The 144,179-nt window shown below is 41.6% G+C and overlaps 8 protein-coding genes and 2 long non-coding RNA genes across 10 annotated transcripts; 6 read left to right on the top strand and 4 right to left on the bottom strand.

The window, feature by feature from the left end:
- Positions 1–6,603: 6,603 nt before the first annotated feature.
- Positions 6,604–10,507, bottom strand: hinfp (histone H4 transcription factor). Its single transcript, XM_061086010.1, has 9 exons — positions 10,092–10,507; positions 9,322–9,548; positions 8,975–9,086; positions 8,654–8,806; positions 8,468–8,545; positions 7,965–8,085; positions 7,734–7,872; positions 7,512–7,636; positions 6,604–7,427 (listed from the first exon to the last, which is right to left on the bottom strand). Exons 1-9 carry the CDS (start codon positions 10,249–10,251, stop codon positions 7,097–7,099), a joined length of 1,446 nt encoding a protein of 481 aa, XP_060941993.1. The 5' UTR covers positions 10,252–10,507; the 3' UTR covers positions 6,604–7,096.
- Positions 10,508–11,191: 684 nt separating this feature from the next.
- Positions 11,192–15,707, bottom strand: dpagt1 (dolichyl-phosphate (UDP-N-acetylglucosamine) N-acetylglucosaminephosphotransferase 1 (GlcNAc-1-P transferase)). Its single transcript, XM_061085385.1, has 9 exons — positions 15,266–15,707; positions 15,009–15,129; positions 14,701–14,914; positions 13,900–14,046; positions 13,569–13,653; positions 13,260–13,448; positions 13,060–13,147; positions 12,330–12,485; positions 11,192–12,244 (listed from the first exon to the last, which is right to left on the bottom strand). The coding sequence occupies exons 1-9, from the start codon at positions 15,430–15,432 to the stop codon at positions 12,179–12,181; spliced, it is 1,233 nt and encodes a 410-aa protein (XP_060941368.1). The 5' UTR covers positions 15,433–15,707; the 3' UTR covers positions 11,192–12,178.
- A 1,421-nt stretch (positions 15,708–17,128) lies between these two features.
- On the top strand, positions 17,129–44,585 carry c2cd2l (c2cd2 like). Its single transcript, XM_061085692.1, has 15 exons — positions 17,129–17,397; positions 17,694–18,129; positions 36,910–37,005; positions 37,233–37,352; positions 37,906–38,016; positions 38,573–38,686; positions 38,793–38,886; positions 38,977–39,109; positions 39,216–39,280; positions 39,523–39,644; positions 40,307–40,478; positions 40,576–40,668; positions 41,061–41,194; positions 41,814–42,027; positions 42,707–44,585. The coding sequence occupies exons 2-15, from the start codon at positions 17,773–17,775 to the stop codon at positions 42,955–42,957; spliced, it is 2,076 nt and encodes a 691-aa protein (XP_060941675.1). The 5' UTR covers positions 17,129–17,397; positions 17,694–17,772; the 3' UTR covers positions 42,958–44,585.
- Positions 29,836–32,390, top strand: LOC133019602 (uncharacterized). Its single transcript, XR_009682890.1, has 4 exons — positions 29,836–30,162; positions 30,584–30,766; positions 31,827–31,985; positions 32,184–32,390. It is a non-coding gene; the product is annotated as an uncharacterized LOC133019602 (long non-coding RNA).
- LOC133019605 (uncharacterized) lies at positions 33,694–36,538 on the bottom strand. Its single transcript, XR_009682892.1, has 4 exons — positions 35,922–36,538; positions 35,318–35,500; positions 34,099–34,257; positions 33,694–33,900 (listed from the first exon to the last, which is right to left on the bottom strand). It is a non-coding gene; the product is annotated as an uncharacterized LOC133019605 (long non-coding RNA).
- A 415-nt stretch (positions 44,586–45,000) lies between the features above and the next one.
- Positions 45,001–45,613, top strand: LOC133019947 (histone H2AX). The gene has a single exon (XM_061086545.1). The coding sequence runs from the start codon at positions 45,058–45,060 to the stop codon at positions 45,484–45,486; it is 429 nt and encodes a 142-aa protein (XP_060942528.1). The 5' UTR covers positions 45,001–45,057; the 3' UTR covers positions 45,487–45,613.
- Positions 45,614–54,342: 8,729 nt separating this feature from the next.
- On the top strand, positions 54,343–79,092 carry phldb1a (pleckstrin homology-like domain, family B, member 1a). Its single transcript, XM_061086384.1, has 24 exons — positions 54,343–54,438; positions 55,155–55,278; positions 56,196–56,366; positions 58,039–58,176; positions 59,548–60,608; positions 63,527–63,763; positions 63,846–63,977; positions 64,403–64,540; positions 65,026–65,154; positions 66,403–66,558; positions 66,640–66,750; positions 67,747–67,836; positions 67,934–68,074; positions 68,901–69,023; positions 69,196–69,354; positions 69,515–69,655; positions 70,602–70,715; positions 70,817–70,886; positions 71,141–71,285; positions 71,601–71,691; positions 72,881–73,027; positions 74,418–74,637; positions 78,324–78,409; positions 78,952–79,092. Exons 1-24 carry the CDS (start codon positions 54,379–54,381, stop codon positions 79,090–79,092), a joined length of 4,125 nt encoding a protein of 1,374 aa, XP_060942367.1. The 5' UTR covers positions 54,343–54,378.
- A 7,618-nt stretch (positions 79,093–86,710) lies between these two features.
- atf5a (activating transcription factor 5a) lies at positions 86,711–88,627 on the top strand. Its single transcript, XM_061085280.1, has 3 exons — positions 86,711–86,852; positions 87,168–88,353; positions 88,441–88,627. Exons 1-3 carry the CDS (start codon positions 86,711–86,713, stop codon positions 88,625–88,627), a joined length of 1,515 nt encoding a protein of 504 aa, XP_060941263.1.
- A 2,964-nt stretch (positions 88,628–91,591) lies between these two features.
- Positions 91,592–98,044, bottom strand: stk36 (serine/threonine kinase 36 (fused homolog, Drosophila)). Its single transcript, XM_061085320.1, is given in 20 exon segments — positions 91,592–91,805; positions 91,807–92,453; positions 92,661–92,844; positions 92,936–93,062; positions 93,166–93,286; positions 93,391–93,465; positions 94,184–94,294; positions 94,410–94,473; positions 94,585–94,678; positions 94,784–94,943; positions 95,035–95,166; positions 95,312–95,417; positions 95,506–95,678; positions 95,774–95,961; positions 96,075–96,168; positions 96,785–97,034; positions 97,129–97,259; positions 97,578–97,655; positions 97,744–97,884; positions 97,961–98,044. Coding segments are annotated over 20 exon segments (3,174 nt in total).
- A 3,063-nt stretch (positions 98,045–101,107) lies between these two features.
- adamts15a (ADAM metallopeptidase with thrombospondin type 1 motif, 15a) lies at positions 101,108–112,701 on the top strand. The gene is made up of 8 exons (XM_061086195.1): positions 101,108–102,037; positions 106,573–106,705; positions 106,827–106,994; positions 109,272–109,555; positions 109,653–109,830; positions 109,934–110,106; positions 111,596–111,771; positions 111,909–112,701. Exons 1-8 carry the CDS (start codon positions 101,108–101,110, stop codon positions 112,699–112,701), a joined length of 2,835 nt encoding a protein of 944 aa, XP_060942178.1.
- The last annotated feature ends 31,478 nt before the right edge of the window (positions 112,702–144,179 follow it).

The following is a 144,179-nucleotide window of genomic DNA, read 5'->3' on the forward strand; positions in this document are numbered from 1 at the left end:
AAGGCCCGCGCAGTGTTCCTCCAATTGTCTAGAATCTCTCCCGGGGTGCGGCGCACATCATCCCGCATCCAGCACAGCTACAGCAACTCATGAGATTAAAACCATGTCCGGCCTCAAACTATGACCGCATCCCGGAGAGGAGAATCGTCAGGGCAGCATGGTTGGAATTGGAATTATGAATATTGTTATTATTATTCCCTCTCGTTAATTCCGTCCGTCCTTGAAATGCTCGCACTCATCTTCATTCAGCGGGGACAGTCTTCACATCTGGAGCCAAAACAGTGATGCAGATCCTCCAGCAGCAGCAGCAGCAGCAGCAGCATCAGCACCAGCTCGATACAGCAGCAACCGCCGTTATCCTCTGGACCGGTTTGTGCGTGTGTGTGTGTGTGTGTGTGTGTGTGTGTGTGTGTGTGTGCGTGCGTGTGTAGTGCGCACGCCAGTCTAGGATAGGCTACAGACATGGATGCACAGGCTGCAGGGCGTTGCTGGCAGGATGCTACAGGAGGAGGACAAATAAATCACATTTACTGCTTTGGTTTCGATTGAATGCTCCTCAGAATTCTTACATTTTGCATAAATACAGTCTTAAAGGGGTAAAAAAACAAAACATTAAGAAAATCAAAAAGACACATGTGAAGGATTTCATGAACTAAAAGTTGGAATGGCTTCACTGTAAAATCAGATTATCTGCAGAGGCTGTGTCACTGATGCCAATTTAAACATGTAACAATTTGATTTTCTATTCCGGGACTACTCTGGGTTGCTGCGCATCCACGAGGAAACGAGATGAACGGGGACTAATGCAATAGAAACACTGTTGTTTATATATATTCGGGTCATATGATCAGCATGGCTTCATTCTGCCGGTCAGTGTAAACGTGAGGAGGATCCTTTTTTGGTGACATCCAGGTCTGTCTCTTTAAAGGCCGCACCTGCGCAGCTGCCCGCCTGGTGCTGATGCTGCAGTGCCCGGGTTATTTTCGGTAAAGCAGCCGGGGTTACTCGCGTTCAAGCCGGGGCCTACATGTCTTACATCACCCCTGAGAGGGAATCAGGACCACTTTTAGCCAATCGCACCGCGCCTCCTCATCAGAGACGTTTAATAACGACAGTCGCCACATGCAGCCGCAGCTCGAGCACAGCGAGCCATGCACCCCCCCTCACGGTGCCTCCTCATAGCTGCTATGATGTGCCACACACCAGGAACAAGCGAATCCATCACACATACACGATGAGAACTGTTAACTAACATATGTCTTCTTCGTATGTTCTGTCCGATTCAGGCTTCATCTGATGGCGGTGAATCAGTGTCAGTGTCCAAATAATAAAGGCACATGTTTGTTTGTTTTTCTTTCTTTATATATATATATATATATATATATATATATATATATATATATATATATATATATATATATATATATATATATATAATGATAATTATGAATAATACAATTAATACATGTGAATAATTATAATAATTGATTTAATGTGAGAAATGTGAAAGAACACGCCCTACATATACTTACAGAAGATACAATTGCAGTAACACCATTGCTGAGCTGACATGTCCCTCTTGTCCAACACTTTTAAATGTACCACTGACCCTCACTGTGAACTTACTTAAGCTTGAAATTTTACCTAAGTTGAAACTTGACTTGGTAATTAACCCAAATTAGTCTAGAAGAGAGATAGAATGAAAGAGAAGGATAACAAATAATAAGATTGACTGTGCAAATGTATTGCATTCAGGGACACATGAAGTGGTGCTGCTTCAATCTGTTATTCTTCTGCAAAGGCCAAATCCAGATTGCATGATATAAAATGAGCTGGGGAGAGAGAGGGATGACCTTTCATCCATCGTCTGTAGAATAATTTCACATTTGAAACAAACTGTAAATCATCCTAAAGCAGCCAACAATTCTCATTCGTGCCCGAATGTCTGAGAAACCACCAGGAGGCAGATCGTTCAATCGAACAAATGATCATTAATCCATGTCAGAGATAACGATGTTCTCTTTTCATGAACTGCACATTAACAGGGCTCGCACCTGTCGCGCCTTTTGAGATAAGTGCAAACACTCGTGGGAGTTTTACTTTCGGTCTACGTCTGCTGAACATTGACAAGGTGACAGCATCAATGGAGGTATTCTGAGAAGCGGAGTGTGCTCCCAGAAGTGGGGTTAGGCGTCCTATAAGTACAGAGCAGTCGTGTCACTACAGACACACATCAGAGGGGGAAAGATCACTCAGGATGGAACTCAGCTCAACGGCTCTCTTCTCCGTGGGCTTTCTTCTGCTGCTCCCACAAGCAACTCTCATGAGCAATGGTGAATTTAGAGCAGAATCCAGGAATAGAACATTGAAAGATTCATTTGTGTGTGTGTGTGTGTGTGTGTGTGTGTGTGTGTGTGTGTGTGTGTGTGTGTGTGTGTGTGTGTGTGTGTGTGTGTGTGTGTGTGTGCGTGCGTGTGTGTGTGCATCATGAAAAGCTTTGCTATAACAACAACTCTGATATTACAGGTCCAGAGTCTATTTTAATTATTCTGACTGTGGAGAATGACCTGTCTAACATGACCCCTGAGACCTACTCCAGCTCTGTGGTGGAGGGAGGAGTGCTGCTGGGCGCTCTGAGGAGAGTTCAAGACACACAGCAGGATTTCAAGTAAGACCCCCGTGAAGTCCCCGGCTCGGGCTGGTTCTCCTGCATATTTAAGATCACTTCTGATCTCGAAGAAACTCCACATGTCCACACGACTCTCCGTTTGTGTCCGTCAGGTTCACCGTGAAGGAGGACCCAGACTTTGGACTGATGCTGGAGAGCGTGAACGGAGTGGCTGGCAGCGAGCGGGAGCAGACGTACTGGGAGATCCTGTCAGGGAGCTCAGGAGAGTACAGCAGACTGGATGTGGGTGAGTACATCCTCCCCAGAGGTCTCAGCACAACGTATCTGTGGAGGACTTAATGAGCTGTAATGAAGCAGGAGAATTGGTTGTCCTTTCACTTAGTGCCTCAGGATGTTCTTCAGAGCGATTATTCCAAAAACTGCATTGATGTGACAATGAATGTTTTCTATTTCTGCCCGTCCATAATTACAGTCTGTTGTTTTGTAATATAATGAGCGCCTCTTTGATTATTATGGAGAAAATTGCTGAATGAATAGTCCCTCATTATCTTGTTTTTACTCCAAGAGCGCTGCAGCGACTGAGCAGCATTAAATCTTAAATCATAAATATACCTGATCCACACTTTTGTCTTTTTATTAATCGCAGGAATTGGCTGCTACAAACCCAAAGCAAATGAACACATCATCCTCAGGCTCAGCGTGTGGCCTCAACATGTTTAGCAGAAGGGCTGCGGAGTCAGACGTGGAAGAGGATCAAGCTTTGTTTTATTTTTCATTTTTACATATATGATGTCTCTGCATCATGTGTTATTGTTGATGCTGCTGACTGCTGTTTGTGAGAATAAACAAAATAGCAACACCTGCTGGCTTTCAGGAGTAATGTCAGCTAACAAATACACGGATACTGTGCTGGAAATCTTGCAGACGCCATCAAATTGGTTCCCAAAGAATCAAACATCTAAGCAAATACCGGGGGATAAACTGGTATCAGCTATTTAAGCACAAGTCAATGGAAAAGCTGGATGCAAAAAGAAATAAGAACTTACAAAAGTTTCTGAGCATGCAAATCAAATGAACCTGTTGCGAAGTATGTGGATGCTTTTAAATCTTCATACAAAATATGTCATTGTGGGTTGAGTTCAAATAGTCATGCACCAGTTTTAGTTCATTTTATTCCTTTAAAATTCACCAGACATCATTTCACATTTACACCATCAATCTATATGAAAATAAAAATTTGACTTTACAACAAAGTTTTGTGTGCCATTTTTCCACTTAAAAATAATTTGAATATCAAAACATATAGCATTCTTCCTATCAGTAGAAATAGTTAGCACATAGCTTATGAGTTCTACAGCACTTGTGTTATCTCTGACCACAGCTCCTCCCTTTGTAACAAGATTAAGGTTTCAGCTCCGTCCAGGACAGATGGACTGAGAGGAGGTAGACGAGGCAGAGACACTAATCTCTGTGATTTCACTCCCCTCTCTCCTTTAGTTCTACCTTTCAAGCATGTTTACAGACACACGTTAAATAAAGTATATTCAATGCACCCGAGAGGTTAAATTTGTGACATAAAGGATGAATATAAAATTATAATTCTGTCTGAGTGCTGTCTAAACCCCCAAATCCTGATAATTTGCCCTCTCGAAATGACATTAACATAATAACAGACCTCACAACCTGGCACTTAAGGTACTTATTAAAAAAATATTTTAAGAATATCAAATAATTCTTTGACCCAAGTCTGACACGACTGTTTAAAGTTTGAACATTAATTCCCCTCACTTTTCTTTTCTCGACACCCTACATCACACAGACTGCCATCTTCTTGTCATATTGTAATCTCTCAAGGTAAAATTGGGTGTGCCAGAGAGATTAAAGATTGTAAATCATAGTGTGTGTGTGTGTGGATTTCTTCTTCATCTGATGTCTCACTGTACAGTCAACCCTGGGCTTTCTCCATGCTCTAGCCTGCAGATGCTGAAATGAAGAGAAGTTTGCATGACATTTCTCAATGACAGACACCAAATTAATGTTTGCCGTTCAATCATTAAACCACATTCAAGTGTTTTTGGCACCGAGGTAACATTGCAACATGTTCACATAGCTCGAGTTCAACCAGTCCGTACGCTTATGGGTATAGGGAGGAAACAACTCACCACATGATAGGGCGCAGTCACAAATGCAAGGGACGCACTGTGCAAAGAAACGCTTCCAGCCGCTCTCCTTCTTCTTGCAGTTGTCTAGGCGGCTGCAGCCTTGCTTGGGGTGGCCGAAGTAGCTCTTGTAGGCGCAGGTGGAGTTGCAGGTCCCGTTCAGTTCCCTCTCACTGACTTCAACACTGCCTCGCTGACACATTCCTACAAGACAATCAGAGTGAATCACATGTCGAGCTGAGAGGGGTCACACGACCGTCGTGTCGGTGTTTACTCACGGAGGCATGAGGGTTTCGGCGTCCACAGACCATTAGGCTGGCAGATTCTGGTAGGGTTTCCCACCAGCATGAAGCCATAGCGACAGGTGTACCTCACTGCAGAGCCCACCCACCAGTCGTTACCGTACACTGCACCGTTATAATCCACGGCTGGCTTCCCGCAGTTCACTGTCACACACAGGAAAGAGGAGCAAGTAAACAAAACAAGGTTGACAAGACTCAAACAATGTGGTAGTTTAAGTTTTTACCTTTGCACAGGGACTTGTAGCCGAGCCAGCAGCAGCTTGAGTCTCCACAGCGATCCCTCCTCAGCTCCTGGTGCAGCGCCTTACAGCCTCCTAAACAAAGGGGCGCTGACCCTGACCAGTATATGTCATCTATGAAGTCTGGTTGGGGATTCCATTCTGTCTCTCCTGCAGTAAAAAAACAACAGTTTAATCAACTTCTTCATACATTAGAATGGGACAAACATTGACATAATACAAGTTTTGGTTCCTGAGGTTTTGCTTTTGTTATTGATGTGATTATTGTTATATAGAGATCCATAAAAGCTGAACAGTGAACATTATATAACCATTAAAGGTCTTACCACTACCTTCCACCTCTTCAGTCCATTCAGGAAGCTGAGAAATTCCTCCCTTGAAGAATCCAAACAGGGAAAACAGCAGCAGAGGGTGAAACCTCACGGGGCCCATGTCTGATGGATTCAAGTCCTCTGATAAATCTGCAGAGGGATCCGAGACCTGTCATGAACCTTAACACTGTACATCATCAGCTTTGCGAGGTCAACAGACATGGAGTTAGTGGAAGTGAGTATCCAAGCTGCAGAATGAGGGAGCAGAGAGCAGTAACTAACACTTGAACTAAGCTGTGTGTGCTGCCTAATCTTCTCCACTACACTAATCTGCCACCATGTCCTCTAAATCAGGCTGTGACTGGACACACACGGCTTTGGCAAAGATTTGTTATGATTCAAATCACCTAATCAGCCGAGCCTTGATAGATAAAAGTAAACAAAGCCCATGAGATGATTAGGTGGTGTGAAATATTAATTTCGCGGTTTAAATATTTGCCAATAAATCCAAGTAATTATAACATGGACTTAGTGGAAAGAATAAAAATATATATGGATTAAAAAACACATTCAGTAGATTAGTTTGAACAGAGTGATCCTTTTCACTGTCTATCCAGATTTACTTTGTTATTTCGGCAAAAACATTTCAAATCACATGCATGAAAACTAAAACTATAAGAATTTGACAATATTAGAAAGTCTAAACTTCACCTTTGACTCAATTTATATCTGTTTACATACTGTGAGCGCAGTTTGTAAACAGATATTTAATGCAATAAAATAGAGCTGAAGTTGAGCAATTGTATCAGCAGAGGGCACCGTAATGCAACTAAAGCAGTGGCACTGCATATTCCTCAAGATGACTTGATAGAAGCCAGAGAAATATTGTGTACCATACTAAAAACACTTTAATCCTAATACAAAAAAGGGATTTTTTTAAAAACAAGTTTATTTAAGTTATAAAGCAATTTTGAAAAAAAATACACTTTCCAAGATCATGATGTTGGTCTTCTTTGCTGGATTCCACATATTATTGTAAATATTAATGTGTGGTGGATGCATTTCTGAATTCTGGACAGCGTTCCCATCTACAGGAGACTGACCATCCACTAGACCTTGTAGCATTAGTATTTAACCATCTGAACATGTTGCAGGACAATGATTTAATTTGAAATACAAAAAGAGCTAGGTTCAAGATTATCAAACACAAAAACATAAAAAGGCTTATTACCTAATATAGGCTTATGGTCAGGACCCTGGAGGATGTTTCCCTTCATTAAGATATTTTAATTGATCATAGCTACATCTCTGCACCAGCCCTCATTAAAGGGTCAGAGAGTCCACAAGATGTTTCATACATTCACCATCCATTAAACAGCAGAGCTGATGATAGAATGTCCTGCATTCAGGACTGTGGTGGTCAAAACATCTGCATTCTTTGCTACTGAGCAGTATCCTAGAGAGTCAGCATGGCCGAGTCTTCCTCTTCTTGTGACAAAGCTCCAGTGAGAACGTACAAAACGCCCTCTTCCTGACTGCTCTCCTCAGCGCCATCGGTCGGCTCAGTCCTCTGCTCCTCCAGCAGCATCCCCCTCAGTTCCACCTGCAACTCTGCAGGAGCTGCACTGGCAGATTCTTCCTCCAGCCCCTGCCCTTCACTGTGTGCACCATCCTCATCCTCCTCCCCTTGCCTGGTTTGTCTTTCCCTCATTAACTGCTCGGTGAGTTCGACGCTCTCGTAGCGAATCAACTGCAGCCGCATGAAGCCGTCTTCGTGCTCCTTGTACCTGAGAGAAAAACAGGTTTTCAGTGCTTCAATACTCCACACATCTCAAAGTCAGTGCTGCTAGACAAATCATTGCAAGACATACCTGAACCTGGGGTGTCCAGACGGCCATTTGAATTGGTGCTTTTTGTGCAGATGGACTGTGAGGTTGTTGCCTCTGGTGAAGCACTGACCACACACATGGCACTTGTAGCGAGGTATAAAATTCCCCTGATAAAGGAGGAGAAAGATCACAGAAAAATCAATTATATGAAAATTCCTTGAACGAAAGAGTGCAATTGAAAAATTGAAGGATTCCCCCTTTTACCTCGTGCTCTTTTTTGTGATGAATCTTCATGGTGGTGGAGGTGCGACAAGTGAAGCCACAGGCGGGAACATCGCAGCGAAATGCCGGCTCGCTGCTGTGGCTATCCAGGTGTTTACGCAAATCGATCAGATTCTTACAGCTAAAAATCAAAAAAGAAGAAAACTTCAATGCAAGTGTGTGTCCACAAGCTCACGTCAATTCAAACTGCTGCTATTTCAGTGGATGTGAAACCTGTATTCGCAGTATTCACAGCTGTATGGCTTCTCGTTACTGTGGCGGAACTTGATATGGCTGCGTAGTGAAGAGGGTGATGGACAAGTCATGTCACAGAGCGGGCATTTGTAGTGGCTCACTGTACAGACAATGGAAAAGACAAAGTAGAGATCAATATACAAATGTAAGACACGGTTTGGGAAATGATTAATAGAATAAACTGAGCACGCTTTTGAAATTATGTTGCTAAAGTTTGTAAAAACTGCAGTCTGGTGTTTAAGGGTGTGACTTCATTTCTACAAATTTCGAAGTCAGTGGGAATCATGTCCTTAGTCCACCTCTATACTGATATAGAGTTGATCATCTCACGCTTTGAATCAAGTAAACTACTACTTAATACTAAAAAATTATTTGTTAATACTATTTGAGAACATCCTCACTCAAAGCAAAACATTTTTGGAAATACTTTCATTTTCATTCCTCGAGTGAGATGAGAAAAATGGATTGTGACAATGACTGACCGTGGGTCCTCATGTGGTCTCTCAGCAGCCTTTCTGTTGCAAAACGTTTGGAACAGTGAGAGCACTGGAACCTCTGACCTACAGCCCAAACAAGCCCAAAAAAGCAAATACGTTAAATTATGAAACAAAATAAGTTGCAAAACGTATCATCCGTCATCCTGTCATGATTGTGACATTTCTTTTTACCTTCCATGGCGCTCTGTCGTATGATGTGGTCAAACAACTTGGTGTTGTTGGCGTACATCCCCCCACAGCCTGGACACGCCACCACCTTCTCCTGGGTGTGGCTGCGCAGGTGCTCCCGCATCTTAGGACGACCCTTCGCAGTGGCTTCGCAATCTGACGAGAGACAAGTGCAGAACTTGTACTCAACAATCTCATATGCTTAGTATTAGATAGAGTAGTTACTCATCCCTTTAAACATTTTCACCATTTATTTACTATATAGGTTAGGATTTAGAGATACATCAACATGTTTTGAATCAAATCTTAAGATGAACCATGTACCTTTCCATCCACAGCGTATTAGGAATTCACAGTCTCCTGTTGGTATATCTATGCACAGACTATGCATCTCCACATGGCGGTAGAACCACTCAGGGTTTTCATATGGTGGTTGCTTGGATAGATATGGAAACAAAAAATCAATGCATAGGCCGAGATATTTAAGTCTAAAGTCTACCTCACAGATTTTGAAAGGGAAGAAGTCCTTCAATTTATCTTGTGTCACTGGATCCTAATAACATCACATTTAAAATAATTTATTAAGATAACTGAGGCTATGAGGAACAACTGCTGAGATGTTGTCATTTATGCTGGTGTGGCACGTTCTACACGTGAAGCCTCAACTGTACCTCGCACTCGTCCCAGAGACAGACAAAATTGTCTGGGATTTCAGGGATGATGTTGCGGTTGTGGAAGCCGATGGAGCAGCTGCCGAGTTCTGGCTGAGCATTGAGCACCTGCTGACCCAACTGCTTCAGCTTGGTGTGGTAACAGTGAAAGAAAAGATGCCGCCGCAGCTCCTCAGGACCTTCCAGTGAGCAGAAACCACAGTCTCTCCAGAGACAGTTTCTCTCCCCTTGGCACAAAAAGCAGAGACCATGCATAAGGAATAGTAATCAGCTTTCCTGGGGCATCATTTAACAGCATAGATAGTTTACTGGATGGACATTACGTTTTATTTTTATAGCCCCAAATAACAACATACAAGGCACTTAGTCGGGTCGGGAGCTCATAGTATTATTGAGAAACACAACAGTTACCAGTTAACAGTTAGCAACAATTTGGCAACTGTGGGGTGAGAGGAGCAAACACGTCAAATAAAGACTGTAGGAATTGTAGTCCTGGCTTTACTGATTCCACCACTTTTAGGAGACAAAACAAAATAGATGTATAACTTAGTAATCATATTTAATAAACACCAGCAAAGACTTGTTTAGTTGGTCTTTCTGCCTCCAGTGAGGTCTTCAGCTATTCAATAAGATACTTGACACAATAACACTTGAACTTCAGTCAGTTCAATCTGTAGCAGAGTCGTGTCAGTGCCCCACTACCCCCAGACTACCCTCCTCAATGAAATGTCCCTTTTACATTTAAACGGCAACACTCGTCCTGTCCTCACCTTCTGCTTCTTCCTCGTCCTCCTCCGCCATGTTCCCAGCACTAAGGTGACCCTCCGCATGTTTGCAGAAGTTTTCCATCCGACTGAAGGACTCCTGACACGGGCCCCACTCACACTCAAACTTCAGGGCTTTCTTCTGGATCCGTGTGTTGGGAGGCATCTCTCTGCCGAGTCAGGCCGAAGCTACAGAGGTTGTTCCCGAGGTGAGAGCATCACCTGCGGAGACCTGGCTGTGTTTAGCTAACAGCAGGTTTAAAAACACCGAGCAGCAGTGACACGAGCTAACACAAGCTAACAGAAGCTAACAGGCTCTGTCCTGGACAAACGGAAACACACAGGAAGTTAAATTCTACCTTGGCAATCAGCCTCAACACAATAACCTGCTAAAAGCACTGACATGATGTAAACAGCAGTTTGTTTTCACTACGCGGGCTGTGTGCAGTGCAGATAGATGTCCCCGCGGAAACAACGCTCAAGTGTTTAACAGTTCCCGGTGCACCTATGGTTCGTTCTATGGTTCTGCCTCAAAATTCCCTTAGGTTTTTCCATAATCATTCGAAACAATTTGCACAGAATAGTACTTTAATTACATCTTTTGTAATTCACTTATGTACTTTTTAGTTTAAGTTACTGTGTACTTTGACTCAACTACTCCACATGTATTTTTCTACTTACAGATAAGTATCAATTTTCTTTTAACAAAGTAATGGAAATCGGTTTTCCATAAATGTGGTACATTGTACTGCCACTCCACGTTTATTTTTTTACTTTGGCTTTAACTCACAAAATATGATTATTTATTGCAGTATTAGAGTAAAAAAACACCTAAATGATTGACTGATATCAATTATTTTTATCAATTCAAACATTTAGTTAATGTCATATTACATGACAAAATACTGTGTGTATCTTATTTGGCTGTTATATTCACATATATAAATGTGTAGGATATTTCAAATGATCAATTTCATCCATTAATTCAGCTATATTTTAAACTATAAGTCAATATAAATATAAAAAATAAAATATAAGTTGAATAGTATTTTTTTTATTCAGTATTACAAGTTACATGAACACTCAATCCAATAACGAGGGTAGACTACTTTTTTCAGTTTTTATTTCTGAAGACAGTAAACCGATTCTCACAGGAAGTTACATTCCTAAACAAAATAGTCCAGTGTCAGTTGACTTCACATTGGTGACGCTGAACCTTTTTTGTGGAGGGTAAATGCATAATAGTCATAAAAAAATACAGTTATGTACCAAATAAAACAAAAAAAGCTAGAAATCAATAAATTCTAAATATTGTAGTAAGAACATCCTTCACCTTCCACATAATTTACAACCCAGCGAATATAATCTCATTTATCCTTTCTATTGTTCCACTTTGTTTACCTGCCTCCACCTAATTCCCTGTGACAGTCATCAGACTCCTACAGTCTTATCTTTTCTTCACAATCACCATTCTGTGTGCGTTTGTTCGGAGATAAAAACCCAACAATCAAAAAGATGTCCAACTTTCCCACTACACTGACTTTGCTGCATGGATTGATAGTCAAGTAAAACGAGGCGCGGATGAGTACATTTTCCCGATGCCATTTTTCTTCAACACACATTCAAGCAATGGATTACTATGTTTAATATAAATTAAAATCTTCTCAGAGCAATTATAGCTCCATAAACGTCTTAAACGTCTAAACTCGTTTTTTTCAGTCATCAATTTTCAGGAGTCTGTCCTGAAGATCAAGTCTCTTCCTCAGGGAATGTTCTGTCCTCTAAAAAACCTAGTACACAAAATGTACTTTCAGGGAGGACATTAAAGACAATTCAAGACACATGTTCATGCTTGTAATCAGTGAAACTCAAATGAGGATGATAAACAGTAGAGCTGTTGATGCCGTTTATGCTTTTATGTGAAAATGTTCTGGCAAAGGGAAACACAGCTCTGAACCTTGCACCTTGAGTCCCTCCTGCAGGTCGAGAGTAGAAGCGAGGTCAGTGGAACCTATTAAAAAGGCAGATGCCTGTAGAATAGTTCCAAAACAACTTTCTCAGACATAATTCACTCGTGTTTCCAGCAGAGCCGTCTAGACGTCATAGAAGAGACGCACCAGATGATAACGGATCCCAAAAGCCGCTGCGCTGCCGATCACCTGAAAGAGAAATGAGATAGAGATGAGCACCAAGTGAAGCATTCATGTACTTCCAGTGTATTTGGACACAGCGGCTCTGGTATACCTGGATCGTGAGCATGATGACCGTGAGATTTCTCTCATGCATGGGGCCGAGCAATTTCAGAACCAGATTTATTAAAGTCATGTTGTTGCACTCAATAATGTCATCATCTCCCTCCTCAGCTCTCTGCACCTCGAGCAGCTTCAATAACTCAGCCACCTGTTGAGGATCAAACATATTACAGTTATTATCCAAAAAAATAGTTAGAAGCCTGACACTGAACTGCATCACACCCATGTTTACCCACCTACACCACTCCTCACTACATGCACTTTGTTAATAGTTAACCTGGTGTCAGAGCTCTCATTCGCTTTCACATGTCCCTTTTTACTGAATCAATTGTAAAAAGTATGAAGTGAAACGAAATGGATTTTCTGTCTAACTATCAGGTTAATTCATACGGGAATTCACATTTAATCAGAGACTGGTCTGTGAGACTAATTAGTCAACCAGCAATATTGTTTTGGGTTTTACTGTATTTTATTTTCAGGTATTGAAGGTATAGTCTCACTCTTGCATTTTTCACAAGTCTTTACTGAAAAAATGATCAGCAACAATTTTGACAATTGAAGGATAATTTATGTAAATTATTAGAAAGAATGTCAAACATCTGATGGTACCAACTCCTCCACAATGAGGTATTTCCACTTTTTCAGCTCAGTAAAACAGGTTTTACCTTTTATCAGAACAAACTAAAAAAGTATATAAGATTACACAAAAACGAGAGCTTTACCTTTAATATGAGGAGACCTAAACTAGAAAGATCCTTTCTTTTGAATTTAGAGTAACTCATCCCCAGCTTGCCTGTGTCTCGATTCAGTCTATTATTTGCAGGAACATTGGGAGAAAGACAAAAAAGGGTACAAATTAAAACAATTGGAGAATATAATCAGCATAAAATGAATGACAAAAACACCTCAGGCAGAGTGTTACCTGGGGAGCCGGTGTCTGGGACAGGGGATGATGTGGAAGAGCTGAGGCAAGGAGTAGACAAAGTTTACCACTTGAGGAATGAAGAACAGCAGCATTGTTTTGCTGAAGTGTCCCAATATGCCAACTACAGCAAAAGTCATTCCAGCAAAGTAGCAGAAAGTGTCTCCCACAAAGACAGATGAGGGGTACCTGTGGAAAAAAGGTTGCAAGTTAGACATTTTTTACATTAAAGGACACCTATGTATCCAACCGCACTTTTAAATATAGAGCAGATATCTACAGTACGAGGTGAAGCTGGGGTTAACTTACCAGTTGTGGTAGAAAAGTGCAAGTGTGGTGAAGAAGAATGGTATCATGAAGTAGAGGGAGAAAACGTGGTCATCGCGGTAATCTCCTGATTAATGACAAAACCAGAACACAGACCAAATGTAAGTAACTTAGTATGTTACAACGGTTATCTCTGCATCAGATGAGCTACAGAGCCAAAACAAAATCCGATTAAATTACTTCCCACTCTTGCATTTTCGCTTGTTTTAGGGATTTTCCAGTAAAACGAACGTATCCATAACACATGATTTGCAGCGTACTGAGTGAGATCTGTAATGATGATGAGGAGGAGGGACTAAGCAGCCACACACACCATTGAGCTCCAGCAGGTTGAAAACGATGATGGAGCCGGAAATGAACAGGGCTTGACCTGACTCGATGCCGTTGATGCCGGCCAGGATGTTGATGGCATTTGTGCAGAATACTGCGAGCATCCCCATGTAGACATAGTAGAGAATACCTGCAGGGATCAGAAATAACATTGTTTGTTTAGATAACAGGTATAAAGCATTTCCTCAAAAATGTGTGTTTTAATCAGCGTAATGGACAGTAAAGCTGATGTTTTTATGTTTCTATGTACAAAACAAAAGACAAAGTGAAAAGCAAGATTCTTTTCTTTCAAGATTCATGCGATTCATTTTAAAAGAGATGCCAGACAGAGAAAATGCAGGAGCAATCATAAAATCCGATTCTGGTCTGGGAACTGAAGTCTGATGATGAAGATATTTGAGGGCTGATACCGATGTTAGGGGGTAAAACATTTCTGATCCTGATATATATATATATATATGCATATAACTTGGCAATCATTCCTAAGATGTCGTATATAACAGATAACCGTAAATAAAAAGAAAATACATTGTAACCAAATATATTGAACCTGAATGGAGAAGGTAAACATGTTTATACATTATGGAAACATCGGTGCATAAATGCTGATACTGGTATGTCTGTGAAAGGCTCATATAATATCAGCAAACTGATAAAACAGTCCGAATCAACTGAGAGCATCTTCAGATCCTCCAGGAGGAGTTGGACAATTTGATCATGGGGTAAACGGACATGTGGTTACCTTGGTTACAAGAACAGTTCTGCAAACAACCGCACAACTCACCCAGATCCAAGTTCAGGCCGAGCAGGGCTCTGAAGGGCTTGGGCACCACGATGACCGTGTTGCCAAAGTTGGTGAAGTAGACCATGAGCAGCGGCAGCGAGGCGATGGTGGGCAGCAGGAGCTTGTGTCTCCAGCGCAGGTTCAGCACGTCGTCGGCGAAGCCCAGGAAGATCATGCAGCAGATGGCCAGCAGGGCACCAATCAGCTGCACAAACTGACCCAACACACAACACCAGAGGTCAGAGGTCAGAGCTGTAGGGGCCACAACATTTAACATGTGAGAAAAAACAGAACATCAGCCGACCCACCTCATCGTGAGGGAAGCCCATGCACTGGTCTCCCACAAAGCAGCTGAGGAAAGGCACCGGGATGAAGCAGAAGAGGATGATGAGGAAGACTGTCCCACTGATGACTCCTTGTGACTCTGGGCTGCAAACACACGTGACCAGGAAGAGAAACAAAAGCGAGAGTTATTGCTGGAAAAGAGCAGAATGACTGCCAAAGCTGGTTGAGGACACAAAGTGAAAGAAAAAGCCATCAGGGGACGGAGGTTAAAATGACTCACACTTCCTTTTTGGATGTTTTGTTCAGGTCTACTCCGAACAACCTGGCTTTGATGAAGTGCTCTTTGAAAGCAGGGATGAGGATCAATGTGGCCAAGCAGCCGATGAAGGACATGATGCAGTTGATGACCAGCGGCACCACCGGGACCGGGGCCGTGTTTCCCGGCATATTGGCGAGTCAGTGTCTCGACAGATCAAGTTGAGGTTTCCAGCTAAATCTGACGTTTCCTCCCCCCCCCCACTTCAGACGATCGATGCAGGAGCTTCGGCTGGAGTCGTCACGGAGCTACAACATGTCACTGCGCCATGTTCAGAGCAAAGCACACCTCTGTCAGTGGGAGATCAGTCCACAACTCCCAGTAGAGATCCATAGCAAGTTCCATTACAGGCTGCTCATGGTGGTTTGTGTCCACACGCCTCCAAATGTCTGAACTCCACGTCTCTGTTAAGACCTCCTGTGTGACGACACTTCCTGTTCAACTCTTCAAAACAAAACTTCGGCAGAGCTTCATGGCTCTGGTTGGATGTATACAAGGGTTGTGTTTGGGATAAATCTTTGATGGTGGTTCATTAAAAATAAATATTTGGTGGTGGTATTAATTAATAGAGTTATTTTGTTTTTTTATACATAACAAGGGAATTTATCTCGTACAAAAACACTTGCCCTAGTTTAACTCACCCGTAAATGATCATTTACTTTTTTACTTCCGGTCAGTGTCAAACCTGTGTTGACACGGAAGTGAACTGTCAGAAATTTTTTTTAAATGAAAATCAACACACTCGTTCTTTTTTCTTCCTCTCTGATATCATCAATACTAATACTTACAAATATAACAATTTGTACCAAACAAGTTGATGTTATAAAACAAAACAAAAAATAAAATAATATACCAATATATTTAATTTGTGTCAACATTTGACACAAATTGACTTAATATCATGCATTATATCAGTAAAACATCAACAAACGTATCAGGGTTTTTGGAACTGGGTTTAATGGATCCAGTTGATTTTATACTCGAGCAAAAATTCGGAAACAAATTGACAAAAACATACGAAATATGTGAAATAAAGCATGTTAAATCATCCAGTATCTAAAATCCCAAAATATAAAAGTAACTTTTAAGTAAGGCTGTCAAATATATGTAGTAAAGTAGAAAATACAATGGTTTTCTCTGAAATGTGAATAAAAAAAACATAAAATGACACACACACACAAAATAATATGTCCGGGGGGTAGAGTGGACGTTCTTCAACCAGAAGTGCGGTGGTTCAAATCCCACTGTTCCACATCTGTATGCCGTAATGTCCTTGGTAGGATACTGTACCTCTTAATTTGGCAGAACTTCAACCTTCTATTGCTCGGGCCCTTATATAAAAATAAATGAAAAACATGAAGATAAGTTAAAGACGATTTTATATATTCACAACTGACATTTAGTAGATTTATAAGAAATACAGTTTACCGGTTTCAAATATATTTACTATTTTTCTGGTCTTGTAGTTGTGACATTATTTGGTCCTTTTCTCACTAATTTATATATGAAAAACAGAATTCATGTATATCATGATGTGAAATAATTTGGCAGAGATAAGCAAAAAATGTATGATTTTTCAGCAATATTATATCATAGTTACTACAAAAGACAGTTTCAAAAAAAAAGTTTCAGATCGACCTATGCAAAAAGTACCAATCAGACTTAAATCTCAAACTTATGAATGCCTTTTTTATGGATTATTTAGATGTTTTTAGACATCTTTGGTGGTGTGCTTTTAGTTTGAAGGCGGAGTTTTTAACTTCCTTGTTGCTGTAGCCATTCGTCAGCTGCAGCGCCCCCTGCAGGCTACTCCTGTTAGCTGTCAGATGGTCGCTGTGCAGACGGACCAGCGGGCAGGAGGATTCGAACAGCGGACATAGTGGAGCCTCTGCAGCCTCAGAGAGCAGAGGGGTCGTTTCAATATCGAAAGGTGACGCCGGACTAACATCAGTACAAACATCGCGGAGAACACTGCAGATGGGACGCGTGTGTTTGTTCTTGGCACCGCTGCACATCGCAAAGAATCCAGCTTCACGTTGACGATGCCGTGCGTTCGATCCCCAGCAGCCCGCAGCCCGGAGTGTGTAAGTGACACGGTAGGTTTCTTGCTTCATCATCTGAGTTTCATCCATTAACCGGCTGCGCATCGTCCTCTCTACTCACGCATGGTGCAAAACATCCGAGATGTGTGTGCAACGTTTACGCATCTTTCAGTGCGTGGGCTTCTGCTTCAGACGCGCATTATCCGGGTTTAACGTGACCCATAACAAACAAATGAAAGTCAAGCAGCTGACGTGCATCATACATGTGTGTTCAGTGTTATTACACAGTTATAACATGTCTATGCCGTTCGGATGAGGAGGGCTGAGTGTGTGTTTACTGCCTCTCACAGGCTGAAGGGAGCTGAGCTGCTCTGGCCGACACCTCCTGATATTTCCACCCGGACCTGCTGACATGAGAGGGAGGCAGTGATGGAGCTGCAGGAGTTGGCCTGGCTGTGTGTGGTGGCTCTCTTTCTGGCCTCCTTGCTTGTGGTGCTGATCTGGCTGCTCCAGTACTTGCAGAGCGCACTGCGGCTCTGGAGAGCGAGGAAGACCCCCGGGTCGGACAGGGGAGCACCGGCCCTCTGCTTCACGCTGCCCCACCACAGCCTGGGCGGGGGTGTGTGGGGTTTCCTAAGGAAGCTCCGCCCGGGCCGGGATGGAGGAGCCGCAGCTGAGGCCGGGGTCAAAGGCTTGTTGACCTCCCTGTTCTCCTTCAAGTCCTTCAGGGAGCACTGGCAGAAGACCTGGGTCAAAGCTCTGAACGAGCAGGCCTGCAAGCATGGGGTGAGTTGGACCAGTTCAGATCTTTTAGTGGTGAACAGGAGGAGTGGGGAGCTGCTGGTGGCAATGTGTGGAAGAGCATGCCTTGGGTTACTACCACTAAGCAGGAGCATCAATAGTTAAAGCAAAGGCAGTTGGTGAGCCCATGTGTGGAAGTGTGTGTGGGCAGGGAGGTGGAGGTGTGGAGCTTGAGTGTCTCTAATCGGTAAGAGGATGGGGGGCAGAGAGTTGCATAACAGCTCTGAATCAATGCAGATGAGAGCGGAGAGGCAGGACCAGTGAGCGTAGCTACAATATGAACACCCACACCTCCTAAAAATAGTCTGATACCCAGGCCTGTGGGGGAAATGGCTGCGTTTGATCACAGTGGGAAGAGGCGACAAAAGAATAGTTGACTCACCTTTGTTACAGCTCATAACCTTCACCCGTAGTATTAAAGGAAAGCTAAAACACGGATTCAGTGTGGTCAGTGTCAGACACGTCTTTAAGACTTAGCGTACATTTTAAAGGTCTTTCTCCTTTTTTAAATTGTCACTGTGATGTGTTTGAATCATTGTCTGCCACCTAGCCAGAGGTTTAAATGAGCACTGCAAGAGGAGATGGATCCTCTGCCCCCACATGTGAAAACGGTCTGTGTGTGTGTGGGCTGAGTTGGACATGAGCTGGCCGGGAGTTTAAAGGCATCAATCCACATCAGTCGTTTCTGATTTCTAAGGGTCAGCTCGCATTGGCAGATAGAAAGCGTCCCCTCAAATGTTCAAGTTAACACTTTGGCCCCATGATGTTAGGGACATACACCTCGGCCTGCCTCAGCAGAGGGTGTCTTGTGATTAGAAGATTGAAAAACCTGTTGACGGCAAGGTACACAACTGAAGATATGCTAACATCTACTGATGGTTGGCAACTTAACTAGTGCGAAAGACCGTCAAACATACAAGGGATATTAACTGCAAACAATCATAGATATCAGTCCTCTAAGCATTTTCATCAAGAATTTTCACTATTTCTTGAGAATTTCACAATAAAACGTCTGATTTTGCAGTGAGAAAAAAAATTAGCTAACGTTTATGAGTTCTTATTTGGCCCACGCCCCACCTCACATCAGTTGAGCAGTTTTTGCGTATCCTGCTAAAAGTCAACAATGAGTATGTAACCAAAGAAACACTGAAAGACAACTTGTTATTAATGGCTCATTGTTTTAGCACTCAAATTAGAAAGAGCACGGTAGTGCCTGTTTTAAACCGGCCTGTTTGTTTGGCCTGTGGTGATGCTGCTTGCAGTTTTTTTCTCAAACTGTAAAAGTGACCTGCAGAAATTGAGCCGCGTTCAAAGTTTTGGTGAAGCTTAGAGAACCCTGAACTGGAGAATCCGTTGTAGTTGCCGTCGTCGTAAACGCAGCCATTGTTGTGCACACGCTGTTGTTGTGATCAGCAACATCACTCCTGTTGACGTTGAGTCCCAGCAGCAACTCCCACAGTGCCGGGCTGCCTGTTGGTTCAAAGTTTATTAATATTGAATGTATCACGTGCACCAAATCCCGCACTGCACTTTGTTGGGCACTTAACAACACACATGATATAAGAGATATAAGACACACAGATAGACAGAGAGTTCTGGAATTAGTTGCAAGATGTGTAACTTGCTCACCAATTTATGATCTCAGTTCACTCAATCAATCAATAGTACAAACGTCTTAAGCTTTGTGTTGCTCTTGGGGGCTTAACTAGGAAAACAGTGGTGTCTATGAGGACACACAAAAGGTCTGCTGTATATTCTCTAACATCATACAAGTACACACAGAGCTTTGAAGACTGCACTCACTTCATGTTCATGTGACTTCATGTGATTCCTTCATGTTCTAAGGTTCTGTTTGCATGTTCTCTGTGTATCAGGTCTCAGTGGTTCTGTGGAACTGCCTCTCTTTATTACATGGAGGTCAATGGTGTGTGTGTCAGTTGGATTTTCTTACAGTGGCCTAATCATAGACTGTATATGAAGATGGATGGCATGTCTGCTCCCCACACGTGAAGCCAAAATGACTCAATCGTCCCCCTGGTGGCCGGCTGCAGTATGGGTCGTAAATCCCGCTTCCTCCATGTTAGGACATGGACCAAATGAAAAAGTCAAAACACACATAAAATACTTAAAGATGGTTTCTCTCATTTTAGGTAATTCTTATATTACAGATGTTTATTTAAGTGTTGTTTTTTCCCCATACGTTTTGTTTTAATTACTTTTTAAATTCAATAAAAATAGGCTGAAGCATCAAAATTGACAGCTGAGCAGCTTCCATGGCTCCATCCTTACTCCTTACTATTTCGCAGACTCTGGTTCCAAATCGGCACATGATGGCAGCAATCATACCTGGGATATTTTGGCTTCATTTCTGGATAGTAGGAGGAGGTGAAGACACGTCATCCATCTCTGTATACAGTCTAGGGGCCTAATTAGTTGATCCATTGGGACCATTGTGGTTCTCAGTTATCAAAACAAAAACTGCACATCATTGGAGTTAACCTTCATAGAGAGAAATTAGACAGGGTTGTGTGTTTTACCAGCATGATTCTCTGAAGGTTTAGGCTCTGGGCTTATATGACAGATCGACCTTGTTTTGTGAAGTGCTTTAAAAAGCCCAAGAGAATAACATAAAAGTAGTTGTAATGCTGGAAAAACCAAGTAGAAAACTGTCTTTTATAGCAAAGCTGTACATGTTGGTCTGTCCGAGTGTTTAGTTTGTGACTGTGAGCCAAAGCTTACCGAGCTCACTCACCACAATGAAATATCTGCTTGTCATTGTCTGTGTGCACAGCAATCTGTTTTGCTGAATGTGTCTGGGGCGCATGCAAATCACTAATGGGTTTGTTAATGAAACTTTTCACATTACTATCTTGTCTTGCATGTCTTGTTGAATAGATACAGCTGTAGAGGACTTAATCTAGGCACTAACTAGGCCTAGTGATTGATGACATTGCCCTTGAAGGTCACATGCTTGGTCCTTTCAACATCACATGCATTCAATGTGAAAGTAATTGGAGGCCCAGTAAGTTGTTGTTCACTTTCTATTCTGGTTTTTCACTTGCTCACTCCAAACATGACTGGAAATACCTGCTGCTTTGTCGGGGTATGGCAAGAAAGACAATGCCCGCAAGCGAGTCACTTTGCATACTTTGCTGCTTACGAAGCACCTGCCACCTGCCAGGCATGTTGCTGTGGCCACTTGGAAAACAGACACGACTGGAGCGATCGCCCAGACTATGCTCACACTCACCTCTAAGTTGCATTTCATGATTATGTTTCTGCATCGGACAAAACATGAGCTTCCCTGGAGGAGCGCGGCGCTATGAAGATACGGCTTCGGTGTCATCATGTGGGGATTAGCACGCAAATCCTTTATAGCATTAACCTAAGTACTTTTCCGGCATTTAAGAGAGATGCTGACAGAGGTCTTTAAATAATTATGTTGAAATTTATCCAAAGGAAATGCAAGTTGAATGAGCCTGCATGTGCATCAAACGGGGTTCAGCAAACCCTTTGCCCTGCAGGCTCCAGTGTTTTTGCACAGGCAACAGAGAAACACTATGAAACCCATCATGATAAAGACAACTATTAAACCTCGCAGTGTAACAGGAAATCAGATTCCAAATTCTGTGCAAAAACTTCAGATATCCATTTCTATCCTTCATTCATTTGATTGGTCAGTCGAAAGAAAGTAATTTGGAAACTATTTATCTCATCAGTTGGTAGTTCGAATGATTTCCCGGCAAAAAATGGCTAAATCTGCTTCATTCCAACTTCTCAAATCTTTATGCTGTTTTTCTTTAATTCAAAATAATGGGGACAAACTAAATATCTTATCAGGTTCGGAACTGTTCTCTGGACCAAACAAGTAATTTCAAATATGATCCACCTCTTTAAAAATGATAGTGGTCGTTTCCAGCTGTTTTATTTTCACACATTTTATTGACAAAACAACGGATGACAAGGAGGTTTTGTTTCATCCCTGTCTAGTTGTTGGTTGGTTGGTATGTTTGTTTTTTAAGCACGATTACACAAAAACAGCTGAACGGATTACCGTGAATTTCTGTGGAAGGATGTGGTGTGGGTCAGGAAAGAACCCATTAAATTTTGGTGCGGATTAGAGGACGGATGCAGAATTTTTTTTCCCCCGCATCTTAACATCGTGCGACATTGCATTTTCCAACATTTTCACATATTTTCTCAGAGAAAAACTCCTGGATTGTAATGACAACAAATAAGACACATTTAAGGAACTGATATCTATGATATCTGGTGCAGCTTGACTCAAATTCCTAGTTTAATAAGAAAAGATTGATTATTGGTGAAGATTGGAAAATATTTGTTGAAGCTGATTGTATAACTTATAATAATAATGATAATAATGAGCTTTATTTGTGCAGCATCTTATTTATAATGTTGCAAAATGCTTCACAAAAGGCTATAACAAATAAACAGTATAAAGGACTAAATAAAAAACTAAATACAATAATATTACAAATTAAATACAGTATCACCAATCCTGTTTGTGATATACATGGACAGGATATCGAGGCGTAGTCGTGGTGGGGAGGGGTTGCAGTTCGGTGGTCTGAGGATCTCGTCACTGCTTTTTGCGGATGATGTGGTCCTCATTGGATCATCGGCTTGTGACCTTCAGCACTCACTGGATCGGCTGGCGGCCGAGTGTGAAGCGGCTGGGATGAGGATCAGCACCACTAAATCTGAGGCCATGACTCTTAGCAGGAAACCGATGGATTGCTTACTCCGGGTAGGAAATGAGTCCTTAGCCCAAGTGAAGGAGTTCAAGTACCTCGGGGTCTTGTTCGCGAGTGAGGGTACTATGGAGCGTGAGATTGGCCGGAGAATCGGAGCAGCGGGGGCGGTATTGCGTTCGCTTTACCGCACCGTTGTAACGAAAAGAGAGCTGAGCCGCAAGGCAAAGCTCTCGATCTACCGGTCGATCTTCGTTCCTATCCTCACCTATGGTCATGAGGGCTGGGTGATGACCGAAAGGACGAGATCGCGGGTACAAGCGGCCGAGATGAGTTTTCTCAGAAGGGTGGCTGGCGTCTCCCTTAGAGATAGGGTGAGAAGCTCAGTCATCCGTGAGGGACTCGGATTAGAGCCGCTGCTCCTTTACTTAGAAAGGAGTCAGCTGAGGTGGTTCGGGCATCTGGTAAGGATGCCCACTGGGCGCCTCCCTTGGGAGGTGTTTCAGGCACGTCCAGTGGGGAGGAGACCTCGGGGAAGACCCAGGACTAGGTGGAGAGATTATATCTCAACACTGGCCTGGGAACGCCTCGGGATCCCCCCGTCAGAGCTGGTCAATGTGGCCCGGGAAAGGGAAGTCTGGGGCCCCCTGCTTGAGCTGCTCCCCCCGCGACCCGACCCCGGATAAGCGGATGAAGATGAGATGAGAGATAAATACAGTATATATCAATACGGGCAAAAGTCTTCTAAGTTCAGGAGTTTGCTATGACATATTACATGTAATATTTTCTCTTTTATCACATATGGTGTTGGAAAGGAGCTAAGGTGTAAACTGGTAGTCTGCCTTATCACATGATGGTCTTTAGTACTTTGTTGCTCAGATCATTGTGAGACGTGATATCCCTTTCATGACCTGGGTTTTCCTTGTGAACAACAAATGTAATTGTTTCTCAGTCACCAGTGCATTTGACTAATTTAACACTCTGCCCTTAAAATAACAGTGAAATAATCCAGAGCAGGTTTTTCTTGGTGAAAATTAAAATTGCTCTCCATTGCCTCAAGACAGTAATGTGCCAACAATGCATCTGACGACACCTCATGTTAAGACCAACACTCCCACAGGCGCCCAGATGGGTTCAAGTGCCTTTTATAACCTACTCACGATGCATAAACACACATATGCTCATGTCTGACAACTGGCATGCTAGATTAAACAATGATTTCCTCGGAGATACCATTCTCACTAGATTTAGAAGTATGCCCTCAAACACTTAAATTAACATTACAATTTTGAGTGTGCATGTGTGATAAAAATTTAGCTGTATGAATATGAATAGATGTACGGACTTAATCTGTGCAGCAGCACAACAGCACATCTGATTTTGTGGACTCCCTGCTGTACCTTTGAACAGTATCCCATGATGCAGCTTGTGCCATGACTCAGTTGTTTATGTCGAGAAAATGTCTGTCTGCTCAAGTATCACTGCAGGAGCCTCTCACAATAATCATGCCTTGGCAGCGTGAACTTGATATGGAGCCTGGCTTGAGGACCCCGGACTCGTTGACCTTGCCCATACCCGCGGATCATAACAGCATCATCAGACTGTGTGTGCATCTGCAGCTGACACATGATGCCGAGCCACCGTCACTGGGCTCAGGTGTAATAGAGAATATGAGAGTGCCTGCAAGGAAGGAAGTTCCCTGTCCATTCAAGATCTGCATTTATAAAGAACCTGGTGATTAGCATGAGGCCACAGCTCATGCCTTCCCTCTCTGACTGACTGTGAGCTGCTGCTGGTAGATGATTAATGCTCCGTCATTATGCTCAAGTAGATTCCTTCCGAAAGGCCGGGGATTTTCAGCACCCAGCACTCATTTGCTATGGTAGCACAGGAAACTTGTCTTTTCATCCCCCAGTCGCTGCTTTCAAATTGCCAAGCTTTTAAAGGGCAGCAGAAAAAATTAACTGCATTATTAAATCTTCGAGGCTGCTCCTTTTACTCAGCACTTATGATTTACACATACATAATGCAGTACGTTGATACACACTCCCTTAGAATACAGTGTGAAGTAAAGGTAGATGATAAGGGCTTACAATGGGTGACTCTGCAGTTTTGTGCCAACTTATTATGATGAACTGCATTTGATAGATTCGCATTTAGCAGTTCCAGGTATCGGCTATAGCTCATGAAGAGTAGTACAGGACACTAAGTGCTATAAAATAAACTGACATTCACACGGCCTCTAAAGTCTGTGTGCACGCGTTTATCGGTTTCAAATTATGCTAGCTAGTGTGAGGAGAATTCTAACAACAACAGCATGCTAAAATGTTCAAAATGGCACTGCTAATATGCTGATGTATAGCATGTAATGATAACTATATTTATTCTTATTATTAATTATTTTCCAACGCAAAATTTAAACACTGCCGTCATCTGAACCTCAGATACACACAGGAGGGGAAGCTGAGGGTCAACTACACCCACAGGGGGTGGGGGTGTATTTCTGGTTGACCCACATGCTTTCAGAGGCGATCAGCCAGTCAGACCCAAAGGCGGCGACGCTGACAAACCTGAAGTGACAACATGGATGTCCTCAGGAACGGTCTCTTTCCACAAATACCCTGCACATACCCACTCAGTTAAAACAGTGATTGTTCACAAGGACAAATCTGTGGTTATGCTGCCGGCATTTTCCTCTAAATGACAAAACGAGCTTGGAGCCATTACCATTAAGATAAACAGCACCACAGTGCACCAGATGGCTACCTGTGAAGCCAATGATGTAAAACTCCTTTTGCACTAATAGAAAACAATAAAAGTATGAATTTTTGGATATTGCTTTACCCAAAATATTCTTGGAAATTTTTACTTCAGGGGATTCTTTTCAGGCCAGACTTCACCTAAACCCCCAACATATCAGCACCCCATGGCAGAAACAACAAAATACTGAGAATATGACAACCCTCTCAGGCATGCTAGACTTTGACCGACATATCTTGGCAAGTATGTGCTGCTGCATATCCCTAAGTTGTCCGTTTCCTTTTTCAATGATTAGCTTTTTTGATATAAAAACACAAATCTATAATTCGTTTTTAAATTGAGGAATTTTTACTAGGAGGCATCTGATGGTCTAGAAGTTAAGACGTACCATACTAGGATGGTACTTAGTATAGTGCAGGGGTCTCAAACTCGCGGCCCGCGGGCCAATTGCGGCCCGTGGGACGATATTTTGTGGCCCCCACCTTAATATGAAAGTTTAATGTTAGTGCGGCCCGCACAAACATTGTAGCAGCTCCGCTGTTAGCTGCTGTGTGGGACAATGTTATGATGTTCTGGTTTCCTACTGTGTGCCTGACCAGTGAACGCAGCATGCAAGTGAGTGACATGGGGGGCGGGGTCGTGTGTGTGTGTGTACGTGTGAGAGTGAGTGACAGAGAGAGCCGGGAGAGAAAAGAGTGGCTTTGGATGTGCGGTGCAGGAGGGTGAAATTCATAGTTTTCCGCCCTCTTTCGCGCAGGTCATGATGTATCCAGTGCTTCATTTGTAAATCACAAGGTGCCGGAACACTAAGTACATATCACAGCGCAGGTACGACGAGCACAGGTCCCGGAACGCACATAAAACGCCGCTTAAAACAGCACACACATGCCACTTACAATGCAGTGGGACTTATTTAGGCTATACTGCAGTGACGGTATCAGTCTTTATGTCAGTGATTAATAAAGTGGCGTCTTGAGCAAAGGCGACTTCTGTGTCCATCGGAACGGAACACACACACATACACACACACACACACACACACAATTTGTTAAATTGAAGGCAAATTCAAGGGACACCACGGCTCCTTTACGCACACGCTGCGCTGTGAGGTTTTGGAGCTTCTTTACGCAGACAGATTATTCTAAACCGCAGCAGTTTATAACACGTCATTGAGCTAATATCTACATTTTACAGTCTGGGCTGTTTTACATTATTATTTACACCTGATATGTGTGGATGAATTTTAATGATTTAAATTCCCTCATCCTCTGGTGGTGACATTTACGCACCGAGCCACGGACTGTACATGACGATGTGCTAGTTATTTTGGTTCATCTTAGAAGTCTGCATTTGTTATTATTTTATGAAATTGTGATGCTGTTGTTAAGAAAGCTTTATATATAATTTATTAGATTATCTTGTTATTGCGTGGCCACAAATTAGTAATTCATCCACCGATGTCAACAGGGGCTCCGTAATTTTCTAGTGATTACATTATATTGTTATATTTTATTTTAATCATTTCTTAAAAAACTTTTTTTAATATTCATATTTTTTTCGATACGAGAGGTACCGGATCTGCTCAAATAAGTCCCAGAACGCAGGTAAGCCAACACGCCGGCACAAAGTAAGCACAAAAATGGATAGAAAAATGTGAGGCTACAGGAGGAATTTGATCATAGATTTGCAGACTTCAAGAAGCACAGAGCGACTTTTACAAAAATTTTGCGGATCCCTTCTCCTTTGATGTGCAAGATGCCCCTCCTGTGCTTCAAATGGAGCTCATTGGCCTGCAGTGCAACTCTGACCTCAAAGCCAAGTTCAGGGAGGTGAGTGGAAAGGAAGACAAGCTTGGGCAATTTTTGTGAGAATTGAACCCCAGCTTCCTTGAGCTTTCCCGAATGTTCAAGCGGACCATGTGCCTTTTTTGGAGCACATATTTGTGTGAAAAGCTCTTCTCCACCTTGAACTTCAACAAGTCCAGGTACAGGTCCAGGCTTACTGATGATCATCTTCAAGCCATACTGAGGGTCTCAACTGCTTCATCCCTCAAGCCAAATGTGGCTCAGCTATGTGAGAGGAAGCGCTGCCAGGTCTCTGGCAGCAAGAAGTAGGCAAGAGAAGCCATGTTTACAAGAACCGTTCGTGTTCTTCAATATTCTATTCATGTTCAGAAGAACCCATTGAAGTTAAATAACTGTTAGTAATGACATTAGAGAAGTTTGGATTTTTTTAGCAAAGTTTTTTTTTTTGTGGAATACCTGATGCGGCCCAGCCTCACCCAGATACTGGCTCCAGCGGCCCCCAGGTAATTTGAGTTTGAGACCCCTGGTATAGTGCATTGCCAAGCAAGGCCCAAAGTGAAAACAAATCAACCCTGGATCCGCCCATTTGCCCAGATCCATGCCAAAATCTAATGGGTGCTCTCTTGTCCCATCCTTCTACCAAATTTCATGGAAATTTATGCTGTAGTTTTTGTGTAATCCTGCTAACAAAAAACACACAACCAAAACAACCAAAACAAATAAACCACATACAGGGTTGAAAACATAATCTCCTCGGGTTGGAGGTCATAATCTAACACTCTATAATCTGTGTCTTCAGTTTGATTCCGGGACCAGGCCCCACTCCATCCTTTCATATTTGCATTTGAGTCATCTAGAAAAATAAAAAACAATTTTCTTCTCATCACACAGATGTGTTGTTGAATGAATGGACCTAAAAACAAATCAACTTGTGCAAAGTGTTGTTTTTACTCCATTAATGCCTATTTACAAATGTGGCAGTTGTGTTTAACAGCAGGTGATGAAAACCCTGTGGTTAATGTGTTATTCTAAAGCCTCGCAATATGAAATACATCCCAGCATATTTGTTTTGCACTACAGTGGGTGTAATGAACGGTTGGGTGACTGAGTACTGGTTTAGAGGCTCCAGCCAACAAGAGCGAAAACACAGCCGGTTGTATGGTGTAGTCATGTGACTGCAGTGTTGGTCCAGGGAATCTACGCAAGCTTGCGGCATTGCAGTTGGCTCAGCTTCCTGCCCTTTTGGCTGGAACACTGACAGACACACACACACAAATATAGACACACACCATAAACTTTGTTACATCATCCTCTCACCTCTGCCCTGCCTTCTCCGTTGTGTTTGATAGAGCTTGGACTTGGACCTAGAGGAACATATGCCCTGACAATAGGGGATTTGTGATCTCTCACTTGTATCTCCTGAGCCAGTTAAAGCCATCAAGTCTAACGGATCCTCTGGCACTCTGGCACAAACACACACACGGTTGTACAGCTGTCTTAGTAAGGACACTCATTGGCATTATGCATTCCGTAGCTCCTTACCCTAACCATCCAAACAAAATTCCTAACCCTCACCCTAACCTGATTCTAAAAATAACCCTAAAACGAAGTCTTAACCCCCAAACAGTCCACCAAAGCGTGGTCCTCACTTTCCCAAAATGCCCACTCCGTAGGCGTGGACACACACGCACACACACGCACGCACACACACAAACACACACAGTGTTTCCACAGATCTGCTGTCTTGTTAGAGGTGCTGTAATGTAACTAAAGCATTGACTGATGCAGGTCCGAGCAGGCTGTAGTTTGATGAAAGGTGAATTACAATTTCTGGATTATCACAAAGACTCAGATTAACTTGAATATTACAACCCTTGGGCAAAACATATGTTGTAATTGTTTTGCCAGTATCTTCAGGCACTTTTCATCTGAGCGCACAAATCCAGAGAGCTGCCTTGGCTTAAAATCACATTTGTACTTTGCTATGCATTGTGAACACAATCATTATTATGGCACCCAAAAAGGCGTCTTTAAGGATTCATGGTATGTGGTTGCAACCCAGTCTCATCAGGAAACGTTCAGTGGGAACGTTGGTCCACTTGGACAAACGTTTCCATCTCACAATCTGGCCTATCAGATTGTGAGATGGAAACGTTTGGTCCGCCCATTGTTTTGCATTGACGTGTTTTCACGTCACGTGACTCCCGAGTTCCCGTCTCCGGAAAGGAAAACATGGCGGACAGTCCTTGTTTTTTCAGATAAAAACATGATTTTGTAACTTAGTCTGGGCATAAAAATACATTCTGACACCATTTCTAGCGAGAAATGTGGTCTTTGCTTCCACAGTCTTCAGCCAGTTTGTGCTTATGATATATATTTTAATAGTTATCACAAATGTTTTTATCGTTGCTATGGTGGTTGCTATGACGCTGCCATGCACACAACGTCGTAGCGTGCTGTTTAAATCACCGTCCCTGCGTGGTGTCGTTCAGTGATTGTGTATGTTATTCATGTTAAATAATATTAATATTTGAGGCTAGATTACACCTCTAATGCGAAGGATCTTGCGAGTCTGTTCAGAGGCGGACATGAGTGTGACACCGGACCGAGATCGCGAACGGACCGGAACTGACGTGTGGCTGGCGTAAAAAAAGGTTTTGTAAACATTCTGTCCATTTAACTTAGCGCTGTCATAAACACGGACCATTTGGAAGACAACGATGTCATCTTCCTTCTGTCAGGTAAGTAGTTTATTGTTTTTAAAGATCTATTACGATCTAGGTTCACAGTCCGAGTGCTGAGACAGCGGATGCGGAGTCCGTCGATAAACACAATGGATGCATTTCTTCAGCTAATATGCCATTGTTAGCCACATGCTTCAGCCCACGGTAGCATGTGATTACCTGGGAGGTGAAAACATGGTTTTTGAAACCAGTTCAAGACGCTTAGCTCATCATTAAGGGACGCTACAATATAAATATAAACATGAATTTGATTTATGAATGCTTTAGATTAATAAGGAGTGTATTTCTCGACCATTACTCCTCAATAACAGATCAATTTGGTTTAATGTATAGTATGCAATATGACAATAATGTTTTCATGTTATGGAGTTGCGATTCATTTTATAAAACAATTGCTATGTTCTGTTTTTTAATCAAGGAGGATCCAAGTGAAGCTACAGGAGTTTCATTAACGTCAATAACTTGGACCGAACAGTTTGTTTTGCTTGATGAAGAGGAGGAAGGGCAGCCTGGAGAGAAAGAGAAGCCGGGTTGAGCCCACTTCCATCATCCACGTACCACAAGGAAGATGAGGGGGAGAAATTATCCTACCATTAAAGAGGTACTTTTAAGTTACATACCAGAAACACCATTTTATATAATGTGCCAAATATAAATTTGTATTAAATCCCCAAAGTACGCTGGCTGAAATACAAGTTAATATCACACTGAAAGAGTTTTGATCAATCATGCTTCCCTGCTGTGGTTGTTCAACTGGGAAAACAACTTTTTCCAAAGGAAGGCAAGTAAATTTAAGGAATGCATCTGCAAAGTTTTCCTCTGTTATGTATAATGATGACCCCCATCAAACATTATGTTATTAATAATATTTACACCTTTTCATTTATACTGTTTATTTCTGTCTACATGTTTGAATTTGCCTTCATTAGTTTCAGAAAAGAGCGATGATGTATCGGTCAGTGGGCGGCCGCACGAGACTCCGCAAACTAGTCTCTAAGCAAAGTAGACGAAGGCATTGAGGTTGCGGCCTGCCATCATTATTATTTTGCTTAAGGGACTGAATACGTTTCATGCAGAAATATTAGCATTTCCCTTATATCTACCAAAACTGCTTGTTTCACAGACTGCAGTTTTGTTTTGATCCGATGTGGTGTGCAAATACTAACCGTATATCTGCAATGGGTTGTTGTGCATTAACATTTGTAACTCTATTTTTGTTTTGACAGACTGTGCAAAGAATGTTGAGAACATCACTAACCAGTGCAGTGTCCGTCTACATATTTCTACATATTTTCTCTCATATAAATGTCACTGTAACCTCTTGACAACTGAAACCATAACATGAGGTCAGTGTGGCCTTGACCTTTTGACTTTAAGACAAATACACAGTTAGACAACCCGAAAACATGCAGTAATGCCTCCGGCGACTCGCTATTGCAGAGGCATTAAAATGTTAGTGTAGTAGACTGGATTTTATTGGTGTTACATTGGACATCTTGTATTGGTATACAAAAAATATATTTGGTTTCACATTTTAGATGGCATAAGCAGAGACATCAACTCAGGAAATGGATTTCTGCAGAAAAGAAAGCCTTGTATGTGTGTATATATACATACAAACGCACTTTTAAAACGTTTTGTTTTTTATCATATATTCTCAGGTAGTACTGACGCATTTATGGAGATGGGACATGAGGGCCTTGTCTGCGTGCTCAAGAGAAGATTCCACAGAGTTCAAGCTGAGCAGGCTGCAGCAGGTTTGGAGGAATCCTCCTCTGAAGAGGAAACATGGCGAAGTACTTCTCCACTGATGAAGAAATGTGAGCGCTGTGATTAAATAAAATCTGCTGCCATGCTACTGTTGCTACTGGTGGGCCCTGCTATTAGCTTGGTGTTTGGTAGCTGTTAGCTTTAGCATATTTATTTTTTAGGGACCTGTCTGACGTTTATGTTTTTAAAAAAAAATCAGAGGGAACCATCTTCATAATTTAACACTATGTTTTGGTTGTGTTCTTCAGTTATTCTCAAGAGAAGCTGCCTCAGCTCCACGGTCCCTCCTGCAGCTTCCACTCCTGATGCTAACCCCCTGTTTACATCACACCATCCGGGCAGACCTGGAGTCACAGAACTTTGTCCAGAGCTGCCGTCTGAGAATTGTTGATCATATAATTTCCAGCAGATGCCTTAATGTAATGTTTGTGCACAATAAATGACATTGATCATAACATATTGGTATTTCCTTGCACTTTTACACCATGATATTGGCAGATAAGATGTTGATTACATTAAAGCAGTGAATGCTCTGCTTTAAGCAACATAAACACACAATGATCCAATGGATTTGAAGTAGAATGGGCACGTTACATTCTGTAGAGAGTAACTCAGTAACGGAAGTCAGAAAATTAATTTTTCTTTATCTGAGGTTCAGTGAGTTATCGTAACAGCAAAGCACACAGGTCTTGTTGTCTAAGTGGCAACCATATCATATTGTTTAAGATGTGTAACATCAAGCTTGTGTATCAGTGCTAAATACATCCAGTCATAAGTAAGTTCACCCTCTTGTTAACACTAAAAGTAGGTGACCCAGATGTTTCACAATGCAATCTGATAAGGTCGTATGAGAAACATTCTTAACATTAAAGAAATGAACACAGAGGATAGCAATAGATGTTTCACTTTAAATCAGTAGCTGGTAATCGGCAGACTGACTTATTCAAACACATTAATACTACAATGAATGAGGCAGGTGTTTCCTATCAGAAATCAACTATATCGTCACATTAGGTTTCTCTTGAGCTCATGGAAATGACCTTCACCTTCCACTTACTGTCACCTGAACCATACTGTTGTTTCTGTATCTACAGTCACTTAGGAAAACATATACTAGAGGGCAATGTATAAACAATAATACATCTTATTTATATAGAGCTTTTCAAGAAGTGCAAGTACTTCACTGAGGGACAGCTAATACAAGCAATATATATATCTTAAATCCCTGAGATGGGACAGCCTCTCACTTGGATGTAAACCAACTTTAGAACACATTTGCTTATACTGGAGATCTTTTAAATTAATGTCCCAGAAATGATTTCTGATAGCAAACCCCTGCCTCATTCATTGTAGTATTAATGTGTTTGAATAAGTCAGTTGTTGCATTGTGAAACATCTGGGTCACCTACTTTTAGTGTTAACAAGAGGGTGAACTTACTTATGACTGGATGTATTTAGCACTGATACACAAGCTTGATGTTACACATCTTAAACAATATGATATGGTTGCCACTTAGACAACAAGACCTGTGTGCTTTGCTGTTACGATAACTCACTGAACCTCAGATAAAGAAAAATTAATTTTCTGACTTCCGTTACTGAGTTACTCTCTACAGAATGTAACGTGCCCATTCTACTTCAAATCCATTGGATCATTGTGTGTTTATGTTGCTTAAAGCAGAGCATTCACTGCTTTAATGTAATCAACATCTTATCTGCCAATATCATGGTGTAAAAGTGCAAGGAAATACCAATATGTTATGATCAATGTAATTTATTGTGCACAAACATTACATTAAGGCATCTGCTGGAAATTATATGATCAACAATTCTCAGACGGCAGCTCTGGACAAAGTTCTGTGACTCCAGGTCTGCCCGGATGGTGTGATGTAAACAGGGGGTTAGCATCAGGAGTGGAAGCTGCAGGAGGGACCGTGGAGCTGAGGCAGCTTCTCTTGAGAATAACTGAAGAACACAACCAAAACATAGTGTTAAATTATGAAGATGGTTCCCTCTGATTTTTTTTTAAAAACATAAACGTCAGACAGGTCCCTAAAAAATAAATATGCTAAAGCTAACAGCTACCAAACACCAAGCTAATAGCAGGGCCCACCAGTAGCAACAGTAGCATGGCAGCAGATTTTATTTAATCACAGCGCTCACATTTCTTCATCAGTGGAGAAGTACTTCGCCATGTTTCCTCTTCAGAGGAGGATTCCTCCAAACCTGCTGCAGCCTGCTCAGCTTGAACTCTGTGGAATCTTCTCTTGAGCACGCAGACAAGGCCCTCATGTCCCATCTCCATAAATGCGTCAGTACTACCTGAGAATATATGATAAAAAACAAAACGTTTTAAAAGTGCGTTTGTATGTATATATACACACATACAAGGCTTTCTTTTCTGCAGAAATCCATTTCCTGAGTTGATGTCTCTGCTTATGCCATCTAAAATGTGAAACCAAATATATTTTTTGTATACCAATACAAGATGTCCAATGTAACACCAATAAAATCCAGTCTACTACACTAACATTTTAATGCCTCTGCAATAGCGAGTCGCCGGAGGCATTACTGCATGTTTTCGGGTTGTCTAACTGTGTATTTGTCTTAAAGTCAAAAGGTCAAGGCCACACTGACCTCATGTTATGGTTTCAGTTGTCAAGAGGTTACAGTGACATTTATATGAGAGAAAATATGTAGAAATATGTAGACGGACACTGCACTGGTTAGTGATGTTCTCAACATTCTTTGCACAGTCTGTCAAAACAAAAATAGAGTTACAAATGTTAATGCACAACAACCCATTGCAGATATACGGTTAGTATTTGCACACCACATCGGATCAAAACAAAACTGCAGTCTGTGAAACAAGCAGTTTTGGTAGATATAAGGGAAATGCTAATATTTCTGCATGAAACGTATTCAGTCCCTTAAGCAAAATAATAATGATGGCAGGCCGCAACCTCAATGCCTTCGTCTACTTTGCTTAGAGACTAGTTTGCGGAGTCTCGTGCGGCCGCCCACTGACCGATACATCATCGCTCTTTTCTGAAACTAATGAAGGCAAATTCAAACATGTAGACAGAAATAAACAGTATAAATGAAAAGGTGTAAATATTATTAATAACATAATGTTTGATGGGGGTCATCATTATACATAACAGAGGAAAACTTTGCAGATGCATTCCTTAAATTTACTTGCCTTCCTTTGGAAAAAGTTGTTTTCCCAGTTGAACAACCACAGCAGGGAAGCATGATTGATCAAAACTCTTTCAGTGTGATATTAACTTGTATTTCAGCCAGCGTACTTTGGGGATTTAATACAAATTTATATTTGGCACATTATATAAAATGGTGTTTCTGGTATGTAACTTAAAAGTACCTCTTTAATGGTAGGATAATTTCTCCCCCTCATCTTCCTTGTGGTACGTGGATGATGGAAGTGGGCTCAACCCGGCTTCTCTTTCTCTCCAGGCTGCCCTTCCTCCTCTTCATCAAGCAAAACAAACTGTTCGGTCCAAGTTATTGACGTTAATGAAACTCCTGTAGCTTCACTTGGATCCTCCTTGATTAAAAAACAGAACATAGCAATTGTTTTATAAAATGAATCGCAACTCCATAACATGAAAACATTATTGTCATATTGCATACTATACATTAAACCAAATTGATCTGTTATTGAGGAGTAATGGTCGAGAAATACACTCCTTATTAATCTAAAGCATTCATAAATCAAATTCATGTTTATATTTATATTGTAGCGTCCCTTAATGATGAGCTAAGCGTCTTGAACTGGTTTCAAAAACCATGTTTTCACCTCCCAGGTAATCACATGCTACCGTGGGCTGAAGCATGTGGCTAACAATGGCATATTAGCTGAAGAAATGCATCCATTGTGTTTATCGACGGACTCCGCATCCGCTGTCTCAGCACTCGGACTGTGAACCTAGATCGTAATAGATCTTTAAAAACAATAAACTACTTACCTGACAGAAGGAAGATGACATCGTTGTCTTCCAAATGGTCCGTGTTTATGACAGCGCTAAGTTAAATGGACAGAATGTTTACAAAACCTTTTTTTACGCCAGCCACACGTCAGTTCCGGTCCGTTCGCGATCTCGGTCCGGTGTCACACTCATGTCCGCCTCTGAACAGACTCGCAAGATCCTTCGCATTAGAGGTGTAATCTAGCCTCAAATATTAATATTATTTAACATGAATAACATACACAATCACTGAACGACACCACGCAGGGACGGTGATTTAAACAGCACGCTACGACGTTGTGTGCATGGCAGCGTCATAGCAACCACCATAGCAACGATAAAAACATTCGTGATAACTATTAAAATATATATCATAAGCACAAACTGGCTGAAGACTGTGGAAGCAAAGACCACATTTCTCGCTAGAAATGGTGTCAGAATGTATTTTTATGCCCAGACTAAGTTACAAAATCATGTTTTTATCTGAAAAAACAAGGACTGTCCGCCATGTTTTCCTTTCCGGAGACGGGAACTCGGGAGTCACGTGACGTGAAAACACGTCAATGCAAAACAATGGGCGGACCAAACGTTTCCATCTCACAATCTGATAGGCCAGATTGTGAGATGGAAACGTTTGTCCAAGTGGACCAACGTTCCCACTGAACGTTTCCTGATGAGACTGGGTTGGTGGTTGTGAATGTACCATAAGTATTTTAATGCAAGTGATTACCAATTACTTGTTCTTTGACGGTTGATGCCAATCCTGATTAAAATTCATGAAAGTTAATTTGCATTTGAATATACATTTTACAGCAGCTGTTTCATTTACTAATTGTATCTGATCTACAAGGACTATGACTAACTGCTAATCAGCATCATTAAAGGCTTCATCACTGCAGAAAAAACCCTTCATGTCATCCTCAAGATCTTCTGCTCCATCCATTATGTAATATTCAGGACATTTGCTCTCTTCCTCTGTTTCTCCCAGAGTTCCATCCAGATCACTTTTGACAGCAGTCCACAGCTAGCGGCTGCCTCTTCAATAGATAGTGTGACCTTCACAGACCAGTCTGCAGACAGAATGGTGAGTTCATGCATGTTCAATAAACATTGGGATTAACATCTTTAGTCAGTCACCCAGTGAATTTTAATTGGAGCAATGGATGAATAAAAATAAATCTGCGACCAAATTAAGTGAGATTAAGATGAACTCGGGTGAATTTAATCGTAGAGACGATATGATGAGGCACTGTTAATAACAACCTTGAATATTCCCCCCCTCCCATTTCAGTAGCGTGCTTTGTTTCACAGGTTTTACACTGTAACTGTTGGGTGGACAGTGTGACATTTCCCGTGACCGTCACCCAGCAGTCACCTGCTGCCGTTTCCATGGACACCTATCAGATCACCATCGCACCTATGATGACAAAGGTACAAAAACACACCCACTGGAATTCCTCTTGAACTTTGCATGTTTGAGGGCAGGTCTCTGACACCACTAAAAAAGTCAGAGCAACATTTGCATTGTTATTCAAATGTTTAAATTTACACAAAAACAAAATCACATTAAATCCTTTCCTGCCATCACAGTCACAAGTGAACTTGAATAAGCTTTGTGTTATTCTAGTTATTGTGTGGCTGCAACAGTGTTCAACTGAGCTAAGAACCTGTTTCCCATAAATCAGGTTGCTTCCTGTCTTGGTGAGGTTTGATTTTCTCCCTTATGTCACTAAAGAAGTGATTCATTTTAGAAATTATTTTCCATGTGCATTTCACTCCCTTATCATACAGCACTGTCAGAAAATAGACCAATTTACCCAATATCCCTCCAGGAATAAATAAAGTATTTCTGATTCTGATAAAGCAGCCACTAAATGTTATGTATCATGTACTGTGTTTCTGCATGTGACCAAAGTGAAATATTGTAGTTATTGTAGAGTTTAATGTGTTTTCCAACCTCGCCCCCCCTGTCTGTCTCCAACAGGTGGTGGTGTGTCTGGAGGAGGTGGAGGACGAGGGTCTGCTGATATCCTGGACTCTCACCAAACAGCCGTCATTTTCTCTGAGCGTGTCCCCGCGCAAGCTGCGGAGACAAGTGAGAACCACTACCCTATTTACATATTGGAAGGTTTCATATGTCCAATGATAAGGAAATACACATTATGCAAAGCTTTCCGAGGCTGTGCTAACGCTTTCAGTCAAAGTCTCTTCATAAATCTCAGTCATCATGCAATGTTTGCCTATGAGTCGCTTACTCCCCAGTTAAACTCATCATGAGTCATGAAGGAAATGCCGTTCCTTAATGGTGTTACATAAATGTTCATGCCATTGTCCTTTTTCTTGAGATGGCAACAAAGTAAATAAAGAAAAAAGTGCATTTGGTTTCATTACTGAAGACAGATTTTTCCTCATCATGCCAAGTGCAATTATTGGGAAATGTTGTGATTGGCCCAAGGGTGCAAGGCCTTTTGAAAAACTAACTTTTTAGATGAAAGCAACATCAAATAATCACATTTGATTTGTCCCTCTTGGATATTATTAGAAGTTAAAGTGACATCAGACATAAAAAATACATTCAAAGCCTCAGGTTGTTTCAGTTGAATGGTTTACACACACTGGTTAATTATCGGTTACTACTTTTTTCTTCTCAGGGGACAGAGGGTGGAGTGGACCTTAGCACGATTAAGGGACTGATAGAGGACACTCTGTTCAGCACTCAGCCAGCCATGGTCCTCAACCTCAAGACCTGTGCTTCCAGTCCTTCGGTGAGAAAAACAAATTGTTGTCTGACAATTGGATACTGTACCACAAATCCTATATTTAAACTTGTTTTGTTATTAAAATCTGCACCCATTTTCTGAACGCCCCCAGGCCCCCATGGGCCTCCTGTCAGTGGGATTGAACTCCCAGAGTGTCTTGGTGCGGCAACTGCAGCTCCGGCAGCTCCGAGCGACCTTAACTAAAGGTCAGATATTTTCCATTGCCGTCAGATCATTTCCCTCCAGCGTCCCACTGATTTTCAATGGCGACTCACTGTGTTGCTGTGCTTCTGCAGGTCAGTGGTCAACATCAGAGGAGCTATGCTGTGTCCTGAGTTTGGATCCACCCTCCACAGAGAGGGCGACCGGCTTCCTGCCTGTGCCCGGCAACCCCAACACGCCACTGGATTGGAGTGAAGAAATTAGTCTGTACGAAGGCATCTGTGACGTCAAACTGCTGCTAATTCGTCATTGTGTACAGTTATGCCAAAATGAAGCAGTTGTTTATTTTTGTGCTCTGTTCTGTTTGTTAAAGGGAGCTGAGGCCAGACACCAAAGAGCTGAGAGTCAGACTTCTGGAGCGGAATGGCAAGAGGGAACGTAAGGCATTACTCAACATCAATTCACTAATGGCTGTTCAGATACCTGATCAGCAGGAATGTTTAGATTGGCTAAGCAAAAATCACTATTCCCTTAAAATGCTCTGCTTGCAGGCTTATGTTCTTTGTCAGCGTTTTAGGATGTTTCAAATTTCAGGAGATTTTCCTATGCCGACTCGAGATCTCCAGTTTATTTCAAAGGCTTTCATGCTGTTCCTACAATTATGTCCTTTTGTTGGATAGAATTCCTGCCGGGTCACGCCTCCATCGCCTTGGATCTCCGCTGCAAAGTTCTCAGTGGACAACACACGTTGTCAATAAGCCCCGGCCTCGGCTTGGCACCACACACTACTATCACCGCAGAAGTGAGTGGCAAGATATAAAAGATCTCTAGAAAATTATAGAAAACTGCTTCAAAGACATTTACACTCCATTCCATATCATTTAGCTGACGCTTTTATCCAAAACGTCTTAAAAGATGTGCATTCCACCATGAGGGTGCAAACCTAGAATAGCAAGAACTATACAATTAGCTACAAGTGCAATATATAAGTGCAGGGATTTAAAGTGTACAGCTACATCTCAGTTTGTAATCGAACATCAACCGACCTTGAACGAGACAAAAGGAGAGGCAGCGCTGAAACAGTCAATTGTCATGCCTGAAACAGGTGTCAAAGATCTCTTCTGGCCTTTTCACAGCCAGTTTGATGCCTTCTTTCCGTCTTGCGCAGATCTGTTTTTGTTTCAATGACTGTAAAATACCGGACGTTCTCTAACTAAAGAGGAAAAAATAACCTACAGGAGACAAGTTAACATCTCCTCTAGCAACCTGTTGTACCCACTGATAGGTATCCAATACTGTCCCTGCAGATCCAAATGTCTGTTTAAATAATGCACCTACCTCGTTTATACAGTGCCCTCTTGTTTAATGAACTGCCCATCCACTCTCCACATTTTATTGGTGAAATGAATTATGTAAAAGCCTCATAAAATGTTGTAGAATCTAACTGTTTCTCAACTCCACCAGCTGCTGTATGTGGAAACAGAGGAGCCGCGCAGCACCCACAATGCTTTGCCACTTCGTTCCTCACTCACCCCGACCAAGAAAGTCGACGTGGACCGAACCATCATGCCAGATGGAACCATCATCACCACGGTCACGACCGTTCAGTCTCGACTAAAAGTGGAACGCAGTCCAGGTTGGTTTACTGAGAGAAGTAATACATTGCTTCAGGGTAGCTGCATATATTGTGATCATATTAACAATGACATGAACAAAATGTATACACCTTTCAGGTGAATCCCCTCTGCGATCCCCATCCAAAGTGGAGGTGACTGAGAAGAAACCCACCATCCTGTGTGATGGCGGCACCACCCCCAACCCGAGCAGTGAGTCGGACTGAAAGGCCAGACATGGTTTTACATGACAGATGCAAAGTAGGATAAGCAAGAAGCTGCAGTGTAACATGAGACATAAACTATGCAGGTTCTCCAGTTCAAAAACCTTCAACTCTAACAACAGGATTACACAATGGAAAAAACATGCTTTTACATCACAAAGCACAAAAGGTCTAGACTAATTTAATGTACATGATCTTAGACATTAAAATACTAGTGTTTTAGTTTGATACAAATCTTTTTGTATGTGTTTCTAATAAACTATACATTTTCAAATCACACTGCAAAAACAAGAATTTATCTGAAGGTACATTTTGAAAAACAGCAAATCGCAGTTTTCTGCTATAGTGCTGATTTACATATTTATGTTTTTTGTTGCGTAGAAAGCAATCGGCTCTCTAATGGCCTGGATCCTGTTGCAGAGACGGCCATTCGCCAGCTGACGGAGTCTGCCTCCAAACTAGCTCGGAAGACCCCAACAAAAAGGAGCACGCTGATCATCTCGGGGGTGTCAAAGGTCAGAGAATGGAAACTGTGTCACAGGCAGTGGCTTGTGGAATTTATCTTGCCAGTGGTAAAACAAATGTGTGTTTATTTAAGTGCAATTATTTTGATGTGAAAATGTAATTTTCTGTATTTGTTCACTTATCAGTAAGATGCAAGTTACCTGCAAAGCTATATTTATTAATTGGAATAATATTTTGAGTTCACTTATAGTACAGGAATCATTCACCAACATAACATAATTATAATGATTCTAAAATACGGAGGCATGGAACCAGACAAATTGAGTTTGATCTAAATTTAGTCCACAGTCGGCCCCCTGTAGGACCACATTAGAGGAGCATCAGGCCTCTGACCTCATTTTTGCCTTAAATCCTGCAGTAATATATCAAGTGTAAGAGGCTACACTTGAAACCTGACATTTGCAGGTGTCGTGATGTTCAAGGTGTAAAAATGTTGGTGATTTAGTGTGTATTTTTAAAACAATGGTAATCAGATAAAGTGTTTTGAGCAGTGTCTAATAAGAAATAACAACTTTAACTTATTCCTCCTGTGTCCTGTCTAACCCCTAAATCATCTGAGATAAGATTTTTGAATGGATGTAAATTGATTCAGTATCTTACACCCGTCAGGTTCCACTCTCAGAGGACGACTGTGCATTATCAAGTGGCTACGCTGCAGCCATGGATGCCGCCATGCACGGCAACCACTTCGGGGCGGGGCATCACCAGGACCCAGATGAAACTACACCCTCCGACGTGTCGGAGCGTCCGTCTGTGGACGATGTGGAATCAGATACTGGTTCCGCTGGTGCCATGGAAACCCGCAGCCTCAGAGACCACAAAGGTAAGACTTGTAGTTTGGTCTGTGGAATAAAATTATCTGAGGTGGTGAATTCATTTCTACTGAAGCTGTGCAGCAATGTCTTACAAAAATGGTAAACTTTCAGTTATATTTGCTGAATTTTAGCATATTGCCCCTTCTCTTGTTATTGTAAAACATATTAAAACCGTTATTTTATTAAACAGGTCAATATATTTCAAATGCATCAGATTTACATTCAGAATTTCAATTGTACAATCACTCGCCACTTTTATACAGATATCTTGCATTTAAGGAGAACCCCACATTTTGCCCCTTTTGCTTGTTTTCACTGAATCGAACAAAGTCTGCATCATGCTGCTCTAAGGTGGGACTTTAGCATGTCTGCTTGGTACCAGTGTATCGCCCTGTCCCATCATGCATAAATCTGGCCCTGTGAACTCCTCTGCTGCCCAATAAAGGCTGACGAACATTGCCCCCATTATGCAACATCCCAAATTTGAACAGGCTGTTTAAAAAGGGAACAACTGACTCTTAAGTTACGCTGCCGCCCTCTAGAGGCCATGTTGATACATACTCCAAACCAAACAAGAGTGGTGTTGAATGAATAAGTGATAAATTCAATTTGTAATTACTGGTTCATCGTTGGTTGTTGCTGTTTATCAAGGTCACAATGTCCCTTCTGTCTGTCTGCTTCCTGCAGTGGGCTTTCTGCAGAGCGGGACAAAGATGTTGTTCCGCAGGAGACATCGAAAGAAGGAATCCTGCCTCAGCCAATCCCATGAAGACATCTCAAACATGGGCAATAACTTTGCTGCTGACGCAACCCTCTCCCGTAAAAAGTCTGGCAGTTTCTCTCGGCGTATCATCAAGCGCTTCTCTTTCCGCTCATCAGGTAAATCAAAAGACAAAGGCTCTGCCACCAACGGAGGAGCGAGCTCGCTGGATAACTGATCATCAACGGCCTCATCCTAACTCAACAGGATTGCTTTAAAGCCTCTGTTGGGTCTGTCAGAACTAAACCTCAAGTCCAGACCATGTCAGGTTGAAAGCCCCCGGAGGGTTATCACCTGTACATGTTGAAAGGAGGAATCCTCTGGGAGGGCCTTCCACTGTGGTCAAACTATCGCACCTTCAGAACGGAAGTCCTGTTTAATCACATCGCTGAGGTTTAAATGTGATTATCTATTTCTTTCAAGGAAAAATCCGCTGCTGAGTGAAGTGAAAGAAATAACTACAATGAAATGCTGTGTGCCCAGAGTGTTTGATTGTGACCAAGGGTGGAAGCTCTTAAACTAAAAGGCCAGTAAAACATTATTGGTTGCACTTGTTCCTGGGTTGTATAAAATGTTTTTATTTATTATGTGGTCCACATCAAACAAGTGCTACTCATTCCATTCTCCCAGAAAATGACTCATCATATTTGCATTATCCTGTAAATTAGAGACGTTGCCGTGTTTTCCATGCACATGTAATTTTATCACCTAGTTTTAAGTGAGTTAACAAGAACCTGTCTTTAATTAGCTGTAATGTCCATTCATGATTGTTTATAAATTGGTTTTAGGATGTGGTTAAATGTTGTATCTTACATAAGAAGCAGAAAAGATCATATATTTATTGTGCTTTATATTTTATAAAAGGTACTTTAGTGGGATTTCCTTTGAAGTGAAGCTCATAAATGCATTTTAGTTTGCTTTGGAAACTTCTCTACACTACTCTCTCCACAAGACAGTATTCTGTCAGGAAGAAAAACAGGATCAAGTCCTGCTCACTTTGTATCTAGTGTTGACTCTCATAAGTGAAATGTGCAGTTAAGCGCATTGTAAACTTGATGCTCCATGTTGACGTTTTACTTCTGCAATAACTATCATTACAGTGGAACAAGTTTGCATACGGTATATTATGTGACATTTTCACATGTGATCGGCTCCTAATTATAATCTAAACCTTACAAAACTTATCGTGTCTGTAAGATTTAGGATTGTTATCATATTGTGTTTCTTTTTAAACAGATTTGACTCTCACATGAGCGACCGCAGGGAAGTACTTTGAGACATTTTGCCAAGGCATCGCAAGCAACAAGATTGTCAGAATTAATGACAAGGTAACGGGTATATTGGACCCACTCAGGGCAAGAAAATAAATTGCTTTAGCAACAAGAGATATAATGAAATATACTGCATCCTCATAAGGCAAACAATAATTTAAAATACATCTTTGGACGTTTGTGATTAGTCGGAGAAAAAGAGAAATACTACAATCATCTGCATCAATTCAGAGATCAAATTAAATAATTTAATCAATAAAAGAATAGCTGCTAATCGAGAACACGTGGAGCCAAACACTGTCAAAGGGACTCTACTGATCATAAACCATGTGCTTCACAAAAATAAAACCAACTCAAAATGCTGAATAAACGAACAAAGCCACTTCGTTGACTAAAGGCACACTACATGATATGTGGCTGGAATGTGAACAGGAAGTTGCTGGAAATTTTAAAATGTGTTTAATTTCTGTGGTAATATTTGAAATGTTTAATTTATTGCAAATAAATTATTTTTGAAGCTCAATCGATCTGTGAACCCGCGTTGACTTGAAGCTCTTTTTTTATTTAAGGAGTTATGGATTTTCAGCTTCATTGAGATGTAAATTTAACATCTGTTAAGCTCATAAACACACACACAACTTTTAGTTTTATTTTATACTTTCAACACCGAAGTTAAACGCGCCTAAAACTTTGGAGCTGGAGGGAAGACGTGGGATTGGTCCTCCATCTCAGCCGCTGTTTCATGACCCTATCACAACACGCAGGAGGAACAACGCCAGCCTCTTTTCAGTAAAACCCACCATGATTGGCTTAACGTAAGAACAGTCGAACCAATACCCACCCACTTCTGGTTCCAGTTGACCTCTGACAGCCAATCACATACGGCTAACTCCATCCTTAGTACCAATAGCGTTGTAGGGCGGGACAAACAGAAGGGTTTATATCCTGGTTGAACACTGATCAGTGCAGTATTTCTTACCGAGAGAAAAAGACGTCAACAAACCAACATGTCTGGAAGAGGAAAGACCGGAGCCAAGGTTCGCGCTAAGGCCAAGACCCGCAGCTCCCGAGCCGGCCTGCAGTTCCCCGTCGGCCGTGTGCATCGCCTCCTCCGCAAGGGCAACTACGCCGAGCGAGTGGGCGCCGGGGCCCCGGTGTACCTGGCCGCCGTGCTGGAGTACCTCACCGCCGAGATCCTGGAGCTGGCCGGGAACGCCGCCAGAGACAACAAGAAGTCCCGCATCATCCCCCGCCACCTGCAGCTGGCGGTCCGCAACGACGAGGAGCTCAACAAGCTGCTCGGCGGCGTCACCATCGCGCAGGGCGGCGTGCTGCCCAACATCCAGGCCGTGCTGCTGCCCAAGAAGACCGGCCAGGCGGCCCCCAGCTCCGGCAAGGCGGGAAAGAAGGCCTCCTCTCAGTCCCAGGAGTATTAGCTGGCCGGCTAATAACTCTCAGCCCAAAGGCCCTTTTAAGGGCCACCCAGTCCTCCGTTAAAGAGCAGTGTGTCCTTGTGTTCCTCTTTAGCATGACTTTTTAATTTAATAAACGCTTTTTATACAAGTGCTTGTTACCCTCGTTGTGATGGTAGACATCTTGCTAGTAAAGGGGGGAGGTGTGGTTACTGTCTGTAGCCGGTGGGTGTTTTGCTGATATACGTATAAACCACAACTTTATGATTTCTAAATATATGTTAGGCTTTAACTTGAAATGAAAATTAACTGAAGCATGTGCTCCATGGGCCTGAATCTGCCACAGAGCCAGCAAACTGGTTCACTTGCTTCCTGCACGACTGCATTTTGGTGGAAGTTGGGTTTAAATCCCTAAAGTCTTGTTTTATTAATGAGGCCAACAAATAATACAATCCATGACATTGCAAACTAACTAATTCACATTCTGCCCAGCTAGTGGAACAAGCGTGTGGGCTTCAATTTACTGCGTAGTCTATAATCTTTATTCACTCATTTCGTAGTTTATTATTAGTCTAAAGAATAATTAAATCTGAAGTGTAGTCATTTGGAGGCTTTGCTGTGTAAATACTTGCCTCGCCCTTTTACATCAGTGAACAAAATAAAAGCACCACATTCTACATGCTTCGAATTACCCTTATGATGAATTTGTTTTCCCTAATTATGCTTCTACAAAGTCTGAAAAGTTGTCGCAGCAAGAGAGACGCAGCATCTCAGGGTTTTTCTTTCTTGGCCTGTTTGTGCATCTCTGTGGTTAAAGTCTGTTTAACGGCTCCTTACGCTTGAGGCTCCAGGTGTTTCCCTGTTACATGTCAACACAAACAATTGCATCCTTCAAGAGTTTTACAAATTCACATCTGTTCTCACTGACTAGTGGGGGGCTTCCGGTATCAAACTTCGGTTGATTGCTACCCATCGTGAGGGTTATGTTAAACGTGCAGCTTGTTGAGGTTCCCTGATTCACAACATCTGCCCTGAGTGGTCTGATCACAAGTGGACAGAACTAAGTACAGGTCTGAACGTGTCCTGTTCGCATCTTCAGATCCGAACACTGAAATCCAAATTCAGAAGAATACAAAACACAACCAGATTAAGATACGGATTAAGATACATTTATTTGTCCCAAACACATGCACAGACATGCACAAGCAAGGAGGGAAATTTAACCCATCTGGTACAGGACACACAGAGCAGTGAGCAGCCATGTACGGCGCCCGGGGAGCAGATGTTGGGGGAGTAAGGTGCCTTGCTCAGGGGCACTAGACAGGGTAGGAGAATCCTCTTGGATTTTTTGACAGATCAGTCCAGGTTCGTCTTTTGTTGTTTCTCCGTGGAGTCGAACCAGAGACCTTTTCTGCCCATAGTCCAAGTTTCTGCCACTAGTCCACCACCTCTCCGATGTGCACATGCAAATACCATGACTGAGATCCTTCCCAGATAAACATCTGCAGTCAGTTTAGCAGAGCGAGCACAGTGATATGTGATCAAATGCACAACTCAATAGAACAAAATCCATTACATTGTGAAGGAGTATAATTTAGCTGAGCCTCAAAAATCTCTTTAAACCACAAATCCCATCAATCCAAATGTGCCAGAAATTAGGCAGTCATTAAAAACAGTACATCAAGTAATTTCTGGTAGTGTAGTAAGATTCCTGTACATCTGCTATCGGCCTTATAGGACTATAACTTAAATTTAGCCATCACAACCATATTAGTGTTGGAATTTATCCTGCCTGACAGATTGTGGTCTATTTATACAAGGTCAGGACGAACCACGAAACCTCCTCTGACCAAATAAATCTGCTGAAAAAAAACATCTGTCGGCCACACAAACCAAATGTCAGCGCTGCTCCCCAGGTTACCACACAACTCTGCAGTACTTTAATCAGACAACACACTACATGAGTTGCAGCAGGGTCAATGATGCAATCGTGATGTCGGAGGTGCACTTCACTGATTTTGCCACCAGGTGTCAGCTGTTTCATATCTGAAACTGCAGGACGTGTGTGATGAGTGTACATGTGGTGTTTGTGTGTTTCCTATAGTTTCATGACAAACAGTAAAACATCTTTTTTTTTAAAAAGGAATCTCGAGCAGACACCACTCCTTCCCACAGTCCTACTTAACAACTCTTTGTGGGATTTATACAAGATGACATATTTTGTTAAGTCAGCTGTGGTGCAGATGCCCTTTTTTCCCCTCATCACATCCCAGACATGTGCAGCTGAACTCGCCCATAGCCTTTCCACAGGAGGAGAGCACGCAGATATTTCTGTCTGCTCTTGACTGTTTTATTAGTGGGAAAAGCAGCGTGACGCACTGGGTCTGAACCAAGCCCAGGACAGGCTGAACCTATTACTCGGGCCTTGACTACGTGTCCAACACCAACAGCCAGGCTAAAAACTCCAGCCTGAGAGGAAAAACCAGAGTGTCCATTGGCTGTGATCACTATAATTTCCTGACTGGCACCCTGTCAAAGGCTCTAAATTTACCACTGTCGCTCTTCTCACTCTGTTTGTGGTAGAGTCAAGTAAAAGATGTGCAGTTTTTATCAGATTGTGGGCATTTTGTGTGTGTTTCTGCAATTCTGTGCAGGAAACAGCGACAGAGAGGTACAAGTGTTTACTTGATGGCTTTAGGAAGTCCCTTGTGCTTCCCTCAAAATGCAAAATCATGTTTGCACTTTCTCTAATCCTAAATGAGTTAATAAGTGATCTCATCCTGGTGACACTTTTCTCCGCGCTATGTCTTTTCTCACAGAGCGATGCAGGGATACAGCGTGGGTAGATTCAAATGAAGGGGAAGAAAAAAGAAGGAATTATAAGTGGAGAGAGAGAGAGAGGGCCGGAAAGAGGGGTGGACCCTTTGGAAAGATGTGTGTAGATCCTCTGGATGGTTTGACTTTGAAAATAACTCAAGAGATCAACAAGCAGTGAAGAAACTACAGTATATTTCCATCCTTGTGGAGAGGACTGGGAGACTTTTCCCATAATGACACCTCATCTCTGATGTGCCGAGCCAGCCTGGGTAATTAGAAACTAAAATATTTGCTTGGTGGTCTGAGAGTGCGTTGCGGAGAGAGAGAGAGAGAGAGAGAGAGAGAGAGAGAGAGAGAGAGAGAGAGAGAGAGAGAGAGAGAGAGAGAGAGAGAGAGAGAGAGAGAGAGAGAGAGAGAGAGAGAGAGAGAGAGAGAGAGAGAGAGAGAGAGAGAGAGAGAGAGAGAGAGAGAGAGAGAGAGAGAGAGAGAGAGAGAGAGAGAGAGGAGGAGATAATGGGGGTTATTGTGGCAGGTTAGGATGGTGGTTGCAGCCCATTATGACCCAGTTACCTCTCCCTCACTATGGACTGTGTGCGAGAGAGTTTACATTCTTTTTGATTGTTTTTGATCCGTCATCAACATCCAGTCATAACTTTATTACAACAGAGCAGAGGGAGCTGCAGGTGGACGTCCTCTGGTTTCAGAGAGAGAGAGAGAGAGAGAGAGAGAGAGAGAGAGAGAGAGAGAGAGAGAGAGAGAGAGAGAGATTAAGGCTGTGTGAATGGACTCTTTCATGTGTGTGTATGGGATCAGGCTGCCTGGGGGCTCATGCGTCTAATAATGCACTTTGGTGGAATTACAGGTTGATGAAGTATTTCCCCTGACAGGAGTTTGAGGTGCACATGAGCCTGAGTGAGTATATTTTAACTAGAAAATAACAACCGTCCATTCATTTTATGATTTTATTCTTCTGATGTCTTTTCTTGATCATATAAACTTATGAGAGACAAAGGTGACAGATGTTAGAAATAAATTGATAAATGTTTGTTGGGAGACCCAAAGAAAAGTGTTTTGGGAATATCTGCAGCTTCCTGTTGCTTGTTTTCATGATTTATGATTCATCTGAGGACCAATCTTATTTTTATATTCTTTCTGTATTCTATTATAACTGTTGCCACATGTAAGGACGTGGGTGTTACATGAAGCAGAGTAAATCAGATGATTCTTATGACTATTTATGTGCGTGCACGGTTAATTTATTGCTGTTTTAAAACACTCTTACGTTTTCAAGATTGAAAAACGTATTTATACCCCAGTGCTCTGCAACCATCTGGTCTGTGCTGCACATGTTGTCAATGGAACACATCTGTGAATCTGTCTCTTATCAGTCCTCCTTCAGGATGTCTTGTCCTTGGTTGAGTCTCCCATGCAGCATTCCTCCCAGCTTGTCAACAAGCTACACCAACAAGCGCCACCACCACTTGGAAGGCTATGTTTGAGTCAAGGTCAAGTTCAGGGCAAATGTGATATTTTGGTCTGTCAGTGTCAGCGGAAGAGGCAGGATTTGTGGACGGCCTGAGAGGAAGTTCTGCTTGAGAGGATGCGATCAAGGCGAGAAAGTCCACGTGGATTCATAAGAGGAGAAAGCAGCTAGAAAGGTTCAGATGCAGCTTAATTTATCACTATACACTTAACATCACACAGGGGAGTGAAATGTGGTTCTCCACAGATATGGGTGCAGGTCACTCTTCAAAACAACAACAGACACAAACATGTAACATTAAAACGTAATGAAAAACATAAAAATTGAGCAGCTTAAACGGCTTTAATGCAAATTGTAAATTTTTCTCGTCAGCACACATCATTCAGGTGTATGAATTAGGCATTTTTCCAAGTCTCCTAAGACTCTGAGTGAGACACCACTTGTTCTTACTATCTTGCATTCTTTCAACTGCCTCTCTGTCATGTCATGTCCAGATGTGCTGCAGAAACTGCACACATCTGTTCCACAAAACAGTTTAGACAGTTCATATCAGTGTGCAGCTGTAGGGTCGACACAAGCTGAGAAATCTCTTCCTCTCACCAGACACATTTTTCAACACCTGTGAGAAATCCTCACACTGGTGTGATCAACAAATACAAACACTGACGCTGCAGCTGGAAAATCTTCCAACAGAGGTGAACTTTTCCCATCATCCCACTGTGCAGGCAACACTTAGAGCCAGGGACAGGTTACATAACGTCATAATGTTGAAGAGCAATCGGCAAAGATACATTAATGTTAAACCATAATCAGTTGACATAACTAAGATGACAGTAAAAATGATCTGAAGATATATGTTTTAACAGCAGAAAACCCCAAATAAGAACTTTCTTTTTATAGCCTGGATGATTTTTTTGCTGATATTACATCAACACTTATGTTTCTGTAACTTACAAGGTCTCATTGCTCATTCATTTAATTTATTTTATTTTATGATTTAAAAGTACCAGATTATATACTCAAGCTAATTTGCATCTGTAGTCCAAGAGCAAAGGACCAACAACAAATTATACAAGAAGAAACAAGACAATACAGGATAAGACAAAACAGAACATCACAGATGTCTGCTTGTCAAATAGAATATAAAGACCTATGATTCCAAAGTCAGTGGATGCTGACATTTGCTATAACGACCAATCTACATTCAAAATCCCCATTCAAAGGACATTCAGCAGTTTTTCGTCCTCTCAGCTGTAACTAAAGCCGAATGACTCAGGAATTCTAACTTCGATACAGACTTTACTTAAAGCCCATCTGGTTACTTAGCTGCCTCTGTTTGTTTTTATTTTCCTCAGTGACTCATCATCTGCTTCATTTCCTCCATCGCTCCTCTCTGGCCCCCGACCATGGGAAAAGCCTCAAGAGATCAATAGTGGACTCTCGCTCCCACTCTCTCCCTCTCTCGGCTTGTCTTGAAGCCAAAGCGCTCCTATGGGAAGTCTGAAAAAGACAGTTCACGTGTTCACTCACTTCCTCTGGAACATGTTGTTTCTGTATCCCATCATCAGTGGTGTATCAGTGGACATATCGTAAGTCACCGTTCTTCGTCACACTATCACAAATTAAAATTCAACATTTTTCCAGAGTGGAAATCCCCTCTTTCCAGATTTTGTTGCATAAGTGGGAAAGAGCTTGGAGCAGGAAGTCAGAAGACACAAGGTCTTTTCCATCTCCGACTCCTACACCACATGTTATTCCCTCTCTGGATCCGACTGGTAACACCTGCTTTACCAATAGCCCACACTGAGGAGATTCACAGCAGCGCAGGGCTCAGCCTCCAGCCTCCTGTGATACTCTGGTGTGGTCCATCTGATCTTTCAATCAGTGGAAATCTTGGGGGAGTGATTTGAACTCTGACCCAACACCTCTTTTTACAGTTTAAAGTTCAGTGTTGGAGTAAACAGATATACTTGTTGGTTGATTTGCCTCAATGAGAGAGGAAGTAAAAAAAAAGAAGGAGTCAGAAGTAAGAACTCGTTCTGGAGGGCAGTGCCAATGCCGGGTTTTGTTGGGGATGTAACTTTGCACCGGGATGGGGAGGAGAAGGGGTTGGGAGGAGGGAAATAGCACAGGCACTCAGTGGGTGAATGAAAGAAGCTGGGAGCATGACATAAACAATAATGTGGACGCCGCTCAGTGGATGAATAATCGAATCAGATAAAGTCATGGATCTGTAGCTGCCGGCTGGATTCTGTAAGAGCAGAGAAATGGTAAGAGCTGCATGTCTGTCAGGGAAGTAGTGAAAGAGCCGGGTGTGTTTTACAGCTGCCGGTGTGTTTGTCTCTCTACTGTTGTGTTGTCCGTGACCAAGCAGCGCTCTCTTCTATTTTATTAATCCTTTTAAACGTGCATTTTCTAGGGACTTCCTGTGATTTGTCTGCTTTCTCAGCAGAAGTCCTTTCTCTTTAAAAGTAGCAGCCCAGACTGTGTGGCTGGCGGTGTCTATTTTCAGAAGCTCATGGCAACTCTGAAGGGCATAACTGCCCCTGTAATGACAGGTTGCTGTGGAAAGGCCTGCGTTTGTGAGCATTAAAACTATTCTCCAGCCTGGGTGTGTACGTTCAATCACTGAGGCTTGTGGGAGAAGGAGCATGTGTGTGTGTTTGTGTGTGTGTGTGTGTGTGTGTGTGTGTGTGTGTGTGTGTGTGTGTGAGTCAGTCAGACAGAGGCACATTACCCTGCCCACTCTCCGGCCCTGTGTCTGAGTGCGTGGCTGAAAGAGGGCCAGTGTTGACAGCCAGTGGGCTGACAGCAGAGGCATGAGGGGTCCGGCAGCAGCGTTGAACAGAGGGATGGTCTGTTCTCCATGTCACTGGGTCCTCGCACACACACACGCGCACACACACACTGGACGTGATTGACAGATGTATGTATAGTTTCTACCCGGCAGCCCTCTCTGGCGTGACATCAGACACAGCTTGAACACCCCGTTGTCTCAGAGACGGGGCTAAACTTGGAGCATGACGGCTGAGGATGGTTTTTTTAGGGGGATATCTTGTTATCAAGAATTTATGCCTATCAGAGATGATGTCAGGATAACTTAGACAGTATAAGCTCAAGTTGATGTGGTAATTTCGTCACAGACTGACTGGTGTAAAATCAAAGCCCGATGTGATTTTGGACACCAGACAAACATCAGTAGGCCTACACCAAAAAACATCAAAAATAGAATCATGTTAATCGATTCAGTCCCATCTTAGAGACTCTGTGCTAAAGCTAACCTGAACCCAACACCTTGCAGTGGCACTGTATTTAGGATACCTACCTACTAATTCCAAAAGGGTCTGAAGATTGTGTTGATTGCATAACAGACCTCTAAAATAACCAACATGCAATGTATGGAAAAATAACACCAGCTAAGTAAATCATTCAAACGTATATAGAAACTACACAGGTAAACAGTAAGAAAGCTAATTCAGTTTCAAATTTATGAAAAATATTGACTGTAACAATTAACTTGCAAATACACCAGGTAGGATGAACAAAAAGTTTTCTAATTTCACTCTGCACTATAGACTGTTTATAAAAAGCTCTTCCCACAACGTCCAGCACACAGAAGTGACAGAATATTGCAGAATTGTTTGAGGAGGACAAGGGACAATAAATAATTCTGAAATAGCTCAGGAACATTAACACAGGACAAGAGAACTGGCCATTCCAAACAACCAGGTATACAACTGCCACCGCACTAGTTTTCTTAAATTGTCACATTAAAGTGAGGGAATCTGTGAAAATGACATGTCAGGTCATGACACAATTAATTTGTCCGACTGGCTAAAAGTACACAAAACAGTCACTGGATAGAAGGTGACTTCAGTTTTGCCTGGAATGCTCAGCTCCTCTGAGTTGATGCCAGGACAAGCAACCCACCCATGAGGGAGATAGTGAAAGACGTGGATACCGTCTTTTAGCAGGAAAATAAGGCCAGTCATCTGGACTGCTTATGTGTCTGTGATTGTTCCAGACACGTCTGGTTCCTTTGCTGGTCTGTTGTTTCCCTTTTCGTTTGATGTGAGCGCGATGAGCAGACAGCTGGGTCCAATCTGTCTGTGCACTGTTTGTGTGTTTGTGTTTGTATAGACTATAAGATCTGCGAGTGAGTCACGGTGACTCATCAGGTTCAGAGGAAGTGGTGATCTAGCCCCTGGTGTGTCAGGCACCTGCAGATCTTACTCACGCCTTCTGCTGCTGTGAGGATACACACATAATATCAGGCTCTTTTGTCAAATACCTGCTTGTGTTCATTCTGTAACATATATGACAGTAATGTCTTTTAGATTGAGGCATTAATCACTGCCAGCTTTCTTGACGGATCACTATGTTCGGCCTGTTCTGGAGAAACAATTACCCAGTATAATGGTTTGGTCACATGGGCTTATAACTGGGGCAGGAGGGTTTCTAAGGAAAGCACTGTTCCCATTGTGGTACAACTGTAGTAGCAGTATTCCCAGAGCTCCCATTCATCCCGTGCTCCTCTCTCTATCCCATCTCTCATTGTGTGTGTGTGTGTGCTGCAGGATCTTCACGTGTCAGATAGTTCTGACAGTCCGGCAGACATGGAGCGCATGAGGAGGAATAAAGTGGAGCAGGGGCGACAGACGCACCAGGTCCTACAGGTGAGCCGGGGCAAAACCACTGCGACTGTTATTGTACCATCTGTGGCGAAGCAGCTTGTTATTCAACAAAAACTGAGAAATGAATGATCTCCGGAAGAATTTCCTGCTTAATATGTAGGCAGCTTCCAAAGAAATCAAATGAATGTGGTCAGTGCTGAAAAGAATGAAAGTCTTTTTTTTCTGTGTACTCTGGTATGAGTTATCTCTGCATCTTTTAAAAGGTACCAAATGTTGCATGATAATCTCCAGTTATTTCCATGCTCTGTTCCTCTGCACCACATGTTTCTGACTTAGCATGAAACAACTTTTCATCAAAACCATATCATGTTTATTCCTCCAGCTCCAGCCAGCTGGGCTGCTTGTTCTTGAGGCTATTCTCCTCGGATCATTAAATGTAGCTGGTGGATATTAATGATCATGTGACAGCCACAGTATCAATGCAGGCACCTCATATAACCTCTGTGGTGAAATGTTTTGTCGATAGTTTCAAAACTAATGTCTCCTTCACCGTGTTTTACGTTAACATTTATAATACAATATTCAAATGTCAAAAAGAGTCTTTTTGAATCAAGTACATACACTGGACAGCTTATTTGAACATATCAATATTTAGATCTTATTATGTCAAACGTTGTTATGATTCTGTTAAATAGATTCTCTTAATCAGAATCTATATGTCCTCTTGCAGAGTGTTGAGACTCTCTTTGTTTTGACAGGGCACTCCTTTAGACCTGATCGAGACTGGCAAGTCCCTGAGAGTCCAGGCAGAACGCCCCCACCTGGTTAGTCTGGGAAGTGGACGTCTGAGCACGGCCATCACTTTGCTTCCACTGCAGGAAGGTGAATGACTTCTAGTGTAGTGTCTATTGTGTGTTAGGAGGATAAGTGGGTATTTAACAGTGTTGGCTTCGTCAATATTCTAAAAAATACATTTTGCAATACTAATGGAAACTGATACTCACTCAAACATAATGTGCCACTCATTTTAAAGTTGTCTTATTGTGTTGGTCTGAATCTTCACTAACAGCTTGTTAAATGTGCAATTCTGTCTTGTCATTGCTCTATAAATACTTCTTAAAGATAACTGTAAGAGGAGCTGCAAGATCAGCAATGTCGAGGCTTCACTCTTGTTTGTCAAACACGTCTGTACTGACTATGTAGGATCTGTAACTTTTGTTATTTTAAGTGACAAAGGAAGTGGGCTATACGCACTATTTAAAACAAGTCAGTGGTTATTTAATATGTAAGCAGCACAACTTGTCACGAGTGATGAATTGATAAAAAGCGATGACACATTTCAGTCTAACCCTCTTATTGTTGCTTATATTGTGCCTCAGTATTTGATCTACCTTTTGTCTCACTGGTTTATGCACCACATAGGAAAAGAATGGAAAGGGTGTGACAGTAGCACCAAAGAAAAAAGCCCTCTAGGAGTTTTATTGTGTGCAGTATCATCTGTGCTAACAAACATATATAAAAACTGTTTGTGTTGCATTACATCTCTTGTACTCAGACACTTCAGGATTAGAACTGATGAAAAAATTACAACCCATCAAAAAGCAGACACTTAGTATTAATTCCCACCGACGAGATGCTAATCATCTGGCAGGCTAGAGGCGTCTCCCCTGCCGCCGAGGCTTTGACCTCTGAGCACCCGACGTCTCTGGCTTCAACCTAAGAATACTTCACTGAACTATTTAACATGTTCATCTGGACGTCCTGTAACTGATACTGAGAAAATGTTTCTCTTGTTGCAGGAAGAACCACACTGGGCAGTGGGGGCACAGATATCCCCCTGCAGGGCCACGGCATCGCAGCGCAGCACTGCTACATTGAAAGTGAGGCGGGCGTCATAATTTTGTACCCGTGTGGGAACCAGTGCGCTGTGGATGGCCTCCCCATCACCAGACCTTATCGCCTGACACAAGGTAGCATCATGTAACATCATGGTTCATCTGCATATTCTGTTAGTTAGCAGGACTATACAAAAAAACGACTGAACCGATTTCCATGTAATTTTATAAAGGGGTGGACCATGACCCAAGAAGGATCCTTTAAATTTTGGAGCTGATCCGGATTAGAGAGCATATTCAGGATATTCCTTTCAGTTTCTTTCACATTGTCAGCTCGGGCATTTTACAGCATTTCCATTGATTTCTCAGAGAATAATTCATGGCTGAGGCACGTTTGGAGGAATGTTATTTATGGGTGTTTGAAACTTGGTGCAGATCCAAACATAAATCCAGATCTAGTGAATTTAAATGTGATTTCATGAGGGAACTGTTGGGCCTTGGTGGAGGCATGTGCTCTACTGAGTGTTATTCTAGTTGATATTGAATCGTATATCAATAACATTATAGAATTTTTGATAAAAACAAATAACAGTCTAAAAACTATACAAATACTACCCAACTTGGTTCTGCTGAGTGGCTAAAGTAGAGGGGAAGTGAATACAAATACTGTCCGGCTTCACAATAGCAAAAGTCTCTTGTCCTTCCAGTAATGTGCATACTTATACTGTAAAAAAAAGCACAACAGTCCCAACCCCTTTGGTCCCCTCTCCATGGGATCCGAGCCAGCAGCCACACCAGAATGTCATTTGAAGCCGGAGCGATCAGCCAGCGTGTGAGGAGGCAGCAGCTGCTCAACCAGAATACCTCAGGCTTTGCTCCATTCACAGGACAATCACGAAACCCTGAGCAAAACAAATCAGGAGCGGAGGAAACAGCTTCACTTATACCACCAGGAACAATGTTGACTTCACTTTGAGGGAAGGAGTTAACACTGAAGTCCCTGTGGAGGATCTATGACTTGGATTAAGCGTGAGAGTTATCAGGAAGTATTTTCAGGCATTCGTTAAAGCCACCGGAAATGCAAGAGAGAAGAAGGAGTTGAATTGACTTACTGGTTTTGCACACGTGAGTTAAACTGGTCAATACACTACTGAGTGTTCAGGAGCCCGAATACATTAATCTCACAAATAACCAAACCGTTGTAAATTGCAAAGTCTCCAGTTTACCACACAAACAATAACCACATGTCAGAGTTGTAGATGGTGATACTAATGTTCAGTCTTAAATCAAAGCAAATTTTACTTCATGTAAAGCTGAAATGTAAAATGTTAAGAAATGGTTAAATGAATTTGATACAAGATCTTGACAACTATATGTTCATCTATCAACCCATCTATGGATTAATGATTTGTACAGTTACTTTTATTGCTCTTCTCTTATTTTAACCTATAAGTGCTTTTATTTTTGTAATGTTTTTTATCATTTCGAGTGTTATTATTATTAATATTATTATTAGTGTACTGGCTGTTGGATGCAGTAACTATTACAATATTGTTTGCATACACACAGCACTTACAATACAATCTGACTGCAGTCATTATATGGTTAGATTAAATTCAGTGTAAGTGGGAACTTGTGTCAAATTATAATTGGGTATGTCTGAGTTAGAGCTTGTGTTTACACCGATAACTGCATAAACAGTTTTTTTTTTAGCAAAATATTTATAGTGATGTGTGAAAACTTTCCTCTCTGACACTTATAACCCCCCCTGACACCGTCCTTTACATTCACTCTTCTCTCCTGCCAGGGTGCATGCTGTGTTTTGGTCAGTCTACCTTTTTCCGCTTCAACCACCCAGAAGAGGCCGTGAGGATGAAGAGCATGCTGCCCGGGGGAGGAGGAGGAGGAGGCCGGGAACTCAGCACCACAAAAACTCTTCCTGCTGGTAAAGATATTTATAACGTACTTTTATCTTAACTCCAGACTGAACAGTTCCTGTGTTCCAGAAATAAGTTGCCCATGGACAACTGTGTGTATGAAGGTTGCACACTTTCCTCTTCAGCAGCTATTCTGGGCAGAGCGAATGCTTTAGGCTGTCACACGAACTTTTAGAATCATTTTGTCATTCCTTTTACATTTCTGTCAAAACTTGTTGCATAAGCTTCCATTATTACCTCCAACAAGGATGGTTTGTTTATACCCTGCCTGTTGGAAGGTTGGCTGATTTTAAGAAAGGTTACACAAAAACCAGGGATCATCTGTGTGAAATTTGTTGCAGCTCAACTGAACAGGACTGAGGTATGTGCTCTGCCATTCTAGTTCTAATCAGGGATTGTCTCATGTAGCTCAGGTGCAGAGAATTGTGGGGCATTGTTCTCTGGATACATAGGATAACAATTTTGAAACCCGACTCTATGTCTAAAATATAAATTTCAAGGATGACATCCTCACAAATATCAAAATGGTTCAGTAACCATGCACCCTGGTGAAAGATGACTAAACACTTGAATGGTGAGATAATCTGACGTCTCCAATCTGACTCAAACCAGCTCTTGTTTCCCATATCTCAAGCCCAGTCGGTCTGGACGTTTGTGATAGCGTATATTATTATCCTTGCTCTAAACTAATTATCTGTGGCCTACATTATTGTGATCTAGTTCAATTAAATCTGCAGTTTGGGCTCAGTGTGTGACCCTATTGTGACTGAGGAATGTTATAATCTTTGCCACCAGCTTTTGGATCATTTCTTTCTTTTTTACATGATGTTATATAATTGTGGCAACTGCTTCCTTGTGCTGTGGATGATATTTAGAAGCCATTCTCCCCTGACCTTACTGGTTTGGCCGTCAGAGCCAGAACAGTGCAGCGGGAGTCACCACACCCTGCCCATGTGTGCATGCATGGCCCACTCTTTCCTGACCAGGCCCTGATTTCATCTGCTCTGAATGAGCTACACGGCTGCAGCTTTTATATTTAGCAGCTCAAGATCCCTGTAGGATTACAACACAAGTGAGGAGCACATCATCCCGATCACTGGGTTTGGTTCATATACGGGGCGGCGTGGTCTCCAAGACATTCATCACTATTTAAAGTGAGCCATCGGGACACTGTGGGAGTACGCAACAACATATTCAGGCATGTGTGTTTTTCTTTTTATGAGCGACCCTCCTTCGTCCTGCACTACTGACCTGAGGTGTGGCGGATGTCAAATGTTTGTTTGTGTGTGTTTTTACAACTGTCTCCTTAACTGTGTGGGACCTCCTCATTTATTCAACAGGAATGCTCATGCACAAGTGTTTCTGTCTCCCTTCTGCAGACTCACACAGTGTGTTTAACGGCAGCCATCAGTCCTTTTCAAGCAACGGCAGCTCTAACATCAACAACATTGCAAAGACCCTCCAGTGCTCCTTGATGGTCAACACATCATCATCAGGACCTGGGAAACAGCCGCTTTCACAGCCCTCTCCTCCAAACATGCTCAATGGAAGAAACAGCTCCACAACAGAGGACTGCATATATGAAAACATCAGAACCTTGGGAAGCCAGAACCTTGGGGACATAGCCCCTCCGGTACCTGCCCGGTCCGCTCACTCCAACCACACTCCTGTCCCCAACCCGCGGAGCTCGCTGTCTGTCGCCTCGAGCAGTGCTGGCGCTGGTCACAGAGCCCAGGAGAGCCCAAAGCTTCTCAGGAATGTAAGATCCACCCCCACACCACCGAGCTCAGGGTCAGGACAGGGCACAGACAACTCTAGCCCAACTCCCAAATCATCATCTGCTAAATTTTCCCCGGCGGCTCCACCCAGCCCTCGAGTAAGAGGTTCTTCTCTCCAACACAGATCCCCCAGCCCCATGCGAGAGCAGGGCCAGTTTGTCACCAATGACGAAGTCCCTCAAAGGCTCAGGACTCCAGAGCTGCTTGTGCCCAGCGGCCTGAGAGAACTTCCTCCTGTCAGCCCTTACATGTCTGGCAAGGGGACTCCAGGATCGCAGGGCTCAGCTTCCCTCCTCGCCACACAAGGCCTCGGTGCTAAGCCTCACCCCGAGAGCCCCCAGTGCCCCGGCAAACTCACAACAAAAGCAGAGGCCATGAGAGCGCTGTACTCCCAGAGTCCATCACCGCTCTCTGGGTTGGAGAAGGAGCCTGAAGGCAGGAGATTAAGGCCTGGGCCAGGAGGTGCCATGGTATCAGGTCTGGGCACGTCTCCTCTGGCAAGCCCTCATAGCCAAAGAAAAACCTCCTGCTCGACAGTGAAGCCATATGCACGAGAGCGCAAGAACAGCATCTCCGAGATCAGCGACAACGAGGACGAGTTGCTGGAGTACCACCGCTGGCAGAGAGAGGAGAGGCTGCGGGAGCAGGAAATGGAGAAACTGGTGAGTGATTGGCCTTTTAAATATGACTTCAAAGTAGACTTGAGAATAACTTCAGGATGTAGTTCCAGGCCACATCTGGATGCTGAAGTGAAGTTTGCTTCGGAAGTCGTAAAGGAAATATTTGCTGGTCTGGTATGGTCTCTGTGACTTCATGTTTACTCTATATCCTGTGTATGGACAGAATTTGTATATACAGAACTTTGAATCCCCCCCCATTAGGAGGAAAACATTAGGTTAAAGGTGCGGAGCCACAGCTGCATCCGAGTATATGAACAGTTCGCCAAAAACAGCTTTTTTAAACATTTTTATCGAACATCAGCAAAGCTTTTAGCTATGTGCACTTCTGAGAAAATAAATATCTCTGACTTCATCCTGATATCTGCTGAAATATGTTCATCAGCAACTTGGTTGAAAATAGGGATCAGATTTGGAACTAAATCAGTCAGCAGTTTAAATTGGTTCGATGTAAGGTTTGGGCTCCACAGGTCCCTTTGTCTTTGGCCTCTGAAGTCCTTAAAAAAGCTCCTGGCTGCAGACTTCCCTTTCTGTTTGCTTTAGTAAATAATAATATGATTAGATAATCAATGTTCACGTTTTTGTCAGGAACCTTATCGTCACAATTTCAACAAAACACAGCATTAAAAACACAGCAGGTCGATTAATGAAGACTGACAACCACGTGGGTTTTAAAGAACATTTAAATAAAGACGAGTAGAGCAGGAGGCGCTGAGACTGTTGGCATACACAGACACCATGTCGGCATTCAGATATCTTGTTCAAATCTCCTGGCACACGTCCACCGGCTCGTCTCCCCACAGCGTTACCGTCATCATCAGCACATTTGGTCCGAGACACACGGGGTGAACATTCTTCCACCAGCCTTAAGGTCCGGAGCGGCGGGCGTGGCCGCTTATTGCTCAACACTGTATTTACCAAAACGACGAATGGCATTTACTTTCAAAGTTTGCCACCGCCCCAGCTGAAGGCTCTTTTCATATTCCTACCCACACTGGTTCATAGGCTGCACACGTTATCCATCCTCAATCCACACCCAGCAGGCCACCCGCCATTCTCTGTACCCCCCCTACCCCGGCCTGCTTCTATACTGACAGCTGAAGGGACAACAGAAGGGGGAGGGGGGGGGTCATTCCCGGACATTCTCCGTGTCCACAGACTATTTCAGGAACCAAGGGGTTTCTGGTAAGAGAGCGACTGACAATGTGGTGCACTGTGACTGCTGTGGATGTTTTTGTCACTAATCTGCCGTGCTGAGTCATCCATGTGCACACGATGTACAGTAGGACATCACTCCCCTGTTGATTTGTTGATTCAATTTTACTCTATTACATGATAACGATTTTGTAGCCATATTATGTTACGTTTATGTGCTGGTATAGGAAAGTATCCACACATGACAAATGGACTAATCAAATCTAGGTATCAGAGGTATCCAGGCTTTTCACAGTTTGTTGTATGTTGCTAGTTTATGGAATCATATTAAGGGTTAGGTTTGTTTTCACCTCTGTTAGTCTTTTTTTGGGCTGATAGTCACACATGAGGTTCACTTTGTATGCAAGATTACACAAAAACTGCTGGACATGATGTGATATGGATCAGAGAAGAAATAACATTTTGGTGTAGATCCAGATCAGGGGTGGATCCAGTATTTTTCTTTATAAGGTTGCTTTACATTGTCAGATTGGGTTTTGTTTCGGTGACATTTCAATTTGTCTTCCTATTTAGGGAACTGACATCTATGAGATGTATTTGGGGCAGCTTGATTTAATTTAAAAGGACTGTTGGGCCTTGGCGGTTGCTTCTGCTCTTCCGAGGCTCATTTTTAGCAGGGCAGCTCTAGCTTTCCTGTTATTCCTGTCACATTTATAAATAAATAGTGTATAACCACTCATATAATACATTAAATGACAAACCAGCTGGTGCACGAGGAACCATATTTGGGGTCAAGGATAAGGTTCTTGATTTTTGGGTTACAGAAGAAAAATGATAGATGATGAAGTGTTGACCTTTAGATGAGAGGGACAAAGAAAGGATTTCCTCTCAGTGAAACCAGTGCTCTATATGTGGGACACTGCTCTTGGCACACTTGGCACACATATGCAGGATTTTATTTTTATTCTCACTTTATTGAATCTAACCTACACACTGATATTGCTGGAGGAGAGGTAATATAATAGTAAATTTTGGCATCAGTTCCACCGAGAAGAGGCTAAAGAGGGTTAATCACTCTCACAGCATCACTATAACTTAACATAAATATCAATGTCTTTATGTTGAGGTTTTAATGAACCTGCATTTCAGATGAATATATAATACTGCTGCTTTTCATCAAGGAATGACTTGGACATTAACAAGAGCATAAACAACAGTCTAAGGTGTAAATCCTGCAGTTAAAGTAAATGACAGAGTAATTTAAATACCAGACAAACAGATGCTGGTGGTTGTTGAAACAACATGAGGCCCCTCCTCGTGCCAGACTCCTAATTATTGTCAGACTTCAGCGAGCATCCCATTGTTTGGAGTGTTGAGAGACGACAGGCTGGCACAGTGGAGACACAGCAAACAAGAGTGTATGAGACATTTAAAGTGTCTCTGATCAGAATAACAACTGGTGTACAGTGTAAGCAGAGATCCTGTTATTCAGCAATGTCTCTCTGACAGTCATCACAGTCTGTCAGATTCTGTGTTCCTAAACAACTCACGCTCTCGCAGTTTTTACTATGAACCCCCTCCTGAGACACAAACCTCGGCCCCCCTCGGTCAGGTTACAGTGGTCCGGTGCCAGTGGCGGAGGGACAGCTGCCGAAATGGGCCAAAGTCACACAAGGACATTCAAAGCTAATCTGCAACATGAGCTATGACGTAGGACGGCACGCTTACGTCTCACATGTCTTCCGCAGGAGCGACAGAGGCTGGAGACCATCCTCAATCTGTGTGCAGAGTATAATCAGGAGGGCAGTGCCCTGGAGTTGGCGGAGATGGTGAGGAGTGGGCTGCTGGGGGGGGCTGTGGGAGTCTGCCCAGGCACAGGAGACGGGATGTTCCTCCAGGGTGGAGATGGGCCTCAGAGGGCGAGGCAGATTGATGAGGACACCCAGAGAGAGGAGTCCAGCAGCACAGAGAGCACACACCAAGAAGTGAGACACACACTCATACACATGGATGGAGAGAATATCATTGTTTGGGGTTTTCCTCTGACTTTCATGAATCTGTTGTCAGTGTGATGAGCTGATGGCGGGTCAGGAGCCCGTCTACGTGGAGGAGGAAAGGAGCAGGATCCTGTTCAGAGTTGATGACTTGAAGCACAGAGTCAGTGAACTGGAGCAGCAGCTACAAGAGACCAAACAGGAGGTCAGGAGTCAGGAGTCAGGACACACACACACACACACACACACACACACACACACACACACACAAAAAAAACAATTATGTCTCCATGACTTCAGAGGACATCAGATTGATGAACTTAACTAACTAACGTCCCTAACAAGTTCTTCCATGACTTCCATTCATTGTGGGCGACCTTAACAAAACCTTATCCCTCACCTTAACCAAGGCCAATTCATGCCTAAACCTAACATTAAACTACAAACCGTTCACATTTAAGTCTTAACCTTCAAATAGCCCTTTGAAAAAGTAAGGACTGGCCAAAATGTCCACAACATAAGGTCTTTGCTCAAAATGATACCAAGATAGGTGCGCACACACACACATAGTGAGAGGAGAGGAAGATGTTTCACCTTCACCAAGCGTTTACTCAGCGTATTCGTCTGTAGGCGGAGATGGAGCAGGCTCTGCTGCAGGCCGAGAGGCGGGCAGAGCAGGAGCAGGTGGAGGCTGAGAGTGACATCATCTCTCAGCTGCAGCTCAAACTCAGCCAGCTGGACAAGGCCATCCAGAGAGAGAAGGACGAGGTAGGTGCCCCCAACACAGAGGAATGTGATACTGTAGAACACAGTGGGATCACTCACTGGTTCCTGCACGTGAATGTTGGACATGTCCTTCAGTCTCTGTGTGTGAATTTAAAAACTCACCTCTTCACGAATGTGCAAACAGTCTCGATATACACAAAGCACTGTCTTCTCTCTGCGGAGTGTCCGGCAGTTCCTGTGTTTGAAAAGATAAAAAAAGTGTGAGTCTTTTTAGCTGTATGTGTGTTGTACTAAAATGTTGATTCAGACATATCTTTTTTGTACAAATAAATCCTTAACACTCCTGCAAACCTAACCTCTGCTACAACTAATACTTTAACGGCCTTGGCTTGTTAGTGTTAAAGCTTGGCTGCATGGACTGAAGACGTCTGTGATTTTTGTTTTGTTTCTCCCATGGGTGGTGTGTGTCTGGATGCGGACCCAATTTGTGTGTGTGTACATGTGTGTGTGTTTCCATGTGTTTTTAGGGCAGGGCTAATGTGTCGGCTCAGCGGAAGGCCCTGGAAAAGCAGAGGAATGAGTACAATGAGCTGAAGAGGCAGTTTGATAAGTGCCCCTTGTCTCTAAGGGAACAGTTACAGGAGCAGCTCAGCAGGGTCAGTGTTCTCACGCAGCCCACTGGCTGGCAACAGTGAGTTATAATGTACCAAATACCACAGTACTGTATGAACTGCACAGAAACAGTCACGGACATAACACTGACTTGGTTGTGAAGCACTCAGAGCTACTCATAAACCTGCAGGCGGCGCTTCCTCTTTTTCTGCTGTGGCCCTTGAACTTGTTTAGGTTCATTATGTCGGAGCCATTTATAAGCTTGACGCTTTTTCTTCTCCAGCAGCAGTTTTAGAGTTCTGCTTGATTGCTGCTGTTCCCTCATTCTGGATGCTTGACTCTGCCAATAAGTATTAATTATCATACTTAATAATGTTAACAGCTTTGCTCTAAAGGTTTGCATGCCTCCTGCTTATGAAACCTGCTTATTATTCATGTCACTTGCAGCCACTTTTTGCTTTTAAGCAGAACATTTTCACAACTGATGGAATGAAATAGTTGCTATTCCCTCGTGAACTTTAAAGGAGACATAAGATGCGCTTTCAGTGTTTCTTTCCTCAAGTGTGTTGTTTAGGTGTTTGTGTTTGTAAAAGTTCTGCAAAGTTAAAAAGCCCAGAGTCTGCAGTAAAGGGAAATCCAATGACATTACAACACAATGCCTGATTTCTGCATAGTGCACGCCAAGCAGCTAGTCTGAGACACCCCCTAAAAGTATGTTTAGGCTCGCTGTTTCTGTCCTTTTGTGCAGCAGCGGGCATCAGAAACAACTTCACTTCCACTGATGCATATCAACGGTTTGATTGGTAGCACATCTCCTAACTTATTTGATTTGCTGTGTGCGGCACGCTGGAGGCAAGAGTCTGTAAACGGGTCAGTCTCTACAGACATCTGGAAGGAGATTGCAGGACTTGGAAACTATGGCGCATTCTCCGTCAATGGTTTGACAAGGCAAAGAAAAGATGTGCTGGGCAAAGTGATGCCTTTTCTGAAACATGAAAAGCCTGAATATGAGCTTAATGTGTCTCCTTTAAAGGCTGAGGCTGTTGTTTCCCGTGTATTTATTCTTGTGCATTAACACCAATTCGTGTTTGAGTCCTTCTATCAATACTTTCTCTCCAGCATTTCAGTTGGGACCATCACTTGCAACACTTGGTGATATTGTTTTAATAGTTTACACTTAATAGTGGATAACTGTAGTTTTTGCAAACACAGACAGCAGCAGTTAGCCAGAACCCTTCATTTGTCTCAGTGATGTCAGTGGTTTCATGCAGTGTGTGTGTATTCGTGGACAGAAAGCTGAAGCTGTGGAGTGCGGGACCAAGCAGTTTGAGGAGCTGGAGTTCTGCCAGCTGGAGGAGGAGAGCAGTTTGGAGGAGAAGAAGGAGACGCAGAGCTCGCAGCTCCTCCAAGAGAGGGCTGAGTACCACTGCAGCGTGGCCCGGAGGAAGGTGGGAACACACACATACAGAATAACACCATTAAATCCTATGTGAGTGTGACCTGACAGTTTGACATACGTGGTTTCACAGGAGAAGATGGCCACGATGGAGGCTCAGGTGAAGCAGCTGGGGCTTCAGGCCGCGCAGGACTGTGAGAGGATGGTTAGAGACAGGGCGGCGGCTCTGCAGCTGTTACACAAGGTTACCTGCTCGTAATGAACCTCGTCACAACTAAGGTTGCAAAGGGGTGGAAAGTTTCCGGTAAATTTCCGGAAACTTTCCGGAAACTTTCCACGGGAATATTAAGCTCGGGAATTTTGGGAATTTTGAAAAAAATAAAACTATGCAAATTAAACGCTGAGCAATAAAAACATCATTCAAAACTCTATTTTAAAGATGTATGGAATGCAGCACATGCTGCACGTTGAATTTCAACCCTCCACTGTGCATTCTTCCATCACATGCACAGATAATTCCCAGCATCCTGCACACTACAGAACTATTGAGGCCTACTGAGGTGTGCAGGACTAGTCAGGTACGTTTCGATGATATTACTCGGGAAAATATATTAGCATGCTTATTGAGGATTGTTCATCTGTTCATCTAGCCTATTTCCATTAATTTATCCATCAATTGTAAAATATGTTTACAGACTACTCCAATTGTTTGGCTAACTATTTATATCTCTGGCATTGCATTAGTGTTTTTTTACAAACTTTTTTCTCATCTAATTCTACAGAACAATGCCACGTGCACTATCTCATGTGTGGAGACATTTCACCCCATCCAATGTAGAAGGAAAGGCTGTGTACATTTGAAAATACTGTGCAAAGACCTATGTTAAGAATGACACAACGATGCAGAAGCATATAGTCAAGTGCCCAAAGTTTCCTCAGGGCTCAAATCAGCCTATGACACAACAAAATGTTTATATGTATGTCTGTATATGACAAGGTAAATACAGTTAGCATGAATTACCCACAACATTTCCAGTTTATTCCCGTTAATTCCCGTTAATTCCTGTTAATTCCCGTATATTCCCGTATATTCCCGTTAATTCCCGTTAATTCCCATGGAAAGTTTCCAACTTTGAATATTCCCGGAATTTTGCAACCCTAGTCACAACTGCATTGTATTTAACACATTATAGGGCTGCAAGGCATGCATCCATCTATTCATGTTCCTTCTTCCTCCCAGGAGCAAGACAGGTTGTGTGCTCTGGAGAAGAGGCACCACGCATCGACCGGAGAGAGAAGTTACCTGAAGCCCAGCAGCAACATGAAGGAGGTGGGTGGGAACACGTGTGATCTCTAAGCTGCAGAGTCATTACTGAAAAAGTGGATTAAGGAAGGAAAAAACAAACTTAGATGAACTTTCTAAACAGGAATTGCTTCACATCAGCGAACCTGACCTTGTTTATGTGGACGGTCCTCCTGATAGACCCTGTCCCTCCTCTGCCTCCTTCTCCTCCTCCTCCTCCTCTCACCTCCCCTCCCCTGAACTCTACCCTGTTAGACTACAAGAGGTAAATCCCAACAAAAACTAACAAACCCTAATTGTGCCTGTGCTGTTGCAATAAAAATAGGCATGATGGTGTCCAAGCAGATACTGACAAACATTAGCGAGCTTGCAGTGTGAATATTCTCTGTATATTAGGTTTGTTTAAACTTTAAAGGATTATACATTCTTCAAACTATTGGTTATTCCATCTAAATTGAATCTTTGACATAAACTAACATCATAGGGGTAGATGTAAAAAAGAAAAAAAAAGAAAACTAGAATGACAATCAGTAGAGTGCATACCTCCGCCAAGGCACAACTGTCGCACTGTAAAACCACCTATAAATTTAATAGATCTGAATTTTTATGTGAATAAATGTGCAACAATTCACACACACTCTAAATATCAGTCCGTTAAAAATATCTGATTTGATCCATCAGAGCCTATGAATTATTTTTTGAGAAATCACAGAAAATGTTTAAAATCTTCCAATGTTAACTACAAAAAACAAAAGAACCCTGGATCTGCCCCCCCAAAGTTTACTGGGTTCTTCCCTGAAACATACCAAATCCTTCCAAGTTTCATGATAATCCGTCTCGTTCTTTTTTGTGTAATCTTGCTCACAAACAAACAGAACAAAAGATGGGTGAAATACCCTCCTTGGCAGAGGTAATAGACTTTGAAGCAGCTGCTATATATTCAACTCTTTCTAAATGTAACTTTTTTCAAGGCTGAATAAGTTCCGATGTTTTCCCGTTTGCTTTGTGAGTCTTTGCATGACTTTTCTAGGCGTTGACAGTTTGTTGTCTCCTGCCCTCTCATCCCATGTCTCTTTTGGCCGTTGATGCAGGAGTACCTCAGGCTGTCTGATGTCTATAAGATGTATGGGAATGCTTCTGTGCAGCCTCACTCTTCCTCCCCTGCTGCTCTCCACTGCGTCTCCCTCTCTGTATCTCCAGGTCTGCCATGCGAGGTAGACACTCCGCCTGCTTCCTGCCACACTGTCCACATCCTCCTCTGACTGATCTATGTGCTAAATACTTAAACCACTGAAGCAAATCAATATCCTCTCGAAATATGTCACAACCTCTTAACTTTCTTTTCCACTTTCTTCTCCCTCACGTGTGTGTGTTGTCTGTGTGAAGGAATACATCACAGTCAGTCAATTAAGTCAGATCTTTGGGATGCAGAGACTGAATCCCTCCTCCTCTGCCTCTATTCCATCATTCCACATTGCCTCTTCTGAATCTGTTTTCTCGTGCCACTCAGCTGCATGTGGCCCTTCCTCCTTTCTCTCTGCACAGGTTTGTTTTTCTCCCAGTTCATGATGCTTAATGAGTTTCTATATTTCTGATCTGAGATGAAATGATCTTTCCTCCCCGCCTGATGCTTCTCTTACTGATGCTCTTGCTTCACCGCTTCCTCTCTTTTTTCTCTTTGGCTGGCTCCCTCTCATCACCTCAGAGTCAGCCTGAGCTGAGCAGGAATGCAATGCCTCCTATTAATCTCGAGCGCTGGTACCAGGACATCATGGCAGCTGGAGAGAATCAGTCGTGTCCTCCACCGCTGCCTGCCAAGTCTTTTTCTGCACGCAGACACGGGCAGGTAAAATCAACACTGTCACTCTCTTGCTCGCCTCTTTATGTCTGTCTCTGTCAAAAAACAAACTCTATTTGTGCAGTAACTTTCATCAGATTAGTGCAGTTCAACTATTGGCTGATGAGCCAAGAAAAGACAAGATGAATAAAAATGCTCATAAAGAAATTCCATACAATAGATTTTAAAAGTTATAAAAAACTATAAAAAGTACATTATATAGAAGAAATAAATCTGATTAGCAAAGAGGAAATAAAATAATATCTTAATACTATACTAAATCCAAAGCCAGGCTAAAACACGTCCATCTGCTCTCAGATCCTCCAGCAGCTTGGAGCGTAAACAACTGCAACATGTATGTTTTAATGAAGCGTCTTTTCAATCTTGTAATTCAATGTCTTGCAAAATACTGCTAGTGAGAGGCCAAATGCATCCCTGCTCCTGAAACTAGGAGGCCCTCTAGTAGACAGTTTATGTATCTCCTGTTATACAGTCTATCAGTGGTACCTTCCACTGAGACAAATATGTTTTAAAAAGGAAAGGACAAGGAGAGAAATTGAAATAAATTTTAATGAAGCCACAAAGTGAAGCACATGAAAGGTCCTGTAAGAAATACTGTGAGCAGGATAAGGAAGTCTTTCAGCTCACATGACTGAGACCACGACAGTCAGTCAATGTTGCACTCAGGTGAAGAGGTGCAACATGGAGGACCGACCCAAGTCACCAACTGATCAGCAGGGACTCAGAAAGAGTGAGGTCAAAGGTCAGATTGGTGCTGAACTCGACCACCCCATTCATTTGCCTGAAGGATTTTATACATTTCCTCAGTTCAGACTTGCCAGCCACCCTAAAAGTCAAATATAAAATTTGTTGTCTTTGGTCTTTTTTGTGCAAAACATCTAAAAAAAAATGTTCTTAAATAAAAAAAAAAAATGATGTGTCTTTCTCCCCTCAGCTGTTGAAATCCAAATCAGATGGCGAGGTTGGACTGGCGGCGTCATGGTCTCATGTCAGCAGTGCAGCAGCCCTGCCACACTCCAGCGCTCATGAGAGAAACGCATCCACCAAGGTGAGACGTTTGTCTGTTGACTTTAAAGGTAATCTCTAAATTAATGCTTTAAAAGGTAGTTCACAGTGTGATGACCTCCATGTGTTTCTCAGGGGTTACAGTTAGCTCTGGGAGAGATGTCAACGCCGTTAGACATGGAGTCCAGGAGGCAGATGGTTATACAGGGCACAGGTACTTGACTCCTTCAGTCTTCATCTGATTTATTTAGCACAGTGGGGACTTTCACTGGGTGTGATCATGTGACTTCAACCAGAGGAAAACTGTGGTAATTGTTTCAGGAACATGTATTAGTTCCACTTAGTTTAACATGATCTGTGTCTGATTATATGATTATAACCAACTGGTAGCAGTGACATGGCATCATCAGTAGAGGGCACTGCAAGTCTGTGACGGCTGTCTCTGCCTCTCTGCCTCTGCCTGCACAGACGTGTCTCCCACTGTCCATCACTCCATCCTGCATCATCAGTCGCCACCGAGCGGAAACCAGGCGTACGACACCCTGAGTCTGGAGAGCTCAGACAGCATGGAGACCAGCGTCTCCACCGGCAACTCCGCCTGCACCCCGGAAAGGTGAGAGACCGGAAAATCAGAGGCTGGCTCTGTTACCATGGGAACACTCAAGTCTGCCCTGTCTTCTAGCAGAAGGGTCACTTTTTTTCCCAGTGACATCATGTTCCGTTACACGTCTGCTCCCGTGACTACAAGTACACTGTCTGTTGCCATGCCAACCTCTTCAAGTTTTTTTGTGAAGTTCAAAGACTCTTTTCCCACAAAAACCTTTGTCTCCTGTGTTTGGTCTCCGGGCATGTCTGTGTACTTTTTTCATCTAAGGCCTTGTGTCATATAGCTGTGTCATCAGAGGCTGCTCCCCTCTGTGTGTTGCAGTGTCTGCGGGTTAGAGACCCAGAGGATAGAGGAGATGGAGAAGATGTTGAAGGAGGCGCAGCAGGAGAAAGCCAGACTCGTGGAGAACCGAGTGAGTGACCAGCTTTAGTGTTGCAGAGTTTGGACGTGAACACGACTGAACATCAGTTATTAAATATACAGGTCCAAAACATCATCTCCATGATCATCTAAATTAGTGGATTAGTCAATAAGTCGATGGACATATAATTATTTGGCAACTGCTTTGATAATTGATAGTTTGAATCATTTCAAAATAAAACATCAAAAAACTTACAAGCTATCTTAGCAAAGAATATGAAACAAAATCTCCTTCAAATTAGAGCAGGCATTTGTCAATATTTTCTAACCAACATTTTCAAACTAAATTATTAAATTGATTATTTGAAGATGGATAAATGAGCTTGATAAATTAATTGATAGGGGAAATAATGTAATTAGTAATATAACAAAAGCTGTGCTAGTGGAAAACATTTACACAGTTTTACACTACATGTGTGTAAACACATATATTTTTTCTGTATAGGATGACTTATCAACCTATACAGATAATTAGAGTATTTTTATGGTTATGATGATATCCTGATATGGATATCAAAAGTCTATCAGAATATTAGTGTATACCAACATGATGTATATTATTTAACTGTTTAAATTTTCCATTAATAGCTTGTAAGGTGCATTTACAAGGTGTAAATGCACCTTGTAACTGTGTCTTAAAATGTGCTATACAAGGTTTACTTTTATTGCTATTATTATTATTCAATAAATATATGAAAACAATATATTTAACTCATCAAATTGACGTTCAATGTAAAATATACAATAATCTTTCACAGGTTAAAAAAAATCTAAATGATAGTTTAACAACACAGTGAGTTTTTAGTTATAATCACCAAACCTACCAGGTCTACTTAAGGTGTATTTTGGTAAAAGTTTTGTGTGTCTTAAAAACAATCTGAGGATGATCAGTGTTCAAGGTGAAGTGAAGTTGTGAGCGGTGTTTGAAAGATCTTGTTGAAAGTGTCTGAAAGCAGCAAAGGATAATTTTACATCAGCAAAGCTTCTATACACACAAACTTGAGGGATATATTTTACAAAACCCTGGATTGGGACTTGAATCCTCATGTTCCTCCTCTGACAGTCATCCACTTTGTATCACAATATTTGCCCACCATTAACATATTCTCCCCGTCTCCCTGTTATTTTTCTTCCCTTCTCCCCCATCTGTTCCTCCCTCTCTCCTCTCCCAACGCTCCCAGGAGAGGGAGGTGCAGGCTCGGCGGCAGATGTTGGAGGAGGAGCGGAGGAGGCGAGAGGAGGCCGAGAGAAGGCTCCTGGACGAGACGGCCCACAGGCAGAGGCTGGTGGAGGAGGAGGTGAAGATGAGAGAGAAACACTTCTCCCAGGTCAGTGGAGCAGCGGGAGGAGATGACGGCGGCGAGAAGTGGAGGGAGGAAGGGAGGGAGATATGGGGGAGAGGATGAGAGGCGAGACACTAAAGAGAGGCTGGGTGGATGAGAAGATCAAAGACTGTCAGGGAAGGGAGACAAAGGGGGAGAGAATGGAGGGAAGGGAGGAGAGGGTGAGAGAAAGAGGAGAGAGAAATGGGTGGGACTGAAAGGAGTAAAAAACATACATGATATACATGACATTTTAATCTGATTGTGTTTAATTACCAGCTTCTCTCTTATGAGTAGTAAACAAATATGATGAAATATCAACACACCTATAGCTCAATGTATTACTAGTTCTAGAAAACACTTTAACTATCAATATCCGATCAAACTAGAGCAGCACTTAGACTCTGCCAAGGCCCAACAGTCCCTTTGGGAAACCAGATTTAAATTCACAAGATCCAGATCTTTGTTTTAATCTGCACTAAATTGCACACACTCATAAATATCATCCCCTTAAACGTGCCTAATTTGCCTTCATCCAATTTTTATTATTTTCTGAGAAATCAATGAAAATAACGATATATGCTCTCAAAGTGAAAGAAAGTGGAATAAAACAGGTGATGAAATTATCTAATGTGAAAGTTGTTTCTCAAACTGATGAGCCCAGAAAGTCTCCCACCGCTTTTTAGTGTCTTTCAGCTCCTTGTTTTGGTTTCACTTCCCTCACTGCGTTTGTTCATTCTCACCACTTCCATCAGTGATGTGATCAGACGCTGCACATTTCCTTTTACTCTGATGAACCCCCTGTACAGCAACACTTAACACTATACAGCAGAATCAGAGGCTATAGCGCATGAAGGTAACTCCCTTGGTGAACACAAACAAATTTGACTTACTATCCTTCAAATCCAAATGAATGCCGACAGTATATCAGTATTATACCAAGTCGCTGACACTGGTTTAGGTCACAGAAAGAGAAACATCAAACCTTATTTGCTCTAAGATTTCTGGATCCCTACGGACTTGTTTTGACTTGAAACTTGAAAGTGTTCTCAAATCTTGACTTGTGTTAATAACTACAACTAGAATGCCACTCAGTAAAACCCAATGGTTCCCTTAATTTCAAATCTATAGCTGCGCAAAGTTTTCACACATATCAATATCACATGTTTCATTTTTTTCAGCAAGATCCATGCATCCTAAATTTGATGTGTTCTTCCCTGATCGATTTACCTAAACACCTTCTTTACTTTAAATTGGGCTGCACCATATCGGGCCCTGACATGTGCTCTACCAAAAAACCCTTTAATTAAGCTTCACTGATTATCCCCATCACATAATTTAGTAGCATTTACAGCACCAAGTCTATGAGTAACAACATGAAACGTTTTCCTCACAGGCTCGTCCAATGACGCGCTACCTGCCCAACCGTAAGGAGGAGTTTGACCTGCGCGCCCATGTGGAGTCGTCGGGCCACAGCATCGACACCTGCCCCTTCGTCAACCTCACTGAGAAAATGTGTAAGGGCCACCTGGTGAAGATGGGCGGCAAAATCAAATCCTGGAAGAAACGCTGGTTCGTTTTTGACCGTCTCAAGAGGAACTTCTGCTATTACGCGGGTGAGTATATATTTTATTTCCGAAATGTGGGTCAATTTAAGCTTGTCTAAAAAGCCCAGAAACTTATACTACTTCAGTTCACTTAGTTTTGTGGAAATCAATCCGGTAAATTTGCATAATCTTGGCTACAAACTAACCAACCAACCAACAAACAAATGGACAGGGGTGAAAACAAAACTCCTTACTGGAAAAGTGACCAAACAATTCATATCCCACAGCATGATGCAATCCCATTTATAGGTAAGATTCATAATGTTGTTTATTTCCGAAATAAAACCAGAATATAATAAAGGCATCAAGTTTTTATCAAAATCTTTCTATATGATGATGTTTTTTCAGTCTAACCTTCCTCTGACACATTATTTCTTGTGCTCTTTAAACACTAAACACGCTTGATTTTCAGATTTGTGTCTTTCTATAGAATAAAATGTATCTTTTGTCCTGATTGCCTGATTGTGTGAAATCACTCTGTCAGGAGTCTCAAGTGCTTTGGAAAAGTGGGTCACTTCACCTCATGTGATGTAAAAATTAAATGTCCATATTTCTTCCAGATAGCTGGAACACCTCTATAAGAAATTATGTTTATTATATAAGTTGAGCTCCCTTAATGATGGCGCATCCCCACAAAGCAGCACTTCTGCTTTTAAAACCAGTTCAGAAAAGTTGTATTATCAACATGTGACATGTGACATCAAAGTGCATTTCAAAATCTGCACGTTTGCAGAACAGCTTGAATAAAAACATCCCTCCCTCCCTCCTCTGTCATGGCCCTGGGGCCTCACATTTACTCCTTGTGTTAGAAACTTCTCTCTGCACCACCAGGACTGAACAGGATGAGGGAGACAAACAAATGAGAATGAGTTAATCAGAATCAAATTAAAATGTATTGAGAACTGGAGGAATAGACTATGGAGCCTAGAGTAGACCAGTATGGAACCAGTCCTGTGAATGAGATGCTTCAGATATGAAAGAGACTCCACACTTGGTGGTGGTGATGAGGAAGGAACAAGAAGTGAGGACGGCTCATGAAGGCTTCTGATTGGACGGTTTGGGGTGGAGGTGGTAACTTGAATAATTGACAGCTGAGTGACAGGAGGGAGACAGAACATTTTAAAACTTTGACAGCTCACATGAGATTGGCTCAAGGCGAGTGAGTCAGGTTGTGATTGGACGAAAAGAGAGAGAATGAGCTGATGGGAGCGTAGAGACAGTGAGCACTGTGCATGTGATTCAGGAGACGAGAAGACAGTGTTCCTCACGGAGCTTCCACTAAACTTCATTACTGAAATGAACTCTTTAAACTCACCGTAAAGAAAGGTTTAAGTTCTATTAAGTTTTTAATGGTGTGTGGTTTTGCTCAAAGTTATAGAGCTAACAGTAAACAAGAAATTACTTAAATGTGAACTTGAACTAACTGAATCAGGAATGGATCATGGATGTTGGACATATATTCAACCCCTCTGTGTAAATTGTGGCCCCTGACTTAGAAAATGTCTAGATCCGCCAATGCGTAAACTTTTTGTTGAAAACTTTCCTTCTGTTCACCAGGCAGAGACCCGACTTCTTGTTTTCACTGTCCAAGTTGTGGCTGTCCTCACTTCTCTTTATTCATCAGGAGCCAAACAGTGAATAATGTTGCACAAAGTGGAATATTCCGCCCTCGCTGTTGCTGTTGTAAATTAGTTGGCAACTCACATCTAAACTGTCCCCGACGTTGGAAATGAGAACATTTAGTTTGAATAATTGACCGTCACATTTTGAGACACAAAGTTCGAAACACAATCCGAGTGTATTTTCATTACCGACGCCCCTCGTCTCTTCGCTCCCCTCTCTCTCTCTCCTCTCTTGCCTAGCCTTTTCACCCCCTCACTCCTGACGAAGATGATGGTGGTGATGATGGTGATGAAATAAGATGCAATACTTTCTCTGGATGTGTTTTTCTTGGGGAGGAGGCTAGCTCCTGGCTTGTTCGTGACTAATAAAACGAAACTCACATTTCAAAAACATTTATCTCATTACTAAGCAGATTTGACTTATGGAAGAGGGAGAACGAGGGAAAGTGTTGAACGTATTTCAAACGATTGCCTTTTAATTGTCGCTGGGTGTTTGTTTCTGAGCCGGGCACCGCAGCGCACACTGGAGGAGACAGAAAGAAAAGGGCCGCTGTTTGTTTGAATAAGACTGGAATCAGACAGAAACTCTTTAAACTGAAGTAATTTGAAGGAAATTGATCTGAGATGAAATAAAAAAGTCTCCTTCACACTCAAACGCCTTCAGTTTAGCCTCAAACTAGAAAAAAACACATCAATCCAGCGATTGCATCCGCTGAGATCCATCCACCAAATTTACGGAAACATAAAACTCCTCAGTGTTGGAGTGACCTCAAACTGCTTATAGGTACATGCTGTGAACAGAGAACCAAACTCCTGTGTACTGGACACGAGCTCTGACCTGCTTTAAGGGAAAATGTTGAAGATCAAATCCCAAAGAGGCTTTTCCTTTTAAGATTTACAAAAGATCTCAACCTCGCCAGCGGGGACAAAAAAAAAGAAAAAAGGATAAGAGTGAAGAAAACAAGTCAAATTAATAGGATGGCAAAGACTTGAGGCATAGCTTGAAATAGACCTGCACTTTTAATTAACTTTTGCTCTGATCCACTGCTGCTCATACCTATTCATGGGGTATGTGTGTTGCTGGGAAAAGTGGGGGTTAAACACCTTTCTCCTTTTTTTCGTATATCTGATTTTCCCATCCACATTTCACTTATTCTTCTTCTGTTTTACTCAAACTGCAACCATTTTTCAAATATTATTAATTTAACATCTGGTAGAATAGAGGGTGAGAGCTATATTAACTTAAAAAGACACAAAATTACTTTGAAAAGTAAACCAATTAAGGCAGAAACAAACAATACTCATAAATTCAAGTGAATATGCTATTCACTGTTGAACTGCTCACTCCCGAGGGCAATATTCAGCTTATTGAAATTAAATCACTGTTAATGATTAAAAAAAATAAATAATCATAAATTTAAAGAGTGATGGGGAATAAGACATCTACAAGAAGAAGTTTCCTGGCTTTTAACTAGAATCCTTCCTAAAGTCACATTTTAGGTACAAAACAATCTTATCTTGAATAAATGACCAGATCATTCAACTTTTATTTCTGCTGGAACTCGTTGTAAATTGTTGGAAACTGTGTGTGACATTACATAGCACTTTATCTATTAGGCCTTTTCCCACATGCAGTTTGACCTGAGCAGTTGTTCCAGTAAGAAACAAAATATATTTTTTTCGCCTTGTGCTTTTCTTATGTACTCAGTTTTTAGTTTTAATTTATTTACATCTAATTGTGTTTGTTTTAAACTGTCCACCATTGGATCACAGTCAGCTGTTAATAGTGTGAGATTATTCTGCAGTTGCCTTTATTTAATTATAAAAAGGCTTAAATTAAGGTAGAAATTTTAAATATGTTTTTTGGGATCCACGGCCCTAATTATGAAATGATAAATATTTGCTTTAAAAGGAATTCAGGCTTTGACAAGCTGTCCAAAAACAAACATGAACTGTATTCCCACAGTTGCGGCTGGTTGTTCTGTCTGGAGCTCAGACTGGCAGAGGTCTTGCATCAGTACAAGACGTAATATAATGTTTCTTAATATATTTTTTTTCTTTTTCTCCTCTCAGACAAGCATGAAACCAAGCTGAAAGGACTAATTTACTTTCAGGCGATTGAAGAGGTTTATTATGATCACCTACGCAGTGCCACCAAGGTAAACACTCTCTCTTCTTTTTTATAATAGGCTACTATTAGATCATAGATTGAATGGAATAAAATCTGAGGGGTTTAGATGCTAAATGTTATTTAATCAAATTAGGGGGGGAAAGGTAGAGGGATTTTAAAATCACAGATGTTCTTTTTTAGAAACCATCATTTATAAATGAAGGTTTTGAACCAGCTCTAACTTTTTACATTACTAATAATGAAGCTTATTTTCACAATAAAATTTTGCTTTTTTTTTTTCAAAATAGAAGATATCATAATTATAGAATAAAACTTTGAGTGTCTGTAGGACATACACATTTGGAGGTTTTGGATTGATTTGGTTGGATTTACAATTTAAAAAATGTATCTTATTTTCCCAAAGTGTATAGACTATTTACAAAAAATATTTTGAAACAAACAATTATATGTCAGCTAGTATTTTAATGTATTTTTTTCTGATAAACTTCTCGGAGGAAAAAGGTGCAACAGGTGCAGCTGCAGTCTCTGGTCTCTAACGTCTCCCTCTCTGTTCCCCCTGTGATCCTCCAGAGCCCCAATCCTTCTTTGACCTTCTGCGTGAAAACCCACGACCGGCTCTACTACATGGTGGCCCCGTCCCCGGAGGCCATGAGGATCTGGATGGATGTCATAGTAACGGGCGCCGAAGGCTACACGCAGTTCATGAGCTGAGGGACCATGTGTCGGGTGACAGGTTCGGAGGATGATGGGGACTGAGCGAGCACCGAGACACCTGCACGGCAACCTGAGCTGCTCCCTTGCTGGGGCTGGAGCTGAGGCCGAGGACACACGCGGCAGATGTGTCACGGATGGACGTCTGAGGAGACACTTAATCTGGTGCTCGTATAAAAGAAGCCTGATGCTTTGGTGCAAATGAAGGCTTAGTCTTGACAGAGGTGCTTTTTGTTTAAAATAATTCACAAGTTGGAAAACAGACTGAGCAACCTGCCTTTGGATCTATGAAAGGAGCTATCTAGAAACAAACCGTATTAAACTCGTTCTATTACCAACATGTATTTCCAGTATTTACAATATGATTTTGGAGATTTCTGGAGGAACACTTGGAACATTTCTTACTTCACATAAGCTCAAACTCTTTACATCTCAGAAGCCGATCTGTGCATGTGCAGTGTTAATCTAACTTTCTTCTCTTTTTCATACATTTGTACTTTTCCCTGCAGTTTGTTAACCTTCCGATTAAAAAAGTTTCTTTTAATATGTCAAAAACACTAAAAGGAATACAGAGTTTTGTAGCAAGTATTCTAAAATATTTTTAAAGAGTCATATATTACGCAGCTTTGGTGCCAAATACTTTATGAAATGTTTTTATCAGATTTTTACAATACAAATTTTAATATTAATCAATATACAGTGCAATATTATAAGGGCTTTTCATTCTGATAAATAATAGCATTCATGTGTATTATAAAAAAACATATTTGCATTTTAACAGAAATCATAAATTATAGTCCTGAAATGATATTGTAAAACGACCTTGTATATCTAATGAATAAAAGTATATGATGCATCTGCTGCTTTGTTTATCTGACAAACTAATTTGTTCCAGACAAATGGGCTAAACTGAACACGTTCACTTACCAACCAGCTCCTTCCTTAATTAGTGTTTCTCACAATCAAGTCATTAATTTTTTCCAGCTTTCTTTAAATAACCTCATAAGCCCTTAAACGCTCACACGTTTCATGTTAAATGGAGAGCACACAGAAGGTGCTCGCTTCAAGACACTAGAACTCCTCTATTTACACAACAATAGTCAGGTGGTTGAATTAGTTAATGATCTCATTAACTCGTTAACTGTAGAAGTTGTTGTTAGAGAACTGAAGCCATGTGTTTCTGGCTCAGTGTAATTCATTTGATGTCTTGCCCTGAACTATAGTCTATTTAAAAAAATGGGAAGGAAAAATAAACATGCAGTGAAATTACATGCAACTTAACATGTATGATTCAACATCGAGAAATTTCACATCTGAGGGGGGGAAAAACACGTCACGGAGAAGACGTCTCACACAAATTCTCCATAAACAAGTTTTTTTTTAATATTAATTGCTTGATAAAAATATATGTGTTATTTATCTTCTGACGCCCTCGGTTCAAAACTATGATAGAGATGTGCACGTGCAGACAGATGATAACATGTGAGCGGGGCTGTTAAATTATTTTATAGCGGGGATTGTTGAAATATTTAACAGATGGAATCACTGAAACACACCTTTGCTCCTGACAGGTGCCGATTAGACCCAGCACTGGAAATATAAGAATCCCTGGTTCCATAGTGTAAGTGTTTAGTGATTCAAATGAGCATCCAATTCTGGTATTTAAAAAAATCAGAAATATCTGAAGCTCAAAACATCCGCGTCCCTCTGACCTTGGGAGAGACGTTCACACACGTTGTCTTTGAGTCCCCTGTCTGAATTATAAACAGATCAATGTGAGCTCAATACCGTGGTGATGAGCATGTGTGACACCCAGCCTTATTGTTGGTGAAATATTAATGAGCCAAGGGTGATCACTGTTAAAGATGCAGACCGGCCTCTCCCTGAGGCCTCTGGAGCTTGAGCACGATGGTGCAGGCGTTGAATTAGTGAGGGTCTCTCATGGTTTTGTCAGTATTAATGGGGGGGGGGGGGGGGATATTAACCTCTTCTGAAGACAAGCTCAAGCGCTCTAATGAAATGGAGATGTCTCTCGGCTCGGAGGGCAAGTTCATGGTAAAATCACCTGTCAAATCCTCGCGCTCCCTCACCCATCACAACATTTCACCACAGACGTTTGTAATTTATACGTTTTCAAATCCACATGTGCGTTCATCGTAATTTAGGAGATTAAAGAGAAAAAAAATCTCCTGCCCAGCCCCAAACATGTGCACATGCAGGCACGCGTGGCAGATGAAAGCCTCCAAATAAATCTAAATGCATCTGAAACAGCAGAGAAAGTTCCGCTCCTAATGTGCACCGCTTTGAACAAACCTTCTCCGCTCTCTTTGAAGGAGAATGTAAAATGACAGTCATTAATTCAGAATCGGGTACGTGGCATACAGATCATTAAATTGTAATAGAAGAAACATGTTTTTTTGGGGAGGGAAGAGTTTCGTGGCAAGAACAACAATGATATGGGAAAAATATCCGGAGGGGAGAAGCGCCAGCGTTGACCTAATGAAGCCAACAAAAATACAAATTGTAAAACCACAGCTGCAGCCAGCTACTTTTTATTTCATTGACTACCAGCAATGAAAGGGAAGTGCTCCCCAATTTCACTACAGATAGAAAATTGGAACTATCACACTGTGTGCACTCAGTCTTTATAACGTCCAGTGTTTAGACCACATCATATTTTTCACACTCAAAATTTAAATGCCAATAAATCAGATAAAGATCGATTACTCTAGCTCGTTTTTTTACAGAATTTCTTGCTTTTATGGGTTTGACCTTTGCCCTCAGACAAGTTGTTTTCTTGTGAGTTAAGTAAAGTAGGAATTAGATTTAGATCTGTATCAGTGTAAAGCCAGTCTGGACTCAATCAGCGTGATGTTACCTAAAGTACAGATACATAAAAAATGTATGTCTGTACAGTAATAAAGCAAATGTACTTTGTGACATCGCACCCCTGTATAAACTGTGGAGGAGCACTTGGCGTGAATGAAGATGTGTAAAAGCTGAAAGGTGACAGACGTCCAACCTCTGGGGTTTAAACGACTCTGCAGAGCAGAGGGATACAGCCTGAGTGCTGCGAGTGACACAGAGGAACCACCAGGGACGTGTTCGCCATGTTTGGGATGTGTTCGCTAAAAACAACATGAGAGACATAAGTGAGACACGATCAGTAAATGTTCCTCAAACTCTGATTACTCTGTTGTAAAGGATGTTCTGTTTTTCCACGCTTAATTTGTCATTTTTGTAAATTCTATATTTACAGTGTCCATCAGTCTATGATTCATGTGTCTTGAACACCTTTATGAAAATGTCTGCAGGAGTTAGAGCGAGTTCAGAGTGATGGTCTAAAAACTGACGTCCCAAGACAAAGACACAACAGACGCTGTCGTCCTTCATATCACACACGTCTGCTTCACCACAAAGTCCTTGAGGAACGGTAAAATCAACACAACCATGTGACTGACTGATTCAGATCCGTCATGGCTTTGTGCAAATCACTTTACCCTTGTATACACATTCATGAATAAAAGACGTATCTCATGCTTGTCACTTTATAAAGGCTTGATTATCACTTTTCGTGCCAGAAACAAATGAGAAGGAGCTGTAGCCTGAACACACAAACATGAAAACCGCCACAGATGATCCCCTCCGAGCGGCTCCCATTCACAAGTTTTAAGTAAATTCCGTGTTTTCCTCATATGTTCAAAGAGGGGCAAAAGTTGAGGACAATAAATTCGGAGGGAGATGATGATGAAATGATGGTGTAACCCTCACTAACGCGCCATACGTGCGCTTGGCATGCAGCATTGACTTTTCTGACTTCAGGGCTCAGACACAATATTCAGACAATAAATTAAGGTTTATAATTTTGATGGGCAGCCCTTGTGTTGCTGAAGAAACGTGATAACAAACACCTCAAATATAATTTGATGTTCAGTTTGATCCAAATTTGACATCCTTCATTTCGTTCAGCGGCAAATAAGTTTGGATGATTTGTTTGACGAGAATTAAAAGGGAGAAACAAAGGTATTTTGACTTATTTCACAACTTTTCCTGAATGATGAAAAGGAAATTGAACCTGATCGTGGAGACAACAGGGAAACGCTGCAGCGCTGTGGTGAGCAGCACCTTGGACTTATTCTTATGATGCACAAACAGGAAGCCCTCTGTGGACCAATTAACACAGGCAGAGAGAGCCGTCAGCGATTTCCTGGGAGACCCTTCGACTTCACCAGCTACTGCTGTTTCAATCTGGTCTCCATTACGACCACATTTATCCAGATTGCATCAGGTTGCCTTTCTACAAATCGCTCAAAACTCAGCGATCACACGGCGAGCGATTTGCTGAACAGCTCCCCTGTAACAGAGCTGTCCCTTTAAATGACTCAGATTAACACAAACAACAGAACATTCCACTCAGATTCAGTCTAATCTACAAATATTGAGGTTCTGTAGATTATTTAGTAGTTTCACATGAGTGGAAACAACTCCTCTGCTCTCATTCTGGATAATGTCTTTAAGTGCAATCAATTCAAGTTAGAGGTTTCCCGACTTTCACTTGATACACAAACTCATCGCTCAGCGAACAAGTCCATTAGACACTACAGTGTCCCATCAACATGCAAATTCAGCAGAACTGGAAATAAGACCATTCGTTTTGGCCAAATTATCATGTCACAGACGTGCAACTCAGCAAATGAGTCGGTGGAATGGTTGGACTGGGAGGGGTACGGAAAACAGGCGGAAGGGATAGAGGGAGGGGTAAAGCGAGAGAGGGGTAAAGAGAGGGAGGGGGTGGAGAGAGAGAGAGAGAGAGAGAGAGAGAGAGAGAGAGAGAGAGAGAGAGAGAGAGAGAGAGAGAGAGAGAGAGAGAGATGCAAATCCCATGGCAACAGCTACCAGAAAACAAGTCTAAAATAGGGGGCAGTGTCCGCTATTACTATAGCAACAGGAGAGAAGTACATTCACCCAGCTGAAGGAGAAAAACAAAGCTTTATTCCACACATAATTGTTATTGACAGTCTTTACCAATAAATGAATGTGTCTCACTAACTTAGCAATGGGAAAAAAAGAGTCGACAACATGAAGCGATGATTTAACTTCAATTGTGCAGAGACTCACAGTCATTTTATCAAACTAAGTCTCAGTGAAGTTACGAGCTGACAACTTCTGAGTGAATATGGCAAAAAGATGTATTAAATCAAATTAAGATATAATTATAGCCTCGTAAATGAATTGCCAGACTGGACTATATTTCAATGACAACAACATATTTTCAATCAAAACACAAATGCAAATTAAAAGTGAGATCATAATTCATTTCATTTACACCTATTTACCTGCTCTACTGTATAATCAGAGACTTTTATTTTGAAATACTATATGGCCACATTTTTTTCCGTTAAAAGAAAAGAAACAAGCTCTGTTATATTCTAAAGAACCGCAGCACTGAGCTCCACGCCCGGTTTGTTTACCTCAAACATGTGCACACTCTGCACTGCAGGAGAAAAAAAACACAGTGATGCTCTGGCTGCCTTGCCGAGCATCCACCAATCACAATTCACCTCTCCCAGAATCCAACCAATGGCAGCCAGGAAGCCTCAGCGCGCTCAGCCAATCGGCTCTGAGCGTGGACCACTGATGCAACGGAGATGCAACTGAGCTGAACAACAAAGTGCTGTGAATCAAATAGTCCCCTTCCAAAACAACACCATGCCTCCTTATTATAAAGTACGGCACCTGAATTCTACTGGTTTGTGTTGGAGGGTCGTTTGCACGTAAATCCAAAACTCTGTGCAGGTTGTGGACGTCAGTTTTAGGGTGTGAGTCTGCCCTCCATGCCGTCTCCCATGGCAACAAAGGACCACAAGAGAAAAAGATTACAAAGTGGAACGTTACAGTAATCTGATTACATGTCAGATTACCATGGATACACTTCTACCTTATAAACTCGCAACTTGTCTTGTTTACCATTTACACTTTGAAATCAAACTGAGTAATTGATATCAGAAGATAACATTAAATCCATAATATTTCACCAAACTATAGATTCAATAGTCGACTTCCGTTATAGCATAATTTTGTAATTCATGTCACATTTGCTTAATTTATATTTAACGCCTCTGATGTTTCCTGTTATCCAGCAGGAGCAGAGTGGACAGAAATCGCCGTGTTGTGTCAACATTAGCACAGTGACTGAATGAATGACCACTGGCTGTGGACTGGTCATTAAAGTGAAGGGTTTACTATAGAAACTAACACGAGGAGGCAGCTCTCTAACTTCTGTGGCGGAGCAGCGAGCAGCGAGCGTGCAGGTGGTGGGACGTCCTTCAGCGGGAGTGGGCGGAGGGATCTGCTGTTGTCCCGGTGACGCGGTCGGTTGCTAGGTGTGAGTGAAGTGATGCTTCCCCTGGATGAAGCTGCTCCTCAGTTTACTGCTTGAACACAACAAAGCAACAACTCGCAGTTTCCCGGATCTTTTCCCCCGAGCTGAAAAACAAAAAACAACGGCAACAGCGACGGCCATGGCTTTTTGAATTCGTGAAGCTTTAGGACCCGAGAAGAAAACGTGCTTTGCTTCAGCAACGCACCCCCAAGGGCTCTCCACGTTTTCCTGCAAGAATGGAGTAAGTCGTGGATGTAGTTTGTTGTGTCTCTGTGTGTGTGTGTTTGTGTGTGTGTGTGAGTGTGTTTGAGTGTGTGGAGGAGTTTGTTATTTGGCTGGTTTCTCTACAGTTACTTCTGTTTTAAGTAATTGAATTTGTCTGAACAGTTTATTGTTATTTGTTGTGGTTCCTTCCAGTGTTGTTTACTTTGTTAACAGGGTGTTTTAGGGTCAAAGTCTCTTCTTGTCTTCTTTTAAGAGTGTTGTGTTAGAAGTGATGTTACGATGGAGGACGACACGTTTCTGTCACTTTCAGTTTTCTGTTCCCCTCTCATAGAAATCACTTTATTGACCTTTTTTAAAGAGCTTAAGTGATCAAACCGGTGTAATTGATTAAAAAGGAACATGTAATTGGAAGCGGCTGATCTGCATTGATCCGCTTTAAGGATCAGGGTGTGTCTCACTCAGAGGGATGTGCTGTATATCTGCTGTGAGTCTGGAGCCTCTCATCAACAGTTGAGCAGCTGGCAGCGTCACCAGGTCCCACGTGCTTTCAGTGCATTTTCCTCTGGGGATGTTCAGAGTCCCAGAGGTCACAGCTCTCACCTCCGCATCACTCACTGCTATTTCTGACTGTTTTCATTTTATATCTTTTTTAATCTTCTTTATTTTTTTTAAATTTTATTTGAAATCATTGATTCCATCTATAAATGTGTATATTTAGGATTGCTCAAAAGACCATCATCCTGCTACATGACATCTTCATTTTTCATCACAACAGGCTGAATCATGTGGAAAAAAGTCACCGAAACAGTCAGGAGTGATTTTCCCTGATTCCATCACGTCGACTGAACAAGTTGGATCTGTTCTTTGTCTCTGAACGCCTTCTCCGTTTGTCCTCTAGGTTTCATTATGCTCACCCAGCCCTGCTCTCTGTGGCCCATCTGTCAGACCCCGCTTGCTCTCAGCACATGCTCGGACTTGGACTTGGCCTGAATCGCGGCACCAGCAGACAGAATGATGGCAACATCAGCTTCTGTTTGGAAGGCTTTTCGTGTCTGCCCGGCAGACCCCCTCGCTCTCTCTCACCCACAGGCTAACCACAGCCAATCACAGGGGTGCAGGGGGGAGGTGTCAGAGGAGAGTCAGCACTTAATTGGTGAGTTGCAGTGAGTACGTTTTTTATATTTTTCCCATTTCAGGTGGGCTCGGCACTGCAGCACATACATCCTTCTCGAACAGTAGGTAAAAACTAGCTTGGTCTAATATACGCGACCCGATAGTTTTTCTAACTTTATTCAGAAAAAGATCTTCTTTGCAGAGCTATTAGTTGATTAGGGATTAGGAAACTGCGACGTGCGCTGCTGGATGACTGATGTTTATTTTATATTTTTTCCGAAACACTTTTTTTGCTGTAACATTTTTCTTCACCCGACAGCTTGTAACGACTACAATTTTTTACCCTCTTCAATAGGTGATGGTCTCACTGACTGGATGACGGAAGAAGTGGATTTCTCCTCATACCTCCCAAACCCCCCTTCCCCTCCCTCCTCCACCGGTGCCTCCCTTCCCCCCTCACCCCTTCAGAATGATATCCAGGTGCCCTCTGACTTGGAGGTCATGACCTCCCTGCTGCAGGAGGAACTCGCCCAACTAGAGGACTACTTCCTGTCCGAGCCAGTGCCCGAAAAGGGGCCGAGGCTAGGGAAATGCGACAGGGGTCCTCTGCCGGCGGGTCCTCAGCCGTACAGTCAGCTGCCATATGCATCATACTCGACATCCAACCAACCGGACACCAGCCCACTTCTTGTCACCCTGGCAACGGGAGAACTGGACCTGCTTAGTATCTGTGGCGGGCCCATTGGGCGATCAAAAATTCCAAGACACGCCCCGTACAGCTGCAGTCGCCCCAGTGGGTGTAGTAGGAAAAGAGTCCCTGACGGTGTGAGGTTCAGTGAAGGTTATGATAACAGTTTGTTGAGTTCCAAAGGAAGCAGCTCAGGTAACTCAGCGGTGGACCTGTCAGGAAATTATTGCTGTGGAGAAGACGAGCAGCTGGTAGAAAATAGCTATTGCCTGGGTAGTGCAGTTGAAGTCAGACGATGTGCTGCTCTAGCCAAAGAGGACAAAAACTGCTGTTTCAGTCAAGATGTTATCGGTGGTGGGAAAGTTGTTGGTGGAGGTTTTGGCTTTGGTGGATCCCTGGATGTCCCACACAAGAAAGAGGATTTGTTGATGTATAGCATGAGGGAGGTCAGTGGAATGGCTGGTTGCAAAGATGTGCTGAACAGCATCAAGAGCAGCGTAGAGGTGACAAAAGGTTCCGTCTGTTGGAAGACTGAGAGCAACGAAGGCTGTTATCTTCCACCACCACAGCCCGAGGCCTATCCTAGCTTCTTAGGCAGTGTCAATGAGCAGCTCAAATCAGAGAGTCTCCAGTTAAGGCAACATGATCTACACTGTAATTTCCTCGAGGATCAGGCCCCAGAGTGTCTTTTAATGGCCAGGGAGAGTCTTGACTTGGAGTCGTCAGGGCACAGACAAGCATGTAGGCTAAAGGAAGACCACTGTGACTCAGAGTTTGACCTGGACATCACACCGGGTGAAGGCGGGGAACGCAAACAGAAGAAGAGAGATCAGAACAAAACTGCCGCTCACAGGTGAGTTATAGTTCCCATTTGAATTTCAAATATAAAAAATACATAAGCATGAAAATCTCCATTTAATCTTTCTTCTCCTGAACGCAGGTATCGCCAGCGAAAGAGGGCGGAGCTCGATATTTTGGAGGAACAGCTGCACGGCCTCGAAGGGAGGAACCGGGAGCTCCGGGACAAGGCAGAGTCCGTAGAACGTGAAATCCAGTACGTTAAAGATCTGCTGATCGAAGTTTACAAAGCCCGTAGCCAAAGGCTGAAGCAGGACACAACAGCGTAACACTGAGCAAGTCCGTTTAAAGAGGGAGTAACAGGGAAAATGTGGAGCTTTTTTGAATGTTTCTGATGTTGTTTTTCCACGGTGAAAGGGGTAACTGCATGCTTCGCTAATGTGATCTTTATTTTTTAATTTTAATTTAAGACTGTCCAATGCGTCCACTGCTTTCGCATTCCAATCACCTGAGCCTGCACTGTGCGTTGCAATGCTTAAAAACGACAATCATTTTGAATAGGTCTCGCACCAAAAAAATCTACAAATTATTTCTCAATAATTACTGTTATCTATTATGCAGGTTTAATATTTTTGATGGCCTTGACTTGGAATTGATGTGAGCAATAGCGTTAATTTTTTATTTTTGTCTACTTTAAACTTTTAATTGCATTAACTGTGTCGCCCTAGCAGAAGTAGTCGAATATGTTGTGTCAACTGCATCCTTTTATTCAAGACATCTTTCAGACAGAATATTTTTCTAGAATAATTTCAAATCCACCTTTGAACAGAGGACGATATTTCAAATGTGATAGTTTTTAAATTATAAATGTATTGACTGAAGGATTCGGTGACATACAGATGAGGAAAATAACCTATTGTCAAAAATGTATTTTATTATTGTTACTTTTTTGTGCACAATTTTAATTACTTTAGATCCAATGCAGCCCTAAATATTATTTCCTAAATGGGATTAGTATGTTTTGAGCTTGTCATTATTTATCCGGTGAAGGTCAAGTATCTAGATTTGTTGAAAATGTTACTTTGCTATGTTCACATTTTATGCATTTTATTTTTCCAATGTTTGCATTACATGGGACAAAATCACCTTTTTTGAAACAATGCTTGCAAATATTTTCCAAAAATATAAATTCTGTCACCAAAGGAGAGCTTATTTAATATTTGACTGTCTCAAAGGTGGAAACTGATATCTTATCGTTTTGTTGTAATTTGTGAACATTTTTCTCTGGCACATTAAAAATTGGACAATCTGTCATGCAGCTCAGGATATGCAGCATATTATCCAACATCCTTACAAATAGCAGGAGACATTTGGAGATTACAGACTTGTAAAATAGCTCCTCTGTTCTTCTACGTGGGAAAGATTTGACAGGATTACAGGTTTTCCCAGTGGAAAGAAAGGCTTTTCCATATGTACAAATAATGTAAGTAGTGGTAGTAGTTAACAATCTCATTCTGCATGTTTTTCGCTCTGGAATAGAAAATGTAGGATTTCATGAATGAGTTTCTCTAAACTGCTTGTTAAGGCAATAAGTTTTCTAGGCCTCTGGCTGATCTGCACTAATTTGTAATGACTTTTGTATAATCAGGGAGTGGAGTGTTTCAGCCTTTTCATTGTAGAAACCTAAAGAAGAATCTCATTAGAGTGTTTGTCAAAGCTTTTGCAGTGTTGGCTTTGGTGTGAAAGGATTCTGTATAAATTATTTTCCAGCTCTTTTCTCGCTTTATTCTAAAAAAAAATATTTTTATTTTCCAAATGTATTTAAGACATTTGTTTTGTATTGTTTGTTTAGTTTTTGACAAAAACTGGTGTCACACTGTTGTTCCTCCTCCCCGCCCTGCGGTGTACTATCAACTGTGAATGTGAAAACCAAATACACGTGTAGCCTGATGACAGCAAATCTAAAAGCACATTATAGGGGTTTGTAATCTTATTTTATTTATTTATTTATCCATATTTACTTTGTGTTGTCAATTTTTTCAAAATAAAATATCAATATCAAAGTCCGTGTTTTATTCTGTGTTTTTTTTCTCAGAGCAAAATAATTAAAGATTATTGCCATTGATAACACATCAAAAATAAAACTTCAAATTCTCATTGTGGTGGCACCTCATTATTTTTTGGTAAAGATTTTATAAATCTCTTTTTCCTCTGGTTAAAGTGAGGACCTCCGGAGCCAGACGGACTCCCTCTCCTGTCTGACCCAAGCTCGCAGGCCTGGTCCCGGATAAATCCCACACACTCAACAAGAGGAAACAACACATTTAATCTATCTTCACTAAGACAGATTTTTTTAGCCCATGCTGCAAAATGAGAACTTCAGATGGACTTCACTTATTTAACATCCGACCTCCCGAAAAATGAATAGTGGTGCTTTAAGCGCAGTTTCCCTGACAGTTAAAATAAAGTGATTTCAATCTTGAAACCTGTTTCTTGCTAAAAAAAATAAATAGTGATAGACCGTTAAATATGTCAGTCAAATATGGCACCTTGAATGTTTTATTTTAATGTGAAAATCTGAAATATTCCTCTCTAATTAAACAGAAATTCTACCATCATTTCTGTGCAACACTTCCATTTATGGAACTGGACCCACTATTGTCGTGAAAATTAACTTCAGTTTCCAGTACAACAAAGTGCACAAGTTTATTTTTTATTTGCATAATTTTAACTCAAAACTATATACATTTTGTAAATAAAATAAGACACTAAAAGAAAAATGACAAAACATAAGAAATGATCATCTGTCATCCTCTTCCACATCATTCTGAGACAGGAGGAAGTCACGGGCGGCTGTAAAGTAAGAAGTGAGAGTATTTTTTTACCACCCTGCCATCACTCATGAAGCGAACTCAGTCACAGCTGTCCAATGAGCTGCTGATAGTTGTTTCTCAGCGGCGTAGACGGACAGCAGGACCTTCAAACAAACACGAGAGAAAAGTCACTATTTGAATTTAAAGTGCTCACTCACGTACAGAGAAGTGTGAGAGATTGAAAAAAGATATTTCAAAAAACTCGAGGAAGAAGATGCAACGAAGTATTGACATTTTGCTAATACAGAAATATCTGTGTTAAATTTCTTATGTAAAAACTAAATATACTCTTAAAGCTCATGTGTGTGTACTTTCTGTAATAAAATATATGACAATTACATAAAAAACTCCTTTCTAGCCAAATTTTCAAACCAGAAACAAACTCAACGTTACTGTCTATACTGTCCTCTGTCCCTTTCATTACCTAATGGATGCGTCCTGCTCGCTGTAAAGTCACAGGGTTGCAATGGCAGCTTGTCTCACTGCATTATGGGAATCCATGCATAAAGCTCTCAAAGGTAAACTGGACACGTCTTTCTTTAACAAGGACACAAGGCCGTCAACATTTAGCAGGTTTCCTAGGGCGACGCAACAGTGGAGCCGTGTGAGGGCGTCAGTGTCAGTGATGAGACACTGACGCCCAACCTCCCCCCTCCTCATCGTCCGTTTCCAGATCTGCTGGCTCACTGTCTGAATATTTGTGTCTGTTTTGTTTCTTCTCGTTGCTCCGCTTGTTGTCCATGTCCATTTTAAACCCTGGCCTCGCTGCAATACATCCCAACCAGTTGCCCACTGTCCTGCAAGCCGTTCGCTGCACATACAAGCAGGAATCATCAAGACAGCCTATCATGCTTTGGAAAATGTCAGGCGGCAGGGTATGAGGCCTGAACGGATCCAGATTGCCCAAGAGTATGCAGGTGGTGGCCCTGACGCCGTCATGAGGGTGAGCCAGCGCCTGGTGCAGCACCGAGGCGTCCAGGTGAAGCTGAAGGCTGGCAGGCCAAGCGGAACACCGGGCTACTTGGGACAGCAGAGTTAAGAGCTCCACTGCAGAGTCCCACAGCTCATCCTGCTGCAGCAAGTCAAAGAGCAGAGAGCTGGCAGTTCTGGTTAACAGAGTCTGGTGTTTGGAGGCAGCGAGCTGTCGGTCCCTCGGTGGTGAAAACAGACCACAGGCGGCTTTGCTGAGGCGGGGGACGGAGCGCTCGGGGTCACACAGGAGCAGACGGCTCAGCAGGGAGAGAGGCAGCTCCAACAGCAGAGGAGGAAGAGTTTGAATAACCTGCCAAAGCATAAAAAAAAAAATAAACATCCTGACAAGTTGTCACATCAAACAGCCGACAACAAACAAGACAATCCTCTCACAAAAACACAGAGGCATTTAGATGTACAGTAGCGTGTGTCTGATGTGAGCAAGAGTTGTGCTGTGTTGCATCAGAGAATCAGTTTGTCAGCCACGTCTTTATTAGAGGAATGGGAAGGCTCGAACCTGCGCCAGGCTTTCGACAATACCACAACTGTCATACAGCAGGAGCATGTTGGACATAGTGTGTGAAGGCAGGTCCAGGGCAAATGGAAAACACAGCAAGTGGCAGGTCAATGTGGTCATGCTTTGGTGACTCAGATCTACTTCCAAACTCCTGGGACTGCAATCTTCAGCAAACAAATGAAGACTGTAGGGTATAAAAAGGGTTATTGTTAGCTCCGAGTGGAGTGGCTGTGCAGCTCGAACATTTACATGAAACAGTAGACTAACTAAGTTACCAGTCAGTGCCCAGCAGCCGACCAAGAGTGTATACGCATCTCGATCCACTGTCAGAAAACAGAGGGATGCACGAGAGTGGATCCTCGGTGAAGAGGAAGAAAGCAGTAGACAGAAAGGAAAACAGCCCTGATGTAAAGAGAAAACAACAGAAATGTATTATGTATGTAACAATCTTCATATACAGTCTGTGGTTCTAATCAGTTGGACCTCATATGATGAATATATTTACCATTTGCCGAACAGAAGTCTGTGACTGCTGTTGTCTTTGCTAGTGAAGTTCCAATTTGTTTCCACAAATCCAGAAACACAACTGGATCTAAACTTGAAGATCCAGAGCCTTTTTTTTCATTCTGTTAAAAAGAAAAAGAAACATCAAAAGAAAAACACAGAAAATATTAAAGGTTTTCTTCTTCACATCAATTTTTTTTAAATTAAATTACAGGTATTGTCTTACCTCAGAGAGTGTGTGTAGGAGTAGAGACAGCAGACCATCACAAAGGCCCCAGCCGGAGGGAAGAGGAAGCAGCGGCTGACGAGACAAGAGGAGAGGGATGCACTTCAAACAGAGGAGGATCACTTTAAACTTTGCATCAAAAACTTAAAGTATACGGAAGAGTAAATGAATCACTCATCACTGACTCAGTAGCTCATACAGTGTTGGAGGAAGTACTCAAACATATTACAAGTTAGACCAATATGAACTCAAGTAAAAGTAACATTACGGTAGATTACTTTTTTTACTTGCGTAAAAGTTCTTCTAGTACTTGCTTTTAAATAAACTTAAAGTATTAATACTTCCCCAGTGTGGCCTATCTGCTAATGCAACAGTCTACTACATCATTAACTCTGTCTAGTGTACATTTTGTTTAATACAAGAATAAAAGAGACTCTGACATATTTATAAAGAATGTTGCTGCTGATACTGCTGAAAACACTCATATTAATTAATGGCAGCCAGTGGTCTCTTCTACATCTATTTCAGGGTGTTCTTCCGCACCAGTGATGCTGCTGCTGGAGGTGGGGTCTTATTGTCTATTCTGACTGGATCAGTGCAACTTAAAAGTATATAAAACAATATGAATATGTAACACATCACATTGTGAAAATGCAGATGAGAACAGATGTTTGATGATATATGTGGTGGATTAAAACAGTCCCTGAAATCAAATCTACCCAGGGACAGACACATGTAAAATGTACTGAGGTACTGTAAATGTAAATGTATATTGCTACATCCCAACACTGACCTCATATGAGTCCGAAAGCAGGTTTTGCAGCAGGGAGGTTAGACTGTTCACATCAGCTTTGACATCGACGTTATGTTGTGTAAACAGACACAAAACAGACGCAGCCAAAGGCTAAAAAACAAATGTAGAAACAGTTACAGTATATCAGAAAACTGGCAAGAGTCATAGTAAATGATATGTGAACATGGTTGAGAGCTTCTATGGATGAACTTGAGTGGGTACTTACTGACAAAGGAAAGAAGTCTGGTTGACTAAGAATTGCAAGAAAGGGCTTGGTGAACTCTTCCAGTCTAGAGTAAGAGAACAGTTGATGAGCTGCATTAGATGAGGGACTGTGCTGTATGATACACTTGGTATTTAACACATGAACAGAATCAGCTTCAGTGAAGACCATAACTTACCTGTGATCTTCTTCTATCGAGTCGGGGTGTTTATCCCAGTAGATCATGACGACTGCAATAATTTCTCCAAGTGCTGACACACTCCACGGTCGCTGAGCAGGAAAGACACATACCAGAAAGGTCAGGAATATTGTGGACTGATGCCTGACAATGCATTAATACGTAAGTGATATGTATCTAACCGGGATGTAGTCTGGGTTTTCTACAGTAATGTGGACAACGTCCAAGAGGACATGGGGAAGTCCCAGTTCCTGGCCAATGTAGTTGGACTCCTTAAGGTCAGGGGTCTGTAGCAGGTTGCGCAAGACCTTCAGCGGTTGGTGAATCTGCCATGCTTCTTCAACAGTGCCACCTGTTAACTAACCAAACAACAATAAAGAAGAGATTAAATTTAAAATTCTCTCTGAGGAAGTGTTGATTTATGCACAGTTGAAAATGTTACCTAATTACCTGAAATGTAAAAAACAGAATCTTGTCTCTAAGTTGAGGTATAATGGGTTTGTAATTAAACTGCTCTCTCTGCTGCTTGCTCTGATCAGATTCTTGGGCCAGTTTTTCCCAGTACTCCACACTGTCAACATTCTGAAAGGGTGAGACAAGACAGCAAACACTATATTTATTACAAGGGCACATTTGCTAGTTTAAGATAATGTATACATATATAATGGAACAAGACACTAAATACGAAATGTCTTTATATCAGCAGGAAGAAAAAAAAAGCACTGACCTGCTGGTTATGACTGATATGTTTGATGTCATTGCGTCTACTCAGCAGTTGTGGGACGACCTTCATTGACAGAAATTCCTTTTCGTAGTCTATGCTGATCTGACCCCTGCAGAGGAAATACCCATAACCATGAATACACACTTAAGCCGGCTCTGGTTATATAATGTATCTTTAATAAAAACTTCCATAAATACCTGGGTTTTGATATCACGCAGGCTTGAGTCTTTGGGTTGAGGACTTGATTGGCAGCGCCGGATTTAGCTCTGACAGATTCACCTGAGGTTCCAGAACCATCACTGGGGAAGGGCGTGGCTCTGCGGAGCTTTGACGCTTTTGCGGAGTCGACCCTTATATTTTCCACTCCAGGCTTTGTAACCTAGTAATGTAAACAGAACAGTTTAAAGCTCCTCCATGGATTTCAATGGGACTAATTCAATGAAGGAAAATGAACTGGCTTCTCACTTTAGCTTTACCACAATCTACTGGTTTCTCTCGGCCACCGTTGTCCCTCTGCTCCGAGTCATTTCGCAGAGATCTACTACGTCCAGGAGGCGGTACAGTCTTCTCTGCCACTTGCTGAAGTTTAAGCGCCATCATGTCAGGGCTGGGTGGGACGGTCAAAGGGCTGATAACGTTTGTTTCTTCCAACACTTTACCAACACATCAAAATGGGGATAAAGCAGATATCAGAATTATCTGAGAAAGGTAGATTATTACGATACATTTTTTTATTTCACAATCTCTTTAAAGCTTAAAGCCTCACCTAGAACACAGTCAGCAACAAAGGGATGGTACAGGAGATCTGGCCATGACAATCGCTTCTCAGGGTCTTTGGTCAACAAACCTTTCAGAAAACTCTGCGAGGAAAATATTAGATAAGTTAATGTATACTGTCCCATCAAATAATAAATGATGTCCCCCTTTAGCAGGTCTATAACTGAAGATACTGGGGCCATGTTCTCAGTATAGTCACTTTCAGACGTGCTCTGAATTTCAAATAATCTCCTGAAATGATCCGCAGGGGCTGTATGTGAGAAGACAAATGTCCCAGTCAAGTGCTCCAGACCTTCTCCAGAGTTTCACTTATAAAAACTCTGAATAAGGTCAGAAAAAACCCATGTTAGAATACAGCAGGACACAGCAGGAGGATTCACAGCAAGATAATGGACATGTTTAACACATGGTGGATGCAAATATGAAATAGAATTGTTGCAATACACGTAGAAGTCATGACCCTGTTGTGCTGAGGTTCTCCAGAGTTTACATCTAAAAACAGCTTATATCTAACTACTATGGTGACATCCTGTCCTTGAGAACATGTCTGAGTCCCCTCGTTGTAAAGAGGACTGAAAAGACTTTATGTTTACGTTGTTAAATCAACTTGCTCTTTTGGAGATCACATTTTCATACAGTGAACCTCTTGGATTTGATCCAGGCATTACACAACATTGTTAAAATATAGCGTTAACCTACCGTGCAGGGCGCGCTCATCGTGTCTGGCCATTTTACTTGATCTCCCACGATAAGTTTCACCAGGTGGAAGAGGGAGTTGCTGTAGAACGGGGGTGTGCCAGTGTGGAGCTCGTAGAGGATGCAGCCTAAAGACCAGAGGTCAGACGTGTGGTCATATGGCTTCTCATCCACCAGCTCAGGAGACATGTACAGTGGCGTTCCCTTGATAGAAGTCAGCACCAAGGTGGAAGTGCTCATGAGCCTGGCAAACCTACAGGAAGATTGCAACACATATGGTTATCCTGTGTGGAAGGAGTTAATACAGATACATTTTGCTTCAAAAATAATACATGTACTGTACCTACCCAAAGTCACAGAGTTTCACCACCCCTCCTTTCCCCAAGAGTATGTTTTGTGGTTTCATGTCACGGTGAAGAATGCGATGGGAGTGTAAATAATACAGGGCTGAGACCAGCTGGCAGGCGATCTCACGCACCTGAGAAGGAAGGAAGGGGGAGCAAAAGGTTCATGTGAAAACTACAGTATGTTAAGTCTAGTAATAACAATAATATTAACAAAAAATAAGAATGCTAATACTAATTCTATTTGTATAGCGCTTCTAACAATGCTCAGACACTTTACATAAAATTAAAAAAGAAAAGTTGAAGCTTCTTTACACTGGCTTCCATTACGTTTTGGAATTGATTTTAAGTTTCTTTTAATAACTTATAGGGCACTTATTTGTCTGATTGCTCAATATATTGGGGACATTTTTTCTTCATATAACCCTGCTCGGTTCAGTGACAGTGAATACCTGGCTCTCCGGGAAGTTCTGCTCATCCAGAAGAATCTGGAACAGCTGACCCTCTGCATACTCAGTCACCACCACAACCTGTTACAGAGGATTGCAGTCACCGGATTATAAAGATTGTGAGACAATAATAATCGGAGTGCGTTTTAAAACACGACAGTTCACACACGTCAGTTTCCGTGTCGAAGCTGTCGAAGAACTGGACGATGTGAGGGTGCTGGAGATCTGCCATGATCTCGATCTCTCTCTTCAGGCTCCGCAGCTCCTTCTCGGATCGACCCACCTTCGGGATGAACTTCAGGGCCACGACCTGGAGGAGACACACGGGTCAAACCGAGGGGCCGACAGTCAAACAGAAGGTCAAACTTTAATCCTGCTGCACTCACCTGACCCGTGCATTTATTCCTCCCTTTGAAAACTCGACCAAACGAGCCTTCACCCACCAGCTCCTGCACGCGGTACGAGTTCATGTCGACGTATTCTCAGTGAGGGCAAATTCAAAAGATGGCCACGGTAACCCGTAGAGACGCTTCCTGTGTCAACACAACCTGACACTGATATCAGCCGCCTGTGATAGGTGCCACACTGTCTAAAGGCAGCTGGCTTTGATGCCACACAGTTGAATGGCAGCTACCTTTGTTGCCTCACTGTTTGGCATCTGCCACGTTTGCCACAATGATGGAGGCAGCTGCCACTGTTGCCAGAGGTGTTTGGGGGCAGTTACTTGTCACTGCCGCTACACTGTCTCGGAGCAACTAAAGCTGTTTGTGTTTTCCAATGAGATATATACTGGTTCATGGAAGTTTATTGGATAGTTTGTTAGTATTCGGGTTGGACTCAAAATGAATCAAGACAATTTACTGACTACATCTGTACCAAAGTAGATGGAAATACAACAAAGGAACAACGTTTGTAGTAACGTTAGGACCAGGCACACTCTCCATTTATATTTATTCATTCTAGGCTAAATTAATGTATTCAGTGTTTTTGTTTTACAAGGCAGCAAAGACAGGCTCACACAGTTTGAGTTCACAATTGCATGTAAACCATATACAGTTGTATTTATTATCATAAATTGACTTTGGCCTAACTGTTTCTCTCAGGACAGGATCTGCTGTGGCAGCTGACAGCTGCCTCAAATTACGGCAGCCTCTCTACGAGCTGCTGCTGCCACGATAAAAATAAATAAAACACTCCAAACGTTGTATGCGTAAGTTAAATCGCTTGTTTTGAGAATTGTTATTGTTTTTTAAAATATTTATCAACAACAAAAAACTGAATTCGCAGCTGGCTTTTCTTTGGACAGCCCCAAAGCAAGGGTCCCTAGCCCTAGCAACTGCTGTTGCTTCCCTGGCAACTGACAACAAACCATGCGGCTGACTTCGTTCAGACAATAAAATACGCTTTGTTAAAAAAAACTGAAAACTAGATAGAACATTAATATAATAATGAATATTATTGTCTAACTCGCTGCTGTCATCCTGTTTGAGTCTCCAGTTCCACTGCACTGACATCTACTCACAAAACAACCATTATACATCAATGTTGAGCAGACAATAAAACTATTGTTTTGAATCAGCATGCTATCATTTTCACATCTTGTAAGCATGTAGGGACGGATGTAGGCCCAAACTGGATTGTCTCTCAGTAGAGCAAACACCTCCCCAACAGGCTCCTGATGAAACCACATCTATACTCAATAGTTGCACATTATTAATGGGATCTGCTCCACATTTCACAGACTCTCATAAATATCAGTCCCCTTACAACATGCCTGCTTTTTTCCCATCAAGATCCATGAATTGTTCATTAAGAAATCGTTGCAAATGTTAAAAGACATCTTGGCGGATGCAAAAAGTAACAAAAGTGCATTCATTTATAATCACATAAATCAAAACTACACTGCAAATAATCACACTGTTCCATAGGAGTAGTTAAGTTAATAAAACTTAAACTCTGCTTATATATTTTGTTTTTGTGGCCAAAAATGTCATCAAATTTACTGTGTCTGCTTTATGATTCAACCAATTCCTCTCCAGACTCAACATGAGCTCTACTCTAGTGCCACCAAATGGCCAAAGTTCCACTGCACTATGAGCAAAATCAGTGTCGCTCTGTTCACCGATTTGTTGTGTGATGACAACCATTACAGGACATATTAATCAATGTTTGGGGCTTACATTTGTTTTCTTACCTCAGCCAAATGCATCACTGGAGCATTATGTGAGCGATACATAATTATTTTGCACTTTTTATTGACGAATCGGGCCAAAATAAAATGCGACTGGTGATTTTATTGAAAAGAACCAACTAAATGCATAATAAAATAATGGAATAATAATTGAAATGTAAATATTTTAACTAATCCATCTACAGTGAGAGGAGGCCCATTAATCTGTTTTAAAAAGTTTGTGTTTAAAGCAGGAACATCAGGATCAATGTGTATTAATCACTAAAGGAAATATGTGTTACAGTAGCTGTTGTCCACAGTTTATCTCTACTGTATGAACAGTTTCTCCTTCAGTTCATTAGAATAAATCCCTGCAGCCATCTGAGGGCAGAAGGACTTTTCAGAAGCTGTGATACTCCCTCATACCAAGAGGTGGCAGAAGAATCAAAGTAACAAAGACTAAAACCCAGTTTTGAACTGAGGAGGAACTTTATATTATCAAACGTTCTCATTGTGCAGAATGCCCCCATCCGGAGTGTTTAATAATAGTAAAGTACATTTTTTATTGGTATATATTATAGATGAATATTAAAGGGATTTTACTCTTGTTTATCAAGAACAGCTAATTTAACTATGTACTGATGGGTGGTTTAGATTTTTTCAATCTTATTCTGCTCCGTAATTAGTAAATAGATGTCAGGTATACATGTAATGAGGTGCATAGGCCTTTGCTTTTTCTGCAGGTCTATGATGTTTAGAATGTGGAAATTATTATAGCATCCTTGTTGGTTGTACATTCAAATTGGGGACAGAAGACTAATTTCTGTTGCTGTTTCAGTCAGAGAAAAACAGACCTAGAAATTGATTCCCCATGTCTGGACGGGTTTCTGCAGATTACGTGGAGTCAGGCTATCTGCAGTCTGAAGCTCTCTCTGGAGGTGTGAGATGAATTTAACCATCACAGTGCGTTAACTTGGGACATGGTGATAGTGGCCGCAGAAACAGCCTGCATGCATCCAATGAATGAGTCCAAAGCCTGGCCCCCCCTTCCTCCCTCCAGAAAAAAAAAAAGAGAGCTTGAGTTTCCATATTTTTTACACATGACGAAAATGCATTAAGTCCTCAGAAGGCAGCGGTCGACTCTGCACTCACACACAGGTGGAGGATGGGATTGGGTCATGACCAGGAGGAGTTTGCTCTGAGTGGACTTGTACGACCTGCACTGCAGTAGAGTGCCTGCGCGCTGGATTATGCTCTGCATGCTCATCTGTCACCGCTTCCACTGAGTTCCGCAGCTTCACCATCACCTCTGTTTCCACCGCTCGTCATTCATTGCATTCTTCCACTGAATGCAGGCATCGTCATGTTTATCAGAGCAACGTTTCTGCTCTTCTTCGTGGTCTCACTCCCAAAACTTGTGCGCTGCTTGGAAAGTGAACTCTGCTTCCCAGTTAGATTGGAACACCATGACAGGAGGGATTCTGACAACGACGTGCATGTGCCCAGTGGCAAATGTCTCCTAAAGATACGAGCTTTCCAGCAGGAGTTAGTGATCGCTTTGCATCAGGACTCTGATTTCATTGCGCCTTCCATTTCGAACCAAGACGCAGTCTGGCTCTCCAGCTCCGATGTGACCACTGACCTGAGCCGGTGTTTCTACTCCGGGTATGTGAACGATGACCGCTACTCGTACGCTGCTCTGAGCCTCTGTCAGGGGTTACGCGGTGCATTTGGCTTCCAGGGATGGGAATATTTCATCAGCCCGGTGCAAAACGAAAGCATGAGCATAGAAGGCGCTCACATCATCCGGCGCAGGGCCAGCAACAACCTGAAGCTCAATTCCACATCGAGGTGCGCGGTGGACAGCGACATAAGTGTCCAGGATGCGCAATCGCTGGAGAAATACAAGCGACTGTCAGATCACAGCAATGTGACCGAGACGATGCTGAGGAGGATGGGGAGAGCCAAGCGCTTCGCCTCCGTCCCCCGGTACGTGGAGACGCTCGTGGTGGCGGACGAGTCCATGGCGCAGTTCCACGGAGATGACCTCAAACACTACCTCCTGACACTGATGTCAGTGGCAGCGAGGCTCTACAAGCACCCCAGTATCCTCAACTCCATCAGCATCACAGTGGTGAAGATCGTGGTTATAACCGAGGAGGACAAAGGACCCAAGGTGTCCGGGAACGCAGCCATGACGCTGCGTAACTTTTGCACTTGGCAAAAAAAGCTGAACAAAAACAGCGACAAGCATCCAGACTACTGGGACACGGCGGTGCTATTCACCAGACAGGTAACGATGCTATATTTCAACTCAAATTGCAGAGTGTGACGTAACAACAGAGCAGCAAATATGCAATTCTATCAAGTTCGATTACGCACAGAAATGTCAAATAAAATAAACATGGGATTATGATGATCAAACATTCCTCGTGCATGTTTACATTTGATAACAGAGGGAACTGGTTAATGCTGAAGACTTGACATGTCACCCTTCCCCTCCATCACTCCTGCTGTGTCGGTTAATTGGTTTGCTCTCAAAACATGTTCTGCACCTCGGGGAGATCAGGGAGCAACCCTGTCAGTGAATAGCACCACCGCTTCGACACTGAGTCCCAGAGGAAGTTACTTGAGCTGAAAACAGCAACAATCTTGATTGCTCTTTGTGGACGCCATGCATGCAAAGAGAGAGAGAGGGGGGGGGGGGGGGGGGTGTAGACTTGGAACCCTCCTTGGAGTGGAGAGTCTCCCTACACTCCCAAATATCTGGCAGAGGCCTCAGGGTCAGAGATGAAGTAATTGCTCACATGCGTTGGTCAGTGTGTAACCCACTGAACTGGGATGAAACGTCTGCCTGATGGACGGGGGCCAGTTTGATCTCACTGTGGTATTAAAGATTGGAATTTAGTGGACACATCAACATGGCAGATGCAGATTCGATCACTGAGAAACAGAATATTAGGCTGAAGTTCACTCTGCAGCCAAAGGCTCAACTGCAGATGCAATCCAAGCCTCTAGAATGAAAGGCGTTGAATGAGCTTTGGCTATTGTCGCTAACAAAACATGACACATAATCATATAAAACCTCAATTAAGCACTAGTTAAACCTGGAACTACTAAATATAATGTCTGTCAGTGTCCTCTGAGATCCACTAGTAGGAAGTGTCTTGTTTCTCTCAGTCTTCCTCCAGCTGTGGGTTTTCCAGTCCTTCCCACCACATTGCCTGCTCCTCATTAAACAGGCCCCTGAAGAGAGAGGGAGGGAGATGGAGGGAGGGAGAAGGGGGATTGGGGGGTTTCCTATGTTGATGTCAGCGATGTCACATCCCTCTGTGTTTAATGCCCCCACCTGCTCGCCCCACCTCTGAAACAAGCCGCTCCAGAGGGGCGGCTCTGCACAGCTGCAGTCAGCCTGCACAGATGCATCTTTTACAGCACATTTTTCATTCTGTCATGCACTTCCTCTCTCTCATTCATTCTTTCTGCTGCAAGGCTCCTTTTGCACATTCAGAAAGCAGAGATATAGGGTGTTGCCAGGTTGTGGGATCATTCACTTCACTCACAGAATTGAGGTTAAACCTATTTGACACCAACATAAGCAGGTATACACAGATTTTAAAACATGGCTAAACACAAACGCGATGCACTCCTTTCTCATTGCCAGTCGGAGTTTTCCTTTGTGTTTTTTCCTTCGGTGACTCACGCTCAACGTCACAAATGCACTGGAAACTGAGGAGCTCTCCAACTTGCCGTCAGGGTTCCATCTTGCATGATACAAAGAAAAAAAGAAACTGTTGCTGGTGCAAAAAACAACGAATACACAAACGTTCATGGTTTTTTACGCACAAAAGTTTAGAGACTGCCAAAATAAAGAAGAAGAAATTGGCGAGAGGAGCTGGAGCCGATAACCTGAGAGTCATTTGACCTGGGAGTAAATACTGATTGTATCAGTTCCCACTGCAGACAAAAGCCAGATGTTAGTGGGTGTCAGTGGGTTTTCTGACCAGTGTGGCTTCGGTCTGTAGTCAATTTGGGAGACCTTGCATTCACTTGGATTGGCCATAACCCTGTAGTGTAAAAAGACACATTTCTTCTGATGGAACTTGTTGCATTAATAGTGCAAGAAAAACAGAATAGCTATAGTTGGGTAAATATTGTGACTGTGTAGATGCAAAGAGCAGCATTCAAGAGTGTACAATTAACAGGAAACGTAAATATTTAAGTTGTGTTTTGTCATGCTTCAACATCTCCCTCATCACCATCCAACAAACCAAGTTGCTGTTAAGTTCAACTCGAGGAAACGTGCAAATATGTCGTAGTAGTGACATTTCAATTTAACCTTACATAGAAGCTGCCTATAGGATATTCTTCTGCACACATGTCCATCGACAAATCAGCTGAGGTCAAATCTGTTGATTCGTGACTTGATGACTCGGACTTTGTCAGTTCATTCCATGGTATTGTTTTGGTTTACAATAGTTTTCAACAAGTATTTAAAGCACGTCCAGTATATGTTGTTTACTAGCCCAAAGTCTAATTTGTAGGGTTTTATGAAGACCCACTCAGAGTTGTCCAGAGGCAATTGCGGTTGTCTTTAAATTCTGCAGCTGGCGTGACTGTTGTGTTAAGAATGTTGCAAGTGAACTTATTTCACAAAGTTCATTGTACGTACAAGAGCCATCCTCCAAAAGATTAAATCCAACTGTAAATCTGACTGATGTATTCCCTTGAGAGAAGGGGTGGTACCTCTTTAACTCATAGCATAGTTTGTTTTTGCTTTCATAATAGATGAGTTGAGAAAGAAAATATACCCCTAAATAACATGTCTGCATGTCGTAAACCCTGTCAGCGAAGCTGCTGAGTCAGACCTATTCTTCCACTCCTCATAGTCATTTAGTTTAGAAAGTGCTTGAAGAAGCTACGATACGTTTTAAGATGCATCTAAAACACAAACTTTAACAGCCTGGAGAGTAGTTAAAGGCTTGTAAATGTGTACACAAAATAAAATGCACATATTTCTTTGCTGAGATAACGTACTGATTTTATATTGCAGAAACACAAAGATAGATTACAGATGTGGGAAATAGGTCAAAACAAAGAACAAACTCATTGACATAGTTGTTTCTTCTCCCGCATTTGTCTTGAAGGGTTGTTTTTTATAATTCTTTGCTCATAAATGGCCCAAATGCTCAGTTGAACCCTGCACACAAGCACATCTGGATTTGATTTGCACCGACCAACAATTGTGGTTTTGCGGTTCATTCTAGGAATGATTTGTCATAGCACTCAAGGTCGTCTCTTGGATCTGTGCGTGTCGTGTGTAGGTTCAGTGCAGCAGAGCATTGCAGCGACTTGGCGACACTACACCAGGCCTGTGCTTTATCTGTAATAGCTGACCACCGCTAGTTTTCCTGTGTTTTGGGGCATGGAGAGACAGTGCTGTTTAGGGAGCAGGCAGATGGGCGGTTCTCTGTGGCGGTTAGTGCCAAAGTTGTCCTGTGATTAGGAGGTTCAGCTCCAAATGGATACTCACTAAGATTAGGTTTTAAAAAACTCTGTGGTGGGGAAATAGGTCATGTGGAAACTCTGCTCCAACATGGAAATGTTATGATTGGGGAAAGTTACATTACCTCATGGGAGAAGGTGTACTCTCAACACTGTTGCCCACGAACAACATTTAAAGACTGGATGGTGGGTAGCTTTGCTTAACACTATCAAATCTTTTACCATAGTCTAAAGAAAACAAATATTCAGGTCATGTCAACGGTGAACCTAAAGGTCCCGAAAACCTATTTTATCAGTCAGATATTATGAAGGATGTGTTCCTGCAAGTTTTGTTTGTTTAAAGTGGCCTTGTCTTGTTTGGAAAAAAGGTAATGTCTCATTACTCTTTCTTTTAAAGATATCTTTTGAGCATTTTACCTAAAGTCATAGGACAGGATATGTGTGAAATGGAAAGAGAGACAGCCGGACCTAACCTGCGGCCGCTGCATTAGAACTGGAGCCTCCATATACGTCACAAGTCAGATTAGCGAAAAATGAGATGCATTTGAAATATAATAGGAAGAGAGCTGTTGGGTTGTTAGCTAATGGTCAAACCACATCTTCACAGTTCTGATGAGGCAGGAGATCATTAGTATAGTTTATTGCAACTTGGTTGTAATTTATTATTATTATTTTTAACTGTTTCCTCACCAAGTTAATAGCTGAGGTCAGGGGACAAAAAGGCATCATTAAAATTAAGTCACACAAGTTAAAGACTCCCCCATCAGACACCTTTCAAACTCCCACGTTAACCAGATGTGTAAGGGAAAGAACACAAAGACCAAACCGTGAAATTTATACCCAAACTGACCATTGTACCTGCTGCAGTTTGCTTGTGGAGCGAGGAAGTGTTATGGACTTTTCTGGAGCTTAATTGAAGAGTTTTTTAAAACACCAAATAAATTGGTTTAAATAATCCTGCAAACCTGTTGCCTGATCACCTGGAAGATCAAGTTACTTGCCCCACTGGACTTTGATTTATGTCACCATATTTCTAGATCAGAGAATTGGAGGAGCCCATTCATCTAGTGGAATTGCCTGGGTGGGGGGGGGGGGGTTTGATGTTGAAAGATCCAAAACACCCAATGACCCCAGGTTATATCACTAATGATGTGTCCCAGATGTTTGTTACAACCAGAGTACAGTGTTACCATAACAGATGGTGAAGGACAAAGCTACAAAACATGAGACTCGTATAGTAAAATACTGGAGTTTAAGAAAGTGTCATGTTCTGTAGCCCTGATCAGCACAGGCGAACTAATGCAAATTCTGTTTTTCCTCCAGGACCTGTGTGGAGCTTCCACCTGTGACACACTCGGCATGGCGGATGTTGGCACCATGTGCGACCCCAAGAGGAGCTGCTCTGTGATCGAAGAGGACGGCCTGCCTTCTGCCTTCACCACTGCCCATGAGCTTGGTGAGCTCCGCCAACACAATTCATTCTTAAATACGCATCAGTACTGCAGCCTTTCCTATAGTCTGAATGCACAACAGATAAAAGCATCGGTGTGTTCTGACATCTTGTTCCCGGTCTCCAGGACACGTGTTTAACATGCCACACGACAACGTGAAGGCCTGCGAGGACGTGTTTGGCAAACTGCAGGACAACCACATGATGTCTCCCACACTTATTCAGATCAACCGCACCAGCCCCTGGTCCCACTGCAGTGCTGCCATCATCACTGAATTTCTGGACAGTGGGCACGGTGAGTTTCCACCACCCGTGTGCCCATAGTGAGTTTAAAAAGGCGGGAAGCCAAAACACTTAAAAACAGACATGTAGTAAAATATCTCCAGGCCTTCATGGTTAACAAACATGCAGCTATGGGCACTGATCACATAGAAAGAAAATACATTGTGATTGTAAAATTATTACTATTATCTCCGCCAAGGAGCTTATGTTTTCACTGCTGTCTGTCACCAATGAGTCCAATTACCACAAAACTTGGTGGGAGAATTTGGTATCGGTCAGGGAAGAAACTGTTGCTGATCTTGATTCACGTGGCAGCTCCAGAAATTTTATTTCACTTTTTTCAATTTTGAGATTAAACGTTTTTACATTTTACAGATTTCCCAGGAAATAATTCATGGATTTTGAAAAAAAAAAAAAAAAACATATTTAGGGAACTGATACTGATGTGTGACATTTGGTTGGGCTTTGGCTATGAATGATTCTGTTTGTAACTGTAACACGGTACTTTTCAGCCAGAATCTTCTCAGGTAAAAGCGAGAGCATGATTGAGTTTCAGCATCCATCTGCGCTTCAAATGTGACATCTGCCTAACCCATAGTGCCATGCTGATAGAAATGACTCGCGGAAGCCAAAAAGAAATTCATTTGGATGCAGACTGTTTGCCAAGCGGCCCGACCACAGGACTTGGCCTCGAAGCGATGCTAGAATTTTATTTTAAAAATGCTCCCACATCTGTCCCAAATTAGAGGGCTTGTTCTGGGGAGAGTCACCACAGTGGTTTGGATAGCGAGGTATATGTGCCCAGTGTTTCCCATGCAGGTTTACTCCAAATAGACAAACTCCTCTGCTCCTCTCTGTGTCCATTTTAGAGATGGCCTGAGAACAAAAGAACGCTAACTAGTCCAGAGCAAGATGCAGAGGAACATTTTTGACTTGACAGGGAGTGATTTCTATCTGACGGTGTTGTGGATTGTTAGTCCTGGCCGTCTGTCATATATCTGGACTTCAAAAAGCTGCGGGGAGAGAAAAAAGCATGTTGCCACATGTTTGAGGCAGTTTTCATGCAGTGTTGCGCCCAGAATTATTCGGAACCTGTTTATTCATACTCACACTAACACACAGAATACAAGCTATTGTTTTCCAACATTGCTCTTTAGAGAGAGAGATTATGAAGGAAGAGGAGAGGCTCAGTTTATTCAACGTGTGCTATCAGCAATTTTGTGATGCAATGGGGGAAAACCACGTAGAGCTAATTCACCTCAACATGACATGGCATCAAAGCAGCTCAATGAAAGTGGGCCCATGCTGCATCTCGAATCATGTATTTAATTTATTACACTTTCATGTACTACATCACTGGTTAATTTCAACAGTGTCAGTGCCAGTGTTGTCAAATCAAACATGGCTGTTGAGTAATTGATAATCTCAACATTAAACCAGGCTTGTTGCCAAAGTATCTAGTGACTGCTTTTCTCAATTAATACAAAAATTATGCAACATGGAAACTATAACCCCATTGGCGCCAAGAAAAAAAATCAACCCTTCTACCTCTGCCACCATTTTCAGAAAGTTTAAAATAAGTTGGTGGTCTTTCCCTTTCGTTACATAGGTAGAAAAGTGAATGTTGAAGGAGAGACGTTTGCAGCATTTCAAATGCATTCAACCTTGTGTACATTTTGAGTGCACCATCTGGGTATTTTTTTGTACATTGTATGTTGTCATTTTTGGCAAAGTGAATGCACGTATGCACTAAAAATATCAAGTGTATGGAAGAAGGGAAAATGACGAATGTGTTTCCACCTGCAATCTTGATCATCATAAAAGCTGAACTTTCAATATAACTTTGTCCAAGTACAAGTCATGCAACAAGGGTGAGATGAAACATGAGAGCTGGAGCTTGGGGGTTTTTGGGGAGAGTTTAAGGATGTATGTGAGGAAAACTGTGCCTGTTCCGTGTGTATTTATCTGTGTGTGGTATGTGGCATTGACTGCATGCACAGCATCAAGCTGCACTTTCAGTTCAAAGAGCCCAGATCACAAAGGCAATAACTGCTTACTGCCCCTAACCCACAATCCCACCCATACACACACGCATTTCATGAAAAGGATTATGGAAAGACTGACGCATTATTATAGAATACATTGTTTTTCATGATTTTGTGATCATGTATTGGTAAAACATTGGAACTTAATACTTTAATAAAAGTGTTCGCAGCTGGTAAATAGAAAATCAGAGATGACAGCTAATATAGCTTCAGTGAGTTGCTTATTCTGAATCTGCCTCTTCTAGGGGAATGTTTGCTTGACCAGCCTCAGAAACCGCTGGCCCTCCCTGACTTGCTGCCTGGACTATCCTACGTCCTGGACCGTCAGTGTGAGCTTGCATTCGGAGAAGGCTCCAAGCCCTGTCCCTTCATGCAACCACCGTGCGGTCGTCTGTGGTGCACTGGAAAGTCTAATGGTCAATTGGTGTGCATGACTCGGCACTTCCCCTGGGCAGATGGCACCCAATGCGGGGATGGATTAGTGTGCGACCAAGGTGTCTGCTCTGACAAGAGGATCCAAACTGTGAAGGTAAGACTCACACTTGGACTCAGTTCTGGATAGCATATACCTAGACTGGGATTTGATAGGAAAGGTATGATTATACCATGTATTTGTGTATTCCCAGGTGGATGGCCGCTGGGGGAAGTGGGGCACATTTGGCTCCTGCTCGCGCACATGTGGAGGCGGCGTCCAACTGTCTAAAAGGGAGTGTAACAACCCAGTTCCGTCAAACGGGGGTAAATACTGCCAAGGGGTTCGGGTCAAATACCGCTCCTGCAACCTGAACCACTGCCCTGACATAGGTACGAGTCTCTCAAAACAGACAAGTATGTCCAATGACAAATTTTCCCCTGGGGCATTCGCACCTCTCACCTTCTGTACCTTCCCTCCCTCCCCTCTGTGCAGGTAAGACTTATCGTGAAGAGCAGTGTGAGAACAGTGGCCGGAATTTCAACAACAACCGCGTGGCTTCCTCTGTGGTGTGGGTACCAAAGTACTCGGGAGTAGCCACCGATGACAGGTGCAAACTCATCTGCAGGGCTAATGGCACCGGTTACTTCTACGTTCTGGCACCAAAGGTAATTTAATTGGTGGTTAGAATTTTTGTATGACTAAAATAAGGTGAGATCTTGAGACATGAGTCCATGTTGGAGAATGCTAACGTGAGTAGGCCAGCTGCCTCTGGTCTGAGAGCGAAGGAAGGAATGAGGGAGAGATGGAGGACAGTTTATCTCTTTCAGATAGCAGGGTGTGGAGTGAGCTTCAGCAGCAGTGAGGCAGAGTTCACACTTCACTCCATCATACCGGCCGAGGAGGAGTAGATTAAAGCACTCAGGGGACACGGAGCTCTGAATCACGGAGCAGCTGGATGTTTTAACTACAGAGTCATTACTTACCAAAAACTGAGTTTACTATACTGTGTGAAGCTGAGCTGGTTGACAGCCTCATGTCACATATATACAGTACAGTCTATCACATCCTTCTGGTATCTGTGTATTGACTCTAAATAGTCTATAGGGGATAATGTAAAAGTTTACTCTATGTGCTTCCCTATTTCTTAAGAAAACAGGCCAGTATACATCAGGATAAATGTTACCAGCTGACTGCATTGAAATGACGGGGAAAAAAACGTTTATAGATGATTAAGATTATAAAATACGAACAGCTATAGAATAAAACGGTCTAGCACCTAATAACCTGGGACAAAGATGTTAACCAAAGTGTATGTAGTTCACAAGGTCTTTGAGACAAGAGGTTTCTGTTTTTATGTCTCCACGCAGGCGACAGCCAATGGCTGGAGGCATTTTGTTTTCGGGTTGTCCTTCCATCCGTCCCATTCCCGTGCACACATTATCTCAAAAATGCCTTGAGGGAATTTATTCAAATTTAGTAAAAATACTCACTTGGACTCAAGGATGTACTGATACGATTTTGGTGGTTAAAGGTTAAGGTCACAGTGACCTCCCAAATCCCATTTTTTTTGCGATGTAAAGGTGTTATCTCTGGAATGCCGTCAGGGAGTCCTTTGACATTTGGCACAAATATTCACTTGTTCTCAAAGAATAAAACACTTAGCCAAATGTCTTCACTTTGACTCAAAGATGACCTGAATACATTTTGGTGCCTGGAGTACAAAGGACAAGGTCACAGTGACCTCACGTCCCTGTGAATGTGAAGTATCAGGACTGCCCAAAGGGAATTTCATTACAGCTGATACAATTCACTTGGACTCACTGATTAACTGATTCAATTTTTTTGCCTCTTGAATGTGATATCTCAAGACTGCTTGAGGGAATTTCTTCAACTTTTGATTAGTTGTCACTTGGACTAAAAGATTCAGTGGTCAAAGGTCACAGTGACCTCATATGAATCTGGAAAATAAAGTATATGTCTGAAAATTTACATAGAAACTGCACTGGTTGGCAAAGGCATACAACCACAGTGTGGTAATTCTAGTTTTATAAAAGCATGTGGACTATATTATCTACCGTCATCTGTCATGTTTCCTTTGACTTTTTACTGTGTGTCAGTTTAAGTGTATATGAAAAGTTAACCTTGTGTCTCCAGGTTGTCGATGGGACTCCATGCTCGCCAGACTCCACTGGAGTGTGTGTACAGGGAAAGTGCATCAAGGCTGGCTGTGATGTGAAAATTGGCTCCAACAAGAAGTTTGATAAGTGTGGAATCTGTGGAGGTGATAACAAGGGATGCAAGAAGGTGTCTGGACTCTTCACAAAGCCTGCGTGAGTAAAGCCAACAACGTCATGGGAGAGCCTTTAGAGAATACTCTTCATGTCATTCTTACATCAATGTGATAGCATTATCAACTTCAGCCTTCTATTATAAGCTCTCATTGACTGTAATGTGTTTTGGCATGCAGGCACGGTTACAACTTTGTCGTAATGTTGCCAGTGGGTGCGGCCAACATAGACATCCGTCAGCGAGGCTACAAGGGAATCATGAGTGATGACAACTACTTAGCAGTGAAGAACAGCGAGGGGCATTACCTTCTTAATGGGAATTACGTTGTATCTGCTGGGGAGAGGGACATCATGGTCAGGAGCAGCCTGCTGCGCTACAGTGGCACAGCTGGCCTCTCCGAGACCCTGCAGGCTGTGAAGCCCTTGGGAGAAGCCCTGACTGTGGAGGTGCTGTGTGCAGGCCAGATGACGCCTCCTCGAATCCGTTACTCCTTCTACCTCGCACGTCAGACCAAGGAGGACAAGACTCAGAAGAAAGAGGGGCGTATTAACTCCCCTAACAGTGTCCTGGCGGAGGATAGTGTCAATGAGAAGGGAGGAGACACTCTGAAGGAGGTTTACAGAAAGGAAGATCCTATTCTTGGGAAATGGATATCGACAGGCTGGGATGAATGCTCAGTGACCTGCGGCAGTGGTATCCAGAGGAGGATGGTGCAGTGTCTGAAACCAGATGGGAAGCCGGGATGGGATTGTGATTCTTCACAAAGACCCGCAGCCACCAGGGTTTGTGGAGACCCGTGTCCTGAGTGGCATATTGGGCAGTGGTCACCTTGTTCCAGAACCTGTGGGAAGGGCTTCAAGAGACGACCATTGCAATGCAAAACTCAACCTGGGCATCTGCTCCCAAGGAACCACTGCTCTGGCTTACGCAAACCACAGGAGCTGGACTTCTGTAATCTAAGGCCTTGCTAGTGACTTAAACCATTACAAATAAAATGTTGTATTAAAATGAATCCACATCCAAGTATTATACACACCATGGTTTTCAGGTTTTTTCCACCTGCATCATGGGACTGTTAGAGGATGATGGAAACTTGGAAGGAAAATGAGAATATTGGAAGGAGAGTGAAAGTCGCAGGACGAATGCCGGAAGATATTTTTCCCTGTCATTGGTCTGACTTCAAAAAGACATTATCCATGTCTAAATCTGATGGCAAAATAACATAATACAAGGTCAAATAATATTTAATTGAATCCCTTGTAGAGTCTATGCAGAATGCCCATGTGCAAATTATCACTTTAGTTTACCTAATGTGTCAGGACGAATTATATATAATATTGTAACTGTGCAGGTTTAAAAAAATTAGTTGGATCATACAAATAGATCAGTGTGGCCTGCTGGGTTGCCAGAAACATTACTCTATTAATTTTTCAAAAAGAAAATGTAGGTTTGACAAAGCTTCGTAACCAAGCACAGAATAAAATGTAATTTCTGTTCGCTGCAAAACACTTTTACAGGGAAGGACATTTTGTACTTTACAGTTGATGCTAGTTACATGTGTTGCTGCATCATTTATACAGGGGAAAAAAATGATATATATTGTCCAGTTGTGTGATTGTTACACATGCTTTACTCCAACAGTTTCACAGCAACAAATACTAACAATGGAGCCAGCATTTATCATCATCACAAAAGCAGGAAGGAATCTCCAGCTTTGTAGACAGATTTTTCTGCAGACCTCACTCATCACAGTCATGGAAACAGTTTTAATTAGAATTGGAGGTCACACTAGTGACTTTCATGACAGATAAAACTAAACAAGGCAGGCAACAATGACCGATGGTTTGCTCCCTGTCAGCTGGTGTGACTGCTAGCTCAGTGATTTCATCGGGCTACACCCAAACTTGCACATATCATTTCAGAAATGGGCTTATCCTGATGTCTCACATGTTAACACACTCATGTGCATGCACATACCCACATGTATTGTGTTCAATTCCCGCCCTCTGTGTTCATCATGTTGATTGCTTCCTTCATCAGACCACAACAATTGTCTCCTCAGTTCATAGTGTTCAGCCAGTTGTGAAGCCTGTTAAGTCATGCCTGTCTGGCACAGTTACCACAGATAATTTATTATCAGTGAAACGATAAAGAGGGGGAAAAAAACTGGCAAGCCCTCTGTGATACTGTGCAGAATGTGTTTCAGTGGATCTCCTTGTTCATGGCCCCACAGTCTGAGCCAAGATGTTCTCTCTGCACACTCAATGAAATCCTGTAACCTATTATATTCTTGTTTTGTTTCTTAAAGGGTCACATTGTCCACTCTAATGTCCAGCTGCAGGACAGATCCTGTGTTAGCTGGATTACTATTTTTTTTTTTTTTTTAATTTGCTTTTGCACTTTGTACAGCAAAAGAAACCAATGACCTATAGAGGCTGTACTGTATACTATGTATACATTTATTCAGCTCTGTGCAAAATATAATGTAAATACTTTTTAAATCCTTTTTTACAACAGGTATTTGTAATTGTCTTTGACTTCAGAATATTTATTCCAAAAATAAAGCCATTAATGAAAAGTTATAACTCATACTGTGTTTTTTCAGTTCTGTGATTTAATGACGATTTTCAGGCCTGGCGCCTAATGCCAAATTCAATTAATTCCAATGAAGTTGCTATGATCAGTACAAGGTCAAGGTAAAATCCTGCTCATTTTTTAACAATGAAATGCAGATTCAAGCAAGCCATTCTGACCATAGGCGGGATATATATCTCCACAAAGATCTTCATACAAAGACCGGACCTCTGAGGGAACAGAGCCAAGAAGTTGAGAGGTCACTGGACGTAGCTTATAGCTGTGTTTGCACTTTTATTAAACCTCTTCTGCAGAACTCCATGGTACAACTAGAAGGGCACTCAGAGAGCACAAACCTCCGTCACAGTCCAACAGTCCCTTCATGACACCACATTTAATTTCACTTGATCTGGATTATTTGGATCTGCACCAAAAACATGGTTAAATGACGCTGTTTCGAGTCGAATATGAATGTCGGGGCTTGCAGACACTTGACACCACACGAGTAGTATGGAGGCATGTTGTGTTGTTTATGTTGTTTACACGTTTGAAGAAGCGATCTCAATTGACTTCAATTCTATTGGATTCGGCTGCAACACTGTTTAACCCTGAGACTCCGCAAGTGTTTTGTGGACTCAAACACTTCGCCTACTCAAAATAAAAAAAATTGAAATCTCCCAATGGTAAATACAGTAAAAAAAAAATCTGGATCCGCCCCTCTGATCTGGATCTGCACTAAACTGTAATAGGTAGTTTCCTGACCCATACCAGATCATTCCACCAGTTTCATGGGAATCGATAAGAGTAGCTGTTTTGCAATCTCTCTTACTAACAGACAAACAAACAAATGTAGATGAACACATAACCTCTTTGGTGGAGGTAAATTAAATTTGTTACTCAAGTGTGTCAACTGTCCTGTGGGAAACCACGCTAAACTAATGATTTAACAAGCTTGCAAAAAAAAACCATGGCAAGCTTGTAATCTGGGAAAACTTATTTTTTCCTCTTCAATAACTATATATTGTATTTAATGGCTTAGGACAGTGCTGGTGTATTATTGGTTAGCTCACTGCAGCTCTGGCAGTTCACCAACAAACAAAGTCAGCGGTCACTCCACTTGCTTCCAGAGTCAAATTTTTCTCAAAGATGAAATTTGAGGTGACACTTTCTGACATGACCTACTCTTATAACTGTTTGACAGCTGCCATAGCTTAATGGACCAACAATTCATGTCCTACCAAAATGATCCTGGGGAGGTCATGGCCTCTTGACCATTCAGAACTGAAGACGCATTCAGGTGAAAGATGAAACGTCTTCAAGGAACTAAAGTAAGTCATGCTGGCATTGTTCCAGGTCCACCGGATAATATCAGCCTTCATCTGATGCTGACAAGAGGTAAATATGAATAGTTCATAGTCCTGAAGAGGTTTGAAATTTTGCATTTAACAGCTTATAAATCCAACTTCTCATTATAAGTAGGCCACTCTAGAGATGTTGACCATGTGTCATGGTTTTCTTTAAACAATGAATGCATCTTTACAGACTAGAAATCCTGTCTTCAGTTTAAAGTAATGCATATTTCCCACAAAATATAAATGTCAGCGGAATAAATAACCCACGCTGAGCGACCTTATAGAGAGGGTCGGCAAAAAATGTAACAGAAGAAAGAGAGGAAGCAGATGGAGGGTGGAGTATAAAACATATGTGGGCACATGTGCATACTGTAGGAGAGATGGGTGGCCAGCACGCCCTGTAGCATTTCACTGTAGCCTCGAAACCCTGCCGTGCAATTGTATCAAGGTTAACATTTCAGACATGCAACTACAGATATTTTCCACTGGGTGATGTGCACTCTTTTTCCTTGTCTGGGTCTGTGACAAGTCCAAGAATGCAGCTGTGTGTGAGAAGGTGGAAAATCTGAATTGTGTAACTTTGACACGATGACTTATGCATGTCTGAGGACTTTGAGAAAAGGGTCAGAGTCTAGCATGGGAGGTCTTGTCTCAGACATTTTATGTCAAAAACGGCAGAATGGTCTGACCTACATTAGAGCAGATAGAGGAAAAGATGGAGGTGAGCCAACGGAAATATTTATTTGTTCCCCTCGTTGCCTCTTGCTTGGGATTGCAGTCATATCTAGTTGCAGGTTACATGGTTTTAATTGGGCCGGACTCCTTATCTACAAGATTGTTTGGTCCTAACAGCTTCTCTCAAGTGAATTTTTAGATTCGGAAAAATGTATCTAATTCACAAGGAGGCCCATGTTCTATTTGAACAAACTCATTACTGTTAGAGTTATGACCTACATAATTAGATCTTTAAAGTAGTGCAGTTTATATAAACACTTTTCCATAAGAGTGATGATAAGTGTTATATGTGTTGTTCTATAATTTTGCTGACTGTCACATGACTGCAAATCCCAGGTTGGATTGTCGCCACTGGTTCTTTGAAAGATAACTGTTAACAATCCGCATGACATATGTGTATATCAGAAACAATAGCATTGTACTCTATTTAGAAATTTAGGAACAAGATGAGATCACTAAATTAATTAAAATAATTCATTTCATAGAGAAATTTCTGACCAACTGGCCTTTGTAAGAATCTATCTTCATCTACACATCAACTTCCTGGACAACATTTCCATACTTACTGTAATTATATGTGGACAAAGTGATATTGTGTAGTAAAGGATTTCTCCACAGACATTTGAGTGTTGCCTCCAAAGTGGTTGAGATAATCTGTCTAAATTGGTGGCTAGTTCATAATACTACTGGGGTTTTTTTGTGGTCCAATCAAATTCTATTGCAGAGATGCAGCAGTTTTCCAAGATCGTAATTCCAAGAGCGAGTACATTGTAAACAGAAAAAACTACTACAAATCAGAATGACCTTTTATCCTGGAGCAAAACACAAAACCACTAACTGCCCCTACTGTTTGTAAGTATTTACTTCCTTTTAGTTTGGATTAAATCTGCAAACAGTTAAGTACTGTTTCACTCACCACTGCTGTGAAGACTTGATATTGAACCACAAGCTCCACTAGCTTCACTCAGCCACCAGTGCATCATGCAATTAAAAGAAATAACACAAATTCCTTTACCCCTTAATATAGTTCCCCTACCAAGGAAAGCCTTCACCCTAATTAGTAAAGCCATTAAGAGCCAGTTAAGAGTTTCTGGAGGTAATTAGAGTGAAGAGCCTGGTGACAAATTTCCGATGTGGCGTCTTCGGTCTGATCAGCAGCAGATTGTTGATTTTGCAGCTTTTTGCTGAGTCAGAGGCACTGCACACCACAGAGCATTTTAAAGATATCCCCTCTCAAAGACGTTCTTTGTGCTGAGTCAATGTAATTTTGAATGCACCCTCATTAATGCGCATCTGTGAGGAGGTCTGCTGACTGCAGCAGGAACTGGATCAGTCTGCAAACAATAGTGATGACAGATCCACAGCTGACCTTTGTTCATTCAAAACCATTCTAATGATTCAGCTTGGTGTGGCTTAATTAAACTGCCTGCCTGTTTTGTATTTTTGACACATTAAGTTTCGTTGTGGGGTTGTAGCTTTGTAGCATTTGTAATCTCTATTAACATTATCAACAAGTTGAAAAAACAATTCTCAACACAACAGTATTTAACATTTTCATCGTTGAACAGTAAAGCTAAAAGGTACATCTACCAAAAACAGCAACTAAAGGAAAGCTCAAGAATTTTTGGGAGATACTCTTATTTATTTAAAAGGAGAAGTTTGATCACTTACTATAATTGTATGGTTATATTGCTTCTGACAGCCAACTGAGCCAGCACAAACAGGAAGGTGTCCTATGGCTCTGTCCAAACATGGCAAAACCCGTTTTTGTTACTGGTTGCTCTTCGGGAGTCTCTGCTGATCCTTTAGCAACTGGTCCCAACCATAGACTGTAAATAAAGATTGACGACACGTCTCTGCTTCTTACCATTGCTCAAAAAATTGAAGCTAAAATACTTGGATTCAGGTGCCAGTATCCTGTGCTTTTGAAATAGTTTGGAGCCAGAGTAAGTGTAGTAGTCATCGCCCATGTCATATCCAGTGTTGGGGAGTAATGTACCGATGTTATGTATTTAGAATACAAATTATGAGTAACTGTATTCCGTTACAGTTACAAATTAAATAGATGGTATTCGGAATACAGTTACATTGTTGAAATCAGTGGATTACATGACGGTACTTCTCTGTTTCACGAGTTTATTCACTCTCTTAATAAATGAATGGAAATGCAGCAAATGCAGCTTGTAAATCCACCGGAGGCAGAGCCCCCAGGAAGCAGCTGAAGACCAGGGCTGCTGCGCCCTGGCCACCGGCGGCGTGAAGAAGCCTCACCGCTACCGGCCTGGGACTGTTACAGGCCCGGTACAGAGGCTCTTAGAGAGATCCGTGGCTACCAGAAATCTACGGAGCTGCTGATCCGCTAGCTGCCCTTCCAGCGCCTGGTGAGAGAAATCGCTCAGGATTTCAAGACCGACCTGCGCTTCCAGAGCTCCGCTGTCATGGCTCTGCAGGAGGCCAGCGAGGCACGCCGGGTTCACACCGGACGCTGAAGCACCGGGCAGCGCTAATAATATCACCTGTTGACCCAGTAGTATAAAAGCATATAGTCACTTGTTGCTCCAACATTAACTGCAACAGCGTCCCAACATTTGTCCTTTTTGGTGTTGTCTTCATACAACATGTGCCGAGGATCATACAGCCCACTGTACTTCTCCACTTCAATTATTAATTTAATGTCATCCATCTTCAATAACTTCTTCGCTGTTTGCTCCGTTCAATGTCGGGTATCGAGGGTAAATTACGTATTCTCCACTCAAGCCTATGGGGAGCCCCCCCCTCCTCTCTCTTTTTAACTTTATGACTGCTTGTGTGGCTGTAGTGGATGGGCAGAGGGGGACATTTAATAATGTGATTGGTAAAATTGGTAAAATTAAAACTCCAGGACAACAGAAGGGGAATACAAACTATGGGATGCATACTTTATCATTTATATCATATAAAATATGTCATCAATATCGTTTAAAATCATTTTTCAGTGTGTTTCCTGGCACGATGCGCTCGCGTCAAGCGCAAAAAAAAATAGACTCGACGCCGAAACTATTGCTGCGCAGCGCTTCAGCCTCCGGTGGGACCCGCACAAAGGCTTAACATGGGAGTGGATGGGAGCCGGCCATCCAGCTGGCCCGCTGCATTGGCGGAGAGCGAGTTTAAACTGCTGCTGCTCCACTGACTATAACAACGCCGCATTCCTACACCTAAAAAATGCAATTCAATGTGGAAGTAATCCAAGTATTCAGAATACGTTACTCAGATTAGTTAATGTAACGGAATACGTTTCAGATTACATTTTTGGACATGTATTCTGTATTCTGTAACGGAATACGTTTTGAAAGTATCCTTCCCAACACTGGTCATACCTGCTATACTGCAGCAAGCCACGAGGGGCAATCAACATGATTAGGCTTCACTTTTGAGGAGCCTATAGCCTATAAGTAGCTTATAGCTACCATTTTCATGAACACATTCTCACTTAGTTATTCTAAGTTATTCTTACTTGTTCTCTTAGTTATTTGGAAACTGCAGGAATATCTTGTTGATACAAAGGTTCAGCAAATAAATTATCTTTTAGCATAGTGTGATTGCAGCACTGGGGCTTAGCCTGACAAAGATTGTTCCATTACACGTACCAAAAACAGTCACCTTAGACCTTGCTAGAGAGGAAACATGATTGAGGATAAAAGGGACAGAGAAAGAATTGTGGTGGAAATTTGGTCAACAAACGAGGTTCTGAGACAAGTTGTCTTTGTAAATTTATGTGTTAAAAGCTTTCTTCAGAAAGGATCACACAGGCAAGGTGGAAGCTTAAGTTAAATTAAATGAGTGTCTGTGCTCATATTTAAGTATCTCGGTCTGGGCTACCTCCTGACCCCAAAACACGCAGAGGGGGGTATGTGAATGTATTGTTCTTTGTCTGGAACATATCGTCTGTAAAGGTGTGACTTATAGGCAGCATCCTAAATGTGTTGGAGAGGAAATGTGTATAGTGTGGGTGTTGTGTCAGTCAGCTGAGTTCTTCAAACAAAGGACCAACAGTTAAACCAGAGTAGAGCAAAAGGTCACTATAGAATTTAGGTGATCTCAGGATCAACTTCTGCAAGACATGAATAGACAATGGGCTCACATGCTAGAGAGTGGGTGCGCCATAAAGTGTATGTTGAGCTGTTCCCCTAGATTGAAATGTCTGCTGTAAGCATAAACTAAGAAGTCATTGAGTAAATTTCCATTACAGGAAACATAATCTGCTCTTCTTTTCTATGCGCTTTTCATTGTTTATTTAAAAAAAATATGTTTAAAAGGTGAATATATATATACACAGTGTATATAGGATTTACCTTTTGGAAGGAAAACACTCCAAGTAAAAAGTGACGAGGACAGAAAACAGTCGACTTCAGGGAGTTTTTTGTAGATCTGAAGAGATAAACCCTTGACTTCAGTATGAGTGTGCTTTCGTGGCATGTCTGTGTGCAACAGGGTCACTGAGGACATTCCTCTGACCAGAGCTTATTATTTACTAAATCTCAGAGCATTTAAGAGGAGCAATGACCACTTTTTGAACCCCAGCATTTAGTGTCAGGACTCTGAATACAAAGCATTGATAGCAGGTTATACAATGCAGACATTTTAGACTTCATCCATGATGCTCATGAGATTAGGCCAAAGTAAGTAGAGACACCAGACACAGAACACAATCGCCTAGAACCTGTCTGCAATGGGATTGAAAGGACTTGTTCCCCTTCATGTTAAATCTGACATTTGTCAGACAAAGAAAGAGCTGTTAACTGGGATTTTACATAGTCTAGCAGTATAAGTACAACAATGGCACAAAACTCGAGTTTCATCTTAAGATGTGAAATAATGTTTATGATATCAGCTTTCAAAATACATTCATAGAGCTAATTGGTTCGATATTGATCACAGTTGAAAAGACGTCTAAACCCAGACATTAGTTTGCAACGTCATCTCAGCGCCAACCTGGACAATAATTCGATTACTTATAATTATATTGCAATGCCTATGCCTATGCCATGCAAATATAAAAACGGTACTCTATATCACTGTTTGAGTTTGATTGTAGACATGATAGAGTGAGATGAAAATGTAGAGAAGAGAGATCTCACATTTAATATGATGGTGCTTCCAATTGTTCGAGTGCTATTGTGCAGGGACAGTTTAATGAACTGATTTGCTTTTAGCTAATAAAGTCCCTCAAATGTAAATAATTAAAGAAATGGGATAATGGGATAATATGTTTACTACTGAGTACCCTCATTATAAAGATCCATTATCCTACTAATGCTTTTGGTGACCATTGCTTAAATCCTAAGTAATTCTTCCCAGGTCTGAGGTCTGTATTAACCCAAATAGGGGAAAATCGGGATGTAGAGGGAATTTTGCCTAAGGCATTCTGCGCCTCGTGCCATATCAACAGAGTATTTCGAACAAATAGGCTGAGAGTCCTTTTTAAGTTTGTACACGGATCAGAGTACATCTACACATTTAAATCAAGTCCATTTGTGGTCAATGGCTCTGTTTTCACCTAGGGCAATTGTGGTTGCGGAGAAAACCACAGTGGGGCAGCTCTTAATTGGGCTGACAAATAGTACCAAATAAGGTTCAGCACATTATGTCCCCTCCGTCACATGGGAGTTATATTAAAGTGAGGCGAAGTCTTGGATGTTTATTATTCCAATTAAAATTGGCAAAACATTTCTTCGAGTTTGAGGAAAACTTGGAGGGGGTGCAAGTGGGATAGACTGAAACTAGAATGGCACTCAGGAGAGTACATATCTCCACCAAGGCCCATGAGTTTATTTCATAATAAAATAATTTACTAGGATTTGATGGCTCTATAACCTGAACAGTTCTCAAGGTTCCCAAAGCTGCACTGTACAAAAATCAGAGTAGAGATTAACTGAATCTGATAAGTCAGAAAAGTGGAACATCATCTGCATATAGAGCCACACGGTGGACTACACCTGTAATTCGATCTCTGCCACAGGTACTAGATACCTGGAGAGTTCAGTTTGCAACAGAGAATATTTCTGTGTTCGAACACAGAATCAAAGGCCTGTAGTGCAGCCATATGAACACTGCTCCAGTGCAGCTGTATGAGAAATAATGTAATGTTTCATTTGAGTTTGTTATCCAAAGGCACACCATCACCCCTAAATCTGAGGTTTCATATTCCATTTACTCCAATCAAGAGGTTTTTAAGATCCCAGAATGAAGACGGAGATTAAATAGAAACATGTGTTTAGCTTTGAGAGGGAATATGGTAAGTCCCAAAAAAGGGTGGGGGGAGGGCTTCTTTAAGCCGTCTGACATTTATTCTTCACACTGTAATTTTGATCACAAAGACAAACCCAGGCAAATACAAATATGGCACCAATCAAGGAGCTGTGATGACAGTCACATAGTATACAGCATACTGAAAGAGAAAGTTAGAGCTGGCTGCTCATGAATTCACTCGTGAATATTTTGGGTGGTCTGGCTGATTTGAATCCTTTGTTTGACCTGAACTTATGCATGTTTGACTTGCCACTATAGCACGGCCAGAAACGTTAGTTTGCAAATGAATGAATAAATCTGTAATTAATTTTCTCAGGTTTTACTGAAGTACATCTATGAAGAAAAAGTATTGCATATAATATAATCCATTATCGTGTCATTTGTTGCTGAATGTCTGACTCCCTCAGAGTTTCTGGCTGGCTGTGCCTCCTGGTTTCAACAAGGAATCCTAATGATGCTCCCGAGTCAGTTAAGGGAAACAAAATGGCAAGTTGCTGGCAGAGACAAAAAATCTGCTGTATTTCAAAACGCCAAGTTGTGCCGTTAACCTTGGCTCTGAAAAGAAGTGAAGCTCTGCTGCCTGTGGTTAGTATGTGTTTGGATTTTGGCCACATCAGTCTGGCCCTGCCCATCGCCAAAGATTGAATTCATTTTTTTCACTAGCTAAGCATCCTGAAGGGAGAAACAAGAGGATGAAGTCATATGGTGATGCTATAAACCTATAAAACTTGGTGTTTAACAGGAGTAAGGGCATTTTATTCTCTATCTGGCTATAAATGTAGACTACAATGTGCATCGATAACGTAGTATTATCAAAAAGTTACTTACCTAAAGTCTATAATCCCAAGATGAGAATTCGAGAGCTCTCATTAAAAGTTATGATTTATGAATATGAGCAATCAAGGCCAGGATCCCGCTTATCCAAACCTGCTGTGAGCAAAACACCCTAAAATATCTGGAAAATACATCAGATCTGTTTAAAAGACACACAGCGAGGACACATGCTACAGTGGATAATTCTCATGTAAGTGGCTACAGACGTAAAATCATGTTCTCTTTCTTGGGATATGCAAAAACGACAGCATGTTTGTTCTAGATTAATACATCCTCAAAGAGACACTGTTTTTTTTGCACTTCACTTATTTTAAATTGAGTGTTTTTTTTCCCTCTTTGGATTGAGCTAACAATCAAGTTCAAGTCAGGATGTTCAGATCAAGATCACATGCAGATGTGGAAGTTTACCCAGTGAAAACAGAAGAAGGAAAATAAAACAAATAAGCAGCGAGAGAGAGAAACTGGACATGTGTTTACAGCAGAACAATTTGAAAGAGCAGCAGGAACGTATGCTTCCTCTTGGCTTCTAAATGTCAGCATGGGGTGAGCTGGAATTCATATCAGAAAACCAGTGCAAGTGCAACTCATTAATCGTGGAAGGGATATATAGCGAATGTCCATGCAGGTCTCTCTCATGTTTTGCCAAAGCTTATGGGAAGTGTCATCATGTTTCCAATCTCGTTTAGTTTTTTTTTTGAGCAATCCACCGTTTTAATATTTAAACAAAAATAATACAGTAAATCACAAACCCTTTCTCTTTCTATGTAGACCACATCAAGTACTGCCAACAGTATGAAGATATATTCAGTAACAGTTGAATGGATTTACTTGTTGGACATGCAATATGTTTTCTAAAGGAGTGGAAACCAGACATTATAAATTATTTTCAGGTATACTTTGAGCTTCAATCTGTGCAAGTATTTCCTCTTGCGAGACGTCTTTATCGGACCTGCTTCAGAATACTATTCTCTGGCTCTGAAAGTCAAAGATCAACATGAGTAATGATTGAGCTCATGATGATGAATAGTGTCTGTTTTCTTCTCTCAGGTTCCTTTTGAACTGAAGGGGACCAACAACTGTGCGGAGGCCGAGTGTCAGAGGGCTCAGGGGCAGATTCAAAACAACCTGTAAATGTTCATTTCCAGTGGGACAGAGAGGAAGGTGTGAACAGGATTTACAAGCAGATGCAGTATTTCAACCACCTGTGTGGCACATAAAGGCATTTTGTTTTCTAGATACAGAAGATCTAGACTCTTGAGGAACTTGATCACTTCAACTAAAAACCTTTGCATGAAGAATGTAAGTAGAACCCCTCTTAACGTATTCCAGGGAAACAAAGTGTGGTGGTGATACAGCTTTAAATTCTGGGAAACCTTGGGAACCTGAAATCGAGTGATAAAATGAGAAGAGGCACTCAGCTTTCTTCCTGAAACTGAAAACCTTCAACAGATCATTTTTACGAGCAATAGTCTACAGCCATGCTGGCAGCTCTTTGAAGTTGGCACTGCAGTAATTTGGCCTAAATGCCAATGTCAGCATTTCAAAATGCTCATAGCGACAATGCCAGGAGCTAATGTATGAAGTATAATGTTTACTATGTTCAGTGTTATCATTCTAATATTTGATAAGCTGAGGATGCTGGTCATTAATGCACTGGAGGTTTGGACACATTAAAGTATTCACCAGATGATGGCATGGGCTGACTAATCAATCTGACCATTTGTTATAGTCAATCCTGGGGGGAACACGAGTATCTGTGTAAGATTTCATGGTAATCTGTACAGTATTTGATGGCATATTTCATATTTCAAAACCACAAATGCGAACCTCATGGTCACACGGTCATTAATGTCATCAGGATGTGAGCAAGCTTTATAGCAAACCATCAAACAGTAAGGATCAGCCTGGACCAAAGTGTTGGAGAGAACTGACTAACAGAGAGCTAGCATGACTAAAAAGTCCACAAAAGGAGGAAAATCACACCCAGGTTCCTATTGATAAACTTTTATCTGAGAGTAAATAAGAATTATCAGAACCTAACGGGAAGCCAATGGAGACACACTGATGATTACGGCAAAACCCCTAAAACATTATAGTTTAATAGTTGGTGCTGTATAATTGAACCATTCCAGGCATAGACTGTAAAAAGATGGACGACACATCGCCACTTCCAAAATGTGCATGGATATACAAACGCTGCCATTTCACACATTTGGAGCCAGAGTCTGGGCAGTAACAATTTGGAGATCAAGCCGCGGTACCCAAGTCCGGCCAATGCACATGCTCGACCAATCAGGAGCCAGTCTTAGCTGTCAAAAATGACAGGAAAATACTTTTTTTGGTCCATGTCCAAGCCCCTAATATGATTGAAGAGTTTACAGTAAGATGGCGATTGAGAGACTTTGGCTTCACTTTTGCTGAAGGGGGTGTATGAACTACAATGCAAGATGATGATTGAGACGCTTAACTTTTGCTGAGTTGTCACGTCGTCCATCTTTGTATACATAAAGTGTCTCTGGTTCCAGGCAAAGCACTTAAAATCACATTGACTTACTCCTCAGAGGCATCTTTACATTTCTGATTAATTAAACAAAATAGTGTAAAACAACATACGTTAATGTTACCCCTTTTATTTCCCTTATGTAATGAACTGTACAGTTACTGCCAACTATGGAGAGGTTGTGGATTTTTAAGGCAAACATGGATTTATGTATTTTACAGTTAGTGATGTTTTTACAGAGGTAAAGAGTCACTTCCCTGCTGCTTTTTATATTTACTTAGTTATTCATTCAAGGACTGAAATCATAACCTTTTCTGACCCAGTGTTTAATAGGGTGTTGGCAGAACGATAGCACTATGGAGAATCTTCATGAACTAATACTTGAACATGAACTTGCAATAAATACATTGCTGAATTAAACATTCAACTTATCAGCACTAAAACAAACTGAAAATAATGGGTGTAAAGACATAAGTTCTATCAACAACTGTGAGAACAATAGAATCCCTGAACCGTTTTCTTCACCTGCCACCATAACCATTACTTTCTGATGAATACTTAAAAAGATTTCCTACATTCATTTTCATCATTATGTTAAAACCACTTAGTGCAGTATGTACTACTTGTCATGTGAGTGATCCAGGCTCATTGGCAACGTTGTTTGATGCTTGTTCCTTATGCTTCATTCGGCCTTTCAATGACTACTTAAACCCTCTCTCTAATTAATGTAACTAAAATGTCACTATTATGCACATTTGAGTATTGATATCTTTGTTTTGAATGAAGCCACCGTGGGAGTCAGAAGTGTTCTGAAAGCTGCTGCCTGAAATAAATCACATGTGAAGTGATGTGTAACTATGAGAGACTTGCTGTTTTGTTACATTGATTCACAGAACAAAGGAGACACAAAAACAATAAACTATTAAAAGTAAAATTACCGCCCTGTGGTTAAATTCCTCGCGCAACCAGTGCAATTTTTTCTGGACCTTTGACCTATGAAATCAAATTAGTTCTTCCTTGAGTCCAACTTAATGTTCCCTCAAGGTGTCTTTGAAATATCGCGTTCACAAGAATGGGATGGACAGAGAGACAGAAAGACATTGTAGATGCATGAACGGCAAGAGTCAACACCACCCAAAAATACGCCCCTAACCCTGGTATAATTATAAGATGCAATTGCATGACACAGTTTTAGCTAGTTAGAGATATTATTGCCATTTTATCATTTTATGGAAACTCAAATTGAATAGAACACAAAACCTTGACTTCACCACTGAAACAAATGTTTTATTTTCATTGGAGATAAAAAATATCTTTCAAATCAGTTATTGTTTGGCTGGCGTTTACTATTACCCTGGGGCGTCATACTTGGATGTTTATGGATGAATAACTGCTTCTTGTTTTTTTCCTCAGAGAACACACTGGAAAGAATCCCCCTGGTTGTATATTCCCCCAAATTGTCTCTGGTGACTCATTTGAGAAAGTGCTCACATCCATGCACACGACAGGACATCAGTGGAAAAAAGTTGAACTGGGTGACATGTAGAGATCAGAATTACTATATATGGTGTATTGCTTTCCCCGCATTTCTTAAATGTGTTCTCTGTTACTTTGAAGCCACTTTTCCTTCAACCCACAACATTGTGTAAGATTGATTTACTAAAAGTTCTTGAACCCCCTTCAGCGTACAGAGTTTTTGTGGTCACTTTGAGAGCTTTATTTTTTTATAATGACATTATCTTGGTTAAGGTAATTAAAAAAAAAGCTGTGCAAATCCAAAAATATTTAGGACATTTTCCAGATAGGATCTGTGTGGCAACGGAGAACTCAAGAGTTAGCTGGAACACCTTTCCTGCCAACCCCCTAGTAATATGAGCTCATGTGAGAACCCAGCAGGAAAGTTGTCACAGCTAGCAAGTGGGCGTATTGACGATGTTTTAAACATGGGACGAAAAACAAAACTTTAAATGCAGAAATATGTCAGGATGAAGAAGAGGTGCTGTACACGTAGAAAACTCTCAAAAAGATGTCCACTTTGAAAGATGAGTGTTCAAGAGCTTTTGGTTCTAACAGCGTTAGCAGCAATGCTGTGTTGATGTGCCCTATAAACACAAACCCTGTGTTCTACAGGAACATTTATACGTCATGTCCCGTCCCCTGTCTGCTCTGCCCAGAAGACATCCCTCGCCTGAATGTTCCACACATTTTCCCTTTTGTTGGAATGCAGCTGATCCTGACAATCTCCTGCTGCGTTCTTGAAAGGCGAACTTCAGATTCAAACTTCGAAAAACAACTATAAGCCTAAAGGAACAAACAACCATTCACTCTCAAATTTACATCCACGGGCAATTCAGAGTTTCCAATTAACCTCACCTGCAAGTGTTTGAGGTGTCAGAGGAGACGATGCCAAAGTGCTCATAGAAAACCAACACAGACGTAGGAATAACATGCAAACATCACAGAGAGAAGCCCCAGGCAGCTGTCAGGTTCAAACCTACAGGCTTCTTACTGTAAGGGGACACTGCAGCAACCCCCAAGAACATGTTTTTAATTTTTCTAATTTGTTCATGCTCACTTCACACCTACATGTTGTTACTCTAGCTGTGCAGAACACACACTTATATTACAACCAGGGAAAAACATTAAAGCTCAACTCAACCAACCGGCATTTCTCTACACGCAGATGACACAAAGCAGAACTGAGCTGTTTTGTGTCTCTTTGTTTTGAGTGGATAAAATGGAGATAAAGCTCCATGAGAACATGCGCAGACTTTGCATGGACAGACCTTTTATCACTCTATCCTTAAGTCAGCTCAAATTTGATATGGTGGAACACTGTCTGTGCAGAGTTTCAATGTGAACTGCTATTGGTACAAATACCACGTTATGTTTTACCTCAAGAAATCTCCAGACCTTGTCTCTCCCGACAGCAGCATGGTCCAAAATCGGCTGCTTTTGTCTAAATAAGCGGAAGATATCTGTTTATTACTCTGCATTACTCCAGGATGGCTTATAATAACAGGATTATAGAGATACACTTATCTCGTTCTCATTACATTATCTGAGTTGTCAGAAGTAAAAAATCAATCATCCACAGGAAATAAAATCTGAAGCCAACTGCAGATTTCAATCCTAAAATATGAGTTGTAAAGTGATATTTGTTATTATCATAATTTTGTGTGTGAGTGTTCATGGGACGTTCCCAGACACATTTAAAGATGACTTTGGCCACGTTATGGTTTGGAGCTTTGCCTCGGCTGACGAGTCTCCCTGGGTGCTTTTACTGAGTTTCTGGTTGATAAATGTCACATAAAAGGTAGGCCTGGTGGTCAGAAAACCCCCAAGTAGAGCCAGAGTTACTACAATCCGTGACGCTTTCTTTCAAAGTTTAAAGTAAGATTGATGTTTGTGTTTTAGCTGAGAACTTGGGAGTTGTCCCTGGAGTCAAGGTCGTGACACAATGGGCTGGGAAACAGTTTTGGGGAATGAAATTGCTTAAAGACGAAGAAGACAAACGCTCTGGCTGCATGGTCTGGCTTGCCACTAGCGCCAGTATAGACCCAAGTGTGTTAGGGGTTGCTTAATACAAATGTTGCATCGATATAATTTCATATGAGACCTTAAATGGGAGAAAAATGTAAAGGTATATAGTGTATAGATTGTGACTGTTTCTTTTCTTTGCTCGTTTTAACATTTTTTTTTAGCTTTTAATGGTGCCTCGCTGCTACTGCATCCAAAGGCTTGACTACTATTCAACACCAGTTTTAAGCTTTTCTGAAAAGTTGTACAAAATCAGATTCATGGCCTTTTAAACAGACATGTAGCTCCCTCATTTTCTATTTTATTTGTGATGGCTCATGGATTTAATAGCCAACAGCCTGTCTGAAGAAATTATCCAGTGCCGGCAAGATTTCTGTTTTCCATTTATTCATCACGGATATGATTTATTTCCAACAATAACAATCTGTTTTGTTTCCTCTCAAAACAAGTCACCCTTCTCAGTATGGAAGTCTGCTGTATATATAGTGTTCTGAAAGGTCCTCAAAATGTATAGCGCTGGGTGAAGAGTTCACATTCCAGCCTGATACCATCAGTGGGACTGAAACCTAAAAGTATCAGTTCACAGGATCAATATTATTGTTTTATTTATTTTGTTATGTCAGTGCATGCTTCTCATCTAATTGCTTCATACAGCATGCGTTGTGTTATTATTGAGCACATGTGGTCTAATAAATGTGGAACTATTACCAGATTTTCCCCTCATTATTCAGCTTTACAATGAGAGATAAAAAGCAGATTGGTTTGTATTCTTGCTGAGCCATGGAAATAATGTGCTAAATTATATTTTTGTTGCCTTTTTGTTTATATTGTAAAATTCAAATAATGCTCTAATTATATTTTGATGTGAAATGTTTTACTGGGGATATGCAACCCCAACCATTTTTAACACGTAAAATATTTTTGTTGAGTGAATAAATAACTCTTTCTTGTGTAAAAGTTGCAATATAAACTTTTATTGGAAAGAAGCCAACTAATGCGACTCTTTGTGTAAAATAAACAGCATTTTTAAGCACCATAGCCAATCCCAGCTGACATTGGGTGAGAGGAGGTGTACACCCTGGACAGGTAGCCAGCGTATCACAGGGCCAACATACAGAGACAATTTAGATTCTCCAATTAATCTGACCCCGACCTGGATGTCTTTGGATGCGGGAGGAAGCCGGAGTACCCGGAGAGAACTTGTGCAAGCATGGACAACATGCAAACTCCACACAGACAGACAGACTTCGACCAAACTGGGATTCCAACCTGGAACCTTTTTGCTGTGAGGCGACAGTGCTGACCACCACGACATACCACCTGGTACAATTTCTCTCATGTGGAGCTTAATTGTGTGCAGAAACAGAAAGACAAACAAGGGAATTGATTAAATAGAGACATAGATAGACTGTGGTGAGGTTTTGTGGCTCATCAAAGTCAAAGAGAGAAACGTTGAGATATTAACTCGGTGACAAATTTCTTCCTCCTCATGAATCATGCAGGAATATAGCCTTACTACAAATCCTTGTTCAATTGAGCATAAAAGTCAGTAATAAACATACAATAAACTGTATGCCTTCTGAAGGTAGAATATACAAAACTGGAATGACACTTTCCTCCCATTTAATACAAGAAGAAGGATCTTTTAGAAAAAAACAAGACTATGGCGTTACCTTAAATAGGGTATTAGTCAAATAGACAAATCCTTAGACCTCTGGGGGCAGTGATGACTAATCACGCTGCATGTAGGGCAATGTTTTGCATTACATTTGGCATTTGGAAACACACAGTCACAAGTGAAATAATGACAATCTTAAGTTTGGGTTTAAACACAGGAAAAGGATCTGCTATTAAAGAAAAACAGGGCTCATCTTAAAGGTCAGAAACCATAGTATGACACCACTGCTGTCTGCACCAGTCATGTAATAATGCAGCATTTAAAGAAGTCATTTTATTATACAGCACTGATTTTGCAACACTGATCAAAGCCAAATAAAGATGTTTTGGAAAGACATATTTAAGGCTATTGTTTAGTTGCCAGTGTCACTGTTTTGGTTCTTGTTGAGAGAAGGTAAACACACTCAAAGTCATATAATTTTAAGATTGTAGGGTAACCACAGTACTGAGGGAAGATAATAAAACAGATGTGTAATCTTCAGAGTAATAAGAAGTGGCAGGTTATAGATACATAAGAATAAGTGAGCTGATAGCCAGACACATGGTGCATCAATGCTCCATTACATCAATTCCGACAGATTCCGCTTGCTATAAGCAGTGTTACCTTTCTTTATATAGATCATTCTGAAACCAATGTGAGGAGTCCATACCTATTATTTTTGGTTGCAAAAATAGCTATGTTTAAAAAAACGTTTAACTTCATCCTTATCAGTCTTGTACACCAATGCAGAAAGAAAACAAGAGTGGCACTCAGTAGAGCGAATATCTCTGCCAAAGCCAAGATCCAGATCCGGAACAAATTCTCTGAGAAATCAGTGAGAATGTCAAAAATCACCTCATCTTGCAATTTTAAAGGAAGTGGCAAAAGAATTCCTGGATCTTCACCAACATCTAATGGGTTCTTTCCTGATCGTCCAGGATTTTTTTGTGCACAACCTGCTTATAAACAAACCAATCAACAGACAGATAAACAGACAGGGGTGAAAACATGACCTCCTTGGCGGAGTTAATGATCCACAATCAACCATATCTGGTGACAAGTATAAGAAAAACTACTTTTAAGTTTGTACAACCAATTGAAAACAGAAGACATTCATTAGTTTAAATATCCTATAATGATTTCGGTATTACTCGTTTAATATTTGCTTTCTTAGTAGGTTATTTCACAGAATCTCTAATTGTCATATTCCACCCATGAAGATCTCAGAGCGAGGCAGATGAAGAGCCTCACACTGTGTTGTTCAGAGGTGTATTTTACAGAAAAGGCCAGATCAAACAGCTTATCAAGTGCACACATGTCAGGCAGGATATACATCTCTTTTGTGTCCTTCACTCAACACCCCTGCAGTGTCCTGACCCACAGGCACTATCTGGCTGACAGCCAAAGACTCATGTTCATCCAGAGCGGATGTGGATGTCTTGATTATGGCTGTCACAGCAGCTCAGGGTGCTTTCAGCACACACACATCTCCGGCTTCCCTTAATGCAGGTGTGGTTTTGGTTCTGGGCCAGTGTTCCAGATTAGGGGATGACATCAGGGCATGAATTTATGTCAACACAGGACAGAGTAGTAAATCTGTGACTTCAGGTACGTCCTGCATACATTAGACCTGCAGCTGATATCCTGAGGTCAATCTCATGGGATTCCGCTAAGCACTTTAACATTTTTTGATCTCACCTTTTGCCTTCTGTTGTTTCACTGTACAATAAATATATCAATATGGTGGAGGTGGTACAGGAGGCAGTTTTAGTAGCAGCAGAGGAAGTGGTGTGTATTTTTTCCCAGACATAGACTGTATAGAAAGGTGGACGATATGCAAGCTCCCTAAAAGTGAAGCCCAGCATCTTGATTGCCACCTGGTGGCAATAAATCCAACCTCCTCCATGTAAGTGGATCTGACATGACCACACTAAAGTCTGATCACGCTTTTTTTCTCATTTAATGTATTTCTTATCACACTGAAGTGTTACATTTTCCAGTAAGATTGTTTTTATTTAGTTATCTGATGTTATAAAAACGTTTGACTTGATTGGGCAAGAACGGAGGACCTTGCTACTGTGGCTACATCCACCGATTACTCCAGTGCAGACTCTGGCACCAAATGACAGCGTTGATATCTGAAATATTTTATCTTCATTTCTGCATAAATCAAAATTTGGCTGGTTCCACCACATTAACTAGTTCTCACGTCGGACTACTGTTGATCATTTATATCCAATGACTAGTTGGTCATGTGCTATGAGGCTAAATACTAACAAAACTAACATCAGCATATGGCCCATTTAGTTGAAGAGTTAAAGAGATCAAATGGAATATGGTCAACATATCTAAACCAATATTTAAATAGACATTTATATTGGTGGAAAACGTCGAGGAACATTTAACTTAGACCTTAGGATGAATTTAACACACATTTAGTAACCGATGTATTTACTTTATATCTTTTTACTATCATTACACACAGCATTACTAGAATAAAGAGCAACAGATCAACAGCTTGTGTAGCATTTTTGTGTAAGTTTTTCCTCTTATTAAGCCACATTTAAATTCACACGATCCAGATTTATTCGATCTGCACCAAATTGCACTTACTCATAAATAAAAAATGTCATCAGTGTCCATTAATTACTCTCTGAGAAGTCAATGGAAATGTTTACAAATGCCCTATCTCACAAGTCTGAAGAAAGTGTAAAACAATTATCCACCCCCGATCCAGATGCACACTCAAATTTAACAGTCTATTTCCTCACCCATACCACATCCTTCCACTAAGTTTAATGGAAACCTGTCCAGTAGTTTCTGCATTATCCTTCTAAACACCAAATAAACGCTGATGAAAACAACCTCCTTGGATATAAAAAGATTAAAGAACTAAATGAACGCTACTCATGGGAGCAAATTTCCTTCGTGCATCCATGAAATAAGTGGTGCTGAACGGCCTGTGTGTAACCATCCAGTTAGTTAAAGGTTAATTGAAGGAAATGTATATAAACAACCTCCTGGTTAATAACTAACTACATAGTACATTGGCAGAGACCTGTTACACTTCTTTAAAAAGGTCTCCACGGTCATCAACAGTGAAGAGTTAATGCTCAATCAGTGAAAAAAAGACTTGCTTTTGGGATTCTTTTTTGTAGCTAATAATTTTGACACTTTTACCCCAAAAAATTATCATACTAATTTACTAAATTCTAACGTATAATGAATGGTTGTGTAAATACACCTGCTTTGGATAGGAGATAAAGTCAATGCATTTGTGTCAACTGGCAGATTACCAAATGGATAAAGTTAAGACAAAAGATGGGGTGAGATTGAACAGTATGTTGCAGGAAGGAGATTTCTCTGTTTAGTAAATATTCAGTTTGAGGTTGTGATGATACGTCATCAAGAAAGCGTCACTGCTGTGCTGAAAAAGAAGCTGCCAGTTTACACACCCAGTTTAAGCAGAGAGAGGTCAATGCGGACAACTGAAGGTACAGTAATTAGCAGGAGAGCAGCGGAATTTAAAGGCAACGTCGAGACGGAGATTATGATGTCATCATGCTGCCTCTCAAAGATGACAAGAGGATTAAGGAAGAAAGAGAGCAGAGCAAAGTCGTCAAAGGGAGCAGGGAAGATAAAAAATAATTTGTCATGGTGAGAAACAAACAGAACCTGTTTTTTTTCACCACTCTTGAAAAAGAAATGGGTCAGTGAAGAAGTGACTCATTCACAGCAGTTTAAGTGGGACCTCCAAATGAATTATCCATTAAGAACCACAACAGCACAAAAATTGGACATTGTTCAATGTATTTAGTTTTGACGGTTGTTCCTATGCATATAGTACATAATGATCATTCTGGAGGAAATCCTGCCTTCACCGTCTTCCTTTCACCCGCTGAAAAGCTCATGTGCAACCAGCAGAATGTGATGCAGGAATGTGTTTGAATTTGTTCAGTGGTTAGCTGTCGTTTTTGATTATTAGCTGTACGGATTTCTACGCAACGCATGTTATTCAATGCTAGAGCCAAGTCACCACACTGCCTCGCAACAACGTTTATGAAGTGCAGCTGTTGAGTTGTCCTGTTTTCACAGAGCGGATTTATAAAAGCTGAGTTCTGCTGCAGCTAATGTTTCTGTGAAAGGTTGTTTAATCTGAAACAGAACAAATGCTCAAACAGATAATGAATGATTTGTTTTTTTCTCAGGACACTCGCACTACAACAGCTGCCCATTGACATTTATGTATTAATGTAAGATGACAGTGTATAGCCACCTTGAAACTGTCAAACTAGACAAACTACTGCGCTTTAGTCGTAGCCACTTGGTAAAGATTTAACTAGAGAAAGTTAGACTTATACTTGTCATCTATAATTTAATTATAAATCATAACAATTAATGTTGTTTAATGTTTCCTGTCAAAATAATGTAACAGACATGAAATTATATCTGCACAACTTGGCCTGGACTTTACTTTGCCTTTCAGAACAGAGCAGGAGATTGTTCACAACAATGGGGAAATCTCCAGAGCATTCAGGCGAGCGGTGGCATCTGGGTAGAGCAAAGTTTTTTTTATTTCCAGCACATCAACACTGGCGTTGGCCCTCATCGCCAAAAACTCACATATCTCATTGTCTTTCCAAGTTGACGTCTTATTGGACATCCTCTTTGACATCCTGAGAAATTTCTATTCTTTTGTTTGTTCATTTAGAGACGCCATTAACTCGCCCAGTCGCCCGTGGTGAATTCTCCAGAGAGTCTACCGCTGTATACTCACATGGGCTGACTCGGACATTATTTCAAAGTTTTTAGCTATGGGGGCAGGTTGGAAAAGCTACAAAGATTATCTGGAGCAAATGACTTTGACATTCATCCCCACAGAAAATTTTACCAGTGAACTACAACAGTGTTTTACTGCTGTGACGCCCCCTGGATACAAGAGGTAAAAGCTTGTGACTTTAAAAAGTTATCACATTTTTGATGGTTTTTTTTTTTCATTTTCATTTTATTTATTATGAATAAGTGTGACTTCAATTTTCATTAAGTAGTGAACTTTGAATCAGAAGCATCCATTTTGCATGTCCATACATGTTTCATCTTGCTCCATAATGCTCTTTTGTTGGTTAAAAGACATTTCCCTTTTATATAAACAGACATATCAGATGAAACAAACATTGAGGGGAAATGGTTGATGTGTTAAAATATTGCACACACATACACACTAACACACTATATACCACACAATGAATATAACGCATTCTGCAACTTCCTGAACAGTGAAAATACCTGAAACATCTGGGCCGACCAGTGCTCTGAGCCACAACTGGAAATGATTTTTTTTTTTTTTTAAAACAGTCAAAACTTTAGCATAGAAAACACACTTTCCTTGGGCATTTCAATACAGTGCTGATTGCAGTAGATTACATCTCTGCATATCAGGTTTAATGACATTATATTAAAACAAGGATTACTAGAGTGACATAACAGTTTCAGTCCCAGAGAGTTGTGAAGTCCTACACTTAAAATACATTTTAAATGCAGTTACTGGAAAGCTCAATCTTAAGCAGGAAGCTCATTTAAATCAACTTCTCCATGAAAAGCTCAAAAATCCTGAAAATGTTTATCTGCTCACTTGCTACAATCTGAGATTAAAGTGACTGTCTGTGTCAGTGAGTGACCCCAGTCTGAGGACAGCTGACTTTCTGCTGCACACTGTCCACTCCAGCGACGACAAACAAGTGAAGAGAAGTTTGAAGTGTGTGTGGTTTACTTCATGGTATTCTTTGTGTGTATGCATGCGTGGTTGTAACTGTATCAGTCTGCGCTCAGAACAACAGCTTGGGTCCAGAAGGCCCCAGTGATACTCATGGTGCCCCCCTCTCCACCCCCAACAAACACACACACACTCAGCTGTGAAGACTGGGCTGACATCACTCCGCCCTTCACACACTGTGAGTCATTCACAGAATATTCTATTTTCCCCCTTCTCATTTCTTTCTCTTTCCCAAGGCTAAAGCTATCCGTTGTATTTTGCAATGGCCTTGAAACAGCTGTAGTGTTACACAAATTTCCTGAGCAGAAAAGTCACACATCACCAGCAATACCTTGCCTGTACAATTTATGTACATGTGCGTCACACTGCACATTCTACTGTTCTCAGCAGCTCCCATTCAGTGCTAGTTACAGATACATTGTTCATGTTCAAACGATTAAAGTTAAATTACACTTTGATTCAGATAAAATATTACACATTTGACGTTTACATTAGATTTTGAAATGTACTGTACAGACATCTGATCATAAAAAATATCGGGGTAAAAATGCAACCTGATACATGTGTGCCCTCAGTAACAATAGAGGCAAGAGTTACCTCGGCCAAACTGCAGTATCTGCTCTCTCTTCCCGTCCACACTGTAGCACGCAATGACTCCAACCACCTGTGAAACTCATTAGTTCGTGGCAAATTGGTTCCACATGTCGAGATGCTCCGCTCCCGCAAACGGTGTGACACATAAAATGGAAATCCTGGCATGAAATTGTGTAAAATGGGGTAACACCGTGAGAAACATTGTTGGACCGCAGCTCGCTGAAAGGACCTAGTTTGGGTTTTGTCCCTCATTTACGGAGATTTCCTGAAAACAGGACCTCCAGCCTTCAGCCGTTTGACAAATAGTGTGTGAAGTTTTTACTTATCTGCACATATAGTACAACACAGGTGCAGTGACTAGTTGTACCATTTGTCCTGTAATTTGTCTATAACAGAAACCTTCAATTACCTCAATAAAGATATTCTATAGACCTTTCTTAAACCTTTAATCTTTCCCAACGTGGGAGGTTTACTCTTATCAACATGACAGCCTCACTTAGACTAACATACATTCAAGTAGCTGGGTGTTTTTGGGGCTGGGGATAGTTTTGCCTTCAACCATCTATTTATCTGCAGGTGTGAATCAGTCGTCACGTCCTACATGTCGCTGTTAGCGACTTTTCAGACCGAACAGCCCTGCATTAAAACGATACAAGGAGTGGGGGCATGTTGCTTCAGGTAACATTGAGACATGAAATAGGGTCCAGATCCTGTCTCCATAAGAGACAGGGTTTTACAACAACTTTACAACAAAGTAATCGTGTTGGCTTTGCAAGGTAAGCAGCAGAAGTTTCACACACTAAGTAAACTGCCAGGAATGTGTGCTCGCATGTTTGATTGCCCACCCAGGCACCATCCACCCTGACCACCTCTGTGGGAAATCCACTGCCGCTATTAAATGTAGTGCTCCAGTCATTAAAAACATTTGGCTCTGAACTCGATCCAGCCAGCGCTTACGTTTGTCACCGCAATGTAATTGGGAAAACTGTATATTGTAAAATATGTGAATGTAATTTTTAGGAGAGGGGGTTGGTGGGGTTTAGGGCGACAGCGTTGAACAACAAAAGGATCAAAGTGTCTCCTTTCTTGTCAAAACCTAGCACATGTTTATATTAAATAAAACACAACTGGGCCACCAAAAGTGTGGTTGGAGATATGTTGTGCTATTAGAAGCTAATGTAGCCTCCAGGCGCTTGCAACAGTTCCTTTCAGGACTCAGACTGCAAATACAAGCCAGAAGATGAGGAATGGTTTTAAGGGTAATTTATTATGGAAGAATTATAAATGGATCTGATGGCTTAGCTGGGGAGATCTTGGAGCTGGAATTGGCAGAGGCACTGGAAGGCTTTAGTGAAGCAGGCAGCAGAACAGGGTGAAGGATCGGAGCACGGCGGGAGGCTGAGGCAGGGCAGAGACGACTGTGGAACAACGATCCAAATCTAAATAACGTAACTATTATCTGTGCAATTATTCATATCGGGATCTTTAGCATAGCATTTCGTTGACATGGTGAAGCCCTGCTACTCGGTGGGAGCCATGGCTCAAACACAGGGATAGTCACACTAAGGACACATGTGACACACCAGGAAACACCTGTGTGTTTGGTGCTTCCCCTAAGCAGACATGACGACCAGGCTACATTGGACTGGCAATCGGATCACTTTTTAAATCCAAATATTGTTCATTTTTAAATTCACTATTCACTCACTATGCTTCCAATGTTACCATCACTTGCAATTTATCAGACGTCACTCAACTCCCTCAGGAGCCTATTCATTTCACATGTACACCTACAGACTTTGATGTGTAAAATCAGAGTTCCCCTTGAAATGACCAAATCTGCATTTTCTTCCTCAGTAGGAGGACTGAGTAATTTACCTCCTCCTCCTGATCTCTGTTCTGCCATAGTATAATTTTCCATCCTTACACCCGTACAGCCCACAGACACTACTGACGATATTTACTTTCTGACTAATGACGCTTTGGCAGAGACGCCCCTCCACAGATGATGTTTCTATGATTGACAACGTCTACGGTAACTGTTCTTAGTCAGGATGTGACGCATCAGCACGGATAAATAATGAAGACCTTGCAGCTGGAAGGAAAATTATTTTTCCAGCAGCTGGAGCAGATTCTGTCTTTTACACAAGCAAGAAGTCTGACAGTTCTACGGTCTGAAGAGGCATTTTATACATTTAAGGATAAAAGCAAAATTCCAGTCATGTTTATATGGACTTTATTTTATTTCAGGTTTCGTTCACGTTTATTTGACTATAGAATTTATAGAGATTTGTTTTATTTAAGGTTTTTGGAAAGCTGATGCAATATCATGGTGCTGCAATGCAAAGTCTCATCATTAAAAATATCTGTGAACTGTGCAGCCATTGACACACAATCACAGCAGAGGGAGTTCAAAACAGGTTCAAACCATTTTATCAGGCAAATGTTTTCATGGCTTTAGGGACTAAACTATCTATATATCTGCTGAATTATTAAAGTAACTCTGGAAGTGTGAGCGCATATGGAAACAACTGTTAAAGCAGGGTTAGGGTTAGGGGTTTTGCTCAATGTTGCCCAGCAGGGCCTGTAAATTTAAAATTACAATGAGTTTATTTGACTGGGAATCCATAAATGTTGCAGGTTGTGGTGTTGTTTTGTCTTTCCTCTTTTTACTTAAAGATCTACAAACCCAAGCTCGAGCTCCTGCCTGCAAATCATTAGCAGAAAGTTTATAAGTTTAGTTAAGGCCCAAGGGCAAGGTCAAACATACACACATGTAGCAATGGCAAACCTTTGTCTCCCGTTCACCTCCAATCTGTGCGAGGGGGCAAAAACCTTTGCTTCAACTTTAGGGAATTTTAACAATTGCCTGAATTGGCATATGTGTGTCTGTGCACTTATCCCATAATGTGATGCACCAAATATTAACAGTGTAAAAATATGCAAATGAACACATTAGGCACTGAAGATGGGTAAAAATCACTATACCCTCTAATAGTAATGAACTGCATTCAACCACATTTCCATTTATCAGCAGATTTAACTACTTCAAGCAAAGGAGCTGAGAGTAAGACAGATGTTGGTCTTCATCCTTTAATGAGACATCGTCGTGCTTCTTAGTTTTCCAAACGCACACGCACTCTGTGGTCTCATAGTGAGCAGAGCGCCGATGGTAACTGAACAAAACTCTTTCCCATTAATCTCCACTCCCACATCTGAATACGTCTCCGGATGGTGGGGACACCAACCACAGCTGTAATGAGAACAGCTGTGTAGAGTGGGGTTCGGTCTCGGAAAGGAATTCTTCCTCTGAAGTTAAACCACAACTACGGACGATCTGGATATGAGAAACATGGTCATGTCAGATGCAAAGGAGGCCTGAAATCATCACTATCACAAGCAATCACTCAGAGATCTGGTTGCTTGCTTCCTGCTTCCCCAGGAAAATCAAAGTAAGAGTGTGGAACTATACGTCCATGAGCCTTCAAGACTGGACGATACAGTCAGCAGAGATGTTCTTCATGGAGGTGGTTTGGCCTAAATTGAGAAAGACAAAAAAAGTTTGGAAACTTAAAATGTAATTTAAAAGTAAGAACCTAAACGGCCTCTAAGGCGAGGAAAATTGAAGGATTATACTAATGGAATCCCGCAGAGAGGATTTATTATCTTATACTTAATGCTTGCTAATATGCAATATCAGTTTTTAAAGTCATGCATTGTATCCCAAATGTATATACATTCTGCTGTGATGAGTTACAGACAGCAGCTGAAAATCTTCTGATCTGACCACTGTTATTCTTTGGTTTAACAGGTCATAACAGAGTGTTACAGTCCCTGCAAACAGTTCAATCGACTGAGCAAGCAGAAAATACTGGATGTGGAACCCATTCAAGAATTTCAACTTTGATGTATCCCAGAGTGATGATTAAACCAGAGAGTAGGTTTAACAGCATAAAGGACAACTGCCAGGCATGCTGAGGGGGAGGAGGAGGGGAAATATATACGATATCATACGAGGCCATCAAATCGTAACCAATCAGAGTAACTTGAAAACACTGTATCTTTTGTTCAGTTAAGATAAATATTTAAGTCGATACCAATAATCATGACATTAAATGACACATTACTATTTCTTTTGATTTTAAGATCAGGGATGTGTAACTCTGTGGTTGAGGTTGTATAACAGTTGTGGTATGGTTGGACTTTAGGCACAATAAGTTCTTGGTTATGTGTAGGAAGAATTGCGGATTGGGTTAAACTACGTGCTTACTTAAGGTTGGACAACCTTTATCATCATTGTAACAATAATGAACAAGTGGTTGTGGTTATGGTCAACCACCGTCAACAGTCATGGTAACAAGCAACATTGGCGATTTTTTTTTTATAAACAAGGAACAAGTCATAGTCTTATGTTTTGTTGACCCATTCATCAACCCCCAACCTCCTCCAAACCATAGATGGAAACAATCAAGGACCGCGTATATCTCCCTTTCTTCACACTATCTAGAACTGAAGTCAAAATATCCCAGATAACAACGCCGCCATCTCCGCCGATGATTTCCTTTGGAGACAAACTCTGTGCAGTAGCAATTAGGAGATCAAGACGGGGTAGCAAGGTCCCACCGATACAGAGGCTCGACCAATCACAGGTCAGTCTCAGCTGTCAATCTTGATTTTTTTACCCCATTTTATAGAATCAAATTAGTAAATAAATCCAGTCTCACAGAAGAAAGAAAACTTGGGAAAAAAATCAATGTGAAAATAACTCCAATATAACTTTTGACCTATATGACATTATTGGTCATAGACCTAAACTGTAGTCGGGGCGTGCAAAGCTTTTGGGGCATCTTTATGTTGTCTGTCTTTATATACAGTCTATGCTCCTAACCCAGACTCCATTGCATCATTAACTGTCACCTTACTTCCACCATTGCTCCTGTCATTATTAATACAGCCACAAGGTAACATAGTAGCAAAACCTCACCTTGAGTTGCAATAAGCTTCCTGCAAAAACAATCTATAGGCTTGTGTTTGACTGGACAGTCGAAATGGTAACAACAACTTAAACACCAGCAACCATAAAGTTCATTGATCAAAACTTTGTCTCATTGAATCTGAACAAACCAAATAGTAAAAACAACAATTTAAGGCTTTACAGAGAAATTGCACTGAACTCGTCTGAGAATCTTGTAATGACTCCACAAAGTGAAGCTGTTTTTTTACAACAGATAAATAAACTCAGATGTAATTGCAACTTCTACAAAGAATTCTAAATTCAAAATATGCTTCATGTCTACATATCCATTACATTCATATGTTTCTTCTATCAATGGTAATGACTTTATAAAGCCTGTGCAAATGGGGATATTGTGGCATTTTAATGTTTCAGGCTATACCACATCAAGTTAAAGAAATACTAAACAACTCATTTTAAATAAGTTCATTCACACGTCATTACAGCTCCCTCTTTAACTTGGTTGTATGAAAATGTGTGTTGCTTGGTGTCTAAAACATTGTTTTTTATTGGACATAGTTTTGTTTGTAGAAATTCCCATCTGCAATTAAATAAAATGGTTTTATGGTCATTATTATGTTTCCCTCTAGATGTGGTCGCTGCATGTTTTCTGGAGGGGAAGGAGTTAAAATTCTCAGAGGTCTTTGTCACGAAGAATGACTTTAGAGTAAATATTCGTAACTAGTCAAGACACAGACTTCATGAGTCAAATCAGGAAGCTAGAACAGCATGTCAACAAAGTTAAAAGTGATGGACATGAGTAAGACTCAGTTCCGTCACCAACACTGACAGACATAAGCATCAGAAAGTGCACTCGGAGTCAGTGCAGCTTTTCAGCGGTGCCCCTAAAAACTGACTTATAGTGTCAAACTCTTCAGGACTTGAACTCAGTGAACAATGAGTTTTTTAAGGTGTTTTGGACCATTTCCACTAAACTCTACAGGCAGATGGAAAATATTCATCTAATATATAGCCTGTCCAAACAACTTCTCGAGCTTACAGAACAACACCAGCTGCAATCAATGTAGTAAACGTTTTTCGTTTATTCAAAATAGATCTGGAGTAAACTCTTTCAAAGGATGGTGAGAAAACAGGACGGACTGTCCCAACCCGGTCAATAAAAGCTATCAAGGAGGAGCCTGACAGGATGAAGGATACTACTAACATCATGGAAAACTCATCTGAGCCAACAGAAGGCACTAAAGCTGCCCCTGAGCACTGGAACAATAAAGTGTCCTTAATCTTTGGAAAAAAAACTGTGCTTGGACGCGAAATACAGAAGTACTGCAGGTTATTTTTCAAAATCAGTGTTGAGTTAAGTCAGATTAAATGATGGAGGGAGTATCAGCCAAGTCTTCCTGGGGATTTGTATGTCAGTTTCGAGAAACTAATTTGTGTCTTATTTTATTTTACTCTTTCTTATGAAACTATTTGCATAGTTTCATTAGAACTTCAGCTTTAGTAGTGAAAATTAGCAATTTGCAGGACAATTATAGATGATTTATTTTGTTGTCTCAGTTTATAGACAAATTGAATACAAACTGTTGTTTGTATTCTTAGCTTTTTGTTCAGACATAGAGATATGGTC

Source organism: Limanda limanda, chromosome 14 (genome assembly GCF_963576545.1).
Source record: "Limanda limanda chromosome 14, fLimLim1.1, whole genome shotgun sequence".
Taxonomy (NCBI): Eukaryota; Metazoa; Chordata; class Actinopteri; order Pleuronectiformes; family Pleuronectidae; genus Limanda; species Limanda limanda.

Coding starts and splice junctions, on each gene's coding strand:
- hinfp (XM_061086010.1), bottom strand. CDS start 10,251: ATGCCTCCCAACACACGGATCCAGAAGAAAGCCCTGAAGTTTGAGTGT. Junction 9,549..10,091: donor GGACGAGGAAGAAGCAGAAG/GTGAGGACAGGA, acceptor TTTTGTGCCAAG/GGGAGAGAAACTGTCTCTGG. Junction 7,428..7,511: donor TCTGGACACCCCAGGTTCAG/GTATGTCTTGCA, acceptor TTTTTCTCTCAG/GTACAAGGAGCACGAAGACG.
- dpagt1 (XM_061085385.1), bottom strand. CDS start 15,432: ATGCCGGGAAACACGGCCCCGGTCCCGGTGGTGCCGCTGGTCATCAAC. Junction 13,654..13,899: donor CAACCTGCTGGAGCTCAATG/GTGTGTGTGGCT, acceptor GTCATTAATCAG/GAGATTACCGCGATGACCAC. Junction 12,245..12,329: donor TCATCATGCTCACGATCCAG/GTATACCAGAGC, acceptor TTTCTCTTTCAG/GTGATCGGCAGCGCAGCGGC.
- c2cd2l (XM_061085692.1), top strand. CDS start 17,773: ATGGAGCTGCAGGAGTTGGCCTGGCTGTGTGTGGTGGCTCTCTTTCTG. Junction 37,353..37,905: donor TCGCACCTATGATGACAAAG/GTACAAAAACAC, acceptor TGTCTCCAACAG/GTGGTGGTGTGTCTGGAGGA. Junction 42,028..42,706: donor CAGCCTCAGAGACCACAAAG/GTAAGACTTGTA, acceptor TGCTTCCTGCAG/TGGGCTTTCTGCAGAGCGGG.
- LOC133019947 (XM_061086545.1), top strand. CDS start 45,058: ATGTCTGGAAGAGGAAAGACCGGAGCCAAGGTTCGCGCTAAGGCCAAG.
- phldb1a (XM_061086384.1), top strand. CDS start 54,379: ATGGAGCGCATGAGGAGGAATAAAGTGGAGCAGGGGCGACAGACGCAC. Junction 58,177..59,547: donor CACAAAAACTCTTCCTGCTG/GTAAAGATATTT, acceptor TCCCTTCTGCAG/ACTCACACAGTGTGTTTAAC. Junction 68,075..68,900: donor ACCCTGTTAGACTACAAGAG/GTAAATCCCAAC, acceptor CCGTTGATGCAG/GAGTACCTCAGGCTGTCTGA.
- atf5a (XM_061085280.1), top strand. CDS start 86,711: ATGATGGCAACATCAGCTTCTGTTTGGAAGGCTTTTCGTGTCTGCCCG. Junction 86,853..87,167: donor GGAGAGTCAGCACTTAATTG/GTGAGTTGCAGT, acceptor CCTCTTCAATAG/GTGATGGTCTCACTGACTGG. Junction 88,354..88,440: donor AACAAAACTGCCGCTCACAG/GTGAGTTATAGT, acceptor TCCTGAACGCAG/GTATCGCCAGCGAAAGAGGG.
- adamts15a (XM_061086195.1), top strand. CDS start 101,108: ATGTTTATCAGAGCAACGTTTCTGCTCTTCTTCGTGGTCTCACTCCCA. Junction 106,995..109,271: donor ATTTCTGGACAGTGGGCACG/GTGAGTTTCCAC, acceptor TGCCTCTTCTAG/GGGAATGTTTGCTTGACCAG. Junction 109,831..109,933: donor GAACCACTGCCCTGACATAG/GTACGAGTCTCT, acceptor CCCTCTGTGCAG/GTAAGACTTATCGTGAAGAG.